General features: G+C 38.1%; 14 protein-coding genes, 3 non-coding genes and 1 pseudogene across 33 annotated transcripts in view; 12 read left to right on the forward strand and 6 right to left on the reverse strand.

The window, feature by feature from the left end:
- Nucleotides 1-2083, reverse strand: part of RABA3 (RAB GTPase homolog A3) — a 2409-nt gene extending 326 nt beyond the window's left edge. Inside the window, exons 1-2 of the mRNA XM_089610900.1 lie at nucleotides 1598-2083; nucleotides 1-180 (exon numbers count right to left, since the gene is read on the reverse strand). The exon at nucleotides 1-180 is cut by the window's left edge and continues 326 nt beyond it. Coding sequence (XP_089467026.1) covers nucleotides 1-180; nucleotides 1598-1872 — 455 coding nt within the window. The 5' untranslated portion in view covers nucleotides 1873-2083. The remainder of the gene's footprint in view (nucleotides 181-1597) is intronic.
- A 7087-nt stretch (nucleotides 2084-9170) lies between these two features.
- Nucleotides 9171-13606, forward strand: LOC149400292 (quillaic acid 3-O-glycosyltransferase CSL1-like). The gene is made up of 8 exons (XM_089611873.1): nucleotides 9171-9964; nucleotides 10048-10146; nucleotides 10222-10353; nucleotides 11424-11636; nucleotides 11719-11818; nucleotides 11930-12105; nucleotides 12194-12541; nucleotides 12963-13606. Exons 1-8 carry the CDS (start codon nucleotides 9377-9379, stop codon nucleotides 13497-13499), a joined length of 2193 nt encoding a protein of 730 aa, XP_089467999.1. The 5' UTR covers nucleotides 9171-9376; the 3' UTR covers nucleotides 13500-13606.
- A 7428-nt stretch (nucleotides 13607-21034) lies between these two features.
- Nucleotides 21035-22041, forward strand: LOC149400293 (ATPase, F1 complex, OSCP/delta subunit protein). Its single transcript, XM_089611694.1, has one exon. It carries the CDS (start codon nucleotides 21139-21141, stop codon nucleotides 21793-21795), a length of 657 nt encoding a protein of 218 aa, XP_089467820.1. The 5' UTR covers nucleotides 21035-21138; the 3' UTR covers nucleotides 21796-22041.
- Nucleotides 22042-29908: 7867 nt separating this feature from the next.
- LOC149400294 (U-box domain-containing protein 24-like) lies at nucleotides 29909-35512 on the forward strand. Of its 7 annotated transcripts, none has more exons than XM_089611688.1 (7): nucleotides 29909-29995; nucleotides 30055-30112; nucleotides 30203-30232; nucleotides 30473-32039; nucleotides 32114-32423; nucleotides 33385-33869; nucleotides 34237-35512. In XM_089611688.1, the coding sequence occupies exons 4-7, from the start codon at nucleotides 30804-30806 to the stop codon at nucleotides 35224-35226; spliced, it is 3021 nt and encodes a 1006-aa protein (XP_089467814.1). In that variant the 5' UTR covers nucleotides 29909-29995; nucleotides 30055-30112; nucleotides 30203-30232; nucleotides 30473-30803; the 3' UTR covers nucleotides 35227-35512. The 7 variants fall into 7 exon arrangements, with proteins under 7 accessions (XP_089467814.1, XP_089467817.1, XP_089467819.1 ...); XM_089611691.1 differs by having other exon boundaries at nucleotides 30536-32039; XM_089611692.1 differs by having other exon boundaries at nucleotides 29918-29995; nucleotides 30062-30112; nucleotides 30536-32039.
- Nucleotides 35513-35706: 194 nt separating this feature from the next.
- ECA2 (ER-type Ca2+-ATPase 2) lies at nucleotides 35707-41685 on the reverse strand. Of its 2 annotated transcripts, XM_089611685.1 has the most exons (8): nucleotides 41435-41685; nucleotides 40253-40935; nucleotides 38906-39758; nucleotides 38706-38827; nucleotides 38318-38596; nucleotides 37863-38246; nucleotides 37059-37397; nucleotides 35707-36479 (listed from the first exon to the last, which is right to left on the reverse strand). In XM_089611685.1, exons 2-8 carry the CDS (start codon nucleotides 40877-40879, stop codon nucleotides 35910-35912), a joined length of 3174 nt encoding a protein of 1057 aa, XP_089467811.1. In that variant the 5' UTR covers nucleotides 40880-40935; nucleotides 41435-41685; the 3' UTR covers nucleotides 35707-35909. The 2 variants fall into 2 exon arrangements, with proteins under 2 accessions (XP_089467811.1, XP_089467810.1); XM_089611684.1 differs by lacking the exon at nucleotides 41435-41685 and having other exon boundaries at nucleotides 40253-41348.
- Nucleotides 41686-59825: 18140 nt separating this feature from the next.
- On the forward strand, nucleotides 59826-63245 carry LOC149400296 (serine/arginine-rich splicing factor RS31-like). Of its 4 annotated transcripts, none has more exons than XM_089611430.1 (6): nucleotides 59826-59906; nucleotides 60174-60308; nucleotides 61385-61497; nucleotides 61608-61831; nucleotides 61945-62156; nucleotides 62237-63245. In XM_089611430.1, exons 2-6 carry the CDS (start codon nucleotides 60203-60205, stop codon nucleotides 62299-62301), a joined length of 720 nt encoding a protein of 239 aa, XP_089467556.1. In that variant the 5' UTR covers nucleotides 59826-59906; nucleotides 60174-60202; the 3' UTR covers nucleotides 62302-63245. The 4 variants fall into 4 exon arrangements, with proteins under 4 accessions (XP_089467556.1, XP_089467553.1, XP_089467555.1 ...); XM_089611427.1 differs by having other exon boundaries at nucleotides 59828-59906; nucleotides 61902-62156; XM_089611429.1 differs by having other exon boundaries at nucleotides 59829-59906; nucleotides 60159-60308; nucleotides 61902-62156.
- Nucleotides 63070-63730, reverse strand: LOC149400297 (calcium-binding protein KIC-like). The gene has a single exon (XM_089611431.1). The coding sequence runs from the start codon at nucleotides 63628-63630 to the stop codon at nucleotides 63232-63234; it is 399 nt and encodes a 132-aa protein (XP_089467557.1). The 5' UTR covers nucleotides 63631-63730; the 3' UTR covers nucleotides 63070-63231.
- An 8729-nt stretch (nucleotides 63731-72459) lies between these two features.
- LOC149400298 (protein yippee-like At4g27745) lies at nucleotides 72460-73631 on the reverse strand. Its single transcript, XM_089612270.1, has 2 exons — nucleotides 73024-73631; nucleotides 72460-72937 (listed from the first exon to the last, which is right to left on the reverse strand). Exons 1-2 carry the CDS (start codon nucleotides 73117-73119, stop codon nucleotides 72704-72706), a joined length of 330 nt encoding a protein of 109 aa, XP_089468396.1. The 5' UTR covers nucleotides 73120-73631; the 3' UTR covers nucleotides 72460-72703.
- A 564-nt stretch (nucleotides 73632-74195) lies between these two features.
- Nucleotides 74196-76304, forward strand: LOC149400299 (protein FAR1-RELATED SEQUENCE 5-like; annotated as a pseudogene).
- A 3822-nt stretch (nucleotides 76305-80126) lies between these two features.
- On the forward strand, nucleotides 80127-81528 carry LOC149400300 (uncharacterized). Its single transcript, XM_089612586.1, has 4 exons — nucleotides 80127-80257; nucleotides 80372-80528; nucleotides 80611-80701; nucleotides 81113-81528. The coding sequence occupies exons 2-4, from the start codon at nucleotides 80415-80417 to the stop codon at nucleotides 81238-81240; spliced, it is 333 nt and encodes a 110-aa protein (XP_089468712.1). The 5' UTR covers nucleotides 80127-80257; nucleotides 80372-80414; the 3' UTR covers nucleotides 81241-81528.
- A 26-nt stretch (nucleotides 81529-81554) lies between these two features.
- Nucleotides 81555-84424, reverse strand: LOC149400301 (putative serine/threonine-protein kinase WNK4). The gene is made up of 8 exons (XM_089612585.1): nucleotides 84317-84424; nucleotides 83910-83947; nucleotides 83587-83814; nucleotides 83292-83512; nucleotides 83040-83197; nucleotides 82561-82954; nucleotides 82162-82353; nucleotides 81555-82075 (listed from the first exon to the last, which is right to left on the reverse strand). Exons 1-8 carry the CDS (start codon nucleotides 84377-84379, stop codon nucleotides 81696-81698), a joined length of 1674 nt encoding a protein of 557 aa, XP_089468711.1. The 5' UTR covers nucleotides 84380-84424; the 3' UTR covers nucleotides 81555-81695.
- A 2722-nt stretch (nucleotides 84425-87146) lies between these two features.
- TRNAV-AAC (transfer RNA valine (anticodon AAC)) lies at nucleotides 87147-87220 on the forward strand. Its single transcript has one exon. It is a non-coding gene; the product is annotated as a tRNA-Val (tRNA).
- A 145-nt stretch (nucleotides 87221-87365) lies between these two features.
- On the forward strand, nucleotides 87366-87439 carry TRNAV-AAC (transfer RNA valine (anticodon AAC)). The gene has a single exon. It is a non-coding gene; the product is annotated as a tRNA-Val (tRNA).
- Nucleotides 87440-87616: 177 nt separating this feature from the next.
- On the forward strand, nucleotides 87617-87690 carry TRNAV-AAC (transfer RNA valine (anticodon AAC)). Its single transcript has one exon. It is a non-coding gene; the product is annotated as a tRNA-Val (tRNA).
- Nucleotides 87691-87761: 71 nt separating this feature from the next.
- On the forward strand, nucleotides 87762-93303 carry FKGP (L-fucokinase/GDP-L-fucose pyrophosphorylase). The gene is made up of 7 exons (XM_089612159.1): nucleotides 87762-88213; nucleotides 88694-88967; nucleotides 89288-89652; nucleotides 90261-90387; nucleotides 90526-91536; nucleotides 91717-92432; nucleotides 92742-93303. Exons 1-7 carry the CDS (start codon nucleotides 87896-87898, stop codon nucleotides 93135-93137), a joined length of 3207 nt encoding a protein of 1068 aa, XP_089468285.1. The 5' UTR covers nucleotides 87762-87895; the 3' UTR covers nucleotides 93138-93303.
- A 207-nt stretch (nucleotides 93304-93510) lies between these two features.
- Nucleotides 93511-95455, forward strand: LOC149400306 (NC domain-containing protein-like protein). Of its 7 annotated transcripts, none has more exons than XM_089613667.1 (3): nucleotides 93511-93651; nucleotides 93857-94022; nucleotides 94587-95455. In XM_089613667.1, exons 2-3 carry the CDS (start codon nucleotides 93929-93931, stop codon nucleotides 95234-95236), a joined length of 744 nt encoding a protein of 247 aa, XP_089469793.1. In that variant the 5' UTR covers nucleotides 93511-93651; nucleotides 93857-93928; the 3' UTR covers nucleotides 95237-95455. The 7 variants fall into 7 exon arrangements, with proteins under 7 accessions (XP_089469793.1, XP_089469790.1, XP_089469792.1 ...); XM_089613664.1 differs by having other exon boundaries at nucleotides 93512-93651; nucleotides 93849-94022; XM_089613666.1 differs by lacking the exon at nucleotides 93511-93651 and adding an exon at nucleotides 93660-93772 and having other exon boundaries at nucleotides 93849-94022.
- A 2611-nt stretch (nucleotides 95456-98066) lies between these two features.
- On the forward strand, nucleotides 98067-101964 carry LOC149400307 (ORMDL family protein). The gene is made up of 3 exons (XM_089613070.1): nucleotides 98067-98382; nucleotides 99279-99427; nucleotides 101500-101964. The coding sequence occupies exons 1-3, from the start codon at nucleotides 98197-98199 to the stop codon at nucleotides 101636-101638; spliced, it is 474 nt and encodes a 157-aa protein (XP_089469196.1). The 5' UTR covers nucleotides 98067-98196; the 3' UTR covers nucleotides 101639-101964.
- A 1988-nt stretch (nucleotides 101965-103952) lies between these two features.
- Nucleotides 103953-106314, reverse strand: LOC149400308 (dof zinc finger protein DOF3.7-like). The gene is made up of 2 exons (XM_089610249.1): nucleotides 105905-106314; nucleotides 103953-105229 (listed from the first exon to the last, which is right to left on the reverse strand). Exons 1-2 carry the CDS (start codon nucleotides 105932-105934, stop codon nucleotides 104432-104434), a joined length of 828 nt encoding a protein of 275 aa, XP_089466375.1. The 5' UTR covers nucleotides 105935-106314; the 3' UTR covers nucleotides 103953-104431.
- Nucleotides 106315-120003: the final 13689 nt, after the last annotated feature.

Below are 120003 nucleotides of genomic sequence, written 5' to 3' on the forward strand. Positions count from 1 at the left end.
ACCGCACGGGGCAGGTCCGCCTTGTTGCCCACGAGCATGATGGCGATGGAGGACTCTGCGTGGGCCCGCAGCTCCTCCACCCACCGCGCCACGTGCTCGAACGTCGCCCGCTTCGTTATGTCGTACACCACCATCGCCCCCACTGCTCCCCTGTAGTACGCGCTCGTCACCGCTCTGTATCTGTGTGTTTATTCATTAAACAAGCAGTATGCCCCGCGCGTTGCAGCGGAATAATTAGTATATTTTAGTTTGGACTTTGGAAGAAAAAATATATTTTTTGTCTGAAGAAAGAAATATATAGAGACATGATCAGAAATATCTAAGTTTGAAAAAAAAATGAATTTATTTATTTTTTGGAGATGTTTTTATCTTACTGATTACAAAAATCAATACAAATAAGTAGTACTTCTGTTTATGGTCCAATCTCTTCTCTTTTTTATTAAAAAAAAATCACTGAACAATGATTTGTGTCAAAAGATCAATCATTTACTTTATATATATACAAAATATTAACACATACTACTTAGTACTCACTAATTGACTTCACTATTAATATAATAGATTGACAAAACAAAACGAAAAATACAAACTATCTAGTTGAACTTGAAACTAATTAATTAATAAAATGGTCAACATATGGTCAATTTTTAACATAATGATCAAAATTAAGTTGTCCAAAAACTATTGTCGCATGCAATAATTTTTTTGATGCTTCTATGGATAATTTACCACTGTCAGAAGAATTATTGACAGGTTGAAATTTTTTATCGACATCTCGTATCTACACATTTTTGTAAATTTTTTTAGCTATTCTATTGATTTTAGATGAAGTTTGATTAAGATGACATGTTTTTTCGGAGCCAGAGTATCAATATGCTCAATTATTTTTTTACGATACAAAATAGAAATGACACAGATACATAATTTTTGTTAACTGCTTATTGTGACATCATTTTTCCTTACAAAGAAAAAGTACAATTATTGTTAAAGAGTAATGCCAAACGCGTACCTATGCGTTTCCACATTAAGCTCCAAATCCACCCTAATTATTAGGGCATTATTTATTTATTTATTTACTTTTTGGTTTGAAAAAAAAATACCATATTAAAAATAAGAAACTTATAGAGTGTAGTAAAGTGAACATAAAGGATATTATAAAATTTTATTAATATTTTTTTCCATCAAAATCACACATAGGTAAAGGGCTAAGGCTAAGCCCTCAAATATGTTGCCTACTCGGGGAAAAAAAAAAAAATTGTACATGCGAAAAATGAATTCAAGAATGACAAGATGACCAAGCTGAAGAATATAAGTCCCTGAGACAATTGTTTTTATTATTTATTTAAATAATTATAATGATGAGACAATTTCTGGCTTAGCACCGCCAATATTACTGGTATTTTGGTACTCACAATTATAAATGCTCTAATATTTTCTTATCTAAATCTCTTCACGAAAGATGAAACCAGAAAGGCTAAAAATAAATCATCCGTCAATCATGTTCCCGTTTTTATGATAATTCATAGTACCGAGATTTCCCGATCAAAATAATCAAAGACCCAGCTCATAAAAATAAAAACAGAAAGAGAGAGAGGACCTTTCTTGGCCAGCAGTGTCCCAGATCTGTGCCTTGATGAGCTTGCCATCAATGGTGAGAGTGCGAGTCTGAAACTCAACCCCGATAGTGGACTTCGAGTCCAAGCAAAACTCGTTCTTAGTGAACCTCGAAAGTATCTGAGTCTTCCCAACCGCCGAGTCTCCGATCACCACCACCTTGAACACGTAATCAATCTTATCGTGCCCGTTTTCCTGTCCAATCTTCCTCTGATTTTGATGATGATCAGACTCACTCCCATTCATTTCTTGATTCATCTATAGAAAGAGAGACAAATTCGACCACCACGCAGACTACGACCGATCAGTCTCTACTGTAGCGTTGCCTGTTTTTTTTTTTTTTCCTATTCTTGTTTTGTCTTTTAAAAAAGCTTGGGTATTTTTATCTGGAGATAAAGTGGGAGAGAAGGTATAGAAAAAATAATAGGACAGAGATTGGTTACTTACTCCCAAAAAATAAAATTTTTGTTTTAAATATGGATGTGAATGAATGCTAAAACGTTGTGTCGTTGTCCATTTCGAATACCCTTCTATCCAAAGTGGGCAGGTCATCTTCTAGTCCAATTTTGTTTTGTTGGCACATAAGGTGATTAGTACGTAAGACTTAAAAACAATGTAATGTAACTGAGGGGCTCAAACAATCTCCCTTTAAGATATGAAGTCAAGCTTTTAGAGTTTAATTGTTCATTTATTTTAATATAAATTTTCAACAATGCTACTAACAAGAAAAAAAATACAAGAAAATAGAATTCCTCGAGATTCTTAGCACAACTTATGCTATATGTAGACAAAATGAAAGGGTGTCGCTAAAGAATTACTGAAACCTCGCCGTGACCTAACATGCTTCTGAGTTGTCAATACATTTATGCAGGGACGGAGCTAGAATCTAAACTTAGGGGGGGCTAAAGTGATTTATTTTTTCAGAGAGACTAATTTGTAAATTTTCAAGGTAAATATATGAGAAAAAAAATTAAATTTTGGTAAAGAGTGTTAATTTTTTTTTAGGGGGCTTAAGCTCCTGCTGAGCTTTCATTGTCTCTCCGTCCTTGCATCTATGTATATCGAGAACGAAGTAAATCTCTTATAGGAACAAGAAGACAATAGAAGCAATCATCAACGCAACAACTAGGCAAGTAATGACTTTTCGATCTTCAAACGGAGGAAGACCTCAAGACCTACACTCACAAAATGATCGAAGCTTCGCAAGGGAATCTCAAGAATTTGGAGCCAGTAAACAACCAAAGATATTTGATTCGAAGATTTTGCACCTTGGGTTCCGGGATTCCATTAGGAGCCTGTGGGAATAATGCAAAAATGTGAAACAAGGAACCGACTAATTAGCAAAAGAACTCACACAACACATACTAGTTCTAAAAGTAATATGGAGAAACTACCATCTCCATAACCAACATTAGAAGACAAACATAACACACTATAGAGTGGAGGCAAACATAATTCTACTATTCAAATACTAGAATTTTAAATATCAACAATTTTAAATATCAAGGCGTCCATCAAAACCAACCATTCAGAAGGATTTCACACCCTCTAGTCGAAGACTATGAAAACTAGCTTTACATCGTCTTAGATGTCTTTTTCTCAATGCGTTTTAAAACATATCATATTGTCACCTTAGATTCATGGACTTTGGTCGTCCATTGGTCAGCAAGCCGCTCAAAAGCATCTTACGAACTCTTTGGAAGACTCTCATCAATAAGATTACGTTTTCTCATCTTTTCATATTCTAATAGGATATCTTTTCGGATTTTCTTGTATTCGAAGTGTCACATAGAAAAAGACTGCATCCTACATAGAATCTTTCAAAGATCAAGATTATTAGGGTCATCAATCTTTCCCATAATCTCGGATCGGGATTCTTCCTCTTGACAAGAGCTCGAAGGAACTTAGGAATCGCGATAATTAACCTCTCCGAACTTAATTCCTAATTATGCCACTAAAGACTGTAGAGCCATATTCTCATCCTCCTTGACCATATACATCATAACAAATCCCACGATCAAGACATGCTCTTCAATGCAAGGATCCGAGTCGAGATCCATATTTTTTTCTCACTAATCACATTTCTACAGACTCACCACCTATTCGGATACTTCTTATAGACATAAGGATTATTAATTAAACAAGTATCACGTATAAATCTACGAGCAAAATATCCCAGTAAAAGACCATGAGCACATGTTTGATTTCATAAGCAATTAGAAACTCAAAACAAAAATTAATGGTTTAGTCCCCAATGTCTAGTGATCTAGTCCCCAATGTTAATAAATAAAATATAATACAAATTTTCTTAGTATACAAAAGGCTAAGATAGTTAGATCAAATATAATACAAAATTTCTGAGTTTATTGAAATTTCATATCTAATAAATATTAAATAATTTTAGATAACAAAAAGTTTATGACCATCATTATAATAATAAGAAAAAAAAAAGAATTTAACAATCCTGACACACATATTCAGCCAAACTTTGAATTAGAACTGTTTGTATCCGATTTTTTTTTTTTTTTTTTTTTTTATTTACAGTTATAGATGAAATCTCAATATTCTTAATCTAAATTCAGTGGGCCAACTCTAGTGTAAAAAAAGGAAAAGGAAAATCAACATACGAATTAAAGCTCAATTTTATCGCGCAATCCACGGCATCGTCTATTCTCTTTCAATGTGGTTGTCATTGTATAGAGTAGTCAAAAGATTTTATTTATCATAAATAAAATAGAACAAGGACGAAGCACTTTATTTTAAACCGAGTTCATCATTGATTCAAGGTTGGCCCGGGAATTTAAAGAGTGAAAATGTAGTCGTGGTGGTAGCTTCGTCATTTCCACAGGAAGGTTTTTTTTTCCCTGACTAACTTACTTGAATTTGGAGGGTTGAGTAAGAGAAATTTCATTTTGTAGATCAAAAAGTTATGAAAATATCTCAATTAGACTCACTAGTTCAGAAATATCTAAAATTAGACTTTTGTATCAATTTCGGACAAAAATACCCCAATCCATTAAAACCTCTCTCTTTCTTATTCTCACTCTAAAAAAAAAAAAAAACCGCCCCCCCACTCCTCTCAAAATCCGACGATCTCCTCTCAAAATCCGACGAGACCCAACCACCACATCCACAAATCCGACCGTCTCCGACCATCATCTTCAACCACCATCATCTTCAAGAACTCAAGAACTCAACCACCACCATAAATGTCAAAAAAGGTTAGTTTTTTTTTATGTTTTTTTTCAAGGTTTTAGTTGTGTAGGATGATATAATACAAGATAAGTAGTTATTTAAGTTGATTTATATGCGATTTAGAGGTAAAACTAAGTTTTAGGGTTGTCAAATTTTCTGAAAATTTTTGGTTGAACATGAATACATTAAATAAAAAAATATCGGATTTTTTCATTTTTCTGGCAACCTGTCGGATCCGGTCGGATCCCGCCAGATCCCGCCAGATCTGGTCGGATCCGGTCGGATCCTGCCAGATCTTGCCAGATCCTGTCGGATTCTGGATCTTGCCAGATCCTGCCAGATCTTGCCAGATCCGGTCGGATCCTGTCGGAATTTCAGCTTGAATTTCATCGGAAATAGTACTTAAATTTCATCCTAGACTATCGGATTTCATCGAAAATAACATTAAATTCCGGCTTTTTTTTACCTAAATCAACCAACTTTTTTTTTCCTACACAAACTATATCAACATAACTATAAAAGATGAATGAATGAGCATACTAACCCATTTCGACGGGATTGAACGAATTGGATACTCGAAAGAGATGAAAACAAGAGGAAATGAGAGAGAACGAGAGGAAATGAGAGAGAATGAGAGATGAAAAATGGTTATACTACCTTGAAATGGTATTTTTGTCCGAAATTGGTACAAAAGTCTAATTTTAGATATTTCTGAACTAGTGAGTCTAATTGGGATATTTTCATAACTTTTAAGTCTACAAAATGAAATTTCTCAATTTAATGTGGGTTTAATATATATATATATATATATATATATATATATATATATAGTGAATTTGTGGCATCTTGCTTTGTTATCTTGGGTACCACTAAAAAAAAAATAGCCCAACGTGTCAATCATTGGTACGTAAATGTATACCGTGTTATTGACATTTTTTTTGCTGTGACATGTTATTGACTTTGAGTTGTCGATAGTCTTGACGTAAGAAAAATGAGCTTAGATCCTCTGCCTCCCCTCTTCTTTTATGGTGTCAAGCGAGTTTATTTTCAGCGACACGTGTTAATTGATAAAAGATTAACTATATCATAGATCTGTAAAAAAGTTTATACATATAGTAATAATAATGAGTTATATGATACTATGCATTATTTTAAATTAATATATCAACTATATTTTAGTCAATTCAGAGACAAATAGAGAAATTAAATTTTGGCTCATAGCTAATAATTTGTATTTTTATAATATATTGTATTTATATTAGATAAGATAATGACTATGTTTGGTTTAGCTTATTAAGCATGTTATTAGTTTTGTTAAAGTCCAACTATTTTAAAGTGTTTGATAAAATAGTTTTTAGTAAAAATTGAAAAGTGTTTTTACAAAATATAGAAAAAAAAAATTAAAAGGTAAGATTTTCGTAACTTTTGAAAAAAAAAAAAAATCAAAACATAATCTAAAAACATTTATTTTTAAAAGTAAAGTTATGCCAAACAATCTCAATATGATGATACTCTAGACTCTAAAGAGAGAAGAAATGGTTTAAGGCTTAAAAATAGACTTTTAAGCTAACCAATGAATATAGAATTATAGACACTTAACTGGTTCCCTTTTAGACTCTTTAACTCTCTTTTTTTGGGGGGGGCTATTTTCTTATCGTGAGATAAACAGTTTAATTTGAAATTAAACGAATATAGTTAGAACATTTACAAAAACCACATGGTTGCTTAAACTTTTGCATATAATTGCATCAATAATCAATATGATTTCTTGCAAAAAAACACATTTGCATAAAACCGAATCCAAGTTTCCCTTGGTAAACCTCGAGTGAAACTATAACCTCGTAAGGTACAATATATGACATTTTCTAAAGCACATGTCGAATGTGTTATTGTTTTGTTATTGTTTTTTTTACTTCACTCATTGGATTATCAACTACTTAAAATATCTAAAAGAGTGCCCTGGATTACGTAGCTACCAGAATTTTCTTAATTTCACTTTGACATCTCACCCGAAATCGGGTCCATCCCCAATCCCTTGCATATTATTTGTTAGAGAGAAATTAATAGCTTCCCATGAAAGACCCGACAGTGCTCATGACAAAAATTAATGAAAATGTCCAAATCTTTTTTATTTTTAATTCGTACATTCACACATATATAATTACATTAAACATTTTAGTACAAATTACAAAGAAATCCTTCAAACTTCAACGATTAAAATATTCTTTTATTTTGGAAGATTGAACCACGTCCTCACCATACGAGAAAGAATCACCAAAAAAAATAGTCACTCACAGTCGCACTAAATCTTTGAATACCCAAACTAAGTCCTTTACGGTAACTATCCAAGTCATTTTAAGAAATGTTTTAACCGGAAGGCAGTGAGGCCTGAAAAAAAAAACACAAATATACGTCTGAATTTGGTTTGTAGTCATAATTCTAAAAATTACATATCTCATTGCCAGGACTAAGTCACCTCATCATACTTTTGTTTTCTTTTATTTAATGATAAGACTCATATTCTATTATTGATGAGGCTTAGGAATTCATTGTGTGCATTAAATTTGTCCTCATATTTATTTTCCCAAACGTATACTGCACCGACAAAATAGACATCGTACGAAGAATTAAACCACAGTGAAGAGGGCAACACATGTGGCATTTAATTACAACAAACGAATATAAATAAACGAATAAGAAAAAAAAAAAAAATAAAGTAATTTGTCAAAATTATTTGTCTTGGTGGGAAACCAAAATAAAATGTCTATCGGAGTTAGAGATCTTGACCAAGAGTTAATTTTTACTACTACCGCACTTTTAATGTTGAAATAGAGCCATGAATTTTATAAACTATGGAATAATTTTGAGGGAGAAAATGGAGGGATATGAAATCTCAATATTTAACTATGAATTTATAGTTAAATGAAATAATAATAATAGAATTTTATAATTATATGAAATAATAATAGCTTGTTAATTATATAAAAAAAAATAACACTCGGTAAGGTAAAGTGAATTAATGAATTTTTTTAGAAAAAATTAAAAATCTTAAAATTTGTGTCTTTATTTTGGATAAAAAATAGGTATTGAATTCGAAAATAAATGGAGGTAATAAGTCATTTTACTATAATTGAAATCAAATAAAATTGAATGCGATACAGATAAATTGAATACTATACGCTATTATGAGACTATTGTTATTGTGATTTTTCGATATGAATTGATTGGATTGAAATCAAATAAAACTTAATACGATACGTAGAGACTATAGTTATTGTGAATTGTATTGTTCGACATGAATTGAATTAAAATTGAAATCAAGTGAAATTGAATATGATATATTACTACGAGACTATAGTAATTGTGATTGTTTGATATGAATTGAATTAAAATTGAAATAAAATAAAATTGAATATGATACGTTATTACGAGACTATACTAATTGTGATGGTTCGATATGAATGGAATTAAAATTGAAACCAAACAAAATTGAATATGATACGTTATTTGAATTGAAATCAAATAAAATTGAATACGATACACTATTATGAGACTATTGTTATTGAGAATATGAATTGTGAATTATGAGAACACTACTAGGCATACTACTTAAATTAGTAATTTGAATCAACCAATTAGATACATTATTATTGCTCTCATGAAATCAATTGGTATACTATTAATTATATGTTATCATACGTGATAGATATTGATATGAATATACCTTATTTATTTGATCATATTTTATAATGTCAATTTTATGTTTATAGTTATAAATTAATAATTTTACATATATAATATTAATCGTATTTATATGGGTCGTAATCGTGTTATTACTCGTAATCGTATTAATTTGGTCATATTCGTGCGGGTCGTAATCGTGTTTTGTGTCGACCATTTACTAATCATGTTACCGTAATTGTGTCGTTTTGATCCATTATTTAATCGTGTTAGCGTGTTCGACCCAATTGAGAACCGATCCATTTATTGATATTCAGATCCGCTTTAAATCGTATCGTAACCGTTTCGTGTTTCGTGTCCGGACCAAATTGTCATCTCTAGTTTTTCCTTCATAGAGAACAAAGCCAATTTTGCAAAAGAAATTTTTGGTACATGAAGATAATTTTCCACTCAAGTCAAGGTAAAATGGTGAGGCGGCTAATACTCCATAGATTGATCTTCTCTTCTTTTTCTTTTCTCTTCAAATATATATATTTTTTTAACATAAAAAAGAGCACTGAGCTATCACTTTCTCTCCACTTCCGACCATTCCTTTTACACATGAGCCGGGCTATTTCTTGATTAAGACGAAAAATCAGAATCGGATACTTTTCAAATCAAAGGTTTACTAAGACTATTGTGCTCGCGCATTTCTGAACTTTTCTCAAATCAAATTCAATTTGGGTTGGCTCATCCTTGATCACAAGTTTTTCACAAGATTTTACCCAAATACAGACAATTCAAAGACGATGAAACGTGATTTACACGTTTCACTCCTTTATAAAAGACACGGTTATAACTTATATAGACCGAAGACAACCACATAAATCTTTTATTAAGTCTCTTAATGGATAATTCCAAGCCTCTGCACATAAGCCACGTCAACAAACCAGCGATCAGAATCCACAAAGCATACACTTTCCTTCACTGCGCAGCAGTGTCGTTTCTGGTCTATTACAGAGCCGTTTCTCTTACGAGAGACAACCACCGAGCTCTCCCATGGCTGGTCGTAATCTTCGCCGGCGAGCTGATTCTCTTCGCCATTTGGCTCCTGGACAGAGCGTTCCGATGGAGGCCGGTCTCTCGGACGGTGTTCGTGGACAGGCTGCCGGAGGACGAGAAGCTTCCGGCGATCGACGTGTTTGTGTTCACGGCAGATCCGGAGCGAGAGCCGGCTCTGCAGGTGATGAGCACCGTGATATCGGCCATGGCGATGGACTATCCGCCGGAGAAGCTCCACGTGTACCTCTCCGACGACGGCGGTTCCGAGGCGACTCGGAATGGGATTAGAGAGGCTTGGAGGTTCGCGAGGCATTGGATTCCGTTCTGCCGGAGGTTTCGAGTCGCCAAGAGGTCTCCGGAGGCTTACTTCTCGAGCGGTGTTGATCGGAGGAGCTCTGATCATGAGTTTGTGGCCGAGAGAGAGATGATATATGTATTTGCACTTTTCTTTTTTCTTTCTTATTTGATTGGGTTTTTTTGTTTCTAACCTTGGGATAATGTAATAATTTGGTGCAGGAAAAATACCAAGAAATGAAGGAGAGTTTGAGAAGATTCAAGGAGACATTTGAAGACAAGAGTGGATTTAGTAGAGTAGATCACCCTTCTGTTGTTGAGGTATATACTATATATGTTTTGTGTGTCTGTGTGTGTGTTTTTTATGTTGAGGTTACAAGAGACCTAGTTTTGCAGGTGATTCAGGGTACTACAGATGAGAGGGTAGAGCAAGAAGAAGAATCTATGTTGCCTCGTCTTGTGTACGTTTCGCGCGAGAAACGGCCTTCTCAGCATCACCATTTCAAGGCCGGAGCAATTAACACCCTGGTATTAAAAAAAAAAAAAAAAAAAAAAAAAACCTCTTTCCTTCCATAGACTAAATTGACTATGGTCAACTACAGAGTTAGAAACGTTTTTATTTGAAATCTATGTGTCTTAGAGTATATAATTAAAATTGTACATATATTTAATTTTTAAATTTTTGACGCATATAAATTAAATTAGAATACACAAAATATGAAATTTCCGTTATGCAATTCAAATTGAAAAGAGTATTTATACATACGCCCCCTCTGATTTGATATGGTCGAGTATTGGAATCAAGAATTTGTTACAACTAGTAATTTTCATTGATTCATTTTAAAATTTTAGTTCAAGTTTCATTTTATTAAAAAAAAAATTCATCGGCTCGCTGTAAATTAAATTAACTAAAGAGTTGATTATAAAATGAAATTTGAATTACTTTTTAAAAGGAACATGGACTATTAGAGTACTAACCTAATTGCATTATGCCTCATATCTTCAAATTCAACTCTTAAATAATTAACATTCTGCATGCACTAGTCCTAAGTACTAAAATTTGTTGAACATTCATTAAATACAATGTAATAAAACATATATACGCCCTTAAGATTTAATATTGTTGAGTATTAATATAATTTGATACATCATGTCTTCAAATTCAACTCTTAAATAATTAACATTCTGCATACTAGTCTTAAACATTGAAATTTGTTGAACATTAATTCAATACAATGTGATAAAACAGTATTAGTAGTTTATGCAGCATTTTTTATTTCTGGCATTGTAATTTTAATAAAAACAATATTAGTTTTGTTGAAAAGTGTAATTTTTTTTAATTGAAAATATTTTATAATTGTGATATACATCAGCGCGCTAATCGTACGAATGCCTTTTTTTGTTTTTTTAATCTACTATATAAAACTTAAAAATATCATTCTTAAATTTTAATAAAATAAAATTTTACCCGATTTTTTTTCTTCTAAAAAAATCTTTTTAAGTATTTTAAAATTTTGCACTAGAATCCCCGCATAAATTTAAATTTGAACAATTTTGTCTCTCCTAAAATTGATTTCTTGCTTCGTCTCTGATTGCAGCTTCGAGTCTCGGGCGTGATGAGCAACTCTCCTTTCATACTCGCTCTCGACTGTGACATGTACTGCAACGACTCAACATCGGTGAGACAGGCCATGTGTTTCCACCTCGATCCCGATATGTCTCCCTCGTTGGCATTCGTCCAGTTCCCTCACCGATTCCACAACGTCGCGACTAATGACATCTACGACACTCAATTGAGATCCGCTTATCAAGTAAGCAATTGTCTCCACATCTCAACCTCACCTATAATTGACATACATAAAATTTCAATGATTTAATTTTTTTTTGTTTCAGCTATTGTGGCAAGGTCTTGATGGGCTTGACGGACCGGTGCTGTCTGGTACTGGATTTGTCATAAAGAGGTTGTCTTTGTATGGAAGCTATGTACAACAAGGTAAAGGGAATTGATATGTTTTTCTTTTTCTTTTTCTTTTTAGTACACTTGTTTATAGGCAAAGATTCTAGTTTTCCAATCATTTGTGGACCTTTCTCTTCCGTTACAAAGGCATTGACCCATTGGAGCTGAAGAAGGTTTTTGGGCCATCAAATGAGTTGATCAAATCAGTTTCTCAACGTGACAACAAGAAGCCTAACAACATACACTCTCACATTGCCATGCTAGAAGAGGCCAAATTCTTGGCTTCTTGTACATACGGAAACCAAACGAAATGGGGTCATGAGGTGAAATATAAACTAGTAATAGCCTTAGCTTGCGACGCAAGGAATCCATTTTAGTTCATCCTCATTTTTTTCGACTTTGGAATTCCAGGTCGGGTTTTTGCATTACTCGGTGGCAGAGGATTACTTGACGGGTTTCGTGTTGCAATCGAGGGGATGGAGATCGGTGTACCTGAGCTCGCCAGAGGCTCAGTTCTTGGGCTCCGGCGTCACGAATCTCAACGACCTGTTGACTCAGGGGACGCGATGGAGCTCCGGGCTAGTCGAAGTAGGGATATCGAAGTTTTGTCCGTTCACTTATAGTCCCTCTAAGATGTCTTTCCTTGAGAGGATGTGCTATGCCAATCTCTCATTTTTCCCTTTCTACTTCTTGCCCCTTTGGTGTTTCGCCACTATTCCTCAACTCTGCCTATTAAATGGCATATCTCTATACCCCAAGGTAACACAGACAAACCAGAATATCAAATAAATATATATATATATATATATATATATATATATATATATGATTGTTCAAAATTATATATGTACAACTTTAATTTCATTAAGTTAATTCAAGTATAACCGCTTAGCTAAAATGCGATATATTTAACAAAATCTAATTCATACATTTGAATAATTAATTTGACAAAATCATAGTAATAGCATATTTAATTTTTTTAAAAAAATGTGATGATAAACTGTCAAAATTTTCCAAAATTCCAGGAAAATAGTTGAGATTTTCTCTTTACTTAACGTGCTCTAAGAACAATCAGAACTTACCTCGCAATATATTTGAATAATTTATTAAACTCGTATTTACGTAAATGATTATTTTTTATCGTTCATCATGCGAAAATAAAAAAATTCTCCTTGTACAGGTATCTAGTGCGTTTTTTGCCGTGTTCCTCTCCATCTTCACGTCATCTCTGGCTCACCATTCCTACGAGGTTTTAACGACCGGGGGCTCGTTTCGCTCGGTTTTAAACGAGCAAAGGCTATGGATGATCAAATCTGTCACATCACACATGTACGGAAGCTTGGACGCTTTCATGAAGAGGATCGGCGCAAGGGAGGCCAGTTTTTCGCTCACAAACAAGACTGAGGACGATGAGAGAGTTGGGCTATACGAGAAGGGCTTGTTCGACTTCCGATTGCCAACCATGTTTCTCGCGCCGATCACCTTGATTGTCACCTTGAACGTGGCTTCGTTTCTTGTGGGAATCGGCAGAGCTTTTCTAGTGGGAGGTTTGGATGAGATGTTGGTACAAGTGTTCATCTCATTCTATGTCCTAGTCATTAGCTACCCTGTTATAGAAGCGATGGTAATCAGGAAGGACAAGGGACGTGTTCCAACGCCAATCACCGTATTATCTGCTCTACTAATCTCCATGATTGCGATTTCGCTTTCTCTCTAGATGGATCTACATTTCTCATGGACTCAATTGTGTTTGGTTTATTTGACAGCTTAATAGTGATTTGTGAGAGAAACGCATTCGAATAATCAAATGCATAGTTTGGTTGATTGGTCCAATTTATAAAACTAGATCCATTCTCGGTTTTAGAATTTGAATATTTGGATATCGATTTTTTTAAATCAGCGTTATGAAAATTCGTTTAAATTGGATAACCGATTTCAATACAAATTAATCATTTTTTTTTTCAAAATTATATCCGAATTTTCGGAACGGGATAACTGGAGTTTCAAATGCGGTTTAAGAAATCAATTATTTGAATAACCGAATTTTATATTTTAACAAATCTGTCTAATTATTTGTCAAAAAATTTGAAAATCCTCTGGCATTTTCCATGCTTTTGTACCTGCTTCTTCTTGTTGTGACCTCTTCATCATTGCACGTAGAATGGCCTCGTGGTCAGCTTCATCTTCTATAGTCATCTTGTTTATCATGTCCATTACCTATAAACACCCAATCAAAGGTAGAAGGGAAAATCATCAATAGAAGAAAAAAAAAACTAATAATCTCATATATAATACACAAATTGAAGAAATAGAAATTCAAATAAGATTTTATGCTACCAATCAATTAAAAAAAAAACTCAAAATTAAGCCTAAATATCGAAATTCCTGCAAAAATTTCAAAAAAAATATTGCTCGATTTGATGTTAGTTTTTAAAAAATATTCGGGCAAACCACTTCTAGGTCTTTGCAATTTACGGGAAACAATATGGAAAGCGTGTGGAATCTCAAATCTGATATTTAATCTTTTTTTTTTTTTTTTTTTGAAAAAACGTGGCCGGCACCACGGAAAATATTATTAGAAACCCTCACTTAAATGGCGGAGGAATACCGTGGTTACATCAAGGACTAAGACCACGGAGGTCGTTCACGGCCTCTTGAACAACATTAGGAGGGGCCGATCCCAACCACCTGGCGCCCGGATCAAAATTAAAAGCACAACTAGCTAAAGCATGGGCAGCCTTATTACAATCCCTTGGGTGAAACACAAAATCCAAGCTATCGAAACTAGGGAAGAGAAGAGTAATATCATTTAAAATAGTACCTAGCTCCGTGACCGGCACCTCACGTCTTCGGAGAGCCGATATCACCTCCAGGCAATCCGATTGAACGATGACACGTAGCCACCCCATATCCCACGCAAAAATCATACCTTGGAGCACCGCCGAAGCTTCTGCCAATTGAGGCGAAAGACCGAGCTGAATGACTGTCGTTTCTGAACCAAGAATCTCCCCCCTCGCATTACGCGCAATCGCCCCAAGCCCAATCCGGCGTTCGTCCGAGTGGACGGCAGCATCCACCGAGATTGCCACTTTGTCTTCCTGGGGAGGTTTCCACTGTCTCGGCGGGGCTGCCTCCCTTCCTCTCTTCTGACCCCCGCACGCTTCTTGGTAGTCACGGAGGAACAGAACCGACCAATCAAGGAGGGCGTCTGGTGTCCAAACCTTCCGCCCGGAGCATATACCATTCATGTGGTTCCATAATTCCCATAATAGAATAAGAAAGAGTTCAAGAGAGCGTACCTTTAGCTTCGTCGAGGCAAGGAGGAGCAAGCCAATAGTGTCGTCGCCCCGAAAGCACCGAACAATATCTTTAAACCCACCAAGCTTCCACACCTTCTTAGCCCAAGAGCATCCCCAAAACGCATGGAAGATAGTTTCCCCTCCCGTATTGCACACCGGGCACCTATCCTCAGAGGTAATGTGGCGGTGACGGAGAAGAGTCCTCGTCGGGATCCAGCCTCTGCACAATCTCCACAGGAAAGACTTGACTTTGGGGGGAATATTAAGCCCCCACATCTTGTTCCACCACACCGAATTCCCGGATTTACTAGAAGGCCCCTCCACCGCTTTCGCCTCCATCGCCACCCGATAACCACTCCGCACCGAGTAATCGCCGTCCTTGGTGAAATGCCATCTTAACATATCAGGACCACCGCCACGACTTTCCGGTATGCTTAAAATAGCCTCCACGTCTTCGGGCGGGAACATTGCCGTAATAAGGGGGATATTCCAGGCACCGCTGGAATCTTTAAGCTCGGAAACCCGCATTTCTTTCGGTATAGAAGCCGCATCACTAATTCTGAAGCTCGGAAGCCTGGGAAGCCACCCGTCTCCCGAGACCGATGTCGACTCTCCGTCCCCAATCACCCATCTAGACCCCTGAAGGATGAGCTCCTTTCCCCAACACAGACTCCTCCAAATAAAGGACCCCGTAGACCCGCAATTAGCCTCAAGGATATCCCGATTCGGGAAATAGCTCTGCTTGAAAACGCGCCCCACGAGGCTTTCCGGCCGTCGGATGAGGCTCCACACACTCTTGGCAAGAAGGGCCTTGTTAAAGTCCCCGATATCTCGGAACCCAAGACCACCGTCTGACTTGTGTTTCGTGAGCTCTGACCACTTACACCAGTGAATCTTCTTACTCTGACCTGTGTCTCCCCACCAAAAACTCGCGATTGCTTTGTGGATCCCATCAACGAGTCCTTGGGGAAGGCGGAAGCAGCTCGCCACATAGGTAGGGATAGCCTGAAGAACCGCCTTGACCAGAGTCTCTTTGCCGGCCTGCGAGAAATAGAGACCCCTCCAAGATTGGATCCTCTCCCAGACTCTCTCCCGAATGAAAGCAAAGATATCTGCCTTTTTCCTCCCCACCGCCGTAGGCAAGCCCAAGTAGCGGTTGTGGCATGACGTGACCGAAACACGAAGCATCTCGGCAAGCTCCGCTCCAAAAGCTTCATCCACATCCGATCCAAAACATATGTCAGATTTAGAATAATTAATTAACTGACCTGACGCCGCCGAGTAAGAAGCAAGACACCGGGCCACCTCCTCGCATTCTTCGCTATTGGCACGGAAAAACATAATGCTGTCATCTGCGAAGAAGAGGTGAGACACGACCAGATCCCCCCGACCGAACCTAGCTCCCTGGATAAGTTGTTGGTTTTCCCGTCTCCTGAGGAGGCACGAGAGGCCCTCCGAACAAAAAAGGAAAAGAAAGGGCGAGAGAGGATCACCTTGTCGAAGACCCCTCTCCGGAATCACCCGTCCCCTGACCTCCCTATTAATATTGAAGGAAAAACTTACCGAGGACACACATCGCATAATCTTCTCCACCCAAAGTCTATCATAGCCAAGCTTTAGCATCATAAGCTCCAAAAAGGACCATTCGACCCGGTCATACGCCTTTGACATGTCTATTTTAAGAGCCGCGCACGCACCGTTTCCGAATCGTCCCCGAGACATGGTATGGATGGCCTCATAGCAAATCATCACATTATCAAAGATTTGGCGACCCCCCACGAAGGCACTCTGGTTCTCCGAGATAGAGAGAGCCATCGTGCCCCGAAGGCGGTCAACCAAACATTTCGAGATGATCTTGTAGAGAACATTGCATAGGCTGATAGGTCTGAAGTCGCTGACCCTTTCCGGCTTATCAATCTTGGGAATAAGGGTGATGATCGTGCTGTTGATTCCCTTAACTGACCTGTCATCATTTAAAACACCCAAACAAAAATCACCCACAATATTCCAGTACCTTTGGTAGAACAAGGCCGGGAACCCATCCTCCCCCGGAGCTTTAATGGCCTCCATTTCGAAGACCGCGCGCTTCACGTCCTCGCCGGAGAAAGGAAGGAGTAGCGTCTCATTCATGGCTTCCGTGATTACCGGGTCTACCGCCTCCCCTACCTCTTCCAAGTTCTCGTGCGTAGGCTGTATAGACAAAAAAATGGACGAGAAGTAAGATGAGATCACATTATAAATATTACCCATACCCTCAACCCAATGTCCGGACTCATCGAATAGGCCTTGGATCATGTTTCTTTTTCTTCTGGCGGAGGCCTTGCGATGAAAAAACTTAGAGTTCTTGTCACCGCTCTTCATCCAAGTGGTTCGACTCCTCTGGCGCCAAAAGATTTCTTCTTTTTCGAGCAAGGTATCGAGTTGTCTTTCCTCCCTACGAATCTCCTCTACGTTCAGACCATCATCTCTCTCGCTAACTTCTGCGAAGATAGCCTTTTGCCTCTCTATACGCTCCCGCAATCCCCGCCATTTAGTTTTTCCCCAGTTTTGAAGCGCCAACCTGCAACTTCTGAGAGACGCCGTAATCCGGTCCTCCACTGCTCCCCTCGGGTCCGGGTCCCAAGCCGAGCGGATAACCTCCTTGCAATCTTCCTCCGAGCACCAAGCTTCCTCGAAGAAGAAACGATGCAGCCCCCGATTGTCTCTCTTCCGGATCTCTCCCGTAGTGTTGAGAAGGAGCGGTCTATGGTCGGAGCCCCAAAACTGGAGGTGGAAGACCTTTGCATGAGGAAAAAGGTTCATCCACTCCGGGTTTCCGAGGCACCTATCCAATCTTCCAGCGCAGCTACCAGGATTCTCGCTACGACGCCACGTGAATGGAGCCCCCTCAAACCCGAGGTCACTAAGATCACAATCTTCCAACATCGTGCGAAACTCCTCCAATAGGCCGGGGCCTCTCGATCTGTTCGCGCTAAGCTCAGCATTCGAAGTCACCTCATTCAAGTCACCCCCCACCAGCCACGGAAGCTCCGGCCAAGGCCGCAGCCTTCTAATCAGCTCCCACGTCATTTTCCTTTGGTTCGCCACCGGGTCACCGTAAACACCAAGAAAATTCCAACACCGCCCCTCTTCATCAGTAACAATCCCCTCCACGTGGAATCTCGAATAAGAACGGATCGAGAAACCAATAAAGTTATTCCAAAGAACCACAAGACCCCCACTTCTGCCCACACAATCTACCGTAAAACACCCATCAAACCCCAAATACACTCTCAGTCTCTCAGCCGCACGACTCCTCATCTTGGTCTCCGATAAAAACATCAAGGTCGGTCGATGAGTCATCACGTGAGAGTGGAGTGCCCGCTTCGTCCGGGGGCTGCCCAGCCCCTGGACGTTCCAGAAAACACCTATCATAGCGCTCGGCGGCCCTCGTCGAGGGGCGCCGCTTCAGTAGGTGAGGAAACTCCGCCTAAATCCCCGGTCGAGGAAAAGTGCACAGTCAAAATGGGGTTCGAAGCCGCAGTGGGATCCTCCTGTGAGGGCTTCAAGTCCACAGGAGAAAGAACACAGTCGTTCGTAGGATCAGACGAGACCCGGGCAAGCTTACCAATAGCGTCTTCACCCTTGTTCGTGCTCCCTTTCCGTTTCGTGCCAGGTATAGGCGTAGGGGTCGAAACTCTATGACTTCTGCCTCCTGACCCAGACTTCTTCCGCGAACCTGGCCCCGGGCCCCTCTTCTTAGCTTTGAAGACCAGCCCATCACCACCCCCAGAAATAGGTGTGGACCCGCTAACACAGGAATGAGAAGTCTTCCCGTGGAGCACAAAGAGATCTTCCGCCGAGAATTTGCCCTCGGCCGCACCTTCCTCTCTGGCCAACTGCTTCCATTTCGTACCGTCGTCACGAATCCTCAGCGCCGAGAAGGGGTTTTGACTTCCTTCCTGCGCAGCGACCTCCGCGGCCTTGACAGGCCGGGGCTGCCCGGCCAACGAAGACCCACTGGTACTAGACGCACCAGCCCGGGTCTGAGAATCCTGTGCGCCAAATTCCGGCTGGGGAAGGTCCTCAACCAAAGAGCCGGCCTTGATAGCCCTCGCACTCGTTTTCTCGTTCGACAGGAGGTTCGAACTTGTTCCCTGTAATTTCGGTCCAGTATCACATAAAGGGGACCAAGCTGCAGAGCCCAGCCCAAGAGAAACCTCCTATGTAGACCTCAAATGGGCTTTTCCTTCCAGGCCCAAAACAATCCCCACCTCGGCCTCCCCTTCAATACCCACATCAGTACAAGACCCAGCAGTGGAGCCCACCAAAACCGCGTTAGACATACGCGCTTTCCCTTTATCTTTAGCCGCTCCCCCTTTCCCAGGTAAATTCCTGATACTAGGATCTTTAATAGCAGAAGAAGATCGCGCGTTTCCCAGGCCCCGGGTGTTGGGTTGTTGATGATTAGGAGCCGTCTCAGTCGCCCAATGAGAGGAGCGCGTGTCCCCCGTCTCCCGAGTCCCGAAGGTGTTGGGTTTGCTGCAGGAATTAATATCATTCCTTTCCCCACGTGGGTCCCCAACGGTCGGGGGGCGCCGCTTAGCCGCCACTTCGTCCCTCCGAGCGCTACCGGCGCCAGCCGCCACTCCCCTCTGGTTCGAGGCCCGGCGACCCTTCGCTTCCTTCGTCTCCAACCCCCAGATTTTGAAGGAGTTGGACTCAAACCTATTCGGTGCCTCCGCTCTCAGCCAATCCCCAAATTTGTGACCGGGGATGTTCCCTTCAGTCGTCTCCCCCACAGTCGGAGCACCCTCAGGGCAAGCCTTCCAGCTGTGACCGAGGCGCCCACAATCAAAACAGAAGTCCCCCAGCCGCTCGTACTTCACATCAATCCACACCTTCGCCGAGTTGGATCCAAGTTGCACGAAGAACCCCCTACGGAGAGGAGCAATTATGTCGATGGAGACCCTGATTCTGACGAAGCCATCTCTACATCGGCCCTCTTTGTCTTTATCCACCCGACTCACCGACCCCATCCTCTTCCCCAGCAGCTCTCCCATTTTGGGTGTTCTGGCCAGGATCGGGAGGCCGTGGAGTTGTATCCAGAACTCCGCATGAGTGAAGTCAGGAGGTTCCTCCTCCCTGCCTGAGGGGTCAAACAAGATCAGGAGCGCCCTGTCAAAGAGCCATGGTCCTAACTCCAAAACCTTCCTCTTGTCATCAGGTTTATCAAAAGCAAAGCAAATCACGTCATTCTCTAAATCCTTAGTTTTAACATTCCCAGTCGTTTTCCAAAGCCCTCCGATCACCGCCTTGAGGACTTTTTTGTTGTATTTCTTACTACAGAGGAGTTTGCCTAAAAGAATGTCCACGCCCGAAATGTAGCTCTTACTAACCTCTTCGTCCGCGACCACCCAAACGTCCTCCTCTTCATCCTCCAGGTCCAAAGAAGACCATTGTTCGCACACTTTTTCCATACCGACCCTGAAAGACAGGGACAGAACCAAACCGAACCTCCCCAACTACCGGCAAACACGTTGAGAATCCTACCAGTACTCTCTAACCGAAAGCGACAAAGGTAAGAGTCAACGAGGCAGAGCAGGGAAGTCAGGCAATTCTGAGAGAAAACAAGTTTCTTCCCATAGGTGTTTTATTGGGACGGTAGAAGAGATCCTTTTAAATTCTCAACCTTTATGTTACGATATTTAATCTTTTAAAACGTTAATAATTTTTTTTAAAAGAAAATCATGTAAATCTGTTTTTACACAAAAAAAAAAAAAAAAAAAATTGCTGGATTTGATGTAAGTTTGTAATAACTTATGACAATTTAGTCCTTTCAAACAAAAGAAAAAATAAATAAATAAAGGAGATATGTGTATTCATCCCATTCAGATTTCAGACCAGGCATTGGACATTAATTTTAGTGGTCGAAAAACTATCTTATCTATTGGAAAATAAAAATATACGGAAGGTTAAAAACTATATCTACTATTTACTAAAGACCACAAAACAAAACTCTTCGGCTCTTCCCTCCCTCTCTCGCTCTCTCTCTCTCTCTTCTCTCTAACAAACTCCATGGACACTCTCTCAAGCTCAGTCTCAACCCTAAAAGTCCCAACAATACTCGTCCCATACTCTACTAGTCATACCAGGTCAGAACTTTCACACTTCAAGACCAACAACACAGAATCCACTTTTCACACCAACCTCCTCAGCTACCCAAAATCAAACAACAAATCATCGTTGATCTCCAACAACAAGCCCACAGCAAGCTTAATCGCACCACAGAGCTCTCTCAGAACCCCAAACAAAGCCGTCAACCGAGACCCAGCCACGGGCTACGCGGTCGCCCTAATCGAGTCGGCTCAGCGCCACGGCTCGCTCGAGCGAGTCGCCGGAGACGCGGAGAGGCTCTTGAACCGGCTAGGGCACGGAGAGGCGGGTCTCGGAGCTTACTTGGCCGAGAAGCGAGGGTTGGACCGGCGTTTGGTTCGGTTGGTGAAGATGTTGGTCGGAAAAGGGGATCTGGGGATTGTGAAGCGAGTGTTGGAAGAGTTCGCGAGGGTGTACGACGAAATGCTGGGGACTCAACTTGTTTTGATTTCCTCGCCCGAGAAGATGAGCGAAGATCGGATCTTTGGGATCGCCAAAACTGTTCAGAAACTTACCGGGGCTCTCAAAGTCAAGGTCAAGAATTTCGTCGGTGAGAATTATTCCTTCGCTTCAGTTTAACATTATAGGTTGAAGTGGAGTTTGAGAAAGAATAAAAGTATGAACCAACCAACAGAGATGAGACTGTTTCATTGAGATAGGTGTTATTGTATTGTGGGGAATGTTTTATACCCAAAATTCAGTACTAATGGTTATTATTTTTTTATTTATTTATTGGTTTCGCTGTTGGAATGTTTTAACTGTTTTTTAAGTCTTTAAGCCAGTATACATATAAATATTAAAAGTAGCTATATTGTTGTTGTTCAAGTCACGAATAACAATGATTGACCTTTAAGAAAACAGAAAAAAAAAATGAAGGGGCGTAGGATTGCAATTAAGTCTGGACAAAAAGCAATTCCAGCCAAATCTATTCTGGCCAGTGACGGAGTCAGTATAGGCCCAGCTAAAGCTGGCCATATGGAACCCGGAAAATGGGATCTCCTGATCCCGTCTCATATTTTGCGGGAAATGAGACTCTCGGAACCGTAAAAAATGGTACCGGGAAATCCCAGAACCATTTTCCACGGTACCGGGAATTTCCGGTACCATATTTTGCGGTTTCGGGATTCCCATATTTATTTTTTTATTTTATTTTAATCATGAATACATTTAAAAATAAATAAAAATTCATATATTTTCAATTAAAAAAATACAATTTTAAAAATATGGTACTAAACGGGGATCCCAGTTCCGTCATATTTCTCGGATGGTTCTGGGACAAAAGTCCCGGTACCACATTTCCTAATATGGTTTTTTCCCATTTCTCATATGGTACCAAAAATACGGGAAACGGGGTCCCGCGGGATCCCATATGGCCACCTTTAGGCCCAGCAGGGCTTAAGCCCCCCCTCAAAAAAAAAATTTTGGCATTTTTTGCCCATTTTTAAAAAAAATTACATTTTTTCCCTTGAAAATTTATACTTTTGATCTAATTTTTATAAATTTTTTACAATCAAGCTCCCCCTGATTTTTTTTTTTCCAAATTAGCCCCCTGATGGGCTTTTCTGGCTCCGTCACTGATTCTGGCCTTACCGAAATTTCAGCTCCAATTAGAACAGAGTGCTCATTCAGAACCAAATCGGAACGGAATACTTTGTTCGGCTTAGTTAAGAAACTGTTCATGAAAAAAAAAAAACTTTAATCTGCTTAATATTTAAAAAAAATAAAATAAAAAAATCTGAAGTAGTACCGGAACTTTCGGGCATGTTTGTTTCTCCTCTCAAAAACTGTTTTTTAGTTTTTGAGTTGAAAAAATTGAAAACAAAAATTGAAAACATGTTTGGTTTAAGTTTTTGGAAAAAAATTTCAAAAAATTTTGAAGTTGTTTTGGAAAAAAGTAAAGAAAACTGAAAACAAATAAAATGTGTTTTTGAAAAAAAATTTCTTCTCTTCTCTCCTCTTTCTCCTCATCTTCTCTTTTCATTCTTTCAAAAACAAAAATGAAAACTATACCAAACACTTTTTTCAGTTTTTTCACTTTCTCAAAAACAAAAATGAAAACTGTACCAAACAGCTTTTTGAAAACAACTACAAAACAGTTTTTCAGTACAACTACAAAAATTAGAAAACAGAAAACAGAAAACAGAAAACAAAAACTTTTTGAGTTAACTATCAAACACAACCTTCTATTCTGTGAACAGTACTGGAACAAAGTTTTAGCATCGTTTTTTGGCAAGAACAAAACAGAACTCTTCCGTTCCATTTGAGCCGCGCAGGTTTAGTTGCAATGCTAGCTTTACTTTCAAAATTACATAAGAAAACAATTTGTTAGGTACTTCAAATCTTAAACTTTTATAGACTTTGCACAAGTCAACCTGGAATCAATAAGCCAGCAATTCAATGTCGTTCACAACTATTGACTACAAAGATCACAACTGAGATTGTTATCATTGACTTGACAACGCATATATGCAAGTGTCGGCAATTCATAGCATCCAGCTTTCTCAAGCTGTCTCCAGTTTCTTCAAATTACCAGCTACGCACGATATATCACAATCCCATTGCAATTTGCAACTATAATTAATGAGCCTCCAATAATATAATAGATAGTAGAATTCATATTCCACGTGTATCTGTAGTTTTAAAAAACTTATTAAGATTTATCTAAGATGAACTGATTTTATTTTGTTAGATGGATTTTAAGATGTCATTCCGAATGGCAAACACAAGGGACAAGAATCGGAATGAAATATTTTTCCTTAGTCCAACACAAGGGACAAGAATCGGAATGAAATATTTTTCCTTAGTCCAACACAAGGGACAAGGAAGTCTTAAAATCTATTCTCACGATAACAAATTCACACAGATTCTATCGACGATAACGTTGTATGGATTTAAAAAGAAAAATCATTTTATTTTTTGGGTTGGAAAATGAAACACAAAAATGAGAACTATATCTACATGTGGTAGGGGTAGCAACGTACAAGGCACGACATAAATGCATAAAAAGTATGTATAATATTCTAACGACATGCAAACCGTGCAATCTAATTTACTTCAGTTCAATAACCCATCTCAAAATTGAAACATGAAAAAAAGTTATAGACGTTCCCAAAATCGAACTTTGTGAGTAATCAATGGTTAGCTCATACTCCAGATTTAGTCCAACCGGAAAGCAATTTGGGGGTTTTAGACATCAATAATCCTACCACATCAAAACCTCAGAATCTAGATATTCACAATGATTCTACAAAAAGCTTTACTTTCGTTTCTTATCATAGTTGCTATTTTTATACGCCTAAAAATTCCTTGAATAAACATTTGAACCAGAATCATTGGTTTGTTATCATATATATATGAATAGTATGTTAAGATTTATCCCCAAATCCTGACCTAATAAAAAAAAATAATCGTAAAAAACAAATAACAACACAAATTTATAGTGGTTCACCTTTAATGCGAAAACTATATCTACTTTGTCGCTGCAAATTTTCACTAAAACTCAAATAGGAAGAAAAAAAAAGTGTTTACAACTCTCTTCGCTCTACAAAGAACATCGGCGCATAGAGGATTTATAGGGAAAACGCTCTTCAGCAAATCATCGTCTGCAAATCGACGTTGTAAGGTCTTCAGTCGTCACATTGGCACCGCTCTTCAGCTCGGCAGTTCGGCGACCGATTAGGCTCCATACCTCTAACATAGTATTAAATACGCAATCACTTCATCCCGCATCTTAAATGATAGTATAATTGGTGATAGTACCGGTACATGACTTAGAGAATACGGTGTCAATTTAACAGGTGGCCAATAGTCTCCTAACTCCACTTTGGCAAATTGTCATGAACGATACTTCAGGCACTCAATAAATGTTTTTCTTAACGATTTTTTTTTTAAGATAAAGTTGCTAAAGTTTTATTTAGGATCATCGATGCATCAAGAAAGACCGGGTGAACTTGGTGTTTTGTCAATTGAAAAGAGTTGTTAGATAAACTACAATATAAAAAATTTCTGAATATGCATCTCAAAAGCAAAGAAAAGTAGATTTTGTGTAATTATTTTATTTTATATTTTTTATAATATTATTTTAAAATTAATTTAGTTGTATTGAAATAATATTTTATTGAATGATAATTTTTTATTAACATTTCTCAATTATATAAAAAGCTTTTTTAAAAAGGCTTTATTTTATCTACCGTATATTGCCTCGAGATAATGTTCTTTTATCTATTTTTAGTTTTATATTTTTTATAATATTATTTTTAAATTAATTTAGTTATTTTTTTATTAACATTTCTCAATTATATAAAAAGCTTTTTTAAAAAGGCTTTTTTATCTATCGCATATTGCCTCGAGATAATGTTCTTTTATCTATTTTTAGTTACCAGCTTTACTCTAACCTTATCTTTAGGTTTATTTCTTGATTTGTTTCTCGCGGTTTTGTTGACTTTGAACTTTTAAATCTTTACAATTTATTTTAAAACATGTACTACAACGTTTATAACAATATCTTTTTTTTTTTAAAAGATAGTTTTGCCACCAGTTAAGATTGAATTCATAATCTCCAATTTGACGGTGGTGTGAAATTACCAATTAATCTATGCTAGGTACCACGTAACAATATATTGTTAACTTAGATTAATGTATACCATACACCAACATTGTAATTTTTCCTTGTCAACCAAGATTAATAACTATGAGAACGTTATTCCTTGAAAAGGCATGCTATCAAAAATACATTACATATATATATATATATATATATACATACATATATATATATATATATATGTTTTTAAAAAAATAATCTAGAACGGCAAAGCAGGTTTATCTTGTACATAAATAATCTAGTAGGTTATTTACCTGTTATGTGGGATTTTTCCCATCCAAGAAAACATCAAGGCCCAACTCAAGCAAGGATGCATGGCGGCCCCGACCCAAAGAGTAGAATCCGGGATTATGATAAGTCGAGCTCACCCCTGAAGGGACCTCCCATCTTAGAGTCCAGGCAGGGTCGACCTCCAGGCAGGGTCGACCTCCAGGCGAGCTCGACTTCCAGGCAGGGTCGACCTCCAGGCGATCTCGACTTCCAGGCAGGGTCGACCTCAAGGCCGAGCTCGACTTCCAGGCAGGGTCGACCTCCAGCCCAGGCTCGACCTCCAGGTGAGCTCAACTTCCACGCAGGATCGACCTCCAGGCCGAGCTCGACCTCCAGGCGAGCTCGACTTCCAGGCAGGCTCGACCTCCAGCCGAGCTCAACTTCCAGGCAGGGTCGACCTCCAGGCCGAGCTCGACTTCCAGGCAGGGTCGACCTCCAGGTCAGGCTCGACCTCCAGGCGAGCTTGACTTCCAGGCAGGGTCGACCTCCAGGCCGAGCTCGACCTCCAGGCCGAGCTCGACCTCCAGGCGAGCTCGACTTCCAGGCAGGCTCGACCTCCAGGGGAGCTCGACTTCCAGGCAGGGTCGACCTCCAGGCCGAGCTCGACTTCCAGGCAGGCTCGACCTCCAGCCAGGCTCGACCTCCTTCAGGCAGGCTCGACCTCCAGGCAGGTCGACCTCCAGGCCAGGCTCGACCTCCAGGTAGGCTCGACCTCCAGTCAGGCTCGACCTCTAGGCCAGGCTCGACCTACAGGCCAGGCTCGACCTCCCGTCAGGTTCGACCTCCAGGCCAGCCTCGGCCTCCAGCCAGGCTCGACCTCCCGTCAGGTTCGACCTCCAGGCCAGGCTCGACCTCCAGCCAGGCTCGACCTCCAGGCAGGCTCGACCTCCAGGCCAGACTCGACCTCCAGGCCAGGCTCGACCTCCATCCAGGCTCGACCTCCAGCCAGGTTCGACCTCTACCACAAGTCTGAAGGGGGAGCCCGAGTAGATGACGGTTTTACCCCAACCCATCATCACCTCTCTATAAATACCTCCATTTTTCTCATTTGGAGGTAAGTTTGGCTCACACTTACAAAACCTCTGCTTCTCTCTCATCAGAGCCTCTCTCTCTAGAACTCGAAGCACGACACCTAAACTAATGTTGAGCGTCGGAGTGCCCGCCGGAGGGAACCCCTCCGCGGTCCTTTAGCTCACTTTTCTCTCTTTTCTCAGGTGACGAGTCGTCGGAAATCCTTTTCCGGCACGGCGGAGGTACAGGTGTTGGGACAACCTCTCCGTTCGACCACCGTGCGGTCATAGGGTCCGGCCCTAGACCGAACCGCGGACCGGTTTTCGTGTTGATCCATTTTTAGGCATTGCCATTTTGGCGCTAGAAGGATGGGATCGGTCGGGTACGGCCTCCGAGCTCGGTGGCGAAGGACCCTCGCCGTGCGCGGGAGTGGCGGAGCTCGAAGCAGTCCGGCCGTGCTGTTCCTTGGCCGAGGAGCTCGAAGAAGGAAGAAGGAGTGAAGAGAAATGGGACGAAACCTTCAGATCTGCTTTTTGATTTTGCAACCCAGGGGAGAGCGAAACGTGTGGGGCGGCTGGAGAAGACAACAAAGAAGAAGAAGCAAGGGGAGTGGGACACGTGGCCCTAATATTATGAAGTGGGTATTTCAAAATGCCCCCAAAAGAGGGGTTTTTCCCATCATTGTCACGCTTGCAGACTTGGGAATTCACAACACCTTCAAAAAGGGAATCTTTTTTATCACTTTGAAGATTTATTTTGGCAGCCACAATAATACTTTGGAAATCATCTTCATTTTCAAAGTCAATAAAATCACTGTATGGAGGAGAAAATGACATACCCAAGTCATTGAACCCCACAAAATCATCAATTTCGAGATTATGGGCCCCACCATCACCATTTGAGTTGGTAGAGTCCATCAATGGAGAATAAAAAACGTGGAGAAGATGGCAAATGAATGATTAAAGAAATGGCAAAAAGGAGAAGAGATAAAAGACCTACCTTTCAAAAAAAAAAAGAGGGGGGTAGACTTTTTCGAAGCAAGAAGACTCCCTCTCTCCCTCTCCAAGGCTTCACACAACACCTGAGATAAAAAAAAATAATAAAGGGGGTGAAAAAAGAAAAAAAAATAATAATAAAAAAAGGGGGGAAACAACAAGGGAAGGCAGGTGGAGAGCGCTCACCATCAACATGCTCAAGCCGGAAAATCAAAGACGGTCGGGATGACGTCCAGAAAGGCGACGATCCACCCCGAAGACACGAAGTTTCTTGAACGACTAAGTCCTCCAATAAACTGGGGGGTTAATGTTATGTGGGATTTTTCCCATCCAAGAAAACATCAAGGCCCAACTCAAGCAAGGATGTATGGCGGCCCCGACCCAAAGAGTAGAATCCGGGATTATGATAAGTCGAGCTCACCCCTGAGGGGACCTCCCATCTTAGCGTCCAGGCAGGCTCGACCTCCAGGCGAGCTCGACTTCCAGGCAGGGTCGACCTCCAGGCGATCTCGACTTCCAGGCAGGGTCGACCTCCAGGCGGAGCTCGACTTCCAAGCAGGGTCGACCTCCAGCCCAGGCTCGACCTCCAGGCGAGCTCGACTTCCAGGCAGGATCGACCTCCAGGCCGAGCTCGACCTCCAGGCGAGCTCGACTTCCAGGCAGGCTCGACCTCCAGGCGAGCTCGACTTCTAGGCAGGGTCGACCTCCAGGCCGAGCTCGACTTCCAGGCAGGGTCGACCTCCAGGTCAGGCTCGACCTCCAGGCGAGCTCGACTTCCAGGCAGGGTCGACCTCCAGGCCGAGCTCGACTTCTAGGCAGGGTTGACCTCCAGGCAGGCTCGACCTCCAGGCAGGTCGACCTCCAGGTCAGGCTCGACCTCCAGGCAGGCTCGACCTCCAGGCAGGCTCGACCTCTAGGCCAGGCTCGACCTACAGGCCAGGCTCGACCTCCCGTCAGGTTCGACCTCCAGGCCAGCCTCGGCCTCCAGCCAGCCTCGACCTCCAGGCCAGGCTCGACCTCCCGTCAGGTTCGACCTCCAGGCCAGGCTCGACCTCCAGCCAGGCTCGACCTCCCGTCAGGTTCGACCTCCAGGCCAGGCTCGATCTCCAGCCAGGCTCGACCTCCAGGCCAGGCTCGACCTCCACTCGACCTCCAGGCCAGGCTCGACCTCCAACCAGGCTCGACCTCCAGCCAGGTTCGACCTCTACCACAAGTCTGAAGGGGGAGCCCGAGTAGATGACAGTTTTACCCCAACCCATCATCACCTCTCTATAAATACCTCCATTTTTCTCATTTGGAGGTAAGTTTGGCTCACACTTACAAAACCTCTGCTTCTCTCTCATCAGAGCCTCTCTCTCTAGAACTCGAAGCACGACACCTAAACTAATGTTGAGCGTCGGAGTGCCCGCCGGAGGGAACCCCTCCGCGGTCATTTAGCTCACTTTTCTCTCTTTTCTCAGGTGACGAGTCGTCGGAAATCATTTTCCGGCACGGCGGAGGTACAGGTGTTGGGACAACTTCTCTGTTCGACCACCGCGCGGTCATAGGGTCCGGCCCTAGACCGAACCGCGGACCGGTTTTCGTGTTGATCCATTTTCAGGCATTAACATTACCTATATATTCAACTTCATGTGTCATAAATAAAAAAAATTGTTAAAAAAAACATTTTTTCTACCGTTCCATTTCCCCCTATAGCTCTGCCTTTGCTGAACCGTTGACCCCTGAGCGGCTGAGCCACATGAATTTTTATATATATATATATATATATATATATATATATATATATATATATATTTGATTCAACAACAAAAAAAAAAAGAAAAAAAAAAGAAAAAAAAAAGAAGAAAGGATTGCTACTGTCCAAAAAAACAAGATTGCTGAGAATCTAGACTTAGAAGAGGTATTCAAGTCTGTCCGTTTTTTTTTCGTTCCAATATTGACTCTTGAGTTGGAACATAGGACATAGGAGCGATTTTTTTAAGTCGAGTCCATAAAGCTAGCAACGCAGCCTTTCAAGGTCATGATCACATTCTATTAATTACCACTAATTATTCTCTTATATTAATATAGCTATTTATGGAGATATATACTTGATATTTTGTCTCAGGTTTAAAGCACCGGCATTTTCTTCTTCCAGGTACATATACAGCTTTAATTTTCCTTATTTTGCTGTCTCTTTTTTGGGTACTTTCGCGGAAAGTTTGTTAATTGAGGCAATTGGTGATGCATTGGTCTTTCACGGAAGTTGACTTTTCTGTGGACGACTCTTTTGAGTCTGTTCTAGTATCAAACGCAACGTTTTTTTTTTCTTTTTTCTTTGAATCGAACACGAGTTCAATTGAGGGACTGGGTTGAATTTAATTTTTTTTCTTCTTAGGAAACTCCATGACCCACGTTCAGAATTATAAAAACAGCTGAGACTTTACCTTCATTTTCTCAGCGACCAAACAATTGCGCTTATATCTGAGTTTGGATGAACGCCTGAGAGATAAGCCCTTGTTGATATTGCTTTTTCATCAGAGAAAAACAAGAAAAGAGTAAAAAAAAAAAAAAAAAAAAAAAAATTGGAACTTGATTATGGGTTCAAAAGCTGTTCTTCTGGGCCAAAGCGTGGCGGCAGTTTGTCTCGGAACAGTTGTAGCTCGGTGAGAAGTCTTGAATGGGAAAAAGGAAAAAAGAGCACTTTGTTTTTTGGTGGGTCTGAAAAAATGATGGGGCTGGAATTAGCCACCAGCGCTTCGTCTGCCTCGGCCACGGAGACTCTCTCTCAGACCGTGGACGGAATCCTCGAGTTCATAGTGGCCGCAAAAGACGTCCTCGTGAACAAGCAAAGCTTCAAGCAGCTCACCGAGTACATGGAAAGGCTGGTCCCGGTTCTGAAGGAGCTGAGCAAGAGAAACCTCGACGGCTCCGAGAGCCTGAGCAAAGCCGTGGAGATTCTGGGCAAAGAGGTCAAGTCGGCGAAGCAATTGATGACCGATTGCAGCAAGAAAAGCCGAGTATATCTCCTTCTCCGGTGCCGGGCCATAGTGAGCCAAGTCGAACGATGCTCGAGGGAGATCAGCCGCGCGCTTAGCCTGATTCCGCTGGCGGATCTCGGAATCTCGTCGGGCATCGCCGAGGAGGCTCGGAGCCTGTGCGAGAGCATGGGAAGAGCCGAGTTTCGGGCGGCGGTCTCGGAGGAGGAGATCATGGAGAAGATCGAGTCGGGGATCCAGGAGAGGAACGTGGACCGGTCCTACGCCAACGGCCTGATGATCCTGATAGCGGAGGCGGTCGGGGCGTCCACCGAGAAGTCGGAGCTGAGGAAGGAGATCGAGGAGTTCAAGAGCGAGATAGAGAACGCCCGGCTCATGAAGAACCTCGCCGAGGCGATCCAGATGGACCAGATCATCGCTCTGTTGGAGAGGTCCGACGTGGGGTCGTCTCCGACGGAGAAGAAGAGCCGGTACTACTCGAAGAGGGACTCTCTGGGGAACCAGCCGGTCGAGCCGCTTCAGTCCTTCATCTGCCCAATCACGAGGGACGTGATGGTCGATCCCGTCGAGACTTCCTCGGGCCAGACCTTCGAGAGGGCCGCGATTCAGGAGTGGATCGGAGACGGGAAGACCATGTGCCCTCTCACCATGACCCCGATAGAACCGGCCGTCCTACGCCCCAACAAAACTCTCAGGCAGTCGATCGAAGAATGGAGGGACCGCAACATCATGATCGCGATCAAGACCACGAAGCAGAAGCTCTTGTTCGAGGAAGACGAAGACGTGATTCATCGGCTCGGCGAGCTTCAAGAGCTCTGCGAGCAGAGAGACCAGCACCGGGAATGGGTGGTTCTAGAAGATTACATTCGGCTTCTCGTCCAGCTTCTGGCCGGAAAAAATCCGGAGATTCGGAGGCGCGTGCTCGCTGTCCTTTGTCTCTTGGCAGAGGATAGTGATGATGCTAAGGTACTTCGTGAATACCATGAGATTTATTTATTATTCATGGGTTTCATTAGATTTTAATGTTGGGAACATCGCAGGAAAGATTGTTGAGAATCGAAAATGGGATCGAGAGTATCGTGAAATCGCTCGGGCGTAAAGTTGAGGAACGGAAACTAGCCGTGGCGTTGCTGTTGGAAGTGTCGAAGTGTGAGAGCACGAGAGACCGTATCGGGGGAGCTCAGGGCTGTATCCTCTTTCTGGTGACGATGACGAACAGCAACGACGATGACGATCGAGCCACGGCCGATGCTCAGGCGTTGCTGGCCAACCTCTCGCACAGCGAGGACAATGTCGTCCTCATGGCAAAGGCCAACTATTTCAAACACTTGCTTGAGCGTCTCTCTTCAGGTTCTCTCTCTAACTGTCTTTTATCTTCTTTATTTTGTTTGTTTAACTCTTGATTAGAGCGATTCAGAGCATTTGGCGGCGACGGGAGATAGTTTTTTTTTTGTTTAGGATCTGATGTTGTTAGACTAAAAAACTCGTATGCCATACTATGAGAAATAACTTGACAAAGAGGGTGTGGTACTTTTAGACGTTAAGTATCTCACCTCGAAAAGTATGAAGGAAACTGAAAAGTTAGCATTACCGGAAAGTTATCAAAGGCGGGCCTCGGGTTTAAAGAAGTGGACAGGCCTGAAATGGCCTTGCCTCATTGGTACAGGTTTCGGGGGACAAGGGTATATTTGGCAAGTACTACTAGAGTGTGGGAAGGAGTGACCTATGTGTGAAGTGGAATTTGGTGATTGGTTAGTTAGCAAAAGTTAGTTATCAACAAGGGAATAAAAGGGTGAGTGAGAGAGGGCATGATCTTCATCTTGCATTTTGGGTGTTTCTTGTGTGAGAATATTTTAGAGGTTTCTCTCTGAACCTCTCGTGAGTCTTTGCAATACCATAGCAAGATCAATACAATTTGCCTCTGTTCTTTGGTTATCGCGTTCGCGTTCTTGATTGACTTGTTATAGATTAAACACATTAGTTCATAACAATGCTTATAAAGCCACGAGTTACTCCTAGCATTGTCGATTGGTCTTGAGATGGAACCTCGTGATACTCAACATGGTATCAGAGCCCACAAAGTTCGAACGAGCACCAGTCCGTAAATAATCGGATCCGGCCCAAAATGAGTGCTCCAAAAGAGCCACCATCTTAAGAGACCCAATTAAGTCAATCACATCACTGATTCATTGCTCTAATTGTCAATTGGTTTTGAGATGAAACATCAGGGTACTCGACGACATATACTAAATGACTAAATATTAGTTCAGCATTAAATAACAAAAGGGAAACTTTTGTGACTCCGTCGCAGGCTCGGAAAATGTAAATGCGGTGGCGATTTTGGCGGGGATGGAATTGACGGACCGCAACAAAGAAGCGGTGGTCGAGGGAGGCGCTCTGGGGCCGCTTCTCGACCTGGTCTCAACGGGCGACTTGGAGGCCAGAAGAGCGGCTCTTTCGGCTCTTCGAAACCTCTCTACCGTGCTCAACAACGGTCTCCGGATGATCAGAGGCGGCGCGGCGCGGCCCTTGCTCGACATTCTTTTCCACGGAAATATCGAGGACTTGAGCCTCAACGAGATTGTCGCGACCACTGTTATGAACCTGGCGGCGGCGGCCTCGGCAGCGTCTCGGGATTCCAGGCACACGCCCGTTGCGTTCTTGGAGTCCGACGACGATATCAGGAAGCTTTTCGATTTGGTTAGCTTGAGAGGGCCCGATGTACAGCAAAGCGTTCTTCAGACCTTTCACATTCTGAGTCAGTCAAGTTCGACGCTCAAGGCTAAGTTAATCGAGGTAAAAGATTTGCCTTCATTTTCTTCAGTTCTTGTTAGTTATTAGTACTGTTATATTTCCAGAAGACCTTTTTAATATCTGATAAGCACATAACTAGCTCTTAGATCATTGGTTTGCATGGTAGTCTTTTTTTTTTTTTTTTGTCCAAGAGAACTAGTGGCAGTATGAGAAATAACTTGGTTTAGTGTTACTGATGAGTATGGTGAGGTATTGATCGATATCATCATACAAGAACTAAAGAGTAGATAAGCATATTACTTCATTCATGTACCACGACTCCCGACAATTTCAAAAGCTCATTAAAAGTATCCGAAAATGTTACATGGAAAAACCTTTCGCGGGCTGATCCGGAGCTGCGTTTATTCAGTACTCAGGATTCCCAGTGTTGATCCAACTATGCGAGAGCAAGAACCCGAGCGTGCGAGCCAACTCCGTGAAGCTCTTCTGCTGCTTGACGGAAGGTTCCGAGCCCGACGAAGCCATCGTGGCGGAGCACGTCTCTCAAAAGTTCGTCGAGACCGTGGTCGAGATCGCCAAGTCATCCTCCAGCGACGAAGAGAAGGTCTCGGCGCTCGGCATAATCTCCAACCTCCCCGAGACGTCGCAACAGATCACGGCGTGGCTCATCAGCGCCGGCGCTCTCCCGGCCGCCTCCGCCTTGCTCGCCGGACGCCGCCGCCGTCTGACGGAGAACGCCGCCGGAGCGATCCGCCGCCTCGCCGGCGCCGTCTCCCCGTCGGAGCTCGACGGTGACACCGTCCCCGCCCTCGTCCGGCTCCTCGAGACCGGGACCGCTCCGACGAAGCAGCGCTCGGCCGCGGCTCTGGCGCGGCTCTCGTCTCGGTCGCGGGACCTGAGCCGGCCCGTCCCGAAGCGAGGCGGGCTCTTCGTGTGCTTCTCGGGCGCCGCGGCCGAGCCGCGCTGCCCGGTCCACTCGGGGGTGTGCTCGGTGGGGTCCTCGTTCTGCCTCGTAGAGGCTGACGCTGTGGAGCCGCTGGTCAGGGTCCTCGGGGAAGCCGACGAGGGTGCGAGCTCGGCGGCCATGGACGCTCTGTCGAGCTTGATCGAGGGAGAGCTTCTGCAATGTGGAAGCAAGGTCTTGGACGGTGCCAATGCGGTCCAGCCAATCATAAAGCTTCTGGGGTCGGCCTCCTCGCCGCTGCTCCAGGAGAAGGCCCTGCAGGCTCTGCAGAGGATGTTCCGGCTCATCGAGCTCAGGCACAAGTACGGAATGTGTGCGCAGATGTCTCTGGTGGACTTGACTCAGAGTGGGAACGGCCGCGTCAAGTCCATGGCCGCCACCATTCTCGCGCAGCTCAACGTGCTCGACGACCAGTCTTCCTTCTTCGGGGCGTGAAATCGGGTACCGCTATGTTTTTAATTTTTGGAAATAGCGAGAGTTGAATTCTTTTCCGTTATTGTAGATCAAGGTTAAGTCTAAATTATAGACAACGTAGTGTCTATCTGTACTAGGTTTCTTGTGTCTTAATATATCTCGTGGTGTATATTCGGAGTTAAATTTTTCTGTATTACTTGGCCTTCCTGATAGTGATGTGCTCTTTGGCTATTTGATCATCAAGAAGAGTTTTGAACGGCAAGTTTTAAAGTTACCAGGTAAATTAATGTAAATGTTTGCATGTGCACTCATGTCTATGCCAAGCTATGGGTGTAAATTCTTTTGTGAAACAATATTAGGGAATATTGGAGATCTATAATACACATAAAAAGCTCAAACAATGGCCCATTCAATTTTGCGCCGAATTCGAATTGTAAACATACAAGATTTGAGTTTCATTTTACTTTTATCAGATTCGATTTTTGTATTTCTATAATGATATGAGCTAGGATATTTCACGTAGGAAATTAGTACCCTAAGATGTGTGCTAATCCGCTGCCCCTTTCCGTATCAATTCAATTATAAAAATGGAAGTTATGCAAAACACCAAAAAAAAAAAAAAAAATAGTAATAATTTCCTAGGTAAGCATATATCTAGATGAAAAATAAATGAATAAAGAAGAAGCAAATACAATGATAATCTCTCAAGCCGTCTTCTCCTTCTTGGGCGGCCTTCTTCTCCGGCTCCTTCCGACAAACTTGAGCGCCTCGTCGATGAGTATCACCGGCGCAGAGACCATCAGAACCAGAAGCCACTCGTTCGCACTCAGCGGCACGACCCCAAACACACGAGCGAGGAATGGCACGTAGAGAATGAGGCAGTGGAGCGCAAAGGAGAGCGACATTGCGAGCAGGAGCCACGGGTTGGTCCACGGCGGCATCGTGACGAGGCTCGTGTCCTCGGAGAGGGCGTTCAGGGAATTGAACATCTCGATGGCGACGAGGACCGAGAGGGACAGAGTCATGGCCTTCACTTTCCCCGCCGAGAAGTAGTCGCATGGGTCGTTGGTGAAGGAGAGCGTGCGACCGCCCGAGACCTCGAACGGAGCGGCCGTGAAGTTTGGCCACGAAGAGCACTCTCCCCAGTTTCGGAGCTGAGACAGCGACACGAGCGTGTGACCGTCGCTCACGAGGTTGATTCCGAGGAACGACGGTTGCGTGTACCACAACACAAACACGCCCACGGTCGCAATCCCAACGTACGAACCGATCACCTGCCGACCAAACCGAGATTTATCATCAGTTTTGGTATATTTATTTTATTTTATTTTACAATTAATTGAGTAAATAAGCCACCAAAATTTGGAGATTTGATAGATAGTCAAACTTTTTAAAATTTTAAGTAAATAGTCGTCATGGTGATCTGACATTGTTTGGACGTTTTTAGCATTCCATTTATGTCATTGAAGTCTGATGGTTATTTACAATTATTAACGAATACTTGGTCTATCTTCTATTGATTGTGTAGCATTTCAGCTCATTTTAAAAAATATATTACATTTTTTTAATTTAAATTAAAACTTCCAAATCAATAACTTATTTTCTTTTATAAAAGAAACTTTTAATTTATATATTAATCCTAAGAACACTTAATAATAGTTAAAAACAATTTTAGAATTTAGAACAAGATTTTGTTTGGATGATAGTCTAAAAAATTCTAGTAAATATGTTTTTAGTTGTTCAGGTGTAGAGTTTAAAAAGACTGGTATTTTTATGAGAATGACTAAAAATCAAGGGTATGTTCATGAAAGTCCAATGAGTAAATGCGGTTAGAAGTCGATGATGTGACATACCAAGTAACGGAAGAGAACCCAAGAGTCGATGAGAGGGTCGTCGCTCTTCCTGGGGGGTTTTCGCATGATGTCGGGGTCGGGCGGGTTGAAGCCGAGAGCGGTCGCGGGAGGGCCGTCGGTGACGAGGTTCACCCACAGAAGCTGCACGGGAATCATGCACTCGGGTATTCCCAGCGTGGCCGTCAGGAATATCGATATCACTTCTCCGACGTTCGAGGATATCATGTATCTGATGAACGCCTTCATGTTGCTGTAAATCGACCGCCCCTCCGCCACAGCTGACACGATGGTGCTGAAATTATCGTCCGCCAAAACCATGTCCGAAGCCTCTTTCGCAACCTGAAGTATTTAAGGCCTCTTTGTTAGATGTGTAAAATAAAAAGCCTTTTAAAACTAATTGAATAACAAATTAGCCAAAATTTTAACTTTTTCGAAAAAGAAAATAAAAAAATCAAGTTACGTTGTCTACTGTTTTTTTGACACTTTATATAAAGTAGAAAAATGACATCTTTGTTTTTTTTTTTTTTTGAAAAACTTTTTTTTAAGAAAAAATAAGAGATTGGACTCTAAACACAAGCAGTGTTTATTCGTACCGATTTTTTTTTTAATCAAAAAGATAAAAATATTTCATAAAAATTTTAAATGCATTTTTTTTATACTTATAAATTTCTGGACATGTCTCTATATATTTCTTCATCCATATTCTAGGCATACTGCTTGTTCAATATATAAAAAATAAAAAAATTACCCCTATATATTAGCAATCTACCACCACTTGGCTATTTTGCAAATAAAAGAAGTTACCTCAGTTCCAGTAATGCCCATGGCAATCCCTATGTCTGCTAGTTTAAGCGCGGGAGCGTCGTTAACCCCGTCACCTGTCATGGCAACGATCTCTCCCATCTCCTTAAGAGTTCTGACGATGTCTTGCTTGTGCCGGGGCTCGGCTCGAGAGAAGACCTTTCCTCCGGGGCTCGACAGTATTTCAATCTGCTTGGACGGAGACAGAGCCGCAAACTCTTTGCCCGTGTAACTTTTCCCGCGCAGATCCTCGTCTTTCGAGAACAAGCTGATCTCCCGACAAATGGCCTCGGCCGTGGATTTATTGTCCCCGGTTATGACCATTACCTTAATTCCCGCCTCCTTACAATCCTCGATCGCCCCGTGAACTTCCTCGCGAGGAGGGTCCTGTAAAGAAAAAAAAAATTTAGGGAAATTGTGATTGAATACTCATGATAAGAAGTGTATATTTAACTCACTCTTAAACCAACAATCCCGACGAAAGTAAGGTCGCTTTCGATAGAGGAGTAATTTGCTGGATCGAGAAGCAGTTTATGAGCGGGATGTGTCTCGGAGTGATAGCTCGACAGCGCTCCAAGCTCATCCTTGTATGCCAAACCCAAGCAGCGAAGTCCCTTCGAGCTCATCTCCAGCAGTCTCTCGAGCAGCATTTGCTTACAAGGTTCGTCTATCGGAGTGAGAGACCCGTCCGCAAGTTGAACGTACGAACTCCGTTCCAGTAAACTCTCAACTGCACCCTGACGATGATGATCAAGAAGAAAAAGAGGACGAATAAATCAGTGAAAATCCATGTATGTTTTACTTGTGTGACAAGGGACTGTAACAAGATTAGAGAATGGCTAATACTTTGACAAGAAGTTTGTTACTCCCAGTCTTTTCGCGCACGATGACGCTCATGGACTTCCGAACGCGATCAAACTCCAAAGTGGCGACTCTTTTCGACCTTCTAGTCCACCATTCGCAACAGCCTAAACTCGGGACAGAATGATTCAAAACATGCACACACACACACACACACACACACACACAAAAAAAAAAGAGCTCACCTAGATTCACGGTGCTGCGATCAATCAAGTAGCTCGAAGCAAGCTGAGCGTCCCGGATCTTGCTCCTGGCCTTCCCGTCCGGGACTCCCATCTTCTCGACCAAGACCTTGAGAGCAGCCTCGGTGGGCAAACCCGTGGCCCGGAAAAGATTCCCGTCGAAATGAATCCCGGCATCGTTACAGACAGCGCATATCTCCCCGATCGCCTGCAAGTTCGGATCCATCCCGTAGCAACTCCAATCGACGATCCCACCGTCCTTCGGGTCGTACGTCGTGCCTTCAACACGGATCACCCGAGAAGCGCTTGTCTTCCCGCCCAACGTGAAGAACTCCGACACAGACATCTGGTTCGTGGTCAACGTCCCGGTCTTGTCAGAGCAGATCACGGTGGTGCAACCCAGCGTCTCGACGCTCGGGAGCTTCCTGACGATGGCGTTCTTCCTCGCCATCTTCTTGGTTCCGAGGGCGAGGCAAGTGGTGATCACGGCCGGGAGGCCCTCGGGGATGGCTGCCACGGCCAAGGCCACGGCGATCTTGAAATAGTAAGTGCATCGCTCGAAGGAGAATCGGACGTTCGTGGGTCGATATCCTCCGTCGTCGGAGAGGTCCCACGAGAGGAAGTTCTTGTAGTTGATGGCCCACACGACGAGGCACACGACACCGATGGCGGTCGTGAGTCTGCTACCGAACTCGTCGAGCTTCTTCTTTAGCGGCGTGTCGCTCTCCTCCAGAGAGGCCTCGTGTATCTGCCTCTGTATCTTTCCGATCTCTGTGCTCATCCCCGTCGCGACTACGATGCACACGCAGCTCCCGTTCACCACCGTGGTCCCCGCGAACACCATGTTCTCCTTCGCCTGCAATTCAATACAGGTGTATTAGCCGCTTAAATTTAATCAACCCGGTTAAAGTTTAACCCTGGAATATGTGAGCCTGTGTGAACGTGGATACAAAAATAGCTCCCGAGAATATAAATAAATTTATAAAGCAAGAAATAACCCAACAATATTCTCGGCTCAAACTAATCATTTCTTTCCTCTAATTTCCATGCCGAAAAAAAAAGAGACTAATTCAAATCTGACACACATTTTTTGTTCATTCCTTTAATCAATCGTGTCTTTGTCCCTAGATTTGTTGTTTTATTTGCCTGATTCTCTCGTCGCTGCAATTTCCCATAATCTCATTGTAATTGTCCCATTTCGAGACAGTGTTAAAAAAACAAAGCCGGACACTAATTAACAAAAAAAAAAACTCAGAGATTCCTTCAAACTTCAAAGAAAAGTATATATATTTGCAAAGACAATTAACTGCAAAAAAAAAATAAAAGGCAGCCAAGGTTAAAAAAATTTACCTGCAATTCGCAATTGTCCTCGGAGAACACGGGCTCGGTCCCTTTGAGGACAGGGTTGGCCTCCCCGGTGAGCGAGCTCTGCTCGACCCTCAGCGTCGAGGTCTTGAGCGCCGCGACCCTCATGTCCGCCGGGACTTTGTCCCCGACCCGAAGCTCGACGATGTCTCCCGGGACGAGCTCTCGGGCGGGCAAATCAGGCACCAAATACCCGTCCCTCCACACCTTCCCCGACTCGCTCTGCATCTCTTTGAGAGCCTCGAGAGCCCTCTCGGCGTTGCTCTCCTGCCAAACCCCGACCACCGCGTTCAGGACCAGAATCAGCACGATCACCGCCGGCTCGACATAGGCCTCGAGGCCCGAATCGGGGGATTCGGGCCCGTGCATCGAGGCCAGGACGAAGGAGATGAAGGCAGCGACGAGGAGGATCTTCACGAGCGTGTCGTCGAACTGTTCCAACACCGATCGCCACAGAGGCTTTTTCTTCTCTTTGGTGAGCTCGTTCCAGCCGTGTTTCTCGCGGCGCTTCTCGGCCTCGTAGCTGCTCAGACCTTTGTCCATCTTCACGTCGAGCTCTTTCAGGCATTGCTCGACCGACCATGACCACGCCGCTAATGGCTTCTCCTCCATTGGTGGGTTTTCTTTTCGAGTTGTTCAAGATTGTTTCAAGCTCATATCAAAAGTCCCTACAGAAGGTTAAAGGGTAGGTGTGACGTCATGATATTATGGGTTTTTTTTTACACAAACCGACAGAAGGCACAAGTTTGAAATTCATCTCTTCTCTTCTCTGGCCAGAAATTCTTCGAAAACTACTTATAAGATCTCGTGACATACATGACAACGAGTCAGTTTGTTGCTATCCAGAAGACCACAGAAGCGAAAAAAAAGCAATTTCAATTTCTTCTTGATTCCAGTTAATGCATTAATTAAAACACATGAAAAACCCATCTATTTCTCTCCTTCCAGTCGTACTCTGAAATTAAAGTCGTCAACCACTTCAAGCCTAGAAATTACATACACACTTACACTCGTTCCACCACAACAAACAAAATGTATTCATACAAACCGTAGAGAGAGAACTCAGAGTAGTACTGACATGAAAATCCAACATACACACACACACAATTTTTTTTTTTAAATTTGAAAGAGAAATGGGAACTCGAGGAAGAAGAGAAGTTTGCGTACCCACAGCGATAGAGACAGAGAAGAGCGTGGCTTGCGAACAAAGCAAGAAAATGAAGGTTCAATTCGTAATGAAAAGACTGGTCAACAGACTCGGAAGAAGAACTTGAGTAGTGGGTTTCAATGAGTGAGACTGGTCTTTGGGGTTCGAAAATTCCGGTTTCCACTTTTGTTTTGCTTTGCCTTTTTTCTTTATCACGACTCTTCGAATCTGAGACTGAGAATAAGTTTTAGTTTTTCCTTTGTAGATTTATTTTCGCAACCGTCGAAAATAGGTGTCATTCTTTGAGAATGAGTGCTCATTTACGACTTTACCCCTACCAGTGTATATAATAATCAAATAGTAGTAAAAATAGTTATCAACTAAGCTAAACTGCTAAACGTGTGGACATCGTGGCTTGACTTTTTCCCGCTTTTAATTGTAGGCCGTACGCGTTGCCGTTGCAGCACTTCGTGGCATGTTTTTTTTTAAAAAATTATAAACAAAATGTGTAAAAAATTTACAAAATAACACATATATATATATCCAAGAAAACTACTGTTTTGCTAAGCACACAAAAAAAAAAAGTAAAAACCAAACAATTTACATTACTTAATATAAATAATTAATCATAAACATAGTTTTTTTTTATTTAATCACAGCGAATTGAGTTAAGAGCATTGACTTGCGAAAATCGACCACAATATCTTAAGATTCAGAGTTTTTTTTTTTTTAAAGCGGTTGAAATATAGTCAACTCATGTAGCCATAAATAAAAACTCGAGAATAAAATTATTGTTTTCAGATGTACTAATTGAAATCCAACTAATACAATAATAACCTAGACTTAAAAAAAAAAAAAAAAAAAAAAAAAAAAAAAAAAAAAAAAAAGAAGAAGAAGAAGTGTGGTAGCTAAAAATAACACATATATCGATGCTTTATTTTTATTTATTAAACTCAATTAACCCAGCTGGCATGTGTAAAGTACATCAATATCCATGATCTATAATGATGATATTACGAAAAAAAAAAGAAGAAAAAAAAAGGCATTGTTCTACTTCTTCTTAAAGCTAATTATAAAAATAATTTAAAAAAAAAAAAAAAAAAAAAAAAAAAACAAGAAGCAGTGTGGTAGGTGGGTTGGTACTTGGTAGGCACAAATATGAGAGATCAGACAACTCAAGAAAGTTTAGTTAAGCTAATTTGCATTTTATTTGATTGGCCAGCGAATTCCCACCAAAATCTCCAACTTGTCCAAAAATCTTGGGACACAAACTTGTTTCTGTTTTTGTTTTGTTCTATTATTAACAAAACGGCATACACATTTAAAAAAAAAAATGACTTGTTTCTGTACGACTTTGGAGTAAGGGAGATTTGTGTGCGTTTTTATAATGAGCATGATCATTATGAGTGTAATAATCAGTTTTATTTAGATGCCCCCTGAAAAAAAGACGATTCTATTACTTTGACCATCAAAATAAAAATAAAACAAAAACAATAATAATGTTAGAACTTAGAAGTAGTCTCTCTCAAATATTAGAATTGTAAATAACTAAGCATAATGAAACTTGAATATTTCATTGTAGCCTACGTTTTTTTTTTATATAACTAGCCATTGGCTGACCTCTCAACAATTAAAGTTTGTTGAAATCTCTTTTTTATCCTTTCTATATTTGACGATTTTTTTATTTCAAAAATTATTTTGGTGCTGCATTTATTGTGACGCTAAAATACATTAAATAATGGGTCAAGCGGCTATATAGCCAAATAAAACTTAAGCTTTTGTAAAATAGCCATAATTTGTCAACTATATGCAAACTAGCCAAAGTAAGATTAATCTAAGCTGGATTAAATTTAATCTCAACGAACTATAAAGACAGAATGTAAGTTTTATGAAGACTGGATTAAAATTAATCGAGACAGGATTAAAAGTCGTAGTATTCTCAATTGGCTATTTTGCTATACCTAATGAAAGTATGGCTATTTTACAAAAGTCATAGTTTGAATTGGTTATTTCATACCATTTTTCCTTAAATAATTGATTTTGTTCCCTTAATTGTAAAATCCTATTATTGTTATATTATTTTAAACGATTTTTTTCTTCCAATTCTTCATGAATTTGAATTTTTATTTTAGCGTTCTATTTGGTGCAGCAATTAGCATTTTATTGGGACGCTGAATTACATTAAATAATTGATTTTGTTCACTTAATTATAAAAAAAAAAATTATTATTGTTATTATGTGACACCATATTTTTCCTTTCAATTCGTCATTAATTTGAATTATTATTTGCGTTTTTTTTTTTTTTTTTGTGTTGACTAGAATGTTTTTACATTCGAATTCCTTCTCTCTCTCTGCATGGTAGTCGCTGTTTTTTTTTTTTTTCACTTCTTCTCTTGCCAGTTTTGAATCTGGAAATGTTTTTACCATTTATTATCATTAAATGAGTTAACAACATTATATTACCATTTATTATACAATACCATTTATTATCTAATACATTTTGAGTGCATATAGAATATAGATACCGTCTATTATCATTACCATTTATTATCATGCATCTTTTTAGATAATTTTTTTTATAGTTTTCAGAGATTGATTTTTTTTATCATCATTATATTACCATTTATTATCTGCAATTTTTTTTGGGGAAGAATGGGTTTGACGTTTGTTTTTAATTTTTTAAATGTTGTCACCAGTTGTGTGTATGCTTAAGTATTGTCTGGTTAATTGTGACCTTAGTTATTGTCATTTATTTCATTTTTATTTATTTATTTTCTCATATATCATTGGGCAGTAATACTTAAAAGGGTAATAGAATCTTTAAACGACAAGTAATAAATTGGGATGGCTAATAAAAAAATATCTAAAATGTAACTAGATTGCAATTTCAAGTTTGAAAATGGCTAAATATTAACTCCGCCCCAATATTAAATCATTGTTTACCTGTTTTGTGACGCATATTCTATGGAAATAACTAAAGGTCTTATTTGGACCGTAAAGGTTTACCTAAATTTTTTGGGAAAAAAAGTACCCCGTAGCGATAGATAAGCCGCAAAATAAATGGTAAGTTGGTAACAATAATAAAGGGATTTTACAGAATAGATATAAAAATAAAAATAAGTTTCGATCTGTCATAAAATATATAATTTAGTTGTGATCCGTCGTAAAATTGTAATCATGTAATAGTAAACATATTTTGTTTTAAAGGGAAAATACTTGGAGAAGACAAATCTTACACTACCGTAGAATCCTAAGATGAAGAAAAATAAATTAGAATTTTTTAGGCTGAGCAAGGAGGACAAAGCTGTCGGTCAAGCATTATTAAACAATTCAATTGATTCTTGCACTCTAACAAAGCTGATGGCAATGCGTGTGCAAATAATAATTACAAAAATATTGATTGCAGGGAAGCCAAGTTCGTGGAAAGTTTCATTCGTATATAAATTGTTATCAAATTCGTTGACTCCGTACAATATGGCATTACTACTGTTATTTCTTTGTCTATGCATTAGATCTTAATATCCCTTATTAGGGCTACGGATATAAAATATGCATTAGTAATTTAATATCATCGGGTCTCTTACTGCCAACTTTTCGTTTTTTATATATTTTTTCTTTATGGAGGTTGGCTTTTTCTAAATATATATTCTTTTAATTTGGTCTTTAGGATTATTAGTATAAAAAAAAAAAAACCACTCATATGTAGTGCAATTCCGACATGATTTGGAAAGGAAAAGAAAACCTCAATAATTTAGGAGCGTTTAATAAAACTAATTAAAGACGATTTTGAAATTCTCTATGTTAATATTGATGAGCCTTCTATAAAGTTCAACAGCCGTGGGCAAAACTCTCCTGGTAAAACCCCCAAATCGGTTCTCTACAGATACCCTAAAAAAAAAATTCGCCGCCGCCCCTCTGGGTCCGGACGCGTCTCTGGGCTACCCAGCGACTCGGCTCCGTCCCGGGGGGGAGGGCGTCTCGCCTCAGCGATTCCGGCGACCCTTCTTTTCTCCGTTTTGGCGTTGTCCTGGACCTCCGCTGTTCTGCCCTGCCTGCGCCGCCGTGCTCGTACGCCTCCACCAGATCTGCTACGTGGTTCTCCTCCTCCTCGTTCCGTTGGTCTCTTGCCCGCTCGGGCCTCTGCGTCCACCCCCGCAGAGTTTCTTTACCGACACTAGCGTGTCCTTCGACGTGCTTGGCGGAAGATCTCTGCGGCGTGAGTTGTTGGAGAGCTCCGGCGTGAAGGTGGCTCCGGACTCCTACGGTGCAACCGCCGTCCGTGTCGGACTCCTACGGTGCGACCGTCGTCCGCCGTCCGTGTCCGAGCTACCGCTCTCAGACCGTAGTGCGACTGCCATCGGTGTGCGCCGTCGGGCTCTGCTTTCCGATCGTTGTGCGACTACGAAGGGTCGCAGATCTGGGGTTGGTTAGATCTGAGGTGGTAGTAGATCTGGGTTTTTGTGGTTGGTTTAGTGGTTTCCAGTTTAGGTGATTGGAGTATGGATCTTTTTAATTATTTTTATTATGCTTGTTTTGTTTTGGTTTGTTTTGGACTCGGATTAGCCGTAGTTTCATCTCCCGTAGTGGATTTCCTGTTAGGTTTCTATCTATGCAGGTTGAAGAGCCACCCTAGTTGTGGTTATCGGACCAAGTTTGGTTGGGTTTTTCCATCGCCATTCTTTGGGTTTTTTAACGAGCCTCGTGTGTGCTCTATTGGTGCTTGTAATTCTTCCCGTTGTCGGAAGTTAGCACATATCGTTCTTTTACCGGAAGTTAGTGTTAGATTCACCTCGACTTAGGTCTTGGTAATCCATGTGCTAAGGTGTTATTCTCCTGTATTGATGGGTTTTTTACCCAATTTTAATGGAAAAACCGTTTTATTCAAAAAAAAAAATTATTGATGAGCCTTCTTACATAATTAGTGCCTTAGAGCAACTTTATGGTAATTAGTGCTTTAAAACAATTTTAATGGTGAAGTCAATACCACCTCGTTTTCACTTGCCACATAGAATTTTCAAGCTACATATATTTAAGCAAGAACCTCACTTTATGATAAGTCAATACCCTTCTTTACTTAAAGAGTAAATTTCATTTTTACCCCTTGAGCTAGCATAAGTAACAACCTTTATCCTACATTTTTTTTTACAACCGTTCCCCTCGAATTTTACAAATGTTTAACTTTACTCGTTCTGTCTATTTTTTTTTAACAGAGTTAGACACGTATCAGCATATAAATGATTAATAATATACCCTTAATATATGTTATTAATACCCTTTTATTATCGAAATACTATTATTAATATATATATAGATATATATATATATATATATATATTGATTAATAAAAATTTAAAACATCCTCTCTCTCTCTTGAACATACAAAGAAAAATAAAATTGTATATATATATATATATATATATATATATATATATATATATATATATATATATATAAATCAAACGCCCACGCCCCTAACACTTTGAATTAATGACTATTTTTTTCATTCTTTAGTTAATTATCCTTAAAAAATTATAATGTTCGTCTTCTTGTGTTTAAAAAAATAAAGAGAGAGTAAATTAGATTAGATATTTATTTTTAATATTAAAAATGATTAAGAAAATGAAACATATGATTTAAATAGTTATTTTTAATATTAATAATGATAAAAAAAAACATATGAAAATACGATTTTACCCATAAATTATGTTCAATATTTGATGGAGGACTTGTTTTGAAACAAACAAAAAAGTTTGAAAGGAACGGTTGTAAGAAAAAAAATATATAGGATAGAAGTTGTTACGGATACTATAATTCAGAGGCAAATATGAAATTTATCCTTACTTAAATATGTTTCACATATCAACATCATTTAATAACAATCCAACAAATTTCTATTAGACCTACTAATTTTTTCAGAGCCAATTTGTTCTATAAAAGCAAATAGTTAAAAAGTGAAACAATGTTGAAGCTATTTATTTCAAGTTTATAAAATTTACTAGTAAATCTTTAAAAATCAACCATTAAAGATCATCTTATAGTGGGTTGGTAGGTCACACGATCTTTCCAACGACCAAGACCAATTTACCTATTACTTATTTGATTAGCTTAATAACTTTGATTCTATATGCGGAATTCATTTCTTGTTATCTAATAATGCACTGTACTTTGGTAATTATATTTGTGCGTGGAAAGCACGCAATGCTCTATTTATTCTCAACTAATGTTTTCTTTTCTTTTTTTTCTTTTTCTTAAAAGTTTTCTAACCAAAGTAAGGGTTTGTTCATGAATTTATAAGGCAGTCAAGACTCTGATATTAGCCTAAAATAAAAGTAAAATGTTGCACATATTTACCTCTGAAAGATTAGCAAAAAAGATATTAAAGTTAACCTGAGATGAGGTCTCCCAAAATAGGGACAGGTGGGTGAATTTCAAGAAATCATTAAGGTGAAATCTTTGAGGAAGCCAATGGTGTCATCCACGGATTTCAAGGCACTCATTTTTCTTGTTTGAATCTCAATTAATTGATTTGAGATCACTTTAGTTGAACTTGATTGAGACTTGAATTTGCTGATTTGGATTTGATTGTTGTTTATTGAATGAATGTCTATTTGTGTTTATGCTTGTGCTCATCAGAGTTCAAGAGCAACCAATAAAGAGAGTAAGTGATAGGAAGATAAAACTATGGGATTGATATAGATGAGGAATTTGATTGAAGAGAGTGTTACAAGCTATTCTCATTTCTTCTCTTCTTCTCTCCAAAAGCTTCAATCTCCTTTAATGGCTTCTTGTTCTCTCTCCGAGCCTTCCTTAGCTCAAAGTGTTTTTCCCTAAACTCTCCAAAATCTAGTCTTAAAACAAGGCTGAACCCAAAATGAACGTAAAACCAAGTATAGGATCCAATGGTGAAAAATATGTAAAATGCAGAAAAAATGAGGCTGAATATGCGAGTTGCGCGTTGCGCCATGAACTGGCACGACACGCCCATTGAAAACTCTCGGGACAGCGAGATGCGACGCGCCACACAACAGGCACGCATGTCAGGGCAATTTTTTTCGAAGGCGCGGAGCGCCACACGACATGCGCTCCGCGCCAGGGAGAAATTCTGGAGACGCGCATCGCGTCCGGAGTCTCGCAACCAACGTGTAAGACTCTTAACTCTTTTTCTCTTTGGGCGCGATACGCCAAGCTCTTAAAACAACTTTTCGCGAAGTCCAAAACGTCCCCATTTAGCTCTCGAATGTCTCATTTTGTTCTATGAAGCTCAAACTGCTCTCCTTGATCTGAAAACTTGTAATTTCACTAAAAAAACTACAAAAATAACATCAAAAACTTCTAGAACAAATCTAGATTCACTTTTGAAAAGCATTGATAAGTGTGAATAAATCACAATTATCACTATGTAACTTTCTGTTGGTTGCTTAAATATAGACTAATCAAGTTGTGTGATTTAGGAACAAGTTCGTCGGGAATTTTGCAAGTTTCTCGAATGGAGGCTAAAAAGTTGGGACGTTTGCACTAGTCTCAAGAGAGGGCTCAATGAAAAGGAGTGGGTCATATAGGTGACCGTAGGAAAATTCTACTATACTTATCGTCTCCATAATTTCACCAATGCATCTAATCAGACAACCATTAGAATCAATATATACCTTTTTTTGCAGTTCCTACTTCAGGTATGTAGTATACTAATCCAACATCATAGCCTAGATCGTCATTCAAAATATCGCGTAACTCAACTATGGACATCCTCTTTGGTCACAGTGGTTTACGTATGAAATTTCCTCCCCAATGTAGATCATACATGCATCGATTACATACATGGAACCTCGTGATGAATTTTAAGAGTAAATATATTAGAGGATGGATCTCCGGAAAGAAAAAAAAAGTTAACCAAATTAAATAATGAAATGCGATCAACAACAAAAAATGGTAGTCCCAAACCATTTAAAAAAAAAAGCAAAAATCAAACAAATTCATAAATATGGGACTATTACTAACAAAATAAGCAGGAGCAAAACCCTAAACGGAATAGGCAAAATCCTAAATTTGAGACCACCACCATCTATGTATAGTTTGATTTTCTTCTTCTTCTTTGGCGATTTCGTGTTTTCTTATTCAACTTAGACTTCGAGGACTGTAATTACTTTTTTATTGGCGACTTAGATTTCTTTTTCACCAATGATTTCGAACTGGAGTTTTATTCTTCTTTAACGAATTCCATCGTCCATGATGATTTTCTCATTTTGATGACTTCTAGAGTTTTGGGGGAATTTTGTTTCTCGACTGAAAGATGTATTATGCAATTCGAATTTTGCTAATATTAGAAAAAAAATTAGAGAGAATGACTAAACTTGACAACACGAAGGACTAACAAGGTACATTTGTATGATTTGAAACAAATGGGGGATCCAAGCCCAAAAAAAAAAAAAAAACAAAAAAAACAAAATTACGGGGGTAGATTGTTAGTGCATGAGTTCATGGGAACTTTGTGCAATTAACTATTAGAATAAATGACATATTTTCCCCCTGAATTATAGCATTTGTAACAATTTGCCCCTTATAATATAAAAACTCGATATTTACTCTTCAATATCATGTTTCGTATCATTATAGTCCTTCTGTTAATTATAAAATCAATCACTCAGTTAAATATGCGTCCTTTTATCACATGATATAGAAATTTATCAAAATGCGCTATATCTTTTAAAAGAAATGAAAAAAAAATAATCAAATAATATCTCCTCTCCTCTCTCTCTCTCTCTCTCTCTCTCTATCTCTCTCTCCTTCATCTCTGCGTAGAAGCAGACATGGTACAACAGAAGCGAAGATGAGCGTACGAATCTCAACCACGAAGAAGAACCAGAGCCCCTTTTGGATAGACTATTTTACCTCCAGACCAATTTTAATTTATAAACTTCGGAGCTGGTCTCTGGCTAAAAAAAAAAAGCTCCAAACAAGCTTTAATGGCGAATCCCCTTCGCAAAAAAAAAATTTAACCAACATTTGTTCGACAGATCTCCTCCTGGAATTGGCACCGCAGCTCGGGAACGGAGAACTCGACGGCGACGATCCACATCACAATGACGTTGGACGCCACGTACATCCGCGGATCCGTCGCCGACGTGCTCTCGGTCCTCCATGATTTCCTCTTTTGTCCGTCGCCGCGTCCTGCCCTGCCTCCGTCCGCCGCGTCATCTACACCGGCGTCATGGTTCGACGATGTGGATGCCGTTGAGCACCGCTGGAACCAGCACGGCCTCGGCAGATTTGACTCCGACCAGTCTCGCGGAGTCGAGAGGATTCCGATGCTTAAGTTATGTGATTGAAGACAAAGAAGACACCATATGAGGGAAAGAGATCTGAACTTTGCTATAGGAGTGAGATTTTGTATTCACAGTGATGTTTATTCAATAAATGGAATCGCATATGTAAATTAGTCTATTTAAAAAACAAAAACTATTTAAATTAGTGTATAAGTAGACAGTGTGTGGTGTGTTTGTCTATATGTACATATTAATACATTTGAATAATATAAACGGAAAGAAAATATTATATTGTATTTGTGTGTGTCTGTATATGTATGCACTATGTATAAGAAAATAGAGAAATTGCTCAAACTACCACCATATCAATAAGTTTTTTCAAAAATCCACCAAAGTATAATTTTGGCCAAAAATACAAGTTGGTCAAAGGTGAAAAACCAAATATACCCTTAACCTTAAATTTTCTTTCAATTTCACACCTACCTCATTTAATATCATTCCAAATTAAACTTTCTATTTTTTTTATTCTCCTTTATTTATCTATCTCTCTCTCTCTCTCTCTCTCTCTCTCTCTCTCTCTCTCTCTTCCTAACCGTGTATCTCCTTCTCTTTCTCTCTCGTCAGAAGAAAAAAGCTCAAAGCTTGCCAAAGTTGAGCTGATCCAAACCCTAGATTTGAGCTCACCCAATCCTTGCCAAAGTTGAGCTGACCCAAACCCTTGGATTTGAGCTCTGACACGCTCAAGGAAACATGACCAAAGCTCATAGATCCGGACACGACGAAGACCGTAGCTCCGACCAAGCACTTAGCTCCGAGACTCGCCCAAGGTTAGTTTTGTTTTGTTTTTTGTTTTATCAAACTTTTCTTTGGTTTTTGGGTATGTTTATTCTGGGTATGTTTGAGATTGGCAAAAAAAAAGACTCTTTTTGTTCTAGGCAATTTTTATTGTTTTCTCTTGTTTTTAGGCGAAGTTCATGAGTTGTTGACATCTGATGTCAACAACTCATGAACTTCGCTGATAGTAATGTCATCGAAGTTCATCAGCTGTTGACATTAGATGTCAACAGTTGACGTCAACTATTGACGTAAATTGTTGACATCTAATATCAATAGTTGACATTAGCGTCAACAGTTGACATCTACGGTTGAGATTTAGAGATCAATTGTTGACATCTGAAGTCAACAGTTACTAACTTTACCTTTGTTTATTTGGATGCAGTGATGACGGAAATTTATTTATTATTCAAGCATAGTGGTACTTGGGTTGAACCTGAGAAATGATCTTTCGGAATTATGGTGCCGTCTGAAGTGAACTTCGCTAGTTTGATGCAAATAATTTACGCGTATTTGCGCAAATCACCATCTACCCATACAATTGGCGTTTCATATGCGATGGCTGGTGCAATGATACCTGTTGAGATAACCAACGACGACACGCTGAAAGGTTATTTATACTTGAGAAGAAGGAGGGAAGATGACACGGAGAAATTACAATTGATATTGGAAATAAAAGAAAAACCATCGGGGCTCGATTCTCCAAGAGTTGGATCCACTCGCAACAGCCGTGATAGTGGTTGTAACGGGAATCCCCTTATGCCATCAATACCCGAGGAGGGGTGTGATTCGGTCCCAACTCATGAATTGGCAATTCGTTCTACATTAGGATTGGATGACATTAGGTTGTCAGACAATGAGACACAACAACAAGGACGAGGCTTCCCACCACGAAGCCCAACTCCTCCTCCACCACGACGAAACTCCCCTCCTCAACTACCACGAAGCTCCCCCCCCCCCCTCCACCACCACGAAACTCCCCTCCACCGCCACGAAACTCTATGTCTCCACCACCATGAAACTCCCCTCCTCCACCGCGAAGAACAAGTCCTCCGCCGTCCCTTCCATATAGTGTGCCAAGTTCGTCTACTACGAGAGAGGACACCCTTATTTTGGATGGTGATTCCCCTGTATTTATAGAGCGTTATGCATTGTACTCAAATAAAAAGACTTTAAAGAAACACTTGATGTTGTTCACCATAAACAACAACTTCTCGTATATGACAAAGAGCTCGGACAAAAACACTTTGCACGTTGTTTGTCTGGGAAAGCATTGTAAATGAGCTGTGAGAAAGGAAAACACGCCCATATTTCAAATTAGAAGGTAAACTCTTTGTTGAATTATGAATTTGAATTAGAGTTATCAACTGTTGACATCAACTGTTGACGTCAATTGTTGACATCTGTGAGATATTTCCTCTCAGTCAACAGAACGCAAATAATTCACAGATGTCAACAACTGACGTCAACTGTTGACATCAATTGTTGACGTCGGTGAATTATTTGCCTTCTGTTGACTGAGAGCGAATATCTCACAGACGTCAACAATTGACGTCAACAATTGATGTCAACAATTAATGTGAACATGTGATAACTCTAAAATCAACAGTTGACATTTGAGTTTTGAAACTAATTGTGTAATTTTCATATTTTAGGTTTGACAATGAGCACGCTTGTCCCCTAAACTTAAGGCAATGACGTCACCCTCAAGCAACAGCTTCGTTAATAGGAGAGATGGTTAAGCATAAGTGTATTGATCCAACCGTGGGAATGAGCAAACCAAAAGAGATACGGAATTACATGCAAATGGATTACAGAGTGTCTATGTCTTACAAAAAAACTTGGCGGTCCAGAGAAGAGGCTCTAAAGTCCCTCTACGGCAATTCGAAAGACTCGTACAAGTTCTTGCCTAAGCTAAGGTACATGATCGAGACTAAGAATCTGGGTTCTTTTTTTTACCTTGTCACTGGTGATGGCGGTGTATTTGTAAGTTTTTTCATGTCACTCGGGCCATGGAGAACGGGGTGGAAGTATGTAAGGCCTGTTATTATTGTCGATGGTACGCATTTGAAGAATTATTACAAAGGGACGTTATATACGGCATGTGCGATAGACGGAAACAAGCAGATTTTTCCACTAGCCTACAGTCTTGGTCCTTCAGAATCTAACGAGGCTTGGATTTACTTCTTTGAAAAATTAAAGGACGCAATTTGGGAATAGGAGCAACAAGTATTTGTATCCTATAGACATGCTGGTATAATCAATGGCCCTCAAGACGGTATTTCCAAATTGTGATCATGGTTTTTGCATGTTCCATCTACACGGTAATTTGAAGACTACTTTCCAGGGGATCACGAAGGAGGTGAAGTGGAAATTTTACGGTGCCGCAAAAGCATATACTCAGCGGGAATTTGAAAGTTTCATGGTCATGTTGGATGCTGAAAAATCCCGAAATACGTCGCTACTTAGCCAATGATGTCGGGTATCAAAGATGGGCAATGTGTCTGTTCAGGTCAAAGAGATATGGTATCATGACGAACAACAATGCGGAGTCATTAAATGCATTAAATGTAAAGGTGAGACAATTTACAGTTTCAAAATTGATGGATTGGCGGAGAGAGCGAAGTATGAGATGGTTTTATGAGCGTCGGGAAGTTGCGGCAAATACACAAACCATTTTGACAAAAGAATACCAAGCCAGAGCAGAAAAATACACTTCATATGTTGTTCGAATGTTGGTAAGTGTTTAGTTAAATTTACTAAAGATGTCAACAATTGACGTCAATTGTTGACATTGATGTCAACTGTTGACGTCAATTATTGACACTGATGTCAACAGTTGACGTCAATTGTTGACGTTGATGTCAACAGTTGACGTCAACTGTTGTAAGTTGATGTCAACAGTTGACGTCAACTGTTGACATCTGTGATTTATGAGCTCTCTGTTTGTTGACATTGATGTCAACAATTGACGTCAACTGATTAATGTCAACAGTTGACGTCAATTGTTGACGTCAATGTCAACAGTTGACGTCAACCGTTGACATCTGTGATTCATGAGCTCTCTGTTTGTTGACATTGATGTCAACAATTGACGTCAATTGTTGACGTTGATGACAACAGTTGACGTCAATTGTTGACATCAATGTCAACAATGTTAGATTTCTCATGATTTTAAGATGAAATGTGATTTTTTGTGCCAGGTGAGGTCATCTGCAGTCGAGGAGTTTGAGGTAGTTGACAGAGAGAGGATTGTATATGCCGTTAATTTAGAAGAACATACATGCTCATGCCGGCGATGGCAAGCTCATGAATTTATTTGTCCACATGGAATTGCGGCTTGTCGTTAACGTAATCGTCCGGTTGAGAACTTCATTTCCAAGTTTTATTCAACCGAGTATTTGCGGGCAACCTACGCAGATGTACACCATCCTCATGGCGACATTTCGAGTTGGGTTATCCCCCCCGAGGTGGAGAATATCGTAGTTCTTCCGCCTGAACACGCAGCGCGTGCCGCTGGTAGGCCGAAAAAGAGAAGAATACCCTCTCAAGGGGAGGAAGTTAGGAGGCGCGAGTGCGCGCGATGTGGGGTACTCAGCCACAACCGTCAAACATGCAGTAGTGCTACTCCATTGTCCACGGATTAATTATAGCTTTATTTATTGTATTAATTATACTTTGTTCAGACTACTTTTGTTAGAGAGAATCGCTTTGTTTAATTATACTTTGTTCAGACTACTTTTGTATCTCTCTGTTTGTTGACATTAATGTCAACAGTTGACGTCAATTGTTGACATTGACGTCAACTGTTGACGTTAATTGTTGACATTGACGTCAACAGGTGACGTTAACTGTTGACGTCAATGTCAACAATTGACGTTAATTGTTGACGTCAATGTCAACAATTGACGTCAACAGTTGACATCAATGTCAACAATTGACGTTAACTGTTGACATCAATGTCAACAATTGACGTCAACTGTTGACAAACAAACAGAGAGCTCAGAAATCACAGATGTCAACAATTAATGTCAATTGTTGATATCAATGTCATCAATTGACGTAAAGACCATTAAAAAAACAAATACAGATTGATAATTGAAATATTGTTGATATTCATTAAACATGATATCATAAAATAAAGAGAAATGAAAAGTTTGAGAAGTTTTCTAATTATCATCTATTGTTAGCATTGCTTCCTAATTTACCAAAAGATTAAGATAATAGTAGTACGTGAACAACATTGTTTCCTAATTTGCATCTATCTCCATGTCCGATCCAACATGGGTCGCCAATTTCACTGCCCCATGCCGGTATAAGTCGATCGTGAGATGTTGCCGGTGCGTGTTCATATCATCTTGTTTGACCCCAAGCAGATCTATGCCATGAGTCATAAACTCCATGGCCTTGACGACAAACATGCCACAATCACCACTGTTTTGAAAAAAATTGCGATTAGACAACTTGTTCATCATATAAATACAATATTATTAAATAATAGTTATATACGTACCCATTGCTCTACTGTGGCATGGTGAACGACGTGGATATTGTGAACCGGGCTGAGCTCCTGTCTTCAATGCCCATACGATCAAACGCATCAATAGAGCAGAGGACTAGTGGGAGGAATTCTGCAATTTGTTGGACGTGGCATGTCACCATTTTTTTATGAGCCCTGTTGCTTGACATAGAATCATAGATTGTAATGGACCGTTCTCGAATCGATACAACCAGAAGCAACCAGTACGTCCGATCCTTGAAACAACAGGGCAAATAGACGTGATCGACGTCTACCCAGGGCCAAGAGTGTGTCAAGGACTTGTTGGTCGTGGTGATGTAATCATAGATCCGAGACTACTTTGACCAATTAAACTTGTCCTTGTCTTTACATTTCAGCCAAGCGTCATACCCAAGGAGGCAATAGGTGACAAAGAAAGCCGGCATAATTGTGAACGACTTTTGCAATTTCCCAGTCATTCTCTTCTTCCGGAGGTAGTAAGAGATGATCTCAACATGCTGGTCGTCCTGTTGGAGAACAATTCCCTGAACAGTCCACCTTCGGCCGGCTCGGTATAATCCAAGGTTGGGACGTCCCCATGGCGCAGCCCTAAGATAGAACAAAAATCCTCTCTTGTGAAAGCCCGCGGTTCTCCCCCGAGCTCAATAAAGAGAGTATCTTCCATCTCTTCTTCACCGATAAAGTAACCGACCCTCATCAATAAATGGTTAATTATCTTTGAGGATCGGGTGACCTTCGGGACATCCAGAAATTGGCCAAAACAAGAGTTGCTGAATATAGCCTTCACTTCTGGACCCATAGCCGCTGATTTATCGAACGTCTCAATCGTTCCATAAAAACTGATATTATGATCTGTTGCGATATTTTTATAACTAGCACGCAAGTGGACGTATTGAACAAGTAATAGTGTTACGTCAGTAACAGATATCGATCCCACAGAGACTAGTTACTATAGCGACGTTAAACAACCTAAAGCAAATTGATTTCACCGATTTGTTGATGGATGTGATTATAAAAATAGCAAATGAATTAACGTAAAAATAAAAGAGAAACAAACACGAGATAACAAGCAAAGAAAACTACGGGGTTACGATTTCACCAGGTAACACAGCATCGGGGTTTCGGGAACGAACAATTACAACTATTCCTATGTAAGCTAATCTCATTCTCTCAATAATATTCCCTAGCCTCTCTCAATTGATCTAGCGAACCTATGCAATTGTCGGATTACTTATCATCTCGGCCTCTAATCCTATTAAAACAACCACATGCACTAAACGTGAGAATTCTAGCGATTACACAATCGTCTAAGCCGTCAAGCAACCTAAAACAATGTGATGCATGAAAAAGGGCACGAGTTTTTACTCTCTCTCAAGCAGCTAAAAACTCCAATCAAACAATTCTAAAGGTGATCAAGCTAAAGAATGCATTAAGAACACTTCCACACAAGCAAACATATTAATGAAACAGTTAATAACTAATCAAACCCTAACGAAACTCCTAAGCTACATCTCACCCCGACTACATCGTAACCCCGTTAAAGACTTAGCCTCTAACAGTGTTCATGACCATGATCAAAACAAGGATAGTGATTAAAAGCAATAAAACTAGCATAGAATGACGAAGAGAGCTCATGATTATAACGAGAAAGAAATTCAAGAACACAATAGTAAATTAAGAGCAGAAAATAAATAGAAGGAAGAAGAAAAACTATTAATGGAGTTCCGGCTGATCGGATTTTGTCAATTCCGTTGATAAGCTTTCTCTCCGTTGCAAAAGCTCTCCAAAACAATAATAAAATAAAGCGTAACCTAAAAAATAGAGGCTGAGTTGTGTTTTATAGTGGTTTAGGTCGAAGTACAATTTTGGACTGATCTGGGCCTTAAAAAACGATCCAACGGCTAGGATTAAGTCAAAATTCGACTTTATTTTCGTCAGGATTCGTCGTCTCGCGGCGCGCCATCCATCCTCGCGGCGCGAGGCCTCCTTCTTCGTATCGTCGCGGCGCGAGATCAACACGAAGCTCACCGCGAGAAGCTCCTGGAACTTTTTGTGTTCGTGAAAATGCGGGGGTCGCGGCGCGAGAATTCGTGATCGCTGAGGTCGCGGCGCGAGATCTTGCGCACCAGCCTCCAAATCTTCATTTTGACTCCAAATTCATCGCTTTTACTTCCGTTCCATCGATATGTGACCCAACAGCTACTTTTCATCTATGTTGACCTGAAATTCACTATAATCGTACTAAAACCATCAAAAACACTTGAGAACACGCTAAATCCAAGTCAAATGAGAGCGGATTCGTACGTAAAATACGCACTCATCATGATGAACCACATTTGATTCAGAAATGTACCTCCTCCACCCCTGAATACCGCAACAAATAAGATGAGAATTAACACGAGCACAACACAATCTCAAACACAATTTCACACAATTTCAAACACAATTTCCGAGCACAATTTCACACAATTTCAAACACAATTTCCGACCATAATGAAAGATTTTGTAACACATCAATTAAAAAATCATGTAATTAATTTCAGAATTCATTCACTACCATACATGTTAATACAACAGAATTTATTCACTACCCAAAAACAACAACAGAATTCACTACCACAACAGAATTCATTCACTTACACAACAAATTCATTCACTACCTAAAAACAACCAATCTAATAAATGCTTAACAAAATCATTGTTTTGACACCAATTTCCAACAAACAAACTTATAGCCTAAAATTCTCAAAAACAACAAATCTAATACATGTTAATACACGGTAAAACAATATTGAGAAATTACCTTGTCCGTATCAGAGGTGGGTTTCAGGCCACGACGGGGTTTCTTCGTAGCCTTCTTCGTGTTCACCTTGGGCGAAACAGTCGTTTTTCTTTTCCGGGCCGGAGAAGTGTTTGGCTTGGTCGCTCCGGACGCCTCCGGTTGTTTGGGCCCTATCGTCCTAGGTCTCTTTCGCGTTGTGGTTTTGAGAATACGGTTGAGTGGGTCAGACATGGCGACTTGAGGCATTGGTTGAGTGAAGTCGAGTTCGGGCAAGGGTTTCGGTCGCGATTTTGGGTGAGTTTGAATGAGAGAGAGAGAGAGAGAGAGAGAGAGAGAGAGACTGGTCGTGAAGGATTCGGATTCGGGGTGGGTCTCGGTCGCGATTCAGGGAAGAAGAACTCTCGGGGATTTTGGGTGAGGCCTAGGTGAGTTTGAATGAGAGAGAGAGAGAGTAAATCGGGATGGGTTACACGGTTAGGGAGAGAGAGAGAGAGAGAGAGAGAGAGAGAGAGATAACTAAATGAGAATAAAAAATAGAAAGTTTAATTTGGAATGATATTAAATAAGGTAGGTGTGAAATTGAAAGAAAATTTAAGGTTGAGGGTATATTTGGTTTTTCACTTTTGACCAACTTGTATTTTTGGCCAAAATTAAACTTTGGTGGATTTTTGGAAAAACTTATTGATATGGTGGTAGTTTGAGCAATTTCTCAAGAAAATATTGTATTGATTTGTGTTTGTGGTTTACGGAGAGAGAGCTTAAAAAAACTAATAAAAATGATAAGTTTACCAAAATATTCTTAATTTTATTGTCACGTGAGAAACACATGGTCAGTTTGACTGACGATTTGATTTTACAATAGACGGAAGGATTATAATGATACAAAATATGATATTGAGGGGCAAAAATCGAGTTTTTATATCACAGGGAGCAAGTTGTTACAAGGGCGGGGAAACATGTCATTTATTTTAACTATTATTATGATATTATTATTATTAATATTATTACACTTGCGTCTGCTCTTGTTTCTTAAATCCCCGCTCTGTATTTTTAGGGTTTTTGTTCCTCTCTCGACCGATTGGAGCCCAGCTCTTAAGGTTCTCTCTCTCTCTGTGTGTTTAATGGATTGAAGGGAAAGTTTGATAGAGAGTAATATTAGCTGAAAAATATCCCCAAGGGAGAGAAAATTTGGAGAAGAATCATTAAAACCTTGGAATTTTAATGCTTATTTGTTCTTTCACAAGGGACATGACGGATTTTGTTTTTGTTTAGTTTTACGTGTCTCGGTTGATTCATTAGCTGTTTGTTTGTTGGTATTGTTTCATTTCCCAGTCGATTGTTAATCGCAGTTTTGATTTCCTTAGGTGTTTTCGTTGACATCTCTGTCGCGAATATGAGGCCGGTATTCGTCGGAAACTTCGAGTTCGAGACTCGGCAATCTGAACTTGAGCACGCTTTCTCCAAGTTCGGGAGGCTAGAGCGCGTCGACATGAAATCTGGTATGATATTAAATGATTAGACTGGTTTCATTTTTCTGCTAGGTTCTTAATATTGCAAATTCTTATAAGTTTATACCATAATTTATAGCTTTTGAGTACTCATGTTTGTCTGACTCTGTGCTCTAAAGCCGTTTGATCGCTGTTGAAGATAGAGGCCCGGGTTATGTTATCATTCGCATGATATTGTTACAAAATCATTATGTTTGTTCTGTCACCGTGTTGTGCATTTCTGAAGGTAGTTATTTACAAGTGAAAGGGTATAACTGATTTTATTTTAAATTTGTTCTCTTTTGTGTAAGGGGTTCACAATTCCTGTTACATTTGTCCAGATTTTTTTAATTTAGTTATTAATAGTTGCTCTGCTTTTGAGTCCGATTTTAGGCACGTTTTAGCTGTTCAAGGGAACTGCCTTCAGCTTGAAGCTGTGTTTTGAAATTTTACTAAAAAAAAGTTCTTTCTTCTGAAAAAACATTTCACTAGTGGATGTATCGCTATCAGAAGCCTGTAGACAGGAAATGAAGGTCGAAAAAAAAAAAATTTCTTTGGAGAAATCGTCCGTGTTAAAGTGTTTGTTTTGACGCAGGACGGTCTTCTAGGGGGAAATGAGCTGAGCTTCTAGTTGGCTTTCTCGCCATCATCTCTGCTCTCATTCACTCACAGATAGCATAGTTTCCATTTCACAAGAATGTAGTGGAATCAAATCATTTCTTCTTACTGCCATGCCCACCATCATTGATCATAGTAGAGACTTAACGAAAATCGACATCCCTGATAAAAAGAGATCATTACTTGCTGAAGCATGATTGTCAGTGACTTCTCAGAACTGAAACTTTGGATTCTAGTTTTAAATATGCAACCACATCATGATTTAGTTCCATCGTTCAACGACTCTACAGCCTATTGTGCCCACCCGACCTTCACGTATTTGCAGGTGTTGTACTTATTTTAGTTCGTGTTAGCTTTGGTGAAACAAATTTCGAGAGGCCGGGGTTACTGGCTGTGTAGTAGATCTGGAAGGAAAAAAAAACGTGCCTCCTAGTTCTGTTTTCAACATTTGATTCATTGCCCTTTTCCAGGTTTTGCATTTGTCTACTTTGAGGATGAGCGAGATGCCGAGGATGCAATTCATGCGCTGGACAATAGACCATTCGGATACAACAAGCGTAGACTCTCTGTTGAATGGGCTAAGGTGCGTTTTCATTATCATAGAACGCTCTGGTATTCACGTGAATTGAGATATTGATGACTTTCCCGACGAGGACTCGAACTTTATTTTCTTCCCGACTATGATTTTACCAGGGCGAACGTGGTCGACCCCGTGGTGTGTCCAAGCCGAATCAGAGGCCAACCAAAACCTTATTCGTGATTAACTTCGATCCTATTAACACTAGAGTCGGCGACATCGAAAGACACTTCGAACCGTACGGGAAGATTCTCCACGCCAGGATCCGGAGGAACTTTGCCTTTGTGCGATTCGAGACCCAAGAGGAAGCCACCAAAGCTCTCGAATGCGCGAACATGAGGTAAATAAATAAATAAATAAATTATCTTGTTATCAGTTGGGACTAATTACGTGGACGTGTCAACTTTCAGCAAATTACTTGACCGGGTATTGTCGGTGGAATATGCTCTGAAGGACGACGATGAGAGAAGCGAGCGCTATAACGACAGCCCGAGGAGAGGCGGGTTTGGTCGTTACGGTGACAGGTCACCGAGCCCGATGTACCGGAGGCGTCCGAGCCCTGACTACGGACGGCCTCGCAGCAGCCCCGTTTACGACAGATACGAGAGGCGTCAGAGTCCTGATTACGGCCGGAACATCAGCCCAAGCTATGCCAGATATCGCAGGTTTGTGTGTTCGTCCATTTTTTTGGACTTGATTTTGTTGACCCTGCATTCATGGATTTAATGTTTGTTTTACGCCGCAGCCGTTCCCCGCTTCGTAGGTCTCGATGAAGTCTTAGCCGGAGAAAGCAGACCGTTTCGGTTTTAGTTTCTTAGCCAGATTTAATAGTAGTTACGGAAACAAAATCTAGACTCCAATCGTTGTGCTTGGTGTGATCTTTTTTTACTTTTTCTACTGCTTATTGTAGTTAGAAAAGTATATGGATTTGAGTTGATAGCTGGGATCAAGAATCTGGTAAATATTTTCATTCTCTGGTTTTGGTAAATATTTTTATTCTCTGGTAAATATTGTAGGAATTTACGAGTATGTCAGGGTTTCACTTTCACCTAAACTAGTCTCGAGTATAAAAATCCCCTACGGAGTGTCTGAACTGCAATCAAAATCCAACGAACAATTATGAGTGTTGTGATAACCGACACATGGCCGATCAGCCAATTATGTTTAATAGACGTGTAGGTCTGAGATTTTACTGCCCAATTAATAGGTGACAACGGGATCTATATCGACGTATACATTTTTTTGATTGGGTGTACTATGGTAGGTGTTGCACGCATTCAATAGTGGTCCAAACGAAACTTCCAATGGTTGTCACTACCATTTTATTAATTATTTGGTAATAGTCTTGTCATTGAGCACGCTGGTCCTCCATCAACAGAGAGACAAACTTAGAGGAGTGCTATTCAAAATACAATATGATCAAGACGAAAGACTAGGAGGCTATCACTAAGAAATGAGCCACTTTTTACACCCGTACACTCATCAGCAGGTTTTGCGGTAAACAATTACAATCAACTGTCTCAGTTTTACTTCTATGCCCCTAAAGTAAAAAAAAAAAAAAAAAAAAATCATAATAAATAGAAAGAAGGTTTGGCCTTAATTATTAAAATCATATCCATCCACGTAGACCCTTGTAATCATCTCACGACTTGGAAGAAACAATAGTACATGCCATGCCATGATTTACACCCGATCCGAATAATAATATAAACAAAAAAAAAAAAAAAAGATGGGGCTAAGCTAGATATGGGTGGTTGTGTATTGAGAAAGAGCCTTGTCGAGCCAATCTCCGGCGTGTTCCATCATGCCGGGGCTGAGGCGGACCATGAGGACGCAGAACTCGGTCTGGTCGAGAGCGCCGTCGCCGTCGAGGTCTCCTTCGACGACCATGGCCTCCGCGTCCTCTGCGCTCATCCCGTCCATCCCGAAGTACTCGGCGTTCCGCCTCAGGCTCGCCGGAGTTATCACGCCCCGCCCCGCCTCCGCCAGAAGCTCGAACCCTTTGCACAGCTCCGCCACGAAGCTCTCCACGTCAAGCTTCTCCGCCATCACCGGCAGAAGATCCTCGTACTCCGATTCCTTCCCTCTCGCCTTCCTCATCTCCTCCAACTCCGTCCCGTTATTGCTATGCTCTTCCATTTCTTTTTTTTTTCTTTTTTTTTTTGAGGTTATGAAAGAGAGTTTGTTATTTTTTTTGTCAATGATCAACTTGTCACTCTTGCGTGTATATATATATAGTGTTTTGTCTTGTGTATGTGCGTAAAAGCTGAAAAGTCTTTGGGATAAATGAAAGTGAGTCGGTCTGGCTTAGTGACAAAGTCTTATTGATGTAAATCAAGATTAATTCTTTTTTTTTTTTTTTTGGTTTTGGAGACAAAATATAAGAGGACGTCCCTACTATTTAACTGCATCATTAAATGGGAAATATAGCAACGATTTTGATTCATTTTCAGTCGTGGAATACATGGCGGCTAGGATTTTCAATTTTACACAGTGTTATTTATTTATTTTTATTAAGAATAGAATGATATTTTTGATAAATAGGGAAAATGATAATATTAATATATAATAGCTCACCAAGTTTCTGGGAAGGTTCTGTATTGGGAGAGGAGAATAATAGAGATATTTTGTTTGTGGCCATAACGTAATCTTCGTGGGATCGGAATTGCTTACATTGTCCGAAGAAGCTGGTTTCCATGAAGCTTCCTATTTTATTTTTTAGAAATATATTTCCCCAAAATTCCTCTTTATTAATTTGATGTTTATCAACTCCTTTCAGCTTGTTTGTTATGTGTATTGTATATTGAGAAACAGCCGTCCGAATCCATTACAATAATTGGCAAGAACCGAACAAAAAAAGAGCCGGCTTGAGAGTTTCTTAGAGAAATTAAAAAGGGTCGGCTAAAGAACTAGCCAAAATGACACCCCTACTTTAAAATTATAGCCAAACTATTAACATATTTAGGAAAATAGCCAATTTATCATGACAACATTCAAATATTCCAATTATACCCTTAGGTTAATATTATTAACTATCATAGTAAATAATATCATCTATAACAAAAAAATTAGTAAATCTAATTAACAATAACAAAAATTATATTAAATCTTATTTGTCGTAACAAGAATAATAGTAAATCTTATTTACCGTAACAAGAACAATAGTAAATATTATTTACCGTAACAAGAAAACAATAACTTTTATTTATCGTAATAAGAACAACAGTAAATATTATTTACCGTAACAAGATTTAATATAATAATTTTATTTACCGTAATAAGAACAACAGTAAATTTTATTTACCGTAACATTTTGTAGTTAATCTAACAGGAAAAGTATCAGAGATGAAGACTAGTTAATCTAACAGTAAATACGATTTACTAATTATTTCCGTGAACAATCGAGGACTAACAATCCGACAGTAAATCATATTAACCATTGAGTAAATCATTCGTTTCTATGGTAAATATGACTAGTTAATCTAATAGTAAATACGATTTACTAATTATTTTCGTGAACAATCGAGGACTAAAAATCCGACAGTAAATCATATTAACCATTGAGTAAATAATTCGTTTCTATGGTAAATATAACAGTAAATCCGATTTACTGTTATATCGCTCTTCTCTTTATATCGCTCATCTCTTTCATTTTCACATCAGAGATGAAGACTAATTAATCTAGCAGTAAATACGATTTACCATAACATTTTCTAGTTAATCTAACAGGAAAAGTATCAAATATGAGGAAAAGTATGTCGGAGACGGAGTGGCCGACGTAGAAGCAGCGCTTCACGGAGAGAGCTTCGAGGAGTTCGACGAGCTTCCGATCCGACTGCCGCCATTAACTGAATCGCCTCCACCATCGTTAATCAATCAGTAAATACGATTAACTCTAAAATTCATTCACATTAATGGTTAATCAATCAGTAAATAAAATTAATACAAAAAATCCATTCACATTAACAGTTAATCAATTAGTAAATAAGATTAACACACCAAATTCATTCACATTAACAATTAATCCGCCGAATATTCGGCGCCGCGTTCGCCGAGACGCCGCCACCGCCCACGAACACCGCCATCGTCCCCCGACGCTCGCGTCTCACGCGTCCCTGCCACGCGCGCAGGAGCCCAGCAGTCGGCGGATGAAACGACGTGGCGTACCTCCTGCCACGGCCACGGCCGCGCCTCCACCGTCAGCGCCGTCACGTTGAAGAACTCCGGCGTCTCCAGAAACGACGTTCCCCACAGCACCGGATCGGCCTCCGGCGACTGGGAGAAGTCCCACGATGGCTGCGCCATGACCAGGAAGTGGTCGTGGCCGGTGCGTCGGGTTCACATGCCGGGGTCGTCGCGGCGGAGGAACCGGTAGAGGTCGATCCCGTGCTCGGCGCTGGAATTGGCGTCCGATCCGTACAGGTACCTCATAGCGTCCAGAGTAGCGTAGTAAGGGAGGAAGATGGCGTCGGCTTGGCCGGGATCGGCGACGAGGCAGGGATACTCGGCGGCGAGGCGACGGTTGAAGAGGATCTCTAGCGTTAGGGGATCTGTATGGAACCAGCTCCGGGAGAGAGAGTGGGTCTTCGACCCAGCCCGTGGTCGAGATCAGCCTTCAGCAAGCCGATCTCCACCGATTCGGAAGCCTCCGATCTGTGCGTGTTCTTCGATTTCCATGGCTGTGAAGGCGATGAAGGATTGAAGGAGGAGAAATGGCGATCGAATGGAAGAAGGTGTAATGTGGGAGACTAGAGGAATATGGCGTGCGATATAATTTGGGGGTAAAAGGGTATACTTGGTAACTCAAGTAAGTATTGGCTAATTCTTTAATAGAATTGATAGTTTGGCCAAAATTTTAACTTCCCTCTGACTCAATGGCTAATTCCTTACAAATCTCGAAATTAAAAGAACAATACAATATTTATTACAAAAAATTAGCCAAATAAGCTACCGAAGGTCTAAGAATTGCTAGATAGCCAATCTTTTATAATTTTTTTTGTAAATAACCACCTCAACTTATTTACGGCACTAAAAAAGATAAAAAATATTCAAAAACATTCCTGCCTATTTTGGGGTTTTTTTTTGTCTTTTTAAGTGTCGTAAATAAGTTGGGGTGGCTATTTATAGAAAATTAAAAAAAAATAGTTATTATACAAAACGTTATAAATCAAATGGTTATATAGATAAAAGACCCTATTTATTATTTATCGAAAAGCGAGTACCATAATATATTAATATATCGATGGAACATTTTATTTGATGTAATCAAATTACTACTATATTGATTTAACTAGTATAGAAGCTAGATGTCTTTTTTCCCAATCAGGAAAGCCATGATTTAAATGTCAAAATAATTTGTTGTACATGCTTCCACGTTCACATTCTCATGTTTTAGTGCAGGTATAGCTAGGGCCGGAGCCGATGTAGGTCTATGAGGGGTTCAAGCTCCTCCTTAATTTTTTTTTTTTTTTTTTTTTTTTACATTTTTTATTCGTTTTTTTTTAATTTACATTTTTTTACTTTGAAAATTTACAAACTAACGACCCTTGATTTTTTTTTTTTGCAAATTAATCCCCTTGAGTTTCACTTCTGGTTCCGTCCTTGGCTATAGCTATAATGATTCTAATTCATACTCATTTTTTTTTTATTTTTTTTTTGTTCTTGTACGTCAATATTGTTGCTTATTCACACAAGTCATAAGCATTATTTAATTATTACTCTTTTTTTAGATTACTTTAAATCATTTAAATTAATTTTGCGGCCGCTTCAATCTATATTTGTAAAGTAAACGAGGGCCTGCGCTATAATGTAAACATGAGAAGAAGAAAAAAAAGATCATGTCTAGAAGTATTTGACATATCCATATAGTTGGGAGTTTATTAATCGTAAAATAATTACTTAAATAATGTACGATATGCATTTCAAGCAACTACTTTAGGGCCCGCCAATATATATATATATATATATATATATATATATATATATATATATATATATATATATATATATATATATATATATATATATATATATATATATATATATAAGAAATAGCCAATATGCCCTCATCAATTTGTTTTATTTACATGCATAAATGAAATCCATTTAACTAAGAAATATGTGATGGCTTTTCTAGTTTTTTAGGGGTCACTTTCATATTGGTGTCTCATCAATTTTATTTTTTAAACATTTTCTACGTTATAGATAAACATAATAGTTTTTTGAAAAAAAATTGTTGTACCTAGTTAAATGATTACCTTCTATATATTAAAAGTAGAATTAATTACTGGAATGCCCCCTGAACTATGACCCGAGTCCACAATTGCCCCCTCATAAAAAAAAGTGATCGTCTGTTTACTTTTAATTCTTATTTCGTGTCGAAAACAGTCATTCCGTCTAATTTTTTTCTCATTCTGTTATGTTTTGAGGGTAATATAGTAAATGTAGCGATTTCATTTCTTTATTTCATTCTGTTATGTTTTATTTCATTTCTTTATTTCATTTCATTTCTTTATTTAATTTTTTTTTATCGAGAAAAAAAGTATGGGATCGATTTGTTCTCCGGAGCTTGGGCTGGATTTGAGACCGAGTTTCGTTCCGAAGACGATCAGCGATTTTCTCAGAGCCTCGTTGGCGATTGAAAATGTGACTGAGAGGGGTTCGAATCTTGAGGGTTATATCCAGAGAGATTAGTACCTGGTGACCACTCTCGTTGACGAGATCGGGATCGGCAGACCTGTTAAAGAAAGACCAACTAACTAACCTCATCTTTGACCAAAAGCTTCTTCCCAAAATCGATGAATTTACTTTGAACCTCTTTGTTCTGAACAAAAAATAAAAATAAACCCATTGAGGCAATCAGTCAAACAGGTTCTGGGCATATGCGAGGGAATAAGGTGTTCGTAAAGAACCGTGCTTTGAAACCTACCGGAGTATCATCGAGAAGCCTGAGAGGCTTCGAATTCAGATCCAAAGAAGTGTCGACATAGGAAGAGGAAGAGTAATCCATGACAGCCTCTGAAGTCCCTCTATTCAAATTCCAAGCACCAACAGCCTCAAATTGACCCAGAAAGTCAAGCATGAATATGTATTTCTATTTCTGTGTGTGAATTGTGGATATTCCCAGCTTCTTACTCGCAACTTTCAATGAAAATCCAGATCAAGGCGAATCGGCCGGCCTCGACTCCAAAATCCGAATCGGCCGGCCTCGACTCCAAAAAGGCGATGATGGCTCTGAAGAAGACAGTGTCGATGATCTCGTCACCACTGCCGGAGAACGACAAGACGATCGAGGAAGCAGATTCAAAACTAAACAAAGACAAGGAAAAAAAAAAGCAATCTGAAAACCTAACAAGAGAAATCAAATGATCGAAATAGAGCAATCTGTAAAAAAAACAAAACAGAAACAGAGCAAGATTTTTCTCATTTCCTCTTCCAATCTCTGGATATAACCCTCAAGATTCGAACCCCTCTCAGCCACATTTTCAATGGCCAACGAGGCTCAGAGAAAATCGCTGATCGTCAGAGAAAATCGCTGAACCCCTCTCAGCCGAATCTACGACAACCACAAAACCAGAGAGAATGTGTTTAATCTCGATTTGGGTATTTACCTCTGCAAAACGACATTTAAACCCAATTCCCACAAACCATATCAAATTTTCAGTACAGAAGCTACAACTGAAACTAATACTAAAAAAAGTAAAAGCAAATATTTTCTACATTTACAAACACCAATACTCAACGCGGCCATAAAGTCGGAGTTATAATACTGTACATGGTCAAGAGAGCCTACTGATGATGATAAATACGATGATAAATATGATAGATATGATAAATAAGTTCATTAAGGACATTTTAGACATTACACCAAGAAATAAGCTCACGTGGTAAAAAAACCGAGCAAAAACATAACAGAATGAGAAAAATTTAGACGGAAGGACTGTTTTCGACACGAAATAAGAATTAAAAGTAAACAGACGATCACTTTTTTTTATGAGGGGGCAATTGTGGACTCGGGTCATAGTTCAGGGGACATTCCAGTAATTAATTCTTAAAAGTATAGTCTAAATATTCAAATATTGAAAAAAATAGTTCAGCTCATGCTTACGTCTCTAAAATATGACGCTTGCATCTTGTTTTAATTTTAACTATTTTCCTAATTTTTAGATAATTTGGTAAGAATTTTAGCATAGTAAATTTAAATGTACTGTATGACTAATTCTCCCAATTTTTTTTAGGTAAACGGTAAAAAAGTTACAGCATTTATAAAGAACAATTAAATGTAAATAAAAATAATATATGTTTCATTGATTTGATCCCCCACTAATACTTTATCAACCACTCAACAACTTCGTTAAACATTATTAACTGATAAATCAGTAGTCAATAAACTACGTTTATAACTAATTACTAAACTTAAAATAGCATTGACTAAATATTTAGCTAATTATGACTCGTGTCTTTTGCTATTTGACATAAAACAATTCATCTTGAAATTTCAATAATGAAAACTTCCAATTAACTTCTTGTACTATTATCTATCTTTTTTTATATTTATTTATATTCTTGTTGAATACCTGTAATTTTGATTTTAATCATACAGCTCATCCGTTTCCCAACTAAAACAAGAACTGCATTGCATGTAATACTTTTGACAACAAAGGTTTTAGTGCGACATTGACTTGTTTGATCAGTTTCTATTAACTTTATATATACAAAATAATAGTGATCTGTTACATCTCTGTGTAGATAGTATCTGTCTAGGGTATGATATATTGGCAGGAGACATATTTGGTGGTATCAATCTGCAATTGCTTCTAGACAGACAATACAACTTGCAAAGTTTGTTTTATTATTTTACTGAAGATTCCAAATAAAAACATATAATAACCATGACAACCTGCTAAAATGCATATTGAGTCCTCCTATCCATACATTATTTGGCATCAACTTTTGAGAGTGCAAATCCTAGACAAAGTACACTTACTACACCAATATATATATATATATATATATATATATATATATATATATATATATATATATATATATATTTTTAATAGTTTTTATACACTCGCACTGAAATCTAAAATCCGATCTTGTGATATTCGTTCCTTTAGTTTAGGGCTCATAAAAATACCACGTATCAAGTTAATATATAATAAGTCAATTCAGAACTTCTTTCCACACAAAAAAGCAACGAAAAAGCAGGGCAATATTGTTAGCAATAGTAAAGTAAAAAAGAAAAGAAATAGGGCAGAATAAAGTGTAGATAGAGCTAGCTTTTATAGAAAATGATCCGCCAAAAAAAAAAAAATGAAAGTCGAAGTTTTCTGTCACGGGAAATTTTGTTACCTTTGCATAATATTGACTATTTGCAACCTACTATTTTCAAGGGATGAGCAATTCAACTTTCTCGCGTTTACAATGCAAGCAAGCAATACTGATAAATATGACAATTCATTAGGGAGATATGTTCAAAGTTCAAACACGTGTGCAATGATAAAAGCACAAAAAGACCAGGAAAAAAAAAAGTAAAGTTTATTAGCACTTGTTGGAATAAGTTTAGTTAAAGAGTATTCAATTCAATATTAATGGCCCATTTTGTGGTGAACATTTGAGTGAGACTCACACGTTAAAACTGAAAATTTTGAACAGATTCTTATTCCTCGTTATGAGAGGTATAAAATCAATTATTTATTTTCTAAATTCGAAGTTAAAGATTAATGAGAAATTGATGTTCAAAATGTGTTGAAAAACATTAAAATTGTGAAAGAAAAAAATAGGTGGGTTGTGAATTAGTGTTCACTTGCAAAATCTCATATGAGTAACATATGTAGATTTTGTCGTGCTTATAGCATTTTTCTTAACTAAGGATTAGTTTTTTTTCGATGGTCTCATGCTCCATCATCATGTCAGAATGGGTTGGGCTTACTTGTGATGTAAGTTTATGGGCCAAATTTTCTTCGTGCGAACTTATGGGTTGTTACAGTGCACTAATGGACTGAATGTTTTTTGTATGTCCAACAACCATCAACACGAAGTTATGACATTTAGTTTCGGGACATTTACTTAACTAGGACTAAATTAAGGGATATTTCCATTTTCCTATTTTTTTAAAAAATTTACCAAACTAGGACTAATAAAAAAAAATTCGTTTTTTTCGATGGGATGAACGGGAAAATAGAAAGAAAGAGAAAAAATAAGAGATTTTATTGGGAAGATTGTAGGTTGGTAATTAGTATGATGGTATAATAGGTATATTTTTGTGTATCTCTCATTTGACTTTTGTTTGACCGGTCCTAGTTTGGTAAATTTTTGAAAAAAAATAGGAAAATGGAATTTTGCCTTAATTTAGTCCTACTTTTGGCAATTTTCCCATTTAAAGTTTCCGCATTGTGGGCCATAAAATTTCCAACTATTTATATACGTTTTAATTGATTTGTATATGTTCTTTATACATCTTGTACGTCATTGTATCCTAAGAGTCGGTTATTCATAATTTCTCAACTCTCGATGGTAGAATAAAAATGCTTTTAAGAAATCCTCAAACTGAGTCTCAATGTTCTCCGTTTTCTTTTTTCACCGGTTCTGATTTTTGTATTTCATGTCTACATGTATAATTTATCAATTTTCTCATCTATTTGCAAATATATATGGCTGACAATGTTCATAGTCTTTTTTTTTTTTTTTTTTTTTTTTTTTTTTTTTTTTTTTAATAGAAGATATCAAAAGATAAATTTGTGTATATAGTTTATCACTTGAAAATTTTGATTAAACGAGTCTCTGAAAATTTATGTATATGTTAACCTATGTCGAAATTCTTTCAATTTTTTTTACAAAATTTCAAACGTGTGACCTACGTGATTTTATGGTTTACGGTTTAAAAAAAAAAAAAAACAAAAACAAAAACACTTAGTTCATCTAAAAAGTGATCACTTTTTTATTATCAAATTTAACAAGATCATCATCAAATCAATTACATTCATGTTCTAAAAACGAACTTGGTACTCATGTTGTACATTTGAGATTATGTTTTTTAAAAAAATTGACCAAAGTTTGGTAAATTGATAACAAGTACTGCTAGATTTCCAAAGTTGAGGGATTAACATTGCAAAAAAAAAAAAAAAAAAAAAAAATTCAACTTACAGACTAATCTGCTAAAGCGCTTAAAATATAAACACCATATACAGGTACAAATAAACCTATAGAATCAATGGTTTTGATTGGTGAGAATGATCTTAAACTTTTCAAGGATGAACCTTCCTTCCTTGTACTTCTGAGACTCTTCAAAAGCCCTTTCGTACTTCCATCCCAAGACCTCGTGGCAGTCCCGGCACCGAACATCGCACACCGTGTGAAGGCCGGTCATGAGTTGTCTGTCTTGTCGCGGCCCTAAAACCACGTTCATCGCGTGGCTGAACAAATAAGCTCTTCCATTGATCGACTATATATATATATAATTATACATAACAAGTCAACTATAAGAATAGAGGAAAATTACAAGATAGATTTGTGTATATAGTTGATCACCTGAAAATCCTTGGAAAGGATATCGTCGTGACGTGACACGTGGCTGTTGCACTTGTAGCAGCTGTACAGCCTAGGACCCAGTAAACCCTCCTCCATTGATGAGCTATGTTAGTTATTATAGTTGCCAAAAAGGGACACAGATTGTTCTTATATTATGATCAGAGGCTGCTATATATTATCGATTGATTCATTCAAACTGTATATTGATGATTGATTGATAGATCAAGTCCTTGTTGTGGGGGCTATCAATTTTAATATTGGGCTCGAGTCTGACCGAGAATATTTTTTTGGTGAAGAAGATGATTGATTGAGTGAGGATTAGAAAAAGAAGGGAAGAAGGGAAGAATAAAGTGGTCTGAATGAATATAAAAAAAATATATGATCAAATTTTGATTGACTAGGACAGGGTTTTCTAATTTGATATACCTCTTGATATAGCCTTGGAGATTTTTAAATTGTTGAAGGAGCACATATTTAAGAACAAGATAAGAGGGCTGTTAAGTCACATAATCCTTTTCAATTCCAAGAGACACAAAAAAAGTCGGCGGTGTTTGTGGAAAAAAAATGTTCACCGGTACTATTTTTATAAATGAATAAATAAAAACTCTTACAAACCTCATATTCTTGTGTGTCGTACGTTGGCTCTCATATTGGCCTCATTTATAGTTTTCGTTGTCGTTTGCACGCTTGCTGTATATGGGCAGAGATGACAATTTACCCACGAACCCACAGCAAGACCATACCGTAAGTCTAATCTGCATAATGAGTTTGGGATATATTATGAATAGAGGAAATAATGGTGGCATAAAGACCCAAAGTTTTCGTTTTATAATACTTAAGTTCCCAACGTTTAAAAGTGGTGGGAATAATTCCCAAACTCAAATAAATGAACCTCCGTTGCTACCTCGGACGTTTAAAATGGATGTCAAAAGAATGGACGGTAAGATGTAGTCCGGTATTTTAAATCAATTCGAAACCAATTTCAAAACAATTTAAAACGCGAATTTCATTAAGGATATTATATAAAAATAACATAAAATATATCAAATAGAAAAGAAATCCCATAAACTAAAAGCCCCAAATTCGAACTCAAATCCCTAATCCCAAATCATTGAATTCACCAAAATTGTAGACAGGATATTTGTCGACTGGTCGCTAGCATCGGAGAGACGATGTTAAGGCACGAATTTGAGGCGAGGACTGAACAAGAGGCTGAAGAGGCGGGGTTTGAACTGCACGAAGAGGAGTACGCAGACGGTGGAGATGATGAAGAAATTACGCATCCACAACAATGGTGGTCTAACGTGAATGAGGTCTGTAACGAGCAACCCGTCGGCGATGAAGGGTCTGACGATTTAGGGTCTGAGAGTGACCTAGACAGCCTATGCAGTGAGGATGAAGAGCAAGCCACGAAGCGGAGCAAGAAAGAGTACAACCCACGCTCAAATAACTCTGATTTCAAGTTCAAACTCGGAATGGAATTCCCTACAATGGATGATTTACGGTATGTACTGAGAGAAGAGTTCATTAAGGCTGATCGAGAATTCCGATTTGTTTTCAATAACAAGACCAAATTGCGAGCAGAATGTAAGGGCATTGGTTGTCCATGGGTCTTGTACGCTAGGGTGAAGGATCGAGATTCGAGTACATTTAGAGTGAATACTTTTATTGATAATCATAATTGTGGCATAGTTTTTTACAACAAGCTTGTCACAAGTCGGTGGTTATCAAAACACTTTCTTGAGCAATTCCGACTCAATCCACACATGGAGTATAGCTGCTTCAAAGAGATGACATCATCAACCAAATACACCCATGTCTCTAGCACTGTTTTCTATAGGGCGAGGAAGATGGCGAGAGAGATATTAGAGGGTAATGTGAAGAGTCAATTCGCTGTTCTTGACGACTATTGTAGACAAATAATTGCTACAAATCCAAGTATAGTAACTGAATTATGCATAGGTTTTGATGGATTGATTTTGTTCGGTTGTATAACTAATACAATGCTTATATGAATCCAGGTTCTACTGCTCTGCTCAAAACAACTCTTATCGATGGGAAGAGGGTGTTTGAGAGAGTATATATATGTCTCAAGGCATGTAAGGATGGTTTCAACAAGGGGTGTAGGCCATTGCTAGGATTTGACGGGTGCTTTCTAAAAGGTTATACCAAGGGCATGCTATTGGCTGCAATAGGTATTGACTCAAACAACTCTCAGTATCCTGTTGCATTTGCTGTAGTTGAGAAGGAAAATACTATGACTTGGACATGGTTTATGCTACTTCTTCAAGAAGATCTTGATGTTAGGAACACAACCGGGTTCACCATGATGAGTGACAGACAAAAAGGGTTAGAGAAGGCCTTGGAAGATGTCTTTCCAGGGGCAGAACATAGGTTTTGTGTACGTCATCTTCATTCTAATTTCAAGAAGCATCACAGTGGTTTGCTATTGAAACAATTGCTATGGGCATGTGCACGAGCAACCACTGTTCCAGAATTTAAACAACGAATGAAAGAGCTTAAAGATGAAGATGAGAAGGCACATGAATGGTTGTTGAATAAAGAACCATCACAGTGGACAAAGTCTCATTTCCGAGTGCACGTTAAATGTGACATGCTTCTCAACAACATGTGTGAAAGTTTTAATTCAGCGATACTGCCTGCAAGGGATAAGCCAATAGTGACACTGCTTGAGAAGATAAGGTACTGGATTATGTGTAGATTCGCTAGCAAAAGGAATGATGGTCAGAACTCGGTGCATGTAGTTGGTAAGAGGATTCTGGCTTTTATTGAAAAATTAAAAAAAACAGCACGACATTGTATGCCAACACCAGCTGGTAATGGCAAGTTTCAGGTAAGTTTGAGTTAATACTAGTTTATTATCTCATTTGAGTGGCTGTATAATTATTTGTATTCTCATTTGAATTAGAGTGAATACTTTTATTGATAATCATAATTGAGTGGCTGTATAATTTTTTGTATTCTCATTTGAATTGTTATAGGTTATGTTTCTTGGGGCCGAGAGTTTTGCTGTTGACTTAAGAGCAAAGGAATGTACATGCCGACTTTTTCAGTTGACTGGAATTCCATGTCCACATGCATTGGCATGTATCTGGTCTTGTGGTTTCAATCATCTGGATTACGTTGACGACTAGTATAAGAAAGATGCGTACGTAGCAGCATATTCTGGAATGATTGAACTAATGACAAGTCCAGATAAGTGGCCAGACACAGGTTTGAATCCGATACTGAACATGAAAGTAGCCTTAGTTTTTTTATAACCTGTTTTCATTGATTGAAAATACCATTACATATTGCCCATACACAAAACACACAAACAGAATCTTCATTGACCAAAACATAAACTACACTGATTGCCCATACACAATCACAACCACTACACTAACCAAAACAACAACCAAAATAACTACATAAACTAAACTCCATTGAAAGCTTTGACATGTACTCATTGCTTCTTCTTCTTTGCCCATCTTGATTTTTTCGATTTCGAATTCCAATTGGTTTAATCGTCTGAGCAAACCGGGAATCACTTGCTTCGATCTTTCGCAAATTTCTGGGTCTAGCCACTGAAAGTACTTGCATCCAGACTGAACATGAAGATAAGAAGAAGAAAATTCAAAAATTCAACCCAGGAAAATTCAAAACCAAGCCATTTGATACCAAAACCAAGCCACAAAGTTCTCTCGGCAAAAAAACAACCCAGGAAAATATAATCCAACATCGTTTTACTTACCTTACCTTTGTAGCAACCCAGAAATCGCCTCCCGGGATTCAAATCAGTCCATGAAGTTCTCTCAACCACTTCTACGCCACATGAACATATTCGACCCTTAGCCCGTGAAAATTGGATCTTCGAGGTCATTTTTTCATGACTGCGTGACTGTCATCGACCCAAGTTGCTGCTACCACTGAAGAACGATGAGTTTCCATCTTCCATGCTCCTGAATTTATGGTTTCGAAGGACAAGAAAATCGCGAGAGAAATTGGGGATTTAGGGTTTTCTAATTTGGGATTTCCTTTCACTTTCGAATGTTTTGGTGTATTTATTCTTTGCTTTTATTTCTTTTATTTCATTTAATAAACTTATTATTTTGTAAAAAAGATATCAATTACACACGATTCAGCCACGTGTTTTGACATCCATTTTAAACGTCCGAGGTTGTAACGGAGGTTCATTTATTTGAGTTTGGGAATTATTCCCACCACTTTTAAACGTTGTGAACTTAAGTATTATAAGACGAAAATTTTGGGTCTTTATGCCACCATTTTCTCTTATGAATATAACATATGGTATAACTTGAAAAATTTGTTGCAACTTCTTTACCATAGTTCAAGTTTTATTTTATTAATAAAAATAATTCACCAGATCTGCAATAAATTAATTAATCAATCAAAGAGTAAATTAATTTATTGTAGATTTGGTGAACTATTTTTTTAATAAAATAAAATTTAATTTTTTTAAAAAAAAGTGGGTTATTAAACTTTTAATATAATTACCTCGTATAACTACGAGGTCTATTGTCTACCCAATGCTATATTTAAGATTCAAATTCAATAAATGCCTCAGTTTTATTATACCATTGTATTTATGCTAAAAATGTCGTGATTAACAGTTGTCTCTAGAACAGTCGAAATCATTATTGCTACAGGCGTGTCGATATTTGTATAGGCACATATACTCACATTTGTATAGTAGTGTCTAAGTTATATCTTTCGCGAATTTTCTTTCTACAATGCCACAAACATAGGTGTCAATTGCACCGAGTTTGTGACCAATATTGTGTTTTTAACTTACACATTACTAGATATTATTATATTGATGATATGATATATCTTGTCACATAACTTGTTCCAACATATACATATTGATGACATTCTCACTATAAGACTGCGCTTTCTAAAAAAGCGTCGTCTTTTGCGAAGGAAGCGCTATGAAAATTTAGCATTTATCTTTCATTATCGACCCATTTAAATAGTTATCATGTCCACTGAAATTGATTTACAGTCAACAATAATAATTTCTCATTTTTTTTTCACTTTGTGAATGTGAATCTCAAACAATAATCAGAGCATGTGAATAAAACTGTCGCAACAAAAATTACCAATAACACAAAAAAACATAGCTAAGAAGAAAATACACACTGAACAAATTTGACAGAAGTGTTTACAAAAAAATGTAAAGAATAAAAGACAATGACTCTCTAAAGTATTCAAAAGTAAGAAAAAAAAGAGCATGTAGTTTAATAGCCAATAAAAATAATCATGTTAATTTTTGAAAATAGCCAACGTTTGCAAACTTTTGGAAAAATAACCAAACAGCCTATGTAGCATAAGTGATAGCTAATGAGAATTACTTTTATGACTTTAGTTTTTTAAATTCGTCACTTTCTCTCTATTAGTTTTGAATTCGTCGCTTTTTCTCTTCTGTTTTTTTCCTACATTTCGTTTTCATAAAAACTTCAAAATTCCATATATATATCTCATATGAACTCGAAATTGAGTGAATTCAAATCCTACGGATTCGTGGCGTCGAGATCTTCAAAAATAGATCCATTGTGTTTGATGAAAAATCATGTTTAATGCATCATGTTTACGTGTGTTTGTAATGACTTTTCCATAATTATTCAATAAATTATCATTTATTTCCAGATGATTTTAGAAAATTTTCAGTTATTTTCATATCTAAGACAGTAACATGATTTTTGTACATCTATGGCATTAAAAAATATTTTTCATCCAACACAATGAGTCTATTTTTGAAGATCTCGGCACTACGAATCCGTAGGATTTGGGAATCACTCAATTTCGAGTTCATATGAGATAGATATGGGTTTTTGAAGTTTGAATGAAAAAAAAATGTTTGGAAAAAAATAGGAGAGAGAAAGTGGTGAATTCAAAACCAAAAGAGAGAGAGAGAAACTGACGAATGTAGAAAAAAAAAACCATTAAATTGATTCAAGGACACTTTTGGAATTTTAGCCCATTATTCTCACTGTCACCTCATATATTTGGCTATTTTCTCATAATTTTCTAAACGTTGGTTAAATCCCAAACGTTAAGATTAAAATGATTTAGTTAGTTACGAAATTCAAACAAAAAAATAGAAATATATCCAGGTTATCCACTGAACAGGCGGAGGTTACTTATAAAGCCGCTTCTTCGACCTAAAAAAATCAAAGCACAAAATCAACTTTTATCATTGTTTGTTATTGAGTTTGAGTCTATCTTGTATGATGTATCTAATATATTGTTCATCTTTTTAGCAATTAGGAGGTTTAATATTTATGGAGAGGCCAATATAAACATGCATAGATTTACAACGTTTGTTCTTTCCACATACAATAAAGTCATTTGGTTTGATGACATTTCTACCCCAATAGAGTCTGTAATCTCAGCCCAAGAACATCACATAGATTGACTATATTTCATAAAAATAAATCACACACACGAACAACTATTAGCACGAAGGACAACCACTGTACAATTCAAAAAACAAACTACCGTAAAAGTAGCGACAATTGTGTTAGGAAAATATTACTAAATTATATTTGCGGGATTAAATTGACAATTATATATGAATTATTTATTTGAAATTATTTCAAAGAAAACTAATCAATTATAATCGGTAGACAATAATTAAAAATAACAATTACAAGAAGTTAAACTGGACAAAAATCATTAAATCAGTTCTAATAAAAAAAAATATGAATGATTAGAGGACAACTTTGTGAAGACTTGGTTTATGTGTACTCAAATGAGAATAAAGGCCTTTGTTTGTATGAATGAAGAACTAAGCACAAGGTCAAAAACAAAATATTGGAAATTGATACTTGATACATTTTTATAATTTTTTGTTATTTAGTAATTTTAGAGAAATTTTGGCACTTCTTTCCAATTGATTATTTAACTAAAAGTATAACACCCAAATCATATGCGTTGAGGGATTTAATCTACGATTCCATTTGAGTTTTGAGGCAGATCAGTAACGCGACTTTTATGAGAGAACGCTGTCGGGTTATAACCAAAACCGAGCGAGAGAGCTTGCGGGTTCGGTTCGGTTTGATTAAATAACAACCCGAATTTATCCGGATTTTGACAGGTCAGGATGTCGGGTTAATCCGTGTTCTCCTGAATAAACCCTACAAGTACAAAAACTACGATCTTCCCGCTTTTGCTGGATCAAACTTTAAACTCACTCACCTCGGTTTCAAAGGTAGAGCTTTTATTTTTGTCTGTTCTTTTTTACTTTTTATCTAATAATAAACAAACTCGATGAGTATATACCCAACACAAGCACAGACAATCGATCAAAATTTTGATTTTGCAGATTAAAAACCGAAAGGGGGATTAGTTAGAGGTTTGTGGCGGTGATGGAGTTTTGTCCGACTTGTGGGAAGATGTTGCAATTTGAGTTGCCACATATGGGTCGATCTTCTAGATTCTTCTGTCTCTCGTGTCCCTATGTTTGCCCATTCGAAGCCCGGGTATTTTTTTTAATTTACTTTTTCTTCTTCTTGTTGTGGTCAATTTTTTGTGAGTCAATTTTGTGTGATTTGTGATTTGCAGGTAAAGATAAAGAGGAAACAACGTCTTGTTAAGAAAGATGTTGAACCCATCTTCTCACAGGACGACTTGAACAACGCACCCAAAGCTGAAGGTTCTTCTTTTTCTTTATTTTCCACTCTTCTCTTCATTGTTGGAACTTTATTTTATAAGTTTTTTGGGGCTTACTTATGATGTTGGAAGGCATTGACTTGACAAAAAAAGTTTGTGTTTGTGATTATGACGTTAATAGTAATACTACTTATCTGATAGAATAAAGAAAATGAGAAGAAGCATGGATTAACAGTATATCGATGACTTCAAAAATTTTGTGTTGAGTTGGGATTTGATTCCGAAATCAAATGGCTAAGAATAATCAAAGATTAAACAAAAGACACTTCCACTCCTACACTAACAAGTTTTTGTTTTTTTTAGCTTATATGCTTTTTTGTGCTAAGAGATTGAGAGCATTTTCAGGATGAAATCAGATTTGTATTGATTTTTGTTTTCTTTGTTGTTGTGACAGTGACATGTCCAAAATGCGGCCACGGAATGGCAGCGTATCAGACGATGCAGACTCGATCTGCGGACGAGCCAGAGACGATACTCTATGCTTGCTTGGATAAACATTGCAGGCACACTTGGCGTGATTAGGAGGCCTCGTTAGATTTTTGGAATTTTGTTTATCTGCTTGACATGCTTCACTGAACCTGTTTCAATTTTTTTTTTTTTTTTGCACTTTCATTTTTTAATGCCAGTAATGTGACTTGAAAATAATATCTTATTTAAATGAGCGAATTAAAAAAAAAAAAAAAAATCACCTTATTCGTGTTTCTTTTATTCTAGAGCGACCAGAGTTGGACTCGTTAGCCTTGCATTAAACTCCTTTGGAAACTATTAGGTGCATAGAACCATTGCCGAGCCAAAAGCATGCATTTCCATCGACCAATTTCGTTTATCTCGACTTGAGGCCAAAGGCTATATTGATTCCATTCCAAGCAATTAAACCAAAGTACGGCACATTGAAACAAGCTATCCAAGAGAAAAACAATATAATCGAAATGAGGGGGTTCGATTCGAACATTGCGCAAACCGAAGAAAGAAAAAAACTAATGAGCAGCGAGCTTCTTCTCGGCCCATTTCTTTCTGGTGGCCCTCAAAGCTTCCTCTTTCTTCCTGGAAAGCTCTTCAAACATCTGCTGAAACTGTGCCTCCACGGAAGCCACCTCCAACGCCAGCTCATTATCTGGGTTGGTCTCTGACGACGAATCGCCATTTGTCGGAGCCGAAACGCTGCACGTTCTACTCATAGCCGCTGACCCGAATTTCCCCTCGTAGCTGCCGATCCCTAGATCGCTAGCCACCGATTTCAATTTGTGATCGCCGAGACTCGGATTCCCAACTTCCATAACCGAAGCGCACCGGCTCAGGCCGTTACGGCTTTCGTTGACCCAGAAGTCAAGGAGGAACGGGTGTTGCGAATCGTGGTCTACAAGAATCAAAACCCAACTCGGCAATTGGGTTATGGAAAAATCGAGAGAAAATTGAACTGATTTGAACAAACAAATGAAGTACCTTCCTTGGACGAGGAAGCAATGGACGAAGGCTTCCACCTGGGAAGAAGCTTGAGAATCAAGTAATCTATGAGCTCGGCAATGAAGGCCACATCGTGGTCGGCTAGCTCTAGTTGCTCGACCATCTCGGTTGCAATTGAAACTGCGGTATCAGTTTTGAGGTAAAAGTTGAATTGTATGTTTTTCGCTTGACCTGCAAGTAACAGAAACCATACATTCAAGTATCAAATACAAACGAGTGAGCTTAAAAGAGGCCTTAGCGATTTATTAGCTCGTTAAATGGTCAGATAGGTTGAAAACATCATAACTATACAGTACTTGAGAATAAAATACCCAGAAAACCCAGATGCTGCGAAGAGCACATGAGAGAGACAGCCACACAACAATGGTTTTCACTCACCAATTTGATCGGCGAGGCGTAAGGTCAGCGACACAGAGTCGTCGTCGTTCTTCTTTCCTTTTAACCTAAACTCATTGTTGTTGTTCGTTCCTTGGAATTCCAAAACACGACTCCCTCGGCTGCTTCCCGAGGGGCTGCTCAGAGGGATCTGCATAAAGCCTGAATCCGAGTCAAACGAGCGAGGCTCGTATTTCGGTACATTCACTCCTTTAAAGCTCAGATTATGCCTCAGCACGCGGTTGGGGTTCGGTTCCTTCGGGCTCTCCACTCGAAGGAAAGGATCTCTGAGAAGCATCTTTGATGATAATCTCTCAGAAGCCGGAGCCAGGCATTTCTCAATGAACTCCTTGACTTCTGGGTCATTGATCTTACCAAGACCCTCGGGTTTAATTCCCTGCAAAAGAAGCATATTTCAAAGTTCAGAAACAAGTAAATGGATTAAAAAACAGTAATTTTTGCAGCCAAAAAAAAAAACTTACTGAAGAAACTTTCCTATAGATTTGAGCCGTATTTTTGCATTCACAGTACGGGTAATCAGAAGTGAACATCTCAAGCATGCACATTCCGAAAGAATAGACGTCAACTAGTTCATTATAATTCTCGTCGTATAGCTCGGGGGCCATGAATTCAGGAGTTCCTAACAACATTTGTTCGAATTTTACCATATTTGATAAGGCAATTTAACAACAAAACAAAATGCAATTCAACAACAAATGAAAAATGGCTGGTACCAATCACGCTCTTGGCAGTCTTCTGCTTCATAACAATGGCCAATCCCAAGTCTCCGATCTTAACTTCACCGTGATGGCCGTTGATGAAGATATTGTCACATTTCAAGTCCCTGTGAATGATCGGCGGATTATGGCCGTGAAGATAAACCAGACCCCGAAGAATTTGTCTCGCCCAATTCTTTATAGCCTTCATATCGATACTCTTGTGCTTTTGTCGGTACCTGAACACAAAAATAAATAAATAAAAAAATAAATATAGAAGGTGAAACACAAACTAGTGAAATTAATAACATACTGTCTTAGGCTCCCAGAAGTGAAGAGCTCGGTGATGATGTTGATCGTCCTCTGCTTCTCGTCGACCCATGAATTGAAGAACTTGATGATGTTCTCGTGCCTCAGCGTCTTCAAAAGATGAACTTCCGAGTGAAGCTTCGCCAAATCTTCCGGCCCACGAACCACGTCGTTGATCCTCACTTGGTTCCAAGCAACTTCGATTCCATTTACTTCATCAAACGCCTTGTAACTGCCGATTCAAATGATGAATATAAGCAGAAGAAAAAAAAAACCATAACAAAAAAGTAAATTATCGAATATAAACTTCCGAGGTTAGAAACGTACACAATCTTAAACGTGCCTCTGCCCAAGATTTCGCTGTACTGTCACACAATACAAAAGAAAAAAGAAAAAAAGATAATAAAAAAGATATATACCTTGTCAGGCAAGTTATTATTGAGCCATCATAGCCAATAAAGTTATTCATTTTATACTCTTGATTTGCAGAAACGTAAATCGAATGCAATTAGTAGCAAAAGTATCCGCCACAAAATCCTACATTAAGAACCAGATTTATCTACAATATTGGTATAGGCTTAGCAACATGTGAATAACAGAGTTCGAAAACAAACAACACCAATAAAATAAAATAAAATAAAATAAACACACAATTAAAATTCAATCAACAGAATGACAAATAATGATGATTATAAAAATTCATTTGACAACCAAGCTATATACAGACATAGTACCCGAATGTATCGATTGGTCGGGTCTCTCTCAACACAGTCGGCCTCGGATTCTTGAGGCTTCATTGTCGTCTCACACGTTCCATTTCCCAAATCAACGACCTCGTTCGTTTTCATTTCCTGCAAAACAAAACCAAACCAAAAAGGAAAAAAAAAAAAAAAAAAAAAAAGAGAAGAACTTTTGTTGGGTATAAAAGCCGTTCCGAATTTTCAGATAGGTCGGTTGTTCAGTTCTTTTGAGGCAACGGAAATTGTTAAATAGGAAGACGGAGAAGAAGGTGCTAGAGTAGGCTTCGAAATCGAAGAATCGACATTTCGCGACGGAGTGAGATCAACGGCGGAGAACAGAAATCTTCGCCGCCGAAAAAGAGTTTGGAAAAGCGGTCCCCACGGGAGACGAAGAGTAGTTGTTGGTTGTAGCTATCGAGTCGATCCCATTTCTCATAAACCAATTTTTTTTTGGGGGCAAAAAGGGAAAAAAATGACGAAATCCTAAACAAACCGAAAGAAGCCAAAATTAGGGACAGTTGATGAGGGAAAGATCTTTAAAAGAAAAATATCGCAAAAAGTTGGGGGAAAGTGACGGCAGAGAGACCCACGAGAGTCGCGTAATAAAAGCTTGGATTCCTAGAAGAAAAAAAAAAATATATATATATATATATATATTAAAAAAAATTAAAAAATGAATTCTTTTTTCCAGCCTAAAAAGTAGAAATAAGTTAAAGTGTGAATTTGAGATAGCTTTTTAATGTGGAAAAGGGGATATTTAAAAGAAATTATATCTTCATTTTTACATGTGGTGAATGATAAAATTGGTAAGAAAATGATTAAATTTGATGAAGATTGAATATCGATCGCGTGATATTTGGCAGCAGCCGATTACGGGGGAAGCGTAATGTATATGGATTTTATTTAATAATTGGGGTCTTAAAGTGAATATGATTTTCGTTTTTTACGGATTAAAGTGAAAATGATTTGTTTAGATTTTACAGGAGGAATCCGATAGCATATGTGTATTAATAACCTCTTATTGATATTTCAATTTTATTAGTGTTAAAATTAGAAAGTTATGTCTAAATCCGGACATTGAAATCGGATGATAATGGAAGTTTCGGTTTCATTGCTAAATTTTCTTCCACTTGAGACCATAGAAGATGGCTAAGTGGTATGGAATCCCTACTTACAACATAAGTACGAAAATTATCAAAAGTATTTAGAAGGCTTCTTTTCACTTGTCTTCCACTAAGCATTTAGTATTTTTTTTTTTTTTAAGTGGACGGTTGGAGATCCAACAATCCATAAAATAGAGCCGTTTGGTACCGTTGGTGGGCTGAGTAAAAATAAAATAAAATTTGAATGCTCAACAATCTATAACGATAAATACTACATCATTCTACTCATGTTCTTCACAAATCAATCCATTTTTCTCGCAACTCTCTCGATCCACGCAAACTCTTTATAATTTATAGTTTTTATTTCTAATATATAATTCATACTTATGATATATAATTTTTATATATAGCTTATATTTTTTTTATATAAAGTTTATAATTTAAAAAATGTCATCATCTCGTCAAAGTTTATCTCAAAGAAGTTCGTGTCGAACTTCTTCTAGCACTCCTCCACCACTTGAGAATCCACAACAAAATCTCGCCTCTCTCGCTAAATTGGTTAGCTTTGTCTCAAATTTTCAAGTTTTGAAAACACTGAATATGACTCGACCGAAACTCCATCATACTCCGATGAGCCTCCAACATACAATCAAACGGTTTATCCCAATATCTCCTTATGTTCTTCTTCGATATCCTTATTATACACAACAATTTCCATATAAGCCACCACCCCAATATACTTATCACGCACAATCACAACCTCAATATCAAGACCTGCATATGGTATATCAAGAGCAATACCAACATTACCAAAACCAACAAGAAGAATACTCATAAAGAGAGTCACCACCACCACCACCACCACCTCCATACGAAGATGAACCTCCAAACGTAGTTGTACCACCCAAAAAAAAAAAAAAGAGGAAATTGCAATCTAAGATGTGAACATTCTTTGAAGAAATTGGTGAAATGGCGAATTGTACCGGTCAATGTAAGAAGTTTGGCAAAATCTTGAGAGCTGACAACAGTAAATAAGGGACTTCCTCATTAATACACCACTGAAAGATGTGTTGTGAATTCGAATCTTCAACTTCAAATCAAGTAAGTACATTAGATTCCATGAAATTTATGAGACAAATAATTCAATACATTCTTTAGTACCTGATTTTCAAATCATTTCTAGAAGAACATTAAGAAAGGGCATTTTCATTGTTCATAAGTTATGTCATTATTCATTTTTAGATGAAAATATCATTGAAGGCAAAATATATATATATATATATATATATATATATATATATATATATATATATGTTTTCTCTATCATTCTTTTTCAAAATAAATTTATTCATCTCACGAACATTTCTCACTTTCAAACACCACCATTTTCGTGCAACATCAACTATCTTAATGTACAATTATACTAGCTTGGATAATGAGGTTCATTCGAGATTTGCCCATTGGTTAAACGCATATACTAGGCCATGCGCGCATAATTTGTGCAAAATCTTAAATTCTTAATTTACATGTCGATAAAAATTAATATCTAACTGAAGTTTGATGAAATATAAATGATTTATGATTTGATTTAAATTATATCTATATTTGATTTCTATTAAAATATGATTTGAATGTGATTACTTTGGACTACTACATGATTGAGATTACAAAGATTCGTATTTATTTTAATTTCAGTACCTTTTTTTTAAGAATTGCATAGCGGTTTCGTGGTGTAGTTGGTTATCACGTCAGTCTAACACACTGAAGGTCTCCGGTTCGAACCCGGGCGAAGCCATTCATCTTTCCTGCGGGTTCACCTTTTTGTTGCATATTTGTGGATTTTGCTGCAGAATTATATTATCACAATGGAGTTAATAATTGGTGATTTATTATTATAGTGATTGAAATCGAAAAATTGTTTAGAACTCACAACTCCGAACGGTTTCGTGGTGTAGTTGGTTATCACGTCAGTCTAACACACTGAAGGTCTCCGGTTCGGACCCGGGCGAAGCCATAAACATTTGGTTTTCTATTTCATGTTTCTTCTTTCTGTATTTTGTTTTAAAATGTACATGGACAAGTTAGCTGCGATTCAGAGTCGGACACTCATATCACTCGTAATCCAATTACAGAGTCTAACACGAAAAAGTCAATAATTAGAAACTAGCTGGGCAAGCCATGGTCAAAGCTCGGTTTCGTGGTGTAGTTGGTTATCACGTCAGTCTAACACACTGAAGGTCTCCGGTTCGAACCCGGGCGAAGCCAAACTGGTTAAATTTTGTGTATATTATTTGCTGCAAAATATAAACGGACAAGTTTTTATTATTATTATTATTAATTTTTTTTTATGGAACGACAAGTTTGTTAGTTATTCAGAGTTCAGACACTCTCAAATCACTCGCGATAAATCTCCTTGATTCTGAACTTTCCCGGGAAAAGTGACGACAGACCTCAATTGAAGACCCTAAAAATGGAGACGAAGCGAGTGTCGGGAGCGAGACAGAAGGCCGATCTGGAAGGAATCCTTCGGAGGTCATGGTACAGGCTGAGGCTGTCGGTGAGGCATCCCTCTAGGGTTCCGACTTGGGACGCCATAGTCCTCACGGCGGCGAGCCCCGACCAGGCCGAGCTCTACGAATGGCAGCTCCGCCGCGCCAAACGGATCGGCCGCATCGCCGCTACCACCGTCACCGTTGCCGTCCCCGATCCCCTCGGCCTCCGGATCGGCTCCGGCGCCGCCACTCTCCACGCTGTTCGCGTTCTCGCCTCGCGATGGAGGAGCCTAGAGGTATGAACACTCGCTATGGATTGTCTGAAATGATTAGCTTTTTAATTTATTTCTTATTATTCGATTTGACGAGGAAATGAGAACTTCATCAATGGTATTTGATTAGATGTCTTCAGTTTTCGCTGATTCACTTCATTTTAATATTCTTTGGCGAATCGAGTGAATTGCTAGTGGTTTTGGTAATGAACGTTATTAAATGCTGCCAATGATGGTTTTGATTATGTCACACGCCATCATTTTCCTGTATGATTACGTAGTGGTTTTGCTGGTGAAAAAATGTTACATTTCATTGAGCCTGACGAGTTTGATTTTATAGATGCTAAGCGGAGTGATTTAAAAGGTTACACCAAGGATAAAATAGTATGTATGTTTTTAGCTGTTCCACAAATGAGCCATTCGTCTCAGATAGTTTCAATCAGGAACCATATTTGATCAACATCTTTAGTTGCGGGGTTTGATTTGAATGTTTCTATGCTGCAGGTTGAGGCTGCGAAAAATGGTACTTTTATCCCGAGCAAGAGTTCTGAGGATGTGCTTAGTGACTCGGAGATGATCAGCTTTATTTCGAAAAAGCACATATTGTTGCTTCACGCTGGAGGTGACTCGAAAAGAGTGCCGTGGGCAAACCCTATGGGCAAAGTTTTCTTGCCACTTCCTTTTCTAGCATCAGATGACACTGACGGACCGGTTCCTCTTCTTTTTGACCATATTCTTGCGATTGCTTCTTGTGCAAGACAAGCTTTTAAACACGATGGTAATTTAATCTCATCTTCATTGACAGAGGAAATGATTTCTAGCAGTAAAAAATTTTCTTCGCAATATTGTTTTTGAAATCTAGAAATTTGTGGATATTATCTACTTTACATTTTATTGTAACTAATAGCTTCTCTATGTATTACAAATACAATAGATAGTATGGAATCTTAGTAAGGAAAGAAGAAAGTAATAGTATTGTTAAGGAACACTTTAATACTAGAAAAATGTCCATGCTCCTGAGATACTTTTGGAAATGGTATATGATATCGCTGCTCCTCGCATGAGAGGTGCGTTCTTACACATTGATTATGTTCACAGGAGGTTTATTTATCATGACCGGAGATGTTCTCCCCTGTTTTGACGCCTCCAATTTGATTCTTCCGGAGGATAGCGCGTGCATTATCACGGTTCCAATCACCCTTGACATTGCTTCGAACCACGGTGTTGTTGTTGCATCGAAGAGTGGGACCGTGGCTAGTGATTATGTTGTCAGTTCAGTCGATAACCTCTTACAAAAACCGAGTTTGAAGGAACTTGTCGAGAACAGTGCAATCTTAGATGATGGCAGAACACTTCTAGACACTGGAATAATAGCCGTTAGGGGTAAAGGATGGCTGGAGCTTGTTAAGCTTGCTTTGGATTGTGAGCCATTGATATCAGAGTTGATGGAGAGCAGAAAAGAGGCAGGTTATTAAGCACATTTCTTACTTTATTTAGTACAGGAGATAAAAATAAAGGGTTATTAAGTTATATAGCCACACGGATACAGTGGATTGAGATATAGCCCACCTTTGGTTAATTTCTTGTAAATAGCCAAGTAAACTTATTAACAGATTAATAAAAGCCTTATTTAACACAACCAAACATATATTTTAGGTAGTTAATAGGCTGCCACGTATGCAAGTTGGCTATTTACAAAGTATTTACCAAAGGTTGGCTAATTTACAATTCATATAGTTTAGGTGGCTTACGTAGCCAATTTTTTGAAAAATAAATGTATGCATGATCTTATTTAGGGAAAATAAACTATTTAACTACTCGTTACTAAGGCATTTAGCTTCGTTTCTCTCAAAAAATGTTTCTTTAGTTCCTAATCATATAAGCCCACTTCACGTCAAGCTATGCCGTAAACTATAATTCGATACTATTTTAATAAATATATTTTTTATGCTCTCTTCTAAATATTTTGTTCATGGGCTTCTTTAAGATTGTATCCGTTGGATAATCTTTAAAGCATTAAAGTAGGGATCTTTTAATCATCTGTTTTGGTTTTACTGTCCATTTTTTTCAGATGAGTTTATATGAAGATCTGGTAGCAGCTTGGGTTCCTGCAAAACACGATTGGTTACGACTTCGTCCTTTGGGTGAAGAACTAGTCAACAGATTAGGAAAACAGAGGATGTTCAGCTACTGTGCTTGTATGTTAAAACATACACCCTTTTTTATATAAGTTTAAAACATTTACTTTAAACTACTGATTATTGTTTTGTTCCTTAACAATTCATCATATCTTCAATATGGAAATATTGATGCTTTGTGCTTGTATTTTCCCACAGATGATTTGTTGTTCTTACATTTTGGAACCTCAAGTGAAGTCTTGGATCACTTAAGTGGAAGTCGTTCAGGACTTGTTGGTCGAAGACATTTGTGCGCAATCCCAGCAACAAACGTATCTGACATAGCTGCTTCTGCGGTGGTGCTTTCCAGCAAAATTTCACCTGGTGTATCAATTGGAGATGACTCTCTTGTGTATGATTCATCCATCTCCAGCGGAATACAAATTGGCTCACTCTCTATAGTTGTCAGTGTAAATGTTCCCGAAGTGAACGGAATAACAGAACATCCATTCAGATTCATGCTCCCCGATCGCCATTGTCTGTGGGAGGTCCCATTATCAGGATGCACCGGAAGAGTGATTGTGTATTGTGGCCTTCATGATAACCCCAAAGATCCATCATCTAAGGATGGAACCTTTTGTGGGAAACCCTGGAAGAAGGTCGTGGACGATTTAGGAATTCAAGAAGACGATCTGTGGAGCTCAGCTGGATATCAGGGAAAATGTTTGTGGAACGCAAAGATATTCCCTGTTCTTTCCTACTTCGAAATGCTTGATTTGGCCTCGTGGTTGATGGGATTGAGCAAGGGAAACCCCAATCGTTTTCTTGCATCGTGGAGAAGTTCACCTCGTGTTAGTTTAGAGGAGTTGCATCGATCGATCAATTTCCCGAAAATGTGTATAGATTCTAGTAACCACCAGGCAGATCTTGCAGCTGGGATCGCTAAAGCTTGTATGAGCTATGGGATGCTTGGTCGCAACTTGTCTCAACTGTGCGAGGAAATCCTGCAGAAAGATATTTCAGGAGTTGGGATATGCAAGGACTTCCTAGACTTGTGCCCAAAGCTTCTAGATCAGAACTCCAAGATACTTCCAAAGAGCCGAGCATACCAAGTACAGGTCGATCTTCTTCGATCATGCAATGATGAAAAAACAGCAAGTAGCTTGGAACACAAAGTTTGGGCTGCAGTTGCCGATGAAACTGCTTCGGCAGTAAGATATGGTTTCAAAGGTACTTGATTTTTTTTTCTTATGCAGAAGTAACGACCCTCTGAAAAAACATGATTTTATCAAATGCTTCAAGTTAGAAGCTTGACTTAGCTTGCATTACTAGATAGAGATGCAAAAATGCCCAAAAATATAAATATAAAATCTTGTCCGATATCAAATGATTTGGTGTTGTTCGCCACAGAGCATCTACTGGAGACACACAGCAATGCCCATTCTCCGCTGTTACTAAACAGTGATAAAATCATGAAACAACAATTCCAGCCTAGAAGAGTGAAGGTCGAACTACCAGTCCGAGTAGATTTTGTCGGTGGTTGGAGCGATACGCCGCCATGGAGCTTAGAGCGTGCCGGGTGTGTATTAAACATGGCGATAAGTCTGGAGGACTCTCTTCCAGTTGGCACAATCATAGAGACGACAGACAAACCCGGCGCCTTTCTTAGCGACGATGCCGGGAACGAACTTCTCATCGAAGATCTCATGAAAGTCGCCGCTCCTTTCGACACCAACGATCCATTCAGGCTCGTGAAATCCGCGCTGCTCGTGACCGGCGTTGCCCACGAAAACACGGGCCTGAGAATCAAGACGTGGGCCAACGTGCCCCGCGGAAGCGGCCTCGGGACTTCGAGCATCCTCGCAGCGGCGGTCGTGAAGGGTCTCATCGAGATGATCGGCGGAGACGCGAGCAACGAGAACGTGGCTCGGCTCGTTTTGGTTCTTGAGCAGCTCATGGGGACCGGTGGAGGCTGGCAAGACCAGATTGGTGGCCTCTATCCCGGTATCAAATTCACAGCCAGCTTTCCGGGGATCCCGTTGCGCTTGCAAGTTGTGCCGCTCTTGGCTTCTCCTGAGTTAGTCTCAGAGCTGCAACACAGATTGCTGATCGTATTTACTGGTCAAGTAAGTGTCTCCACATTTTTATCTTATTTTATGGCTGTTCGGCATTTGTGACCCCTATTCTTATTTTCATCAAACTTATGAAATTTTTTATCCTCACCAAATCGTCGTATGCGCAAGAAAAAAATATGTAAAGATTTTACAATTAAAAATAGAAATTGCCTAGATAAAAAGGAAAACAGAGTGTCGCTACTCGAGTAGTTTAAAAGGTTATATATGTCAAAAAAACATTTTGTTTTTGGAAATATTGATTTCGTTTCAAGTGATTCACCTTCATAGGCATGTGAATGACACATACATACAACACTGCAGGTTCGACTTGCGCATAAAGTGCTGCAAAAAGTGGTTACCCGGTACCTCCGACGGGACAACCTTCTGGTGTCGAGCATAAAGCGGCTCGCTGAGCTGGCAAAGGCCGGGAGAGAAGCTCTGATGAACCGCGACTTGGACGAGGTGGGAGATATAATGATGGAGGCTTGGCGGTTGCATCAAGAGCTCGATCCCCATTGCAGCAACGAGTTGGTCGATCGGCTTTTCGAGTTTGCTCGCCCCTATTGCCGCGGCTTCAAGCTCGTCGGCGCCGGCGGTGGCGGCTTCGCCTTGTTGCTTGCAAAGAGCGCCGAGGACTCAAAATCACTTAGAGTTTCGCTCGAGAGTTGTTCGGACTTTGATGTGAAAGTCTACTCTTGGAATATCTTCTTGGCCTGATTTATATATTTTCTTTCCATCGCCTAATTCCTTGTATCACAGCATTAAATTATTCATTACACGATTCTTGCACGTAATAAGGTTATGGTTTAAAGAAACCTATCATAACCGACAATTGGTTGATATTCATGTACGATATTTTGTATTGTAAGAAACACCTTGTGTGTGTGTGTGTGTGTGTGTGTGTGTGTGTGTGTGTGTGTGTGTGGTATTGACATATGAGCCATGACACTTTGCATCTATTACAAATATTAAAAGGAAAAGTGTAACACAAACAAAGCATAAAATATGGATAACGTGGAAACTGAGCAAGGAATCCAAAGCGCCATTTTATTCCTCATTCCTAACCCTTCACTAGTAAATTGCCCCTAATAAACGGTTAAAGGCTTTGGATCCGGGAAAACGAATCTAAATATAATCATTTGCTTTTTAACAAGGAAAGCGAAAGGGAGGAAGAGAGAGAACCAAGCAAGTAATTGATTGTGCACATGAGTGAGAGAAAGCAAGGAAAAAGGTCAGTGTCATTTTGTCGTTATCATTCCATTACCACTATGCTATAACGGATTAATCCATTCAATGCCACGCCGTTTATATTAATCTTTTGTTTGTGGACCTTGACGTGGTATGCGAATTTGGTAGAGTGGTTGATCCATTTTTGGTCACTCTAATTTTTTCTTCAACACCCATTATTGAATTGTATCTGTAACGTAGTTTCGCAGGGTCAATGGCGCTCTAGCGGTCACTGAAGAAGAAGAAGAATAAGAAGAATAGAGAGGGAGGGGGAGAGAGAGATGGGTTTACTCACAAACAGAGTCGAGAGAAACGAGATCAAACCAGGCGACCATATCTACACTTACAGAGCTGTTTTTGCTTACTCTCACCATGGTCTCTCTCTCTCTATCTCCTTTATTATCTGGCATGGAAATTAATTCTTTAATTTTTATATTTCTTCATGTTTCTCCCTTTGTTTCTGCGGAATTCTATAATGTGGGTTTGGAATAACGTTCTCAACATTGCCTAGGTTGAAAAAGATAAAGGAAAAATAAAATCTCTGCAGTCGTTCTACGAAAATTCTGAATGTGTATCATCTCATGGGAGTAATTTTTGCGAAAATTCTACACTGCTCATGATGGGACCCAGTAATTCTTGTTTGTTGCTGGTTTCCGATTTAATTTCTTCAATTACGAAAATTCACTATTCTTTCTTTGCACATAATTGCAAAAGTTCGCACGCATAAATTTTACCCCTTTTACCGAGATTCTGACCTTCCGGTACACCGGACACTGAACCAGATTTAGAAGCTCTGTTTCTTCAATACAGTCAACATTACGATCACAGAACAAACACTGTTGAATGTAGATAATACAATAATCCCACTTTTTTTTTCCTTTTTCATCCGTACAATTTCTGAATTCTGCCATGCCTTTCTGAAAACCCCATTGATCGCAGGTATCTATGTGGGTGGAAGCAAAGTGGTCCATTTCAGGCCAGCCCAGAACCTAGACCCGACCCAAACCGAGACCGAACCCGACTCGTCGTCCACGCCGTGCCCGACATTCCCGGACTGCGGATTCCGACAGCCCGAGAGCGGCGTGGTGCTATCGTGCCTGGACTGCTTCCTGGGAAACGGGTCTCCGTACTTGTTCGAGTACGGAGCGTCTCCGTCGGCCTTCATCGCGAAGCTGCGCGGCGGAACCTGCACCACCGCGGCCTCGGACCCGCCCGCCCAGGTGGTCCACCGCGCGATGCACCTCCTCCAGAACGGGTTCGGAAACTACGACGTGTTTCAGAACAACTGCGAGGACTTTGCGCTCTACTGCGCCACGGGTTTGCTCATCGTGGACCGCCTGGGCGTGGGCCGCTCCGGCCAGGCCTCGTCCGTGATCGGGGCCCCGCTCGCGGCCCTGCTCTCGTCCCCGCTCAAGCTCCTCATGCCCGGCCCCGTCGGGGTCGCCACCGTCACCGCCGGCATGTACTGCGTCAGCCGCTATGCCACCGACATTGGGGTCCGCTCCGACGTCGTCAAGGTCGCCGTCGAGGACTTGGCCGTGAATCTCGGGTGGAACGCCCGCGGAACCCAACCGCCCTCGCTGATCTGAATATTTGGATGCGAGGAGTTTTTGAAAGCGCCTATTGTTGCTTGTTTGAATTCGAGGTTATGTTGTCAAGTGTAATTAAAATGAAACCTTTTTTTTTTTTTTGAGTGATTCCGAGTATTTTTCGGTTTTGAGAATAATGAAAAGGCTGTGACTTCATCTGATAATTCAAGATTATGGAGAAATGCAAAGAAATATAGAGAAAGAGTTAGAGGTGTTTAAGATCAGTGGCAAATTCGAGTTCCGTTGTTATGACTTATTGAGTGTAAGTGATTTGCTGCTACTACTCTTGCTTAGTTTTGTCCTCCTGAATAAATATTCTTTTTGGCTCTTTAATTGTTTTAACCTCAATGTATACTTTGAATTTGCGAGTCATATGTCTTAGAACATGGTTGTAGATTTAGTGCAAGAAGAGACGCTGGAAAAAAAACCGGCCACCAAATAAATGCGACACTTGGAGCAGGAATGAAAAATCAACAAGTTTTACGGCTACTACTTCATTGAGCGAAGTATTAATATTAAATTATAATACATGTGAGCTATGTACAACACTCAACACAGATCTAGACCAGATCGGACCTAACAATAAGTACATGTATTTGTTCACTCGGTGTATACTCGCAACTTAAGAAAGAATAAAACACACTAAGATTCGAGCACTTAATAGTTCTTTCAAGATACTCGCAAATGGTTGTTTGAGAGATTTCAAACTATTGCGGTCTGTTGAATATGAAGAATATAATTCTTCAGCATCTATAGATAGTGTTTTTACATGTGTTGTTGGCTTATTTTATAGTGCAAATCTATTTGGTAAAGTATCTTGCAACATGCTCTAGGATATGTTGAGACATATTGGCCACTGTGTGCAGAATTGTATTTCTGCCAAGTTTTCTTATTCGCCAAAATGCTTCGCGGAAGACCTTTTACATTTATCTTATCTGCGTGAATGGGTAAGGAAACCCTAATTCGACTTCCAGATGTATTGACTATTATAAAAGTCAAGGCTCTGCCCTTAGTAGTTTTGACACATACATTCACAAATTTAGGGTTCGTGGACGTGCATGATCGACGAACTGAAAAACTAATAGTGTGTTGTGTGTGGTGTAATTCTCTAGACACTATTCCAAATCTATTGAGTGTTAGAGGATTGTATGAGTTATGTGATTTCGTGATTGAAGAGTTCACGAGCGTTGATATCAAAGAACACCAAACACTTGAGAGAGCGTTTGAGAGTGGAAGTGAGAGGATCTCAGATTCAGTAGAAGTGAGGGTACTAATAGGAAAAAAGCCTTGAAGCGGGGATCGTTCATATAAGTCCATTATTGTACTATTGAATACTCTTTCCATACAGTGAATTTTCTTTCCACATGAAACACTGCCTCATAGAGTAGGTGATGTTGCACCGAACTGGGTTATCATTCTTTGTGTCATTTACTTTTACGCATTGCTTTATAATTATCCATCATTTGCATCAGAACATATTATCTCACACATTGACTTTATATTGTGTGCGACATCTTGTCTCTGACTAAACAAAATTTCAGATAGAATTTTAGCTATTCCCACATAGCAAGATATTGAAAGACGGCTAATCCATACAAAAAACATTACACAAAGACAAAATAAAGTCTTGAATAAACACAATAAACTACATAAATAGAATTTTAACACCGGTATGATAACATCGTGCAGAGAATGTGAGTGAAGACGACTAACAAGAGATATGTTGCCCCACTAGCTTCCTCCACTTCGCACGCTAACCAACATCGAACCACCAGATCAAAACTGCCAAAGACATTAGAGACGAAAAAACACGCCGCACCACCGACCAATCTTTGAAGCATGGAGTTCGATATTGCCAGAGACAATCGGACATGTTGCACCACCAACATTGACATCATTAGTCGTACCACTAGTTGTACTACCACTAATGATATTGTCCCTCAAAAGACTAAATAGTATCCACCGCACCTCATCACCGATGACATCCCATAACCCCCACCGTCACGGCTCTTAATTGCTATACTTTAACCTTCAGAACCTATGTTTCTCCTTAAGACGAAGGCATGATGACAATTAGCTGCCGAAAGTTTTCGCTGATATTGCCCTTAAGAGAGAGAAAGAGTAATGAGCCGTGCTTGCGTTAAAATATGAAGAATAGCGGGAGAAGAGATTCACTATGACTTTTATTTTTAGATTTTATATTCATCTTACATTTTAAAATGTGTTATCAACTCTCTTAGAATGTAATTATGCCAACTTTCTTTGAAATTAATTTATTTTTTAAGGTTTAATAATGTTATCATCATATCAATTACTTTACGTTTACATTTCTTGAACCTTAGACTAATAATATAACAAAACAAATCAATCAATTATTTTTATCGTGTTGTTAAAAATACTAACAAACACATATAACAAAACAACCATCACGATGTTATATTTATCATTAACAATCTAAAAAAATTCAATTTCTCAAACTCATCTAACTTTTCTCGTTAATTATTTTGGCGGCGATGGCTCCAATGTCGTGCGGCAACCGCGATACATTTTTTTTTTCGAATGAAGAAGTGATGTTTTCTTAAAAAGAAATGAGTATATGATAATGTTTTATAGATATTTCATTAAAAAAAAAAAACATTTTCTAAATTTTCAACACTTCACACGTAAAATCTGAATACAGTGTATTTTCACACGTATTTTCTAAAATTTCGCTTTGAAAGCTATAGATATTTTTGTTTGGTAGATAGTTATGGTTATCTGTTGCGAAGGATTGGGGTTTAAATTTAATTATATCAATATTATTTTTTTAATAAAGAAATATTAATACGGCTTTCCACTTCCATCTCGTCCTTACCCACAAAAGAAATCCAGAATCCCAAACAAAGAAACAGAAAAAGACTAACAGAATTTCTCTCTGGTTCGAAACCCTAGAAGCTCTGTCCAGATTGAAGGTTTCAGTGATGGGGACACTGTACGTGAATGCAGTTCCGCCGCCGGATCTGAACAGAAACACCGAGTGGTTCACGTACCCAGGCGTTTGGACCAGCTACATCCTTATCCTCTTCTTCTCCTGGCTCGTCGTCCTTGCCGTCTTCTCTTGCTCTCCTGGCATGGCCTGGACCGTCGTCAATCTCCTTCACTTTCTTGTATGTCTTGTTCTTGCATCTTTCGTTTGATTTGATTCATTTCCTTCTAATTACAAGCTGTTTGATCGCGCTAATTTCTGTGCGATGTCGATCCAATTTTGCGTTCCTGCGTGTTTGTGTCTGCTATTGTTGGCGGTTTTTGCGGATTTAATATTTTTCTAATCGGGTCATAGTTTTGATTCTACGGAGTCGGGGACTAAGTTGTGAGTTTATGATCAAGGTCGATTTATCTTTTCCTTGAATTATTGAATACTGGTTTTTTTCTTCTTCTTTTGTTTTTAAATGTTTAGTTTAGCAATTTTTTGCCGGCTAGTCGTTCTTGTTACTTGTTTGAATAGGTTTAAATGTCTAATCTAGAAGAATTAGAATCGGTAAACTGTGAGGCTCATCTACACTCTTGTTTTAATGTTATTATGGCTTCTTTCTGGAACCTAGGAGGCCTGAGGTTTGTTAAGATCTACAAACCATTGGATGTTATCGATACCTTAAAGATGTTATATCTGAAGGTGCTTCTCAGATTATAGATTGAGTTGGTCAAGATCTATATAAACCATTTAAATGTGTAGTACTGCTCACTGCTTCTTTCTTAAGGATTACTCATTGAAAGAGATGTCTCATTAATATATTAGTTCTACATTTACATCAAGAAACTTAACATTTGGCTGCTTTATCCATAAGGATTTTCATTCCACTAATAGTTGTATTCTCTGTTGCTGTGCTACCCCACGGATGATAAGTACCCGTACTTTGTTGATCGATGCTTGGTTGGTGATTTTAGCATAAGATCATTAGTCCCTTTTGTGTGTGTGTGATATTTTTTCTTGACTCTGCAAGGGACAAAGGGTTAGTGTCATATGTCCACACTTTGATCCGGGAATATGGTTTTATTGTATCAGATCACTTATCACTTTTTCCACTGGAAGAGAGGAACTCCTTTCGCTGATGATCAGGGAATCTACAATGGGTTGACATGGTGGGAGCAGATGGATAACGGAAAACAGCTTACACGCAACAGGAAGTTCTTAACTATTGTTCCCGTTGTCTTGTAAGTTCACTTTTCTCTATGTTATACACAAAATTTGAATGCTCTGTAAGATCTACAGATGATAACAAGCTTTTTTTAGGCTGTTTCTTTTAGTTTATCTGCTCAGTGAGTACTCTCTCTGTCTCCCAATGGGATTTCTGGATTTATTTTTTCTTGCGACTAACTAATTGGGAAAAGGGATGTGGTGTTTGGTGATTCTGTTAGCTGAATCTGTTTGGATTTTGATTCTTTCTCGTATGGTCATATAATTCGAGGGTAAGTTTTTATTTTTTTTGCAATTGTGAAAGAACTAAGATTGCCATTTCAGGATTCTAGTCCGAGGAGCTTCTTAGGATTTGTTACTTAACCTTTTTGTATATATTAGAATTTGTTCAACACTGAGTACGACTTAAACTAAAAAAGAGAATTAGATATAATATCCTCCAATTAGCTCCAGATGGGCTAAAGGGAGATAATAAAAAATTACACCTGCATAAACTTTGTGTTATGATCCTAGTTGACTCTCACATTGTTAAGTATGGGATTGACATGTGAGAGTCCCACATTGCTAAAGTATGGGCTTGGCATGTGGGTTTATAACCTCTTGGGCACCCTCTCCCTAATAGCTAGCTTTTGGGGATGAGTTCTACCCAAAGGGTTGTATCAATTGGTATCAGAGCGGGTCCCATCTTGGTTCCAACACTCGGAGTGGTGGCCCATGGAGTGGTGGCCCACGGAGTGGTGGCTTGGACCCAAAGGGGGTGCCAACCGTGACCAACGTGGCCGTGACCAACATGGCCGTGACCAACGAGGACGTTGGTTCTTCAAGCGTGGGGTATTGTTATGATCCTAGTTGACTCTCACATTGTTAAGTATGGGATTGACATGTGAGAGTCCCACATTGCTAAAGTATGGGCTTGGCATGTGGGTTTATAACCTCTTGGGCACCCTCTCCCTAATAGCTAGCTTTTGGGGATGAGTTCTACCCAAAGAGTTGTATCAATTGGTATCAGAGCGGGTCCCATCTTGGTTCCAACACTCGGAGTGGTGGCCCATGGAGTGGTGGCCCACGGAGTGGTGGCTTGGACCCAAAGGGGGTGCCAACCGTGACCAACGTGGCCGTGACCAACATGGCCGTGACCAACGAGGACGTTGGTTCTTCAAGCGTGGGGTATTGTTATGATCCTAGTTGACTCTCACATTGTTAAGTATGGGATTGACATGTGAGAGTCCCACATTGCTAAAGTATGGGCTTGGCATGTGGGTTTATAACCTCTTGGGCACCCTCTCCCTAATAGCTAGCTTTTGGGGATGAGTTCTACCCAAAGGGTTGTATCAAGACCTCAGGGATTGGGCACTCACACTATAACTGCACATCCCATCCTAAATTTTTTTAGTTCTTTGGGCTTCGACTGTCCCTTCCTTAGTTTTTACGGGCTGTCGTGTAGGTTTTAGCTTCGGTCCGGCCTTTGGACTGTGGGGAATTTGGTCTTTTTGTCACCTTTGCCGCGCCCTAATCTTTGTAGGGTTTGCAGATCTTAAGAAAATGTTTTCTGTTTCTCTTAAATAATAAACATTTAACTTGAAGAGCTAACCTCCTCTTTCTTGTTGACTTGTACGTATAGAAACAAGATGAAGCATATTCATTCCATCCTCCTAGCTGTGTCTTGTAATGTTTCCAAAAGAAAATATATTTCCAGTCACTAGTAATTAAGTACCTATTCAACATCAAACAAGTTTGAAATCCTAAAGTTGGAGGTTTCATGGAATGGTTAAGTTTTGTTGTATTATTAGTTGCTATCTTTAGATAAGGATATCAGAAATGTGACAGGTTCGCTATTTTTATTATTTTACTCATTAGTATCATTTTTTTTACTTCACTCATTATCCCTCACTAAATATATAACTTTTTTTTTAATCTTTATAATTTAAAAGTGATCATACACGTTCTGTGGTTGGCAAATAGAAAAACATTGAAAAAAAATGACTGGCTGCAAAATAGTTAATGTAAACTATTTTTGTAGTATTCAGTTTATGATTTGTAATCACTGAGAGGGAGAGGTGGGAATAACATTTTTTTAACCATTCTTCAGGTATCTGATAGCGTCACACACAACTGATTACCAACATCCAATGCTCTTCCTCAACACCATTGCTCTCACAGTGTTATTGATCGCCAAGCTCCCCAACATGCACAAGGTCCGGATCTTCGGAATCAACTCGGACAATTGAGTTTCCGATCCTCACAGCCAGAAAGAAAACACTCCTCAGCTGGTTGGACTTGCTCAGGAAAACCCTTTTTCATATCCTTTATCTTTGTTCCCGTTGAAAAGTTCATAACTTTGTATAGAAGTTGGAACCAGAAGGATATAAAAAAGAACAGTGTAATTTTCTTTGTTCCCATCAACTTCTCTGTCTCCCAGACGATGAAAGAATAATATCTTTGAGTTGTCGATGTACAGTAGAGATGAATTTTTTTAGAGAATCCCTCACGCTGCTGTTTGGACTTTATACATATTTTGACATGGCTCCTCAATTTCACACTGATTTTTTCTTTCCATTTTTTTTTCTTGCATCTGAAAGGGTTTGAATTTTTTTTTTTTTTTGGGTTCATTTTCTGTACTTTGGTTTTGGTCCGTCTATTCTATGTCAAGCAGATTCTAGCTCTGTCGTCTTCTATCTAGACTCGGGTCTTAGTGGTGACCTGTCAGATTTTTCTTTCAACTAATTAACTAATTTTTTTTAGGCTGGAAAGGCTAGGAGAATATAGGCGCTATGTTGTTCAACCCAAATTTAGCCTTTCTTGGCAGGAAATTTTTTTGTGGATGTATTATCACGGTTTTTAATCAAAAGAATGTTCGCAGGAGGATAAGGATCTTTTTCTAGAAAGTAATTAAGCAACATTCCTTAAGCAGCTTTTATTATAAAAGCTAGTCTACTCTTTTATAAGTTGTATATCTATCTAGATTAAGTTCAACCCAACGGCTATGGAGTATGGAAAACATAGCAAACGTATTGACGTAGACAGGCAAGTCAACATGAGTTAATGATTTTTTTGGTGTATTGTCTACCTGCACAAGAAAATGTAACAAAGAATACCAAACCTTCCTTGCCCATTTAATTAGTTCTAATTTTTTATACTTATTTTTTTTTTTTCCATGTGCCGCACACAAAATTTGATTATTTCATAATATTTTCAACCCAAAAACAACTAATCGGTAAGCAATATTTTTTAGCGTTTCGTAATTTATAACCTCAAAGGTGGCATATCTTTCTTAACAACCCATTTCAGAGATCATTAAAGAAAAAAAAAAAAGAAAAAAAAAAGAGGCGACATGTTATCTCAAGTGCAACCGTTGGAGAGGTGGTCCAAAGTACAGATTCTTAAGACTCGATCAATATTGGAGAATAGCCTAACACCCTTTAGTGAGAGCACATGCACAACTATTGGGATTTCAACATGTATATTATTTAATACTCACACCTGATCAATATTGATATTTCTATATACATATGTATATTACATAAGAAGAGATCAATTCTTCTTTTACACGGAAATCACAATAAATATATATAAACCACCCGAGGTCATATCAAGTGAGAAATCATCCAAATATAGCTCTCTATACAAGTGGGTACTGTGGGTGGATTTACTTATAGGATAGAGTTTCATCACCCACGCTTTCCTACTAGTACAAAGAACGAATGTTTTAGAGGTCCCACAGAAGACCAAAAAGAGCATGTGAAGTATTGCAGAAATTTCTTAGTCTTTGGTCATTGTTCATTTTTTTTTCATTTTTTTTTTCTAACAAAAAAAATAATAATAATTCTTTTGTTTAATAAAGAAAAAAGATAGCAGATCAGGTGGACAGCATGAAGTAATGATGTCCTCTCAAAATTGATGATCAAAGTGGGTGCCAAACATATTAGGTTAGCTTTTGGTTGGAGCAGGTAATAACATTGTTTATAATTTTATCACGTACACAATGATTCTGTATATCTATATATTCAACTTTTTTTGCAGCATATGGCCATATGCAATTCCATATATTGCTCATGAAAATATTTATTATTAAAAAAAAATATATAAGAGCATATATATATAGTATAGTCTAGATCATTCTTCTTAATAGTGATTCTCTTAATTAAACGATTTATATCGATATCTGTCAAAAATTAAGTTCAACCTAGTACAGCATTACATTCGATGCGTGTCATATTAAGTTTATTTTATGAGACATGTCATGTTTATCGTATAGCATAGAAGGAATTAGTTCAATACCATAACTAAACCATAAACAAAATTCATAGCATGAAACTTAACTGTACCTCCAATGACATGATTGAATATCAGGAAACTTAACTGTACCAATGACATGATAAAATGAAGAAAAAAAATTGAAAAAAAAACTGTACCAATAGACTTTAATATTTATAAACTACTAAAATTATTCAGCAAGAGAAGTTAGAACATACATGCAGTATAGATTCGTACATACTCTGATGTACAGATATATAGTAATAATCCAGTTAAGTAGACGATATATACAGAATGTAGTTTTTACTTTTTCCGAGGGCATAAATAAACCCAGAGTTACACTATAAATCGAACTTATTTTTTGACGAATGGATTAGCAAAAACCATCTATAATGATAATGCCTCAAAGGCTATAATTAACTTCAATCATCTTCCGAACAATACATCGAGAGAAAGAAATCTAATAATAACAAACACCAAACCATATAAACAATATATGATTCTCGAAATACCTACGTTAACAATACATCACAAAAAAACCTTTAGAAGTTGCAAAACCTTAACCCTAGCTAGAGAGAAAAAAGAAATGAAAAACTAAAGGTGAAGAGAGAGAGAGAGAGAGAGAGAGAGAGAGAGAGAGAGAGAGAGGCAAAAGTGTAAAGTAAATAATAAAGAAAAAGATGATAAAACCCTTCTAAACTATATGCTGCTTATCATTATCCCTCAAATAATTTTTCCCATTCCTTCTTCTCTTCTTCTTCTTCTTCTCACCATGATGATCCACCACCCAAAAGCCCACTCCAATACCCACTTGGATTATTATTACTAGTGATATTATTACCTTGCCCTAGCTTGTTCTGATCAGCTTCAACATGTTTCATCTCACCCCCAAAAGGAAACAAGATATTCCTCTCAGGAACGATCCGAAAACCATTGTTATACCTAGCACTACCGATTCCAAGCCCATCAACACAAAACCCTTGTGTTACACCGCCATTGCTCGTGCTCGGCTTGAGCTCTTGAAAAGCAAACCCTCCAGGCACCACAAAGCTAGGGTTTTGATTTGGCTGGCCAATACCACCGCTAATCTCGCCTTGGCCTTTACTATTGGAAGGCACGTAAGAGCCGTTACTTGCGGTGAAAGCAAGGTTAAGATCTTGGCCTCCTTGGAGAGATGGTGAGAAGTGTGAGAGACCATTTGGCGGGTTGAGATCAGGAATCTTCGACGGAATCACCATCATCGACGACGACGAAGAAGAAGTGGATGATGATTTCTTGTTCCTTCGAGAGCCTCCTCCGACGGGGACGTTACGAAGAGAACCTCCTTCGGTCCAATAACGGCGACAAGTCTTGCAGAAATAGCGGGGCTGAGTGAGACTGTAGTTATTGTAGTAACAGAACTTGGTGTTGCTTGAATTGCAGCGAGGACAGTTCAATTGCTCTGGTGGCTTTGCCTTCTTCTGATCTCCGATAAGGCTCTCAACCTTTGTGGTGTTGCTACTTGGAATATTAATGTTATTATTTGAGGCCATTAGTACTTGATGATGATCTCCCATATTAATGGCCTATATTCACAAATTAAATTTATATAGAAAAAACAAGGTTTAATCAGCTACTTAGAGAGAGATGGGAATAATATATGTATGGAATTTGGTTATTATATATTATTATTATCATTAGATCTAGCTAGTTCCATAAAGAAGGAATTTGATCAAGAGAAAAACTGGCTAAGTAATTGATTTTTGTTATTGTTCTAGTTGTTACAGCTATACTTTCAGCTTTTGAATATCAATTATGCATATAAAAAAAAGAAGTAAAACGGAAAAAAAGTGAAAGGTTTCCATACCATGAGTTGAAAAAGAAAAAGAAAAAGAGCAAGCTATTCATAATCTTATCTTTTGAGAAGGGAAAAAAATTAACGACGATACTAGCTACATGGATTAGTACTTAATTACGCTATACTACATATGTATATTATCCTTCAAAGAACCACAGAGAACTTGTTATGATCTAATTATATATTTATATATATATATATATATATATATATATATATATATATCATCTCTATAAGTATTAAGTATTAACCCATCTGAGAATTACAGAGTGAACTTGATATGATCTATAAAATGAATCAGCCCTAATTATAACATGGACAGCATGGTAATTCATCTCTTCCAATTCTCATATTAATCATAATAAATAAATAAAAAGAGATGAAAGGAGAGATGATAACCCACCTGTTGCCATTGAGCAGTACTTGTATCCATGAATTGAGAGAAGAAGGAAAAAGGGCAAGCTTAAAGGCAAGTGATGACTTCAGAGAGAGAGAGAGAGAGACTTGAGAGATTATGCACTTTCCTTTGTCTTCAGCTGGGGATGGTGAGAGAGAATGTTTTTTTTTTCTTCTTTTTGTTGTGTTTTTGTGTGGTATGGATCAAATAGCTTTGCTTTGCTTTACCTTTCTATTGTGAATGATGGAAGAAAAGCAAAGGGATGTGTTTGTTTTGACTAGGCTTCATCTGTGACTAGATTAAAGCCATTTGGAGTTATTCTATGTTCGATATTTTGCCTCATTTTTCTTCAATTTGGAAACATTTTTTTTTTAGTCACTTTTGGTGGAGTTTTGAGTGTGTATATGCGTATGCATGTTTTGTTGTGGTTTCTCTTTTTTGACCTCATCATGATGTTGATTCTCTCTCTCTCTCTCTCTCTCTCTCTCTCTCTCTCTTCTCTCTCTCTCTCTCTCTCTCTCTCTCTCTCTCTCTCTCTTCTCTCTTCTCTCTCTCTCTCTCTCTCTCTCTCTCTCTCTCTCTCTCTCTCTCTCTCTCTCTCTCTTCTTTATTTTACAAAAGCTATCCACGAGCATGGACATGATTATTACTGGTTACTTTTGATTTGATCTTTTAAAAAGATTGTTAGGGCTCTCAAAGCAACTTCCTATAGTTTTCTTGTACTGTAATTAAATCAAAAGTAAACACAAGTCCACCAAAAGTGATTAATAGAACATAAAACAAATACCACTCTTGTGAAGCTTATACCTTACGGCGAAACAAATCAGGAAAACTAACGTCACTTGTACTCGAATATCTCGATAATAAGTCTGTAAATATATCAACCAAGTATGCGAGTACAATTATCTCTGGACAAGAGGAAATATTTTTTTTTTTAAAAACGAGACTCCTACCTTCTATATATTATGTTATTATTCTAAACAAATACATTGAAAAATATCCGTTTGAACTTCCCGAACTTCGTATCAGATGATTATATATATTATCTCTGAAAGAAAATAAATCTTCTCATAATTATTAGCTATCTCAAAGGTGCTGCGTCGAAAATAAAAATAGCGGACTAATCATATGTTTGAAATCTAATTTGTTTTACAATAGGTTTGAAATCTAATTTGTTTTAGAATATGTTTGAAATCCACTAAAACGTACTTGTATCAATTTATTCACAATGTATGTTCGTGATTGTCATATTTCAATTGTGTCAATGTCTTCATATTTCGTGATATAGTTAACCAAATGTTTCATTTAAATACCACTGTCAAAATTCATTAACATTGGAAATTAGTTCAGCTCGGCAATTCAAATGGATCAACTTGGTAGAAACTGACCTATATAGATCGAGTTCAATCAACGATCAACCCAAACTTTCTAGATTTACGGTAGCGGGAAAAAAAAATAAGGAACAAATAAAACTATCTAATCTGTCGTAACACGGTGAAACCAACAATAACTCTCGTATTAGATTTTTATTTTTTTCTAATCTTTCTTAGTTCGGGCATATATTGTGCAAAACATGTAATTTTAAATATATATTAATTATTATCCGTTGAAAAATTGGTTATTAAAGAGGATTTAAACCCATTGATTGCTGGTTTGTGGAATATATTTGACATTTATTAATTCGTCAAAAGAATCGTCCAAGTTATTTCTTGTAGTGAGAGGTATAAAAATTGGTTATTTATTTGTCAAAGTTCAGAATTCAGATGTATAGCAAATTGATACTAAAAATGTATTAAGAAACACCATAAATTTTGTAAAGGAAATTTGAATAACAAAAGTCACACATAAGTGCAAAACTCAATACAGAGATTTTTTTTTCATTTGATTATCTTGAGCAAGAGTTTTGGGTCGATAAGATGATCTAGTTTTGTAGATGGGCCAAAATGTACCGAAACTCATCTCGACGACCGGCCAGACAAAATGGGTTAATTTTAATTTTTGCTAACCACCGAACAAAATTTGTTCAAAAGACATTCTCTCCATAGACTCGAGTATTTTATTCCTTTCTTTTCATAGGTGATTCTTGTTCGCCGAAGTTGAATTTTGTGATGCATAGCTCGTCTTATTCATCTTTGTATCATGAGAATCTATTATTCGAGCTTCTTGTGAGACAACAATATAAGAGTTAAGAAAATGTTCAACAAGCCACTTTTTTTTGTTTCCTCCTATCTTCTGTGTGTGCCGATTTATGATTTATGTCCAGTTTTAATTCTTATATATATATATATATATATATATATATATATATATATATATATATATATATATGTATAACTATTTTTTATTTAAATGACAACGAAAACTAATAAAATAAATAAGTAAATACATACATATATATATATATGTATAACTATTTTTTATTTAAATGACAACGAAAACTAATAAAATAAATAAGTAAATACATACATATATATATATGTATGTATTTACTTATTTATTTTATTAGTTTTCGTTGTCATTTAAATAAAAAATAGTTGCAAGTTATCTTCCTATTCCGGCTAATAATATTTGGAATAATTTCTAACCCTGAGAAAGTGTAATTGTCTGCTATTTTCCTTTGCTTTACTTTTGCTTGAAATGTGAAATGTAATTAACATATTGTATGGGTTTGTATTTTTTTATTAATTTTCATGTTAATCTTAAGTAAGAAGCTGGAACCATGTTGTTGGCCACCAACAGGAAATGAGAGAGTTCAATCAAATTGCTGTATAGTTTAGTGTAGAGAAAATCACCAAGTTAAATTGAAATTTTTTTGGAGGGATGTAGAGACGATTATAATAAGAATTAACAAGACAGTTTTCAAAAGTAACAAGAGCTGTGGGACCCAAAAGAATATAATGCAGAGAATAAGGGCTAGAATGGAAAGAGAAAAAAAAAAGTTGGAAAAAAGGAAGAAAATGTTGCCATTTCCTTTTTACATGATAGTGACGTGTTTGGTTTTGAATATCTTCGATACAGACAATCTCCCAAAATCTCAGTGGGCGTTTCTCTTATTTTCCTGTATTTTATTTTTTATTATAGTTTATTTCTCGTTGTCTATGATCTCACACTAGTCTCCAAGAACATTTTTTGGGGGTCGTAGGATAAAATTTGTGCTGAAATGCGGTACATCAATCGTAATCATAAACATATAATAATATTCAACGGGTGTGAATTGTGACAATTGAAAATTCTATACTAAATTCATTTATTATGATCAATGCAAATTTGAATATCTGTATCTACCCCTTTTAGAACGACTTGACGGTACATATATTTGTATGACAGACAACATCTTAATTGGAAAGGCACCAATTTTAAGATTATGATTCTTATATATTCTAATTCCAGTCCCAATCACCAAGTCACCAAGTTTTGTAAGAAAGATCTTAATTGGAAAAGCACCAATTTTTTAGATTATGATTCTTATATATTCTAATTCCAGTCTCAAACACCAAGTTTTGTAAGGAAGATTCTCATTAGATTAGTGTTCATGGACAAAAATGTTATAATAATTGTCATGCGAAAAACAATAGATACCGAGCAGTTAAGTCTCAAACTACTTAGAGTTTCAAGATAAAATTATCTATAAATACAGACGAATCTAGTAAAAGAGATAATGTAATTGAAGGTGTTAAACGATAAGTGAAGCTTTATGGTCGAGTTTAAGTGTGAAAATCTGCATGTCCTTGTTTCAGTTGCTTCATCATGTATTTATAAAGTTTGGAGCCGAGTATATGGATTGATCAAACCCACATTCTGTCACTTTTTACATAAACGTTTCCCAACATATGGTGGCTATTTCTCGTGTGCTCAGAACAATCGTCGAGGTGTGCGTTTTATTTAAGTTTTTTTATTTATTGTCACGTGTTTTATTATTTGACTAGTCTTTGACCTACTAGTTTCTCTTATCTTCGAAGTTATCTCCGAAGTTTTGCTTCGTTTTTACTTTAGGAACGGATGGCTCTTAGTTTTATGTGTCCCTAAAGTCTAATTTGCTCGTGCTAATTGATGAATTTATGCTATTTTCGGTGCTATGAGTAATAATTGGTGTTGATATGAGTAACAATTAGTGTTGAGGTCTCATGGGGATGAGAATAGCTATTATTAAACAAACAAATAATGGTCAATATGTAATAACTTAAAAAGTAATAATTTGAATATATAAATTGAGCATATAATTTTCAACAGTAAAATTTTTGAAATTCTGATTCACATGTTAAATCTTTTTCAACAGAAATTAAACAATAAAATCCGTTCATGCATGCATTTCTATCTTGAAATATTATACGAAAATATGTATCCAGAAATATAAAAACTGGGATTCTTATCCAATAGGAGAAAGTTATTCGCATTCAATTTTGTGAACAAATTCAGAGAATCCCTGATTATATATAGGAAAGTGTAAGTAAATTAATATTGAACCAGATAGGAATATATAAGACTAAACAAATTTAAGCCTGATAAGCGTGAATGCGTGATTATGTGGTAGGCCACGGAAAGGAAGAAATAGGGAATTGTGATATTATTAATTTCATCGACCTCTCTTTTCATTAATACTAATGATAACCTTTTGTTTTGGTCACGATTCAAAGGTTGGTAGCTTTTTTTTTTTTTTTTTTTAGTTTAATAGGTCAAGGCCTTCTAATAGATATAAACTCAGTACTAACATCTTATATTCTTTTAACAGTGAGACTTCAAGACAACAATGAATAAAAATAATAATCGGATAAAAACACATTATGTGATAATTATAGATTACGCTAAAATTTGATCAACCCTTTGGCTCTTAATTAAAAAATCCTCATAAGTTAATGAATAAACTAAAGTGTTCGATGATGACCACTAACCGTAGAGCAAAGTATTTGAGTGTTTACACTGCTAATTAAAAGACCAACACAAAATTCGAACGAATAACTCTAGAAATGCCTAATAAGGCATGTTCGAAACACAAAACTATCGTAATATAATGGACATAGAATCAAAGTTTAACCAAGCGAAAAAAAAAAAAAAAAAATAAAATAAAATAAAAAATAAAAAAATCAGCTAGCCAAAACGTCTCATATCAAAGCTAAACACACAATTTCAATAAATAAAAATGATTTATAATCATAAAACTAACATCCTCTCTAACAATACACCACAAGTAGCAACAACAAACACCACCAGTGCACGGAAAGTGTCACAGTGGAACAGCCCATGGAGCCATGGGACTCAGAGAGAGAGGACTACCGCGACAACGACGTTGAGAGGGTCGGAGATGGAGGCATCAAATATGAGACTGGATCCGAGGAAGTGATCATCTACTAATTGGGGCAGGAGACTCGGAATCTACCGTCGGAGTAAAAATCCGTCGCGGGACGGGGGATGCGGAATCCAACAGGAGTGACATTAACTGCTTTAAAAGTGATGGTTTAGAAAATATAAAGGAAATCGTCATTTATCTTTGGATCGAATTCCTCGAAGGGAGGGTGATGGTTGAGAAATAAGTAACAAGAAAAGGAAAAAAAAAAAAAAAAAAAAAAAAAAAAAAAAAAAAAAGAGAAAAAAAGGACCCCTTTTAAGGTTTAAGGTTAGTAGCTTTATAAGACAAAACAAAAACAAGAAAAACAACTAGTATAAAACAGTAGCTATAATAAATTATAGGATATATCCACAGTATACAGTAAAATGTTGTGAAATTCCGGACAAAATATTGACAGAATGCGTACCAATTGAAATTTGAAAGTAGTTTCCTTCGTTTTATAAATAGTTGGTATTTCGTAAAATTACTGATGAAGTTTTAAAATTGCCTCCTTTTATGGTATATAGATTCATCTGCCACTCCTCGAACTAGCACCTCGAATATATGAAAAAAAATATATGAAAAAAAAATTAGAAGCTAAATGATACAATAAAACACCTCGAATTAACGTGTCAGGCTTTAACGTGCCAAGTTAGGCCCAATATCAAATCCAAGCCTGCCCTCAAAACACGGAGATATATCACACCTACTTCGATGATTAGTTGATTACATTAATAGCTCAAATTTTCAAACATTCCATGAAATTTTTTTTTTTTTTTTAATATTTTCAGATGATTTTGTCATATTTTTATATGCGACTGTAATCAGTAAAATAAAAATAATTCTTAAAAAGCTGTAATAATAAGAAAGGAACCGTAAAATACGGTATTTTCAAAATAAAACGAAACTCAAAATTTTAAAACATTCCACATATATATATTTTTTATCGTTAGATAATTTAACCGATATTTTTTTAATGCAATCGTTAACAACTAATAAAATTGTGAAAATATTTATCGTTGCGATAGATGTTTGTTTAACTAAGTGTTGTGACTGCTTGTTGAACAACTGATTGATTTTAATCGGATTAATCTAAATTAAAAATCAATCAAACAATAAAGTGAAAGCAATAAGGACACACAAGATTGGTAACCATGTTCGGTGATAAACCACATATTCATGGGGACTGATACGTCCGGAGTGAAAATCAATCCACTAACACGAATAATCAAAGGTACATGAATATTAAATTTGACAAAACTCTCATTTGCAAAAACCTTCGTCTTTGACTCATTCTCTGGATTCTTGCAATCTGAGCTCCCTTCAAATGTGAGACATCTTATCACTTTCACCAAATCCTCTCTCGAAGATTGATAAGCACATCAGTACAAAAATGCACGCTCTTGCACACTCAGTACGACGGTACACAAATTGAGTTTTTCGAGCTCGTTGTCGATGATGATCTCCATAATAGAGAGACAAACTCAAAGTTATAGCTGTGTGAATTTTACCAAACGGAAGAGCGAACGTCGCTAAAAAAAACTCAAGATTGATTTATACGACTGACTTCTTAATCTCTCGCGAAATCTAATAAGTCGGATTCTATAAATCCGATCTTAAATTCCATGAAAATAAAAACCAAACAGTTTGTTTGATTTTCTATTTTTCGCGCGGGAGGAAAAGACAAAAGTACCTGATCACTTATTGTTGCTTGAACAACATATTGACACTTTGACCTTGAGAAACTGTTATAGAATGTTTTGCCAAACTAGAATCTATGCCACAGAGGACCCAACAATCTCCTCCCTGACCTTTTTGGCTAAACAAATATAATTCAATTTACGGAGTGTTTCAAGCAAAGTCTTAACAGTTCTAAATAGTTCAAACAGAAAGAAGTAAAAGCAATGTTTAGCTAGCTATTGCAACCGCAACCCAAAATAAAACTTAAACACTCAACCAAAAAATACTCCTTTTTTTTGCAATAAAAAGACACGCCAAAGGAACACTCAAAAGTCTAGGTTGAAAGTAAAAAGAGCTTAAATAACTTAAAATGAAAAAGAAAAAAAAAATTACAGTCTTTTTAAATGCAGTGGCTTCAATCTTGGTCTTCTTCTTCCTTTAGAGCTTGAACTTCTTCAATCGGATACTTGATGTCTCGGAGTAAGTTGCTCAACAGCCTCCTGGAGTTGGTATTCCTTGTGATCTCAGCGGTCTTGAAGTTGATCTCTACTTCAAGTTGTTTGATGATATTCTCCTTCATGGATGAGGAGATAGATGATGTACCAGCATGAGAGGAAGATGTTGGAACATCTTCTTGAACATCTGGAGCTGGTTGCTCCCCCTCGATGTCCGGATCTTGTATTCCATGTAAATTCGATCTTATATTCCAAGAAAATCCGATCTTATATTCCATGAAAATTGGAAAATCTCTTTGATGTACCTGCAAATCAGATCTTATATTTCATAATAATCGGAACATCTCTTGGATGTACTTGCAAATTCGATCTTATATTCCATGAAAATCGGAACCAAACAGTTTGTTTGATTTTCTATTTTTCGCGCGGGGAAAAAGACATAAATACCCTGATAACTCATTGTTGCTTGAATAACATCTTGATGCTTTGACCTTGAACAATTGTTACATAATGTTTTGCTAAAATAGAAATTATGCCACAGAAGATCCAACAAATTGTAAAAAAAAATCAATTCTAATAAAATGTAAACGAAAAGAAAAAAGAAATCTAAAAAAAAAAACGAAGAATTTTTATAATAAAATGAGCAGTCTTAGAATAAGGATGAGAATGAAGATATTTTCATAAAAACGTTTCAAAATGAGGTGACACTAGTTCCCTTCTATTTAGGAGACTACTACTCCAGTCTCAATTATAAGAATGTAAAGCCCAGCCCAGCTTGTTTTACATTTTTATTGGGTTAAATGGGATCCCTTTAACCGCTTTAACTTTAAAGAAAGGGTTATTTCGGTCAATTTAATGAATACCCATCACAAGTTCCTTCGCGTTTCTTCTGCAACTGATTTGCTTGTTTGATTCACTATGGAGAGACGGGGAATGACTAGCTAGTATAATGTGTGGTCCTCCTTGCAGATTGCGATTGAATTCATCGTTAATAATTACTTCACCATTATTGATATGTCCATAATAATAAATAGGGTCAAGCGGCTATATAGCCAAATAAAACTTAAGCTTTTGCAAAATAACCATAGTTTGCCAACTATAAGCAAACTAGCCCAAGTAAGATTAATCTAGGCTGGATTAAATTTAATCCCAACAAACTATAAAGACAGAATGTAAGCTTTATGAAGGCTGGATTAAAATTAATCGAGGCAGGATTAAAAGTCGTAGTACTCTCAATTGGCTATTTTGCTATACCTAATGAAACTATGGCTATTTTGCAAAAATCATAGTTTGAATTGGCTACTTCGTATCATTTTTCCTAATAAATAAGTTATAATAATGATGGTGACGGCCATGATGATGATTATGACAAATCGAGGCCTTCCAATGATACGATACGCTAAAATCATCACAAGTAATTATGTAATTTTCATTCTGCAGTGCCAAAATGACTTAAAAGATCAATATATCAATTCTATTCTTACGGAAGACACAATATCCACACACACACACACACACACACACACACACACACACACACACACACACACACACACACACACGCACACACACAAACGAAAACTAACAATATCCCTTACGAATTACGATACATAGATAAGCTTTAAGGCCTTATTTAGTAGGAAATAATAAGAAGGAATGTATTGACCATTTTACAAGAGAAAAAAGACTCGAAAAATAAAATAATAAAAAATTATTGAATGATTTATAAAATATGTTTGGTAAAAATGAAAGAATAATGGGTGGATGAATTGTTAAGAGGGTGTATTTGTGAAAATAATAAATCTTTTTTTCTATTTCCTTTCAAAATTGGAGAGATTGAAATTGGTGGACCGATGAATTTATAATCCATGAAAATCCTTCTTGTTTTCTCTCACAAAACTGTCACATCAATAGAAAAATTCATTCCTCTCTCTCTCTCTCCCATTTCCCTCTACCAAACAAGTAAAGCTTGGATATAAAATCCCTTATGCACTTGATTTTTTTGTTAATAAGAGAGCAAACTCGAAGAAAGTCGTTGTATTTGTGTATATGTTATAACTAGACAAATTATTATTCATTATTAAAATTATAGTTTAATTATTTAAATATGAAACAAATAGTCTAATTTATGCCTATATATATATTGTTTTAGTTTTAACTAGAATTTTAATATAGGGGTTTAAATAAGCTGTATAACTAACTTTTCCAATCGAGTTCCAGAGGTAAAATAATTTCTTTCAAATAATATACAAAAACTTAACATTCAATAATGAGATTTGTAACTAACTAGACCACTTTAAACATATGATTTTGGATCTAGCCAATGTTTGAAATTTTTTAAGGATATAGCCAAATGGCTTATGTGGCAATAATTAAGGTCTGATTTGCCCTTATTTATTAACAAATTCGTCACTTTCCCTCTCCTATTTTTTTTCAAATAATTTTTTTTTTGCATCAAAACTTCAAAAATTCGTATCTTTCTCATACGAACTTGAAATTGAGTGATTTCAGATCCTACAAATTCATGCCGTCGAGATCTTCAAAAATAGAATCATTGTGTTTGATGAAAAATTATATTTATGTCGATAATTTCAAAAAAAATCAGTTATTTCCATATTTAATGTGGTAACATGATTTTTCTACATCTATGGTATTAAACATAATTTTTCATCAAACACAATTGATCTACTTTTGAAGATCTCGGCGTCACGAATCCGTATGATCTGAAATCACTCAATTTCGAGTTCGTATGAGAAAGATATGCTTTTTTGAAGTTTTTATGTAAAAAAAAATGTAGGAAAAAAGTAGGAGAGAGAAAATGACGAATTTCTTAATAAATAAGAGCAAATCAGACCTTAATTATTGTCACATAAACATGTTAGCTATTTCCCTAAAAATTGTGAAACGTATGCTAAAAACAAATTTCATAGTTTCATTTTGGTTTTTTTGCTACACTGCCCTTCAATAATTTAGTGAAGGAAAGAGATAAAGGTAGGTTTTATATAGTTTTAGATTAATTTAGCTATAAAAAAAAAATTGAATATCTTTTGTCAAAATAATGGTTTTATCATCACCAGTGAGTTTTAATTAGATCTATTTTAAATAGATTTCAGGGAAATACTAAAAATTAAATTTATATTTAAAAATTAATAATTAAATTATCATTTAACTTCAATACTAAAACATATATTTTTTTGCAATACTTGAGATTATCCACGCCCTTACAAAATAGAGATCTTTTTTGAAAGAAATAGTACCGGCCAAACCAATCCCTGGAAAAGTTAGAAAATTTTTCCTGGTGTACATGAATCATAATATGCTGTGTATGATAACAACATTATCAACTTCTTATATTTTGTACTCATGTTAATATTAGTATGCAGTCACTGAACCCTAACTTTAGCGGTAAATGGGCATGGTACGGTTGTCTCAATTTTTTGAGCGATGGGCATTCATATTTCATTTTTTTTTTAAGGTAACTTTGCTGCAGAGGGATTTAACCCACGACCTCCACACAGGAGGTGGTGTGGAATTACCACTAGGCTATCCTAGGTACCACTTTCATATTTTTATCTTACTTAATACATTTTTCGTGTGTAAAATGTGACATTTTTTAAGAAAATCATCACGTACTATTGTAGAAGCTTCTATAACGGTATAAAACTGTTCTAAAAGCCTTTTACGATAGTTTTGTAAAGTTGTAAAATCTCATTTTTGTAATAGTGAGTTATAATTTGTTTTTAAGAAGGAAAAAGGAATCAAGAAATTAATATGTAGATAGCTAATAATTAATACTATCGCATGTTTCTAATAAAGACACAATAACTTAGATATCAATGCATTTATGGGTGAGCGATAATTAATTTTTTTTTAATAAAGACAAGATACAAGTACTTCAATATTGTAAAGTTGGCATGTGATATAGCCATACAATCACACCCTTACTATATCAAATGAGTGAACAATATATTGAGATCCAATCATCGGAATATATCCACATACTTTACTCAAAACCTCATCATATATAATATATACTACTATATATATACACATGAAATCTGTATCTGGAAACTCAAAGACACAAGTCATGTGCAAATCAGTTGTCAATATCACTCCAAAAGATTAGATTGGAAACACACCACACATATACTAATGTGTGAACCGTGTTCTCTATCTAGGTACGGACATAAAAGAAATAAAATAAAATTAAAATAAAAAAGTACGTAGGCCTCTTTTCTATATGTACTTTCAGTTTGATCCTTTGTTTGGCCGTTACATTCAAGTACATTATTATTAGCTGGTTAGGAGGGTCCAAAAACATAAAAGTGTCTTCACCATATTCATTTAACCAAGAGCTAGTTATAATATTCCATCTCTACTTTTCTTTTCTTCTTCCCTTTTTTTTTCTCTGTATTTGTCAGTTTGTTGAGCATTTGAGCTAGCTAGAGATAAGCTATGACTGGTCATGAAAAATATCTATTCTTATAGCTACCTTATCTTCCTTGTTTCATTACATATCCTAAAAATAGCGCAGATACATAAATAATATGTATTGCTTTTCCGGCCTAATGATAATCCTTTTTGGTGGCTCTATCCTATGTAGTAATTGAAGTGCATGCTAAAGCCTACAGATGTGACAAAACATTACACACAGAGACAAACATATATGATATATAATATATATATATATATATATATATATATATATATTGTGGTACTATAGCGATATGGATGGTATAGTCTATGGTGTTGTGGTGGTGACAGAGCACGCCGAGCAGCACTGAACGAATATAATAAATTGGGATATCACTAGCAAGGATTTCTCAATTATTTTGATTAAGACGATAATATTGTTTGGATGTATAGAGACAACAATATACAGTGACAGCGCTGTTAAAATTATAACTATCGTTGTCGCCAGAATAATGCATATATATATATAATATTCGACATCTCTCATGATATTTAATTTTAACCTAAAGTATATTACGATAGTTTTTCTTTTGGTTCTGTTTGGGCTAAGGTTGTATATAGATTGGTTAAATTATGTAAGTTGTTTTTAAGCAATTGATATTGAGATCAATATCTTCAACATCCAAAACTGTAGAAAATATCACTAATGTGAACAAATTTATTAGAATGTTAGTATCTCAAATTCTCAATATGATCAACGTTCATCTTTTACTATATTGATAATAATAATAAAATACATGATGAGAATGACTTAGTTGTCGAAATTCCGTGAAACCCATAAAACAAATGTACTATTTAAACGTTTAAGCTATAGTTGTCTGGCCATTTATAACATAAATTTAGAGAAATAGTTCATATTTGTTTATTTTGTAAAATAGCCATAATGAAAAAGTCTAAAAATACCATTTTTGAAGTAAATCCACAATTGACTAATTTAAAATTTGTAATTCAAACAGGAAACTAAATATTTAATACCAAAAATAGAATAAAAAATATAAACAATTAGAACCGAATCCCGTAAAATAGATTGACAATCTCATAATATCACATTGATGAGACCACATGAAGAATACCCTACACAGATCCTCGACACAAAGAACACCATTAATGAGTCGGACCATAAATCTGGTAATATTGTTAATATTCGTAACTTTCAGTAAATAACAAATAGAATTAATCCCATTTTTGCCCCTTGGACTCGTACCTCGGTTACATTTCACCCCCTGAACTCGGAAATGTTGCAGAACTCAACTCATAACTTAGGCATGTGTTACAACTAGCCACTTCCGTCAATATTTGAACGTTAAATTATAACGTTTTGATGATGTGGCATGATTTTAAAGGCTTTATTGGTGGAATTATGAATTTACCCCTGACTTAGTATATTTGAAGTGAAAAAGAAATTGAAAACTAAAATCTAAATGAAATAAGCTTGAATAATAAATAGAAGAAAGAACTGTTGGAATCGATCTAGGGTTTAAGAAAATAATTAACGCTTCGGTAAGCGGCAAAATTTTAAAAATTTTCTTTTACAAGTAAAACCAGTTTTTACTAACCTAGACAAAAGAGCAAGTACACGTAATTAAAAAACTATTATGAGCTAAGAAGTTTACTAACCTTTCTTGAAGCTTGATCTTTGAGAAGCTCTTAGAAAGTTGCAACGCTCGTCTCCCCTCGCAGCACGCCCTTCTTTCTTTCCTCGGCACCTCGAGCAACCACGAAAGTTTCTATCACTAAATCACTCGAGAGAAAATGAATTAGTGAGTGGACACTTTTAAACACTACGACTTAAGAACGAGTCTTGAAGTCGCAGAGCTAAACACTAGGTCGAATGAGGACATAGGTGCCAAAACAAAAATCGAAAATAAACTAGAGAGAGAGAGGAGTTCGGCCAAAGTTCTGGAGAGAGAGTCTCTCAAATCTCTTAAACTTGGATGAATGAAATGTGAGGAAATGAGGCTCCTCTTTATAGGAGAAGTCTCACCTTCAATAATGTAGTTTCCTCTTCTATAGAATATCACATATTCATGAGCCAATTTCCTCTTTTTCCCTTTGAGATACTCGGCCAACACAAGCCTTCTAGAGGCCTTGATTTGTTTTCTTTTTTGTTCCTTTCTAGCCTTGGCTGATTCCCCTATTGCATCCTCATGCAAATTTGTTTCCTCTTTTTCTTT

Source organism: Urtica dioica, chromosome 4, assembly GCF_054948205.1.
Source record: "Urtica dioica subsp. dioica isolate 48M chromosome 4, U.dioica_male_clone48M_v1_H2, whole genome shotgun sequence".
NCBI lineage: Eukaryota > Viridiplantae > Streptophyta > Magnoliopsida > Rosales > Urticaceae > Urtica > Urtica dioica.

What these genes read in the sequence shown, in the direction of transcription:
- LOC149400292 (XM_089611873.1), top strand. Translation starts at nt 9,377, where the DNA reads ATGGATAATTCCAAGCCTCTGCACATAAGCCACGTCAACAAACCAGCG. An exon ending in TGGAAGCTATGTACAACAAG is followed by an intron (nt 11,819 to 11,929) that starts GTAAAGGGAATT and finishes TCCGTTACAAAG; the next exon opens with GCATTGACCCATTGGAGCTG. An exon ending in AAACGAAATGGGGTCATGAG is followed by an intron (nt 12,106 to 12,193) that starts GTGAAATATAAA and finishes TTGGAATTCCAG; the next exon opens with GTCGGGTTTTTGCATTACTC.
- LOC149400293 (XM_089611694.1), top strand. Translation starts at nt 21,139, where the DNA reads ATGGACACTCTCTCAAGCTCAGTCTCAACCCTAAAAGTCCCAACAATA.
- LOC149400294 (XM_089611693.1), top strand. Translation starts at nt 30,804, where the DNA reads ATGATGGGGCTGGAATTAGCCACCAGCGCTTCGTCTGCCTCGGCCACG. An exon ending in AGGATAGTGATGATGCTAAG is followed by an intron (nt 32,040 to 32,113) that starts GTACTTCGTGAA and finishes GGAACATCGCAG; the next exon opens with GAAAGATTGTTGAGAATCGA. An exon ending in TCAAGGCTAAGTTAATCGAG is followed by an intron (nt 33,870 to 34,236) that starts GTAAAAGATTTG and finishes GCGTTTATTCAG; the next exon opens with TACTCAGGATTCCCAGTGTT.
- ECA2 (XM_089611685.1), bottom strand. Translation starts at nt 40,879, where the DNA reads ATGGAGGAGAAGCCATTAGCGGCGTGGTCATGGTCGGTCGAGCAATGC. An exon ending in TCGCAGCACCGTGAATCTAG is followed by an intron (nt 38,828 to 38,905) that starts GTGAGCTCTTTT and finishes TCCCGAGTTTAG; the next exon opens with GCTGTTGCGAATGGTGGACT. An exon ending in TGGGCATTACTGGAACTGAG is followed by an intron (nt 37,398 to 37,862) that starts GTAACTTCTTTT and finishes TAAATACTTCAG; the next exon opens with GTTGCGAAAGAGGCTTCGGA.
- LOC149400296 (XM_089611427.1), top strand. Translation starts at nt 60,203, where the DNA reads ATGAGGCCGGTATTCGTCGGAAACTTCGAGTTCGAGACTCGGCAATCT. An exon ending in GCGCGTCGACATGAAATCTG is followed by an intron (nt 60,309 to 61,384) that starts GTATGATATTAA and finishes GCCCTTTTCCAG; the next exon opens with GTTTTGCATTTGTCTACTTT. An exon ending in TCTCTGTTGAATGGGCTAAG is followed by an intron (nt 61,498 to 61,607) that starts GTGCGTTTTCAT and finishes TGATTTTACCAG; the next exon opens with GGCGAACGTGGTCGACCCCG.
- LOC149400297 (XM_089611431.1), bottom strand. Translation starts at nt 63,630, where the DNA reads ATGGAAGAGCATAGCAATAACGGGACGGAGTTGGAGGAGATGAGGAAG.
- LOC149400298 (XM_089612270.1), bottom strand. Translation starts at nt 73,119, where the DNA reads ATGGAGGAGGGTTTACTGGGTCCTAGGCTGTACAGCTGCTACAAGTGC. An exon ending in TCCTTTCCAAGGATTTTCAG is followed by an intron (nt 72,938 to 73,023) that starts GTGATCAACTAT and finishes ATATATATATAG; the next exon opens with TCGATCAATGGAAGAGCTTA.
- LOC149400300 (XM_089612586.1), top strand. Translation starts at nt 80,415, where the DNA reads ATGGAGTTTTGTCCGACTTGTGGGAAGATGTTGCAATTTGAGTTGCCA. An exon ending in TTTGCCCATTCGAAGCCCGG is followed by an intron (nt 80,529 to 80,610) that starts GTATTTTTTTTA and finishes TGTGATTTGCAG; the next exon opens with GTAAAGATAAAGAGGAAACA. An exon ending in CAACGCACCCAAAGCTGAAG is followed by an intron (nt 80,702 to 81,112) that starts GTTCTTCTTTTT and finishes TTGTTGTGACAG; the next exon opens with TGACATGTCCAAAATGCGGC.
- LOC149400301 (XM_089612585.1), bottom strand. Translation starts at nt 84,379, where the DNA reads ATGAAGCCTCAAGAATCCGAGGCCGACTGTGTTGAGAGAGACCCGACC. An exon ending in GACTGCCAAGAGCGTGATTG is followed by an intron (nt 83,198 to 83,291) that starts GTACCAGCCATT and finishes AAATGTTGTTAG; the next exon opens with GAACTCCTGAATTCATGGCC. An exon ending in ACGCCTCGCCGATCAAATTG is followed by an intron (nt 82,354 to 82,560) that starts GTGAGTGAAAAC and finishes TGTTACTTGCAG; the next exon opens with GTCAAGCGAAAAACATACAA.
- FKGP (XM_089612159.1), top strand. Translation starts at nt 87,896, where the DNA reads ATGGAGACGAAGCGAGTGTCGGGAGCGAGACAGAAGGCCGATCTGGAA. An exon ending in CGCGATGGAGGAGCCTAGAG is followed by an intron (nt 88,214 to 88,693) that starts GTATGAACACTC and finishes TCTATGCTGCAG; the next exon opens with GTTGAGGCTGCGAAAAATGG. An exon ending in AGTAAGATATGGTTTCAAAG is followed by an intron (nt 91,537 to 91,716) that starts GTACTTGATTTT and finishes TGTTCGCCACAG; the next exon opens with AGCATCTACTGGAGACACAC.
- LOC149400306 (XM_089613667.1), top strand. Translation starts at nt 93,929, where the DNA reads ATGGGTTTACTCACAAACAGAGTCGAGAGAAACGAGATCAAACCAGGC. An exon ending in TTTTGCTTACTCTCACCATG is followed by an intron (nt 94,023 to 94,586) that starts GTCTCTCTCTCT and finishes CATTGATCGCAG; the next exon opens with GTATCTATGTGGGTGGAAGC.
- LOC149400307 (XM_089613070.1), top strand. Translation starts at nt 98,197, where the DNA reads ATGGGGACACTGTACGTGAATGCAGTTCCGCCGCCGGATCTGAACAGA. An exon ending in TCAATCTCCTTCACTTTCTT is followed by an intron (nt 98,383 to 99,278) that starts GTATGTCTTGTT and finishes TTATTGTATCAG; the next exon opens with ATCACTTATCACTTTTTCCA. An exon ending in ACTATTGTTCCCGTTGTCTT is followed by an intron (nt 99,428 to 101,499) that starts GTAAGTTCACTT and finishes ACCATTCTTCAG; the next exon opens with GTATCTGATAGCGTCACACA.
- LOC149400308 (XM_089610249.1), bottom strand. Translation starts at nt 105,934, where the DNA reads ATGGATACAAGTACTGCTCAATGGCAACAG. An exon ending in GTACTGCTCAATGGCAACAG is followed by an intron (nt 105,230 to 105,904) that starts GTGGGTTATCAT and finishes TTGTGAATATAG; the next exon opens with GCCATTAATATGGGAGATCA.